The 144,179-nt window shown below is 47.0% G+C and overlaps 1 protein-coding gene and 1 long non-coding RNA gene across 3 annotated transcripts; both read right to left on the bottom strand.

The window, feature by feature from the left end:
- Nucleotides 1-41,530: 41,530 nt before the first annotated feature.
- LOC135366539 (uncharacterized) lies at nt 41,531-51,664 on the bottom strand. The gene is made up of 2 exons (XR_010414203.1): nt 50,946-51,664; nt 41,531-41,865 (listed from the first exon to the last, which is right to left on the bottom strand). It is a non-coding gene; the product is annotated as an uncharacterized LOC135366539 (long non-coding RNA).
- Nucleotides 51,665-79,733: 28,069 nt separating this feature from the next.
- Nucleotides 79,734-142,867, bottom strand: LOC135366538 (natural resistance-associated macrophage protein 2-like). 2 transcript variants are annotated; one of them, XM_064599269.1, is made up of 19 exons: nt 142,685-142,867; nt 130,723-130,754; nt 130,560-130,592; nt 126,825-126,946; nt 124,597-124,719; nt 120,699-120,925; nt 108,233-108,371; nt 107,149-107,304; nt 104,406-104,564; nt 101,615-101,656; nt 100,500-100,538; nt 100,295-100,414; nt 98,843-99,066; nt 97,030-97,189; nt 94,315-94,365; nt 93,341-93,416; nt 91,805-91,834; nt 83,888-84,086; nt 79,734-80,354 (listed from the first exon to the last, which is right to left on the bottom strand). In XM_064599269.1, exons 2-18 carry the CDS (start codon nt 130,733-130,735, stop codon nt 83,983-83,985), a joined length of 1,818 nt encoding a protein of 605 aa, XP_064455339.1. In that variant the 5' UTR covers nt 130,736-130,754; nt 142,685-142,867; the 3' UTR covers nt 79,734-80,354; nt 83,888-83,982. The 2 variants fall into 2 exon arrangements, with proteins under 2 accessions (XP_064455339.1, XP_064455340.1); XM_064599270.1 differs by lacking the exons at nt 79,734-80,354; nt 83,888-84,086 and adding an exon at nt 89,761-90,234.
- Nucleotides 142,868-144,179: the final 1,312 nt, after the last annotated feature.

Below are 144,179 nucleotides of genomic sequence, written 5' to 3'. Positions count from 1 at the left end.
CCTTCCGTGCCATGCTGGCTGCCATCCCAGCTGCCAGCAACATCCAGAAGTCCAAGCCTTCAAGGTAATGGAACCAATGCTTACCAGTCTGCTTTCTACTTTCAGTTATGGACAGTAAGCCCCAGCGGAGCAACAACCTACCGCACCCGCCTTCCCCCGCGTCCTGCAATGGAACTGTGCCGGGACTACGACCCAGGCTGGCCGAGCTCAAGTAACGCCTCTCCAAGACCAGCTACAGCGTCATCTGCCTCAGGAATGCAACATCCCGGACACGATGGGGCTACCTGGCTTCATCATGTACACCTCTCCCAGCGTACCACACTTCGGCCACGGCTGCACGGCAGTCTTCGTCGCAAGGCACCTGGCACAAACCCAGCTGCCCACAGACCAGCTGTCGTCAGCCGTGATGAAGTCACAGCTGTAAAGGTAAGTTTTGGAAATGACTCACTCACTGTCGCCTCTGCTTACATCCGTCCCAGCTACGCGGTTACGGTGGACCAGATACCTGACGACTTCCTGCAGCAAGTGCAGTCCTCCCTGCCAGGCCCTCTGCTTCTCTGCGGTGACCTCAACGCGCACCATCCGCTCTGGGGTTCTTGCAACGCTGACCGCCGCGGCCGACGCCTAGTGCAGTCCCTGGAGGATTGCAGTCTGCTCGTCGCCAACACAGGTGAGGTAACCTTTTACAGGCCACCAGTATCCAGCGCCATCGACGTCACCCTGCACACCCCGGACGTCCCTGCGCACTGGGAAGTCGGAATGGACAGCTGGGGTAGCGACCACTTCCCGATCGACGTGACCCTGGCCTACAAGCACCGGGCCCCGAAGCGACGGACCACCATCGTCGTGTGGGACTCCTTCCGAGCCTGCCTGGACGGATCTCCAGCCTCCCAGGACATCTGCGAGGATATCAGGACAGCCCTGGCCGCCGCAACCAAGTCCGGGACTGCGCCAGCAACTGGACCCAAACCTGACCTGAAGTACTTCCGCCTGTGTGCTGCGAGGCGCCGCGCACAGAGGGCCCTGCGTCGGAACCACTCCCCCAGGCGTCTGACGGCTTACCGACGAGTTTCCGCCGCCCTGCGCAGATACGCGGTCACGCTGCAGTGCTCCCAATGGAAGCAGTTCTCAGCCTCCCTGACCAGCAGCACATCGGCCCGGAAACTCTGGTCTGTCGTCAACGCCCTGGGGGGGGGGGGGGGAGGGTGGAGGAGGAAGGCGAACCCCTTCAGCTCCATGGCTCTAGCCAAAGGGGTCTCCCTTGAGGAGCTGGCAGAGGACTTCGCCGACCTGTTCGGCGCAGGGAGGGGACGTCCCCTCCACGGCGGCGCATCCGGCATCCCCCACGGACATGGACCATCCCTTCACGGCCGGAGAACTGCGCTTCGCCCTGGTCCCCCTGAAAGCCAAGTCAGCCCCTGGGATGGACGGACTCACCTACCAGTGCCTGCGGAACCTACCGGACAAGACAACTACACGGCTCCTGGATTCCATCAGCCAGTGCTGGGACCACAGCATGCTACCACCATCCTGGAAAGAGAGCGTCATCGTGCCGATATTGAAGCAAGGGAAGCCCCCGGGCGAACTGAGCTCCTATCGACCGATATCGCTCACATCATGCTTGGCTAAGTTGACAGAGCGGTTGCTACATCGCCGCATTACATGGCTACTTAATTCCAAGTCCTTTTTTTCCCCCCTGCATGACAGGTTTTAGACGCAACCTTTGCTGCCAGGACTCTGTGCTGGACATGTCTCGGACGTGGACGACGAACGCCCAACGCAAGTGCAGAACGGCAGTGGTGTTCTTCGACATCAAGGCCGCCTTCGACAGCGTCCCCATCAACACCGTCATGGACTCCCTCGTCGACCCTGGAATCGGAGGCAAGGCAGCTGCTTTCATTCACGCTCTACTTTCCAACCGCTCTTTCAGGGTCCGACTGCGATCGACGCTGAGCTCCCCACGCCCACAGAACCTCGGTCTACCTCAAGGTAGTATCCTAAGCCCCCTTGCTCTTCAACCTCGTCATGGCTGGACTTCCAAGGCCCTACCAGCAACAACACCTCCCCTGCAACTCTCCATCTACGCGGACAACATCTGCCTGTGGACCAACGGCAAGGACCCCTGGAAAGTGATGAAGACCATCCAGAAGGGCGTGGACGCTACGACCGAGTACATCCGTGGCCTCGGGCTCACCCCGTCAGCCGAAAAGACCAGGGTCATGCTGCTTGGTTCCACGGCAAACTGGTGTACGCTGCCTGAACCGATCCTGATGGAAAACACACCACTGGAACAGGTACGTGTCCACCGTTTTCTCGGAGTAACCTTGGATTCCAGGTCTTCCTGGGCGCCACTCGTCAAGGACCTCCAGACCCGATGCAAGACAACCCTGAACGTGACCATGCGACTCAGTGGACGGCACTCCGGCTTCCCCCCAGAGGACCCTCCTGACCATCCACAACGCCACCACAGCCGCACGGATGCTGTTCGGACTCCCCTACGCCAAGCCCAGCAGATCAGCGCTGGAATCCCTAGAACTGCTCCACCGTCGCGGACTGAAGCTGGCTCTCGGACTCCCACCTGGGGCGCGGAACGTCGCCTTGTACGCCGAGGCTGCCGCTCTCCCTCTCCAACTACGAGCCACCCAACACCTGCTGAACCAGCTCACCAGACTGAACAGGACAACAACCGGAAGGGCGTACTGCAGCGTCTAAGGGACCGACAACGGAGCCGTTTTTCATGTACACTTTTCACGCAGGACCAGCTGTTCCAGCCCATCCCCACCAGTTCCCAGTCCAGATGCTCCATGGAGGCTCCTCGGGACCGCCATCCGGACAACACTGCCAGGCCTGCCGCGGAAAAAGGACGTTCCGGATGCGGTGGCACGGTTCCTGGCCGCCGTGCGCCTTCATGAGAGCTACCAGGACTACCTGCACATGTACACGGACGCCTCAGTCGACCCTGGACGACGCGCCTGCTCCCTGGCCTGCCACATCCCAGCAACACAGTTCTCCTGGGCCGAAGGATTGTCCGGACTCCTCTCCTCCACGTATGCAGAACTCCTGGCGATCACGGAAGCCCTGGACATCATCGCCAAGACGAGCGCCACCAAAGCGGTTATCCTCACGGACTCCCGCGAGGCTCTGTCGAGGCTAAACAACCGTTATGAACACTGCCATCTTTCTTTCAGAGCACACCAGAAGCTGCAGCTCCTCCTGGCATCCGGTCATCGCATCGCGCTGCAGTGGATCCCATCCCACAAAGGCATCCCTGACCCTGGTCCGAATAATAAAAAAAATAAAAGACCCTGGTCCGCCAGGCACCATCTACCACCAGCCAGGCTAAGAAGAGGATCGCCCTCCATGTGCGCAGCTTCCACAAGGACAAGCCCACGGCGGATGGGACAGCACCACCACCCTGCATGACGGCCGGCCTAACGAGGACGAGGACGAGGCAGGGACGAGGCATCGCTGCTGCTCAGGCTCCGTGCGTCGTGCGCCTTCACCCGGGCGTACGGCTTCACGATCGGCCTTTTCGACGACCCACGCTGCGGAACCTGCGGTGTCCAGGAGAGTGTTGCTCACCTAATCACCCGCTGCAGAGATACTGCTTCTCAGAGAGATCTTCTTTTCCAGAACCTGTCCAGCGCCGGCATCTCCGACCCACAGCCTGGTTAACCTGGTCTACCCCATGGGCCCGCGACACCATCGCCGACGCATCCAGAGGGAGCTGCTGCAGTTCCCTGAGCTCTACCGGCCTGGACACCCGCCTGTAGCTGCCGCCCCTCCGGACCTCCTCCGCCTGACGCTCTCTAGGGCAGCGTAGGACCCCCAGGACCTGCCAGGACACCTGAAGCCACCCCTTACCTGACCCCAGGACTTCTCCAGCTGCCGCCACCTTCGTGACCCGCCTTACGTCACCCACGGAATTGCCTGTACATCAAAGCCACCCCTGACCTGACCCCCTAGGCGACTTCTCCTCCTGCCGCCGCCATCCTGCACCGCCCTACGTCACACACGGCGTCGTTCGACCCCTTTGCACCTGCCAGACACCAATTCCACCCCTGACATGACCCCTGGACCACCTCGCCACCTGCCGCTGCCACCTTGCACCGCCCTACGTCGTCGCAAGACCCCATGGACCTTGCCAGACACCAAAAGCCACCCTGGACCACTTCGCCACCTGCCGCCGCCACCCTGCGCCCTCTACGTCACCCACAGCGTCGCACGACCCCCCTTGGACTTGCCAGGTCACCACAGCCACCCAGATCCCACTTCTGCAGCTGCCGCCGCCTCCCTCCATCGCCTTACGTCAACCTCAGCATCGCACGACCCCTATGGACTTCCCAGGACACAACAGACACCCCAGGTCCCCCGCCGCCGCCATCCTGCACCACCCTGCGTCGCCCACGGCGTTGCACAATTCCCACGGACCTGCCCCGAACCGAGAGCCTGCCTGACCTACAAGACCTCCCCCAGAAAAACCTTGGACTTTGCCACCCCGACGGCCCCTGACTGATTTCTTCTCTTTTCTCTCTCTTTCCCTCCCTCCCTCCTCCCCCACCCCTTTCCCAGCGGGAGAAACTTGCCGTCGGTGTTGACAGGCAGACCTCTCCCGTCTTCCTCTACGCCACTCCACTCCACTCCACGGAGTATATAGATTGTTGCAGCTTCAGATGCTTTTTCGCAACGCGTAAGCTATATAACGCTAGTTGGATGATACAGATAACGCTTTCGGAGCGGATTGTTGCAGCTTCAGATTGCGTTTTCGTAATGCTCCAATTTTTTTTAACGATCCCGACGCAGAGAAAAAAGTCCTGCGATGCTGACACGTTGGGACCGTCTACGACACAGTGGCTTAGTCGGTACTCGGTAGCCACTAAGGCGAGTCGGCGCCTGTGTCGTATTTTGGAGCACATTGTTGCAGCTTCACATGCTTTTTCGTAACGCGTAAGCTATATAACGCGAGTTCAATGCTGCAGATAACGCTTTTGGAGTATATAGATTGTTGCAGCTTCAGATGCTTTGTCGTAACGCGTAAGCTATATAACGCTAGTTGGATGATACAGATAACGTTTCGGAGCAGATTGTTGCAGCTTCAGATGCGTTTTCGTAATGCTCCAATTTTTTTTAACGATCCCGACGCGGAGAAAAAAGTCCTGCGATGCAGACACGTTGGGACCGTCTACGACACAGTGGCTTAGTCGGTACTCGGTAGCCACTAAGGCGAGTCGGCGCCTGTGTCGTATTTTGGAGCACATTGTTGCAGCTTCACATGCTTTTTCGTAACGCGTAAGCTATATAACGCGAGTTCAATGCTGCAGATAACGCTTTTGGAGTATATAGATCGTTGCAGCTTCAGATGCTTTGTCGTAACGCGTAAGCTGTATAACGCTAGTTGGATGATACAGATAACGCTTTCGGAGCAGATTGTTGCAGCTTCAGATGCGTTTTTGTAATCCTCCAATTTTTTTAACGATCCCGACGCAGAGAAAAAAGTACTGCGATGCAGACACGTTGGTACCGTCTACGACACAGTGGCTTAGTCGGTACTCGGTAGCCACTAAGGCGAGTCGGCGCCTGTGTCGTACAAGAGATAAACTGATGTTCTGAGGCTGGAACAACATAGAAGGGACAGATACAAACAAAGCCTCAAATTGCCTAAGAAATCAACGATGAAAATGAAAGTCACTGAAAAGGTTAGCCAGCTGTAGGGATCGAACCCACACCTTCTGGATTACCGGTCCAGGGCTCTACCAATTGAGCTAAGCCAACTTTTTTTTTTCTTTTCCACCTTTTATTAACAAAACACACAAGTGCACACAACTACAGGTACGTCACACGGTCGCAACGCCGTGGGCTATTACAAAACGTCTAAAGAGGAAACTGAAGACCTTTTGAATTTGTACATACGATTTTACAAGTACGTAAGGGCATCAGACAATGTTTCTAACCAATCTGGCAGCTCTAAACATCGCATAAGGCACAGCTTAAGTTGGGATATTTCTATCTTAAAGTATTTCATAGGAGGCATTAACGGTTCTTCGTTCCTGTCAGCCATACGAAGTTTCCACAGACAGTACAAGGCTATAAGCATGACAATATCGTACCTGCCCAAGCAGCACGCCAATATTGGTCCAATATTGGACCCATATGGGCTGCCAATATTGGACCAATAGGGGAGTGCAACCAGGCTCCATATTGGACCAATATGGGCTGCCATATTGGCAAGCCCATTTTGCGCCAATATTGCCAATATTTCTGTGATAACACCTACGGGGAGCCCGTGTAATAATAAAGCATTATGCTGCATAATATTCACTACTTTTGTATGATTTTTGCTTTATTATTTCTGCGGATCTAATTGATCCGCGTTCACATCACTGCAAAAAAAAAACGAAAAAAGGAAAAAACACGGCATTGCCTAAACACACAAAAAAAACGAAGAACAGGTGCTACGCCCGCGCTGAAGATCACAAGCAGTCCCACAGAACTGCCAATACCTAAGATCCCTCAGAAGCCTTCATTGGGATCGCAATATTCTGTGGACTAACAGTTTCCACACCCGCTCCGAGAATACAAAGCAGCGAAACACTTTCGTGGCGGTGACGGACACACCAGAGCAATTTACACTGCTTGCAGCAACTTGAAATCACCTAACTTTACAGAATAGCCATCCCTTCTTATCAAACATTGTGTTTTTTACTTGACCTGCCCCAATTTCGTTACCATTACAGCACCCAGCGACATTTTAGCCCTATGAAACGTCCGTTCGGGCTGTCGCGCATGCGCATTAGTTGTAGGACGCGTGATTACGCTCAAACAACTCGCTTGCTCACAGTCGGCTCGACCGATTGGCATTGACATCGCGAAGGAAGATGGCGGCGACTTTCAAGACGTGGAATGTTGAGGTGTCGAACTGTAGCGAACTTTACGTTGGGAATGCCAAGTACGTTGACTGTTTCGAACAATGTGTATCATCTGCGGGAAGTTGTTGAATGTAACGATGTAGTGAATAGGGTATTTCACACGCTTCAACGTTCAATCTTGCCGTGCTGCTTGGGCATTTGTGCAACACGGCTACGTACCCTGTTCAGTCAATATGGGGTGTACGCGTGCAATATGGGGCCCATATTCCCAAGATTTTCCCAATATTGGCTCAAAGTGGGCAATATGGGGCCCATATTGCCCATTTTCAGCCAATATGGGGAAAACCTTGGCGAAACGGGTCCCATATTGGACCCGTATCGCCAATGACCAGCCAATATGGGTCCAATATTTTGTGCTGCTTGGGTGACTGTTTCCCTCGGGTGTAATGGGAGAAACCGTATGGTGTGTGGGTTTTCCGAAGTCGAGTTTTGAAAACTTATACTGGAGATCGTCCCAGAAGAACTGGGCTTCTGTGCAGTCTAAGAAAAGGTGATCATGCGTTTCAGGAACTTTGCAGAACCTGCAGTCTGCCGACCAGGGCACGTATATGCCCTTCTGCGCGAGCCATGCCTTGACAGGTAGTGTTGACGTATGAAGTTTGTAAAAGAATGTCTTCATGTTTGGTTTGATTGGCATCCTTTGGACTCGAACCAAAACATCCCTGCCTGGCCAAGTGGGTGGAATATCTCGATAGACAGGCACAGGGAACAATGTATCGATCAAGTGGGCCGCCAGCGTTTTCTTGTTGACAGACAAGAGGTATTCAAGGGTAAACCTGGCTTTCAAAAACTGCATGCACTCAACGACCTCCTTGAAAAAGCCTGTTAACCGCATCGTTCCCTCTGCTAAGCCAACTTTTTCTTTTCCACCTTTTATTAACAAAACACACAAGTACACACAACTACAGGTACGTCACATGGTCGCAACGCCGTGGGCCATTACGAAAACGCATCTGAAGCTGGAACAATCTGCTCCGAAAGCGTTATCTGAATCATCCAACTAGCGTTATATAGCTTACGCGTTACGAAAAAGCATCTGAAGCTGCAACAATCTATATACTCCAAAAGCGTTATCTGCAGCATTCAACTCGCGTTATATAGCTTACCCGTTACGAAAAAGCATGTGAAGCTGCAACAATGTGCTCCAAAATACGACACAGGCGCCGACTCGCCTTAGTGGCTACTGAGTACCGACTAAGCCACTGTGCCGTAGACGGTCCCAACGTGTCTGCATCGCAGTACTTTTTTCTCTGCGTCGGGATCGTTAAAAAAAATTGGAGCATTACGAAAACGCATCTGAAGCTGCAACAATCTGCTCCGAAAGCGTTATCGGTATCGTCCAACTAGCGTTATATAGCTTACGCGTTACGAAAAAGCATCTGAAGCTGCAACAATCCATATACTCCAAAAGCGTTATCTGCAGCATTCAACTCGCGTTATATAGCTTACGCGTTACGAAAAAGCATGTGAAGCTGCAACAATGTGCTCCAAAATACGACACAGGCGCCGACTCGCCTTAGTGGCTACTGAGTACCGACTAAGCCACTGTGTCGTAGACGGTCCCAACGTGTCTGCATCGCAGTACTTTTTTCTCTGCGTCGGGATCGTCAAAAAAAAATTGGAGCATTACGAAAACGCATCTGAAGCTGCAACAATCTGCTCCGAAAGCGTTATCTGTATCATCCAACTAGCGTTATATAGCTTACGCGTTACGAAAAAGCATCTGAAGCTGCAACAATCCATATACTCCAAAAGCGTTATCTGCAGCATTCAACTCGCGTTATATAGCTTACGCGTTACGAAAAAGCATGTGAAGCTGCAACAATGCGCTCCAAAATACGACACAGGCGCCGACTCGCCTTAGTGGCTACTGAGTACCGACTAAGCCACTGTGTCGTAGACGGTCCCAACGTGTCTGCATCGCAGTACTTTTTTCTCTGCGTCGGATCGTTAAAAAAAATTGGAGCATTAGGAAAACGCATCTGAAGCTGCAACAATCTGCTCCGAAAGCGTTATCTGTATCATCCAACTAGCGTTATATAGCTTACGCGTTACGAAAAAGCATGTGACGCTGCAACAATGTGCTCCAAAATACGACACAGGCGCCGACTCGCCTTAATGGCTACTGAGTACCGGCTAAGCCACTGTGTCGTAGACGGTCCCAACGTGTCTCCATCGCAGTACTTTTTTCTCTGCGTCGGGATCGTTAAAAAAAATTGGAGCATTAGGAAAACGCATCTGAAGCTGCAACAATCTGCTCCGAAAGCGTTATCTGTATCATCCAACTAGCGTTATATAGCTTACGCGTTACGAAAAAGCATGTGACGCTGCAACAATGTGCTCCAAAATACGACACAGGCGCCGACTCGCCTTAATGGCTACCGAGTACCGGCTAAGCCACTGTGTCGTAGACGGTCCCAACGTGTCTGCATCGCAGTACTTTTTTTCTCTGCGTCGGGATCGTTAAAAAAAATTGGAGCATTAGGAAAACGCATCTGAAGCTGCAACAATCTGCTCCGAAAGCGTTATCTGTATCATCCAACTAGCGTTCCTGGAGGCAGATGACGCTGTAGCTGGTCTTGGAGAGGCGTTACTTGAGCTCGGCCAGCCTGGGTCGTAGTCCGGCACAGTTCCATTGCAGGACGCGGGGGAAGGCGGGTGCGGTAGGTTGTTGGCTCCGCTGGGGCTTACTGTCCATAACTGGAAGTAGAAAGCAGACTGGTAAGCATTGGTTCCATTACCTTGAAGGCTTGGACTTCTGGGATGTTGCTGGCAGCTGGGATGGCAGCCAGCATGGCACGGAAGGCTGTGATGAGCAGGGGGACCAACATCATCACCAGCTGGGTGCCCTGGGGAGGTGCAGGTTCCGGCTTGGCAGCAGCTTCCTGTACAGCAGGCTTGGGAGGGGCCGGGCGTCGTCCGCGGGGGTCTGTTGGCGGCAGGCGGCGGCGGTCTCTGGTTCGGGGCAGGGTCCCTGGGCAGATCCCAAACACTGGGGGTAGCATTAGTGTCCGGAATCTTACCTGAGGCCGGTTTGGCTGTGGCAGGCTTCTTGGCAGGGGTCGCTGGCTTCGGCAGTGCTGGGAAGGCGTCGGCGCTGCGGACGGGCGCTGGGCGCGTTGGCTTCACGACGGCAGGGTTGATGCTGCCGCTCCGGGACGGGCGGACCTCGCAGGCTTCCGTCTTCACAGCAGCGATGGCGGCCTTCCTCCTGGGGCATCCTCCGAAGCTGGCTGGATGGAGACCTCCGCAGTTGGCGCACCGTTGCTCCTTCCGCGTCGTGCAGTCCTTGAAGGCGTGGCTCCCGGCGCGTACGCGGCAGCGCTCCGACCGACGGCAGTACTTGGCAACGTGCCCAAAGCCCTGGCAACGATAACACTGGGTGGGTGAGAAGTACTCGCTTACCTTGAACTTGTTGAAGCCTAGCGGTACTTCCTCGGGCATGGCGACGTCGCTCTTGAAGGTGACGACGACGCTGCTCGTTGGCTGGGACCTGGTTGTGCCGTCCGGGTTCGGGCGGTAGCGTACGATCGGCGATCGGTAATATCGGCACGATGACGCTCTCTTTCCAGGATGGTGGTAGCATGCTGTGGTCCCAGCACTGGTTGTTGGAATCCAGGAGCCGTGTAGTTGTCTTGTCCGGTGGGTTCCGCAGGCACTGGTAGGTGAGTCCGTCCATCCCAGGGGCTGACTTGGCTTTCAGGGGGGTCCAGGGCGGAGCGCAGTTCTCCGGCCGTGAAGGGGTGGTCCATGTCCATGGGGGATGCCGGAGGCGCCGCCGTGGAGGGGACGTCCCTCCCTGCGCCGAACAGGTCGGCGAAGTCCTCTGCCAGCTCCTCAAGGGAGACCCCTTTGGCTAGAGCCATGGAGCTGAAGGGGTTCGCCTTCCTCCTCCCCCCCAGGGCGTTGACGACAGACCAGAGTTTCCGGGCCGATGTGCTGCTGGTCAGGGAGGCTGAGAACTGCTTCCATTGGGAGCGCTGCAGCGTGACCGCGTATCTGCGCAGGGCGGCGGAAACTCGTCCGGTAAGCCGTCAGACGCCTGGGGGAGTGGTTCCGACGCAGGGCCTTCTGTGCGCGGCGCCTCGCAGCACACAGCCGGAAGTTCTTCAGGTCAGGTTTGGGTCCGGTTGCTGGCGCAGTCCCGGACTTGGTTGCGGCGGCCAGGGCTGTCCTGATGTCCTCGCAGATGTCCTGGGAGGCTGGAGATCCGTCCAGGCAGGCTCGGAAGGAGTCCCACACGACGATGGTGGTCCGTCGCTTCGGGGCTTGTAGGCCAGGGTCACATCGATGGGGAAGTGGTCGCTGCCCCAGCTGTCCATTCCGACTTCCCAGTGCGCAGGGACGTCCGGGGTGTGCAGGGTGACGTCGATGGCGCTGGATACTGGTGGCCTGTAAAAGGTTACCTCACCTGTGTTGGCGACGAGCAGACTGCAATCCTCCAGGGACTGCACTAGGCGTCGGCCGCGGCGGTCAGCGTTGCAAGAACCCCAGAGCGGATGGTGCGCGTTGAGGTCACCGCAGAGAAGCAGAGGGCCTGGCAGGGAGGACTGCACTTGCTGCAGGAAGTCGTCAGGTATCTGGTCCACCGTAACCGCGTAGCTGGGACGGATGTAAGCAGAGGCGACAGTGAGTGAGTCATTTCCAAAACTTACCTTTACAGCTGTGACTTCAATCACGGCTGACGACAGCTGGTCTGTGGGCAGCTGGGTTTGTGCCAGGTGCCTTGCGACGAAGACTGCCGTGCAGCCGTGGCCGAAGTGTGGTACGCTGGGAGAGGTGTACATGATGAAGCCAGGTAGCCCCATCGTGTCCGGGATGTTGCATTCCTGGAGGCAGATGACGCTGTAGCTGGTCTTGGAGAGGCGTTACTTGAGCTCGGCCAGCCTGGGTCGTAGTCCGGCACAGTTCCATTGCAGGACGCGGGGGAAGGCGGGTGCGGTAGGTTGTTGGCTCCGCTGGGGCTTACTGTCCATAACTGAAAGTAGAAAGCAGACTGGTAAGCATTGGTTCCATTACCTTGAAGGCTTGGACTTCTGGGATGTTGCTGGCAGCTGGGATGGCAGCCAGCATGGCACGGAAGGCTGTGATGAGCAGGGGGACCAACATCATCACCAGCGTGGTGCCCTGGGGAGGTGCAGGTTCCGGCTTGGCAGCAGCTTCCTGTACAGCAGGCTTGGGAGGGGCCGGCGTCGTCCGCGGGGGTCTGTTGGCGGCAGGCGGCGGCGGTCTCTGGGTCGGGGCAGGGTCCCTGGGCAGATCCCAAACACTGGGGGTAGCATTAGTGTCAGGAATCTTACCTGAGGCCGGTTTGGCTGTGGCAGGCTTCTTGGCAGGGGTCGCTGGCTTCGGCAGTGCTGGGAAGGCGTCGGCGCTGCGGACGGGTGCTGGGCGCGTTGGCTTCACGACGGCAGGGTTGATGCGGCCGCTCCGGGACGGGCGGACCTCGCAGGCTTCCGTCTTCACAGCAGCGATGGCGGCCTTCCTCCTGGGGCATCCTCCGAAGCTGGCTGGATGGGGACCTCCGCAGTTGGCGCACCGTTGCTCCTTCCGCGTCGTGCAGTCCTTGAAGGCGTGGCTCCCGGCGCGTGCGCGGGAGTGCTCCGACCGACGGCAGTACTTGGCAACGTGCCCAAAGCCCTGGCAACGATAACACTGGGTGGGTGAGAAGTACTCGCTTACCTTGAACTTGTTGAAGCCTAGCGGCACTTCCTCGGCCATGGCGACGTCGCTCTTGAAGGTGACGACGACGCTGCTCGTTGGCTGGGACCTGGTTGTGCCGTCCGGGTTCGGGCGGTAGCGTACCTGGCGGCGGGCGTCGATGGCTCCGAAGGGTCGCAGGTACTCCAGCAGCTGGGCGTCCGTGTAGCCGGAGTTGACGCCGACGATCTTTCCCACGTTCCTGGCGTAGGACTCCGGGATCCGGGTGGTGACGGCGGTGGTTCCGAGGCACGTGACGCCGAGCAGCGCCTTGGCAGCTTGCAGCGATGCGACGGTCACGGTCAGGCTTCCCTTCCGCGAGAAACGGTTCCTGCGTGGATTTGAGTACCTGCGCAGCAATCAGATTCGGGTCAGTGTTGAGGAGACTTACCTCGGGGTCGACGGGCGTGAAGACCACTGGGATGCCGGCCTTTCGTGACTTCTTGTACACGACCGTGACGAAGCCGTCGTCGTCGTCTTGCAGGTGGCTGGTGGCGCTTGTGCTACGGGATCTGGAACGGAAAGAAACGTCGTCAGGAGAAACTCGCCTTGGACGTTTCACTGGCATGGTCCCGCGACGGGGTCGCCGGCGGTAGCTGCATGGCGGGATCCGGTTCCAGGTTCATTCCTGTAAAAGAAAAAAGAAAAACGCAAAAGGGTGAACGAGGCACTTAGCCCTGAAAAGGGCTGTTAAGGCTGGGAGGCGCTAACACGAGGTTAGGAGATTCCCAAAACACGTCCTCACTCGACAAGACCCGAGAGCGTTATCTGCAGCATTCAACTCGCGTTATATAGCTTACGCGTTACGAAAAAGCATGTGAAGCTGCTCCAAAATACGACACAGGCGCCGACTCGCCTTAGTGGCTACCGAGTACCGACAAAGCCACTGTGTCGTAGACGGTCCCAACGTGTCTGCATCGCAGTACTTTTTTCTCTGCGTCGGGATCGTTAAAAAAAATTGGAGCATTACGAAAACGCATCTGAAGCTGCAACAATCTGCTCCGAAAGCGTTATCTGTATCATCCAACTAGCGTTATATAGCTTACGCGTTACGAAAAAGCATGTGAAGCTGCAACAATGTGCTCCAAAATACGACACAGGCGCCGACTCGCCTTAATGGCTACCGAGTACCGGCTAAGCCACTGTGTCGTAGACGGTCCCAACGTGTCTGCATCGCAGTACTTTTTTCTCTGCGTCGGGATCGTTAAAAAAAATTGGAGCATTAGGAAAACGCATCTGAAGCTGCAACAATCTGCTCCGAAAGCGTTATCTGTATCATCCAACTAGCATTATATAGCTTACGCGTTACGAAAAAGCATGTGACGCTGCAACAATGTGCTCCAAAATACGACACAGGCGCCGACTCGCCTTAATGGCCACCGAGTTCCGGCTAAGCCACTGTGTCGTAGACGGTCCCAACGTGTCTGCATCGCAGTACTTTTTTCTCTGCGTCGGGATCGTTAAAAAAAATTGGAGCATTAGGAAAACGCATCTGAAGCTGCAACAATCTGCTCCGAAAGCGTTATCTGTATCATCCAACTAGCGTTATATAGCTTACGCGTTACGAAAAAGCATGTGACGCTGCAACAATGTGCTCCAAAATACGACACAGGCGCCGACTCGCCTTAATGGCTACTGAGTACCGGCTAAGCCACTGTGTCGTAGACGGTCCCAACGTGTCTGCATCGCAGTACTTTTTTCTCTGCGTCGGGATCGTTAAAAAAAATTGGAGCATTAGGAAAACGCATCTGAAGCTGCAACAATCTGCTCCGAAAGCGTTATCTGTATCATCCAACTAGCGTTATATAGCTTACGCGTTACGAAAAAGCATGTGACGCTGCAACAATGTGCTCCAAAATACGACACAGGCGCCGACTCGCCTTAATGGCTACTGAGTACCGGCTAAGCCACTGTGTCGTAGACGGTCCCAACGTGTCTCCATCGCAGTACTTTTTTCTCTGCGTCGGGATCGTTAAAAAAAATTGGAGCATTAGGAAAACGCATCTGAAGCTGCAACAATCTGCTCCGAAAGCGTTATCTGTATCATCCAACTAGCGTTATATAGCTTACGCGTTACGAAAAAGCATGTGACGCTGCAACAATGTGCTCCAAAATACGACACAGGCGCCGACTCGCCTTAATGGCTACTGAGTACCGGCTAAGCCACTGTGTCGTAGACGGTCCCAACGTGTCTGCATCGCAGTACTTTTTTCTCTGCGTCGGGATCGTTAAAAAAAATTGGAGCATTAGGAAAACGCATCTGAAGCTGCAACAATCTGCTCCGAAAGCGTTATCTGTATCATCCAACTAGCGTTATATAGCTTACGCGTTACGAAAAAGCATGTGACGCTGCAACAATGTGCTCCAAAATACGACACAGGCGCCGACTCGCCTTAATGGCTACTGAGTACCGGCTAAGCCACTGTGTCGTAGACGGTCCCAACGTGTCTGCATCGCAGTACTTTTTTCTCTGCGTCGGGATCGTTAAAAAAAATTGGAGCATTAAGAAAACGCATCTGAAGCTGCAACAATCTGCTCCGAAAGCGTTATCTGTATCATCCAACTAGCGTTATATAGCTTACGCGTTACGAAAAAGCATGTGACGCTGCAACAATGTGCTCCAAAATACGACACAGGCGCCGACTCGCCTTAACGGCTACTGAGTACCGGCTAAGCCACTGTGTCGTAGACGGTCCCAACGTGTCTGCATCGCAGTACTTTTTTCTCTGCGTCGGGATCGTTAAAAAAAAATTGGAGCATTACGAAAACGCATCTGAAGCTGCAACAATCTGCTCCGAAAGCGTTATCTGTATCATCCAACTAGCGTTATATAGCTTACGCGTTACGAAAAAGCATGTGACGCTGCAACAATGTGCTCCAAAATACGACACAGGCGCCGACTCGCCTTAATGGCTACTGAGTACCGGCTAAGCCACTGTGTCGTAGACGGTCCCAACGTGTCTGCATCGCAGTACTTTTTTCTCTGCGTCGGGATCGTTAAAAAAAATTGGAGCATTAGGAAAACGCATCTGAAGCTGCAACAATCTGCTCCGAAAGCGTTATCTGTATCATCCAACTAGCGTTATATAGCTTACGCGTTACGAAAAAGCATGTGACGCTGCAACAATGTGCTCCAAAATACGACACAGGCGCCGACTCGCCTTAATGGCTACTGAGTACCGGCTAAGCCACTGTGTCGTAGACGGTCCCAACGTGTCTGCATCGCAGTACTTTTTTCTCTGCGTCGGGATCGTTAAAAAAAATTGGAGCATTAGGAAAACGCATCTGAAGCTGCAACAATCTGCTCCGAAAGCGTTATCTGTATCATCCAACTAGCGTTATATAGCTTACGCGTTACGAAAAAGCATGTGACGCTGCAACAATGTGCTCCAAAATACGACACAGGCGCCGACTCGCCTTAATGGCTACTGAGTACCGGCTAAGCCACTGTGTCGTAGACGGTCCCAACGTGTCTGCATCGCAGTACTTTTTTCTTTGCGTCGGGATCGTTAAAAAAAATTGGAGCATTAGGAAAACGCATCTGAAGCTGCAACAATCTGCTCCGAAAGCGCTATCTGTATCATCCAACTAGCGTTATATAGCTTACGCGTTACGAAAAAGCATGTGAAGCTGCACAAAGATAGGTGGTGGAAGGAACATCTTGCCGTGAAGGAACGTCTGTGAAAATTACCATACAGAAAGATTAGAGGAACAGAAGAAACCATCAATCAAGAATAAGAATTAAATGTTCCATGTTCTGTTCCATGAAAGGCTCAGTCACGAAGAATGCTGTCGGGAACTGTCAACTCCACTTTGGAAGATTTCGTGGGCGGCCTTTGCAGAAGGAACATCTTGCCGTGAAGGAACATCTGTGAAAATTAGCATACAGAAAAATTAGAGGAATAGAAGAAACCAAGAAGCAAGAATAAGAATGAAATGTTCCATGTTCTGTTCCATGAAAGGCTCAGTTCGCTCACCAAGAACGCTGTCGGGAACTGTCAACTCCACTTTGGTGGAAGATTTCCTGGGCAATTTCGTAGGAGGTCCTTGCAGAAGGAACATCTTGCAGTGAAGTAACCATACAGCAAGATTAGAGGAATAGAAGAAACCAAGAAGCAAGAATAAGAATGAAATGTTCCATGTTCTGTTCCATGAAAGGCTCAGTTCGCTCACCAAGAACGCTGTCGGGAACTGTCAACTCCACTTTGGTGGAAGATTTCCTGGGCAATTTCGTAGGAGGTCCTTGCAGAAGGAACATCTTGCAGTGAAGTAACCATACAGCAAGATTAGAGGAATAGAAGAAACCAAGAAGCAAGAATAAGAATGAAATGTTCCATGTTCTGTTCCATGAAAGGCTCAGTTCGCTCACCAAGAACGCTGTCGGGAACTGTCAACTCCACTTTGGTGGAAGATTTCCAAGGCAATTTCGTAGGAGGTCCTTGCAGAAGGAACATCTTGCAGTGAAGTAACCATACAGCAAGATTAGAGGAATAGAAGAAACCTAGAAGCAAGAATAAGAATGAAATGTTCCATGTTCCATGTTCTGTTCCATGAAAGGCTCAGTTCAGTCGCCAGGAATGCTGTCGGGAACTGTCAACGGAAATGCGAGCCAGACTTAAAAAAGCCACTCCTCCTTATCGTCTTTGGTGATCTTGAGCCTGAGTCTAGCGCCGCCGTTTTACGCGGGCGTTGGTGATAAGGCTGCAACACGTCCATTGTCCAACACTATGTCCATTCTTTGGGGGGAAATAGGACGTTATGAACGCTGTAGCTCCGAAGCTATTTCATTTTAATGCAATGAGGGACAGAAGAATGCGCAGATGGCGCAGCGTGTTGGCATACTATGTGCGCTTACAGCGCGGAGAAGACACAAAAAAGAAGACGAAAGAGGCGTAGACGCAGGCAAGATGGTGGACGACATGCATGAAGAACAAAACCTGAACGTGGGCTCTACGTGGGTTTCTTTCAGTGTTTACCCTGAAAAATAGTTTTAAAACCACTCAATTGTAAAAAGTGCCGCCAGAAAAACCGCTGGAAATTTCCAACACAATCCGGGCGCACTTGTGCCGAGTAAACGAGTGCAAAATATCAACAAAACATATGCCTCTTTGAGGTAGACCAAACAAAAAGCTATTCCACCTTTTATTTGTATGGGGAATAACGCATTGAACAATATCAAACTGGTTTAACTAATGAGCGTCTATTTCCGCCACCCGCTTACGACGTCGTGTCGTTCGTCGCCAAGTGAAAGCTGGCCCTTAGCCAATAGACCTCTCCCTGTTTGTAAAGAAATGACGTCATAGTGCTCGAGAGCGCGACTAATTTGGTAGAGTTGATATACGATCGAAGTTAGGAACGAACAAGGTCGCGCCCGAAAGCCACGCACGGTCTTGGGGGGAATTAATATGGTCCCTGAAAGAGATGCGACCTTCGCTCCTGCGTTTCTTTCAATCAGCGGCAGCGAACGAGTGCCCATTCGTGGAACCCAGTCCTCCCCTTCCCAGTTGTTTCGGTTTCGGTCTGTCTACCAACATCATGATGATGTTTCTCGGGTAGAGGTCTATATAGAGGGTCGGGGTGGGGCATTTAATATTGTTGCTCGACGAATGGGCGATTATTTCCCACCAGGCGTCGCGCCGTGTGTTTTCACTGTAGGGTGACTCAATACAAGCTCCCTCTGCAGTGGGAGCTACCATATTCTGGCACCCTATATTTCCCCGTAGCTTCAGTCGTGGTTATAAACTGTTCAGGGTTTTCTGTCGCACGTAAAATTTGCAATGCGGGCGCTTCTTTCGGAATAAGCTTTCAAATACCGCTGACAATATTAACAGCCTGCCTGCTCCAGAGTACAGTCTCTCCAGAGTCCAGAGCGCTGCCGTTCTACTTGCGGCGGCCCGTGGATGACTATGAAGACGTGTCTCTGCTGCCGCGTGCCACTGCCTCTTGCAGCCAGTTCGACCAGCACCGTCCTAGCGTGAGGCCAGGATCATCTGCCCGCTGGGACATTCCATCATCGCCGGTCAGGACTCATGTAGAGGAACACCACTTCCTCTACATACTCAACGGTATCACTCCTTTTCCGGAGCGTGGCGCTCTTGACGCACTCTCACGCTCCAGCTTGCGGGTCGGAGTGCGTAAGTGCTGCTCTGGACCCGTGACGTACGGGGGAAGGGGACGTCGGAAAACCAATGATACGCCTCGGAAACTTCGCTGGGGAGTGTATCGCGCTCGTGGCCCTGAAAGACCATTTAGTAGAGGCACCGGAGTACGAGGGAGCGAGTACACCGAGCGCGTTGGATAGAGCTGCTACTTAACGTTCCCATCGACATTCTACGTCTTCTTCCTGCAGCGCGGCCTATATGATGGCATATGATACGCGGGGCCACGCACCGGTTGGTTACTATGGCAACCCACTGGCGCACGCATTACAACGCAATAGTGTGATCCGGACTTGGTGTGAACCGGGCTTTAATTCTCGCACTAAGTTAAATAGTGACACATAAAAAATAGAGAGATTAAGTACAAATTCCGCGGCATTTTAATTCTTTAGGAGTCACAGTAAGGAAGCATACTCGAAGCTATCCATTATCAATAATGTCCGCTAGCTGTTTTTCTCCGATTTTTCTGTTTCTTTTTTTCAAGTACAAGCTGTGAGCAAAGGCGACAATACTGTGTGTAAATAGGCAGTGTATAATTTCAGTGCATCCAACATTGTCATAATTGCTTGTGAAGAACAACGTATTCTTCGTTAATCATTTTTCGCATTTCCGGCACCCGATCTGGAAAGGCAGGTTACTCTATTTGTATTGCTATGTCAAGTGGATCTTTCAGTAATGAATTCTCCACACATCGACCGACTCCGCAATGACTACTACACCACAATGCTTTTTTGCGGTATTTTTATTGTATTTTGGGCGGAGGGCATTTTATGGTACGTAATTACCGTTATTTTTCTTGTTTTTATTATGTTGTAATGTATTATATGTATTGCGTTGTGAAATCATATTAGTATTATTTTATTATTATTTATTGTATTATTTTATGTGCATAATTATCACAATTGTATTTTTTATAATAAATACGTATTACTTCGTATTTCTGTATTAGGGCATTTTATGGTAGTACGTAATTACCATCATTTCTTTTCCTCTATGATGTGGTCTAAGGCGAATGCGTCCCACGACTAGTTTTGGGCCCTCAGTCCCCTGATCCTAGGGAGCCTAGGCATCCTATTGGAAGGCGCCGTTGTATTGGGAACTATTAGGGATGACGCAAGGGATATGACAAGAGCATCTTTAATTGAGGGAGAACGCTAGCTCACATAACAAAGAGTTACAAAGTCTTTGGACGTTTCGTCCGTAGAGACGTCGAAACGTCCAAAACCTTTGTTACTCTGTGTTATGTAAGCCACTGTTCTCCTTCTATTAAACATAACTCCTGGTTTCTGGTCTATTTTCAGAAGCATCTTACAACACATCGTTTTTCTTTCTTTTTTTTTTCTTGTGGCTCGAATTACTCCTGAGCGAGTGGGTGGCCCCGAACGATTTGCCTGTGGGTATTTTCCTGGGCTCCTGAGCCTCCATATCATGGGGGGTGAGTTGGCCAGTGGCGTGGTCAGAGGGAAGATTTCGGGAGTTTAACCCCCGCCCCGAAGTCTTACTGCCCGAATCTGGTAGTGCATTCTGGGAGAGGGAAACGAGGGTGATGTCCTCCTCTCCCACGTAGGGTCCCCATAGAATACATCGCTAAATGCTTAATTTTCTGGCTACGCCACTGCAGTTGGCTCACACGTGGCGAAGGGTTATAGGCCGTCTATGTGCAGGTCTCGAGCAATACTGCTGAATAGCTAGTTTTCGAAGATAGCTTGCGCACCCTTACACCCAATGCGGGGTTTGGGTTTTGCGCAAGCGCAGTGGCGACGGCGCTATTGCTTTGGGACCCCCAAACACTTCTCTCTCCTGTGCTAAAACTATTGCGGTTGCTCACTAAGGGGGCACTTCTCTTTCGTACGCACGCGCCCTGTGGTGATAGCACGCTTCACAGGAGACCACCATGAGCGAAGAGAGAGACGTTTGTTTGACTTCACACCCTAACCGTAGAATGCGTCTCGCATTTAAAAAAATATTCAGTGGCGATTTAGCTGTAAATGCGAGAGAAATGCGTTAGCGCCTTTTCCAGTCCATACTTGACTTTCGGGTATCCACTTCCGGTCTAAATCCGGCTTCCGGTCTAAACTCGACTTCTGGTTCTCCACTTCCGGTCTAACCCGACTTCCAGTGCGTACTTGTCTTTCGGGTATCCGCTTCCGGTCTAAATCTTGCTTCCGGTCTAGACACGACTTCTGGTTCTCCACTTCCGGTGTAACCCGACTTCCAGTCCATACTTGACTTTCGGATATCCACTTCCGGTCTAAATCCGGCTTCCGGTCTAAACTCGACTTCTGGTTCTCCACTTCCGGTCCAACCCGACTTCCAGTCCATACTTGACTTTCGGGTATCCGCTTCCGGTCTAAATCTTGCTTCCGCTCTAAACTCGACTTCTTGTTCTCCACTTCCGGTCTAACCGGACTTCCAGTCCATACTTGACTTTCGGGTATCCACTTCCGGTCTAAATCCGGCTTCCGGTCTAAACTCGACTTCTGGTTCTCCACTTCCGGTCTAACCCGACTTCCAGTCCGTACTTGTCTTTCGGGTATCCGCTTCCGGTCTAAATCTTGCTTCCGCTCTAAACTCGACTTCTGGTTCTCCACTTCAGGTCTAACCCGACTTCCAGTCCATACTTGACTTTCGGGTATCCACTTCCGGTCTAAATGCGGCTTCCGGTCTAAACTCGACTTCTGGTTCTCCACTTCCGGTCTAAGCCGACTTCCAGTCCATACTTGACTTTCGGGTATCCACTTCCGGTCTAAATCCGGCTTCCGGTCTAAACTCGACTTCTGGTTCTCCACTTCCGGTCTAACCCGACTTCCAGTCCATACTTGACTTTCGGGTATCCGCTTCCGGTCTAAATCTTGCTTCCGCTCTAAACTCGACTTCTGGTTCTCCACTTCCGGTCTAACCCGACTTCCAGTCCATACTTGACTTTCGGGTATCTGCTTCCAGTCTAAATCCGGCTTCCGATCTAAACTCGACTTCTGGTTCTCCACTTCCGGTCTAACCCGACTTCCAGTCCATACTTGACTTTCGGGTATCCGCTTCCAGTCTAAATCCGGCTTCCGATCTAAACTCGTCTTCTGGTTCTCCACTTCCGGTCTAACCCGGCTTCCAGTCCATACTTGACTTTCGGGTATCCGCTTCCGGTAAAAATCCGGCTTCCGATCTAAACTCGACTTCTGGTTCTCCACTTCCGGTCTAACCCGACTTCCAGTCCATACTTGACTTTCGGGTATCCGCTTCCGGTCTAAATCCGGCTTCCGATCTAAACGCGACTTCTGGTTCTCCACTTCCGGTCTAACCCGACTTCCAGTCCATACTTGACTTTCGGGTATCCGCTTCCGGTCTAAATCCGGCTTCCGATCTAAACTCGACTTCTGGTTCTCCACTTCCGGTCTAACCCGACCAGTCTCGCAAATATAGTCTCGCACGAGGTCTTAACGGCTCAGTACTGCATTTGCATGGAGGGACGCATAGAGCCGCACCTATTATGAGCGTGTTTTCTCCGGATGAAGTCAGGTTAGTCAGGGCAAGCAGGCCATCAGTCTACGCAGCTCCCCACTTTCCCTCTCTGCTATATTGCGCCATGGAGTGATCTCATCCGTCCCCTCCTGAAAACGGGGGTATCCCAAGGTGAAGCACATGCAGGTGAACCATGTCGGACTGCGAATACCCCTTTATTGTTACATTGTCTGACCCGACAGATACACTTGGTCACGTGGTTTCTCCAAACTTTACCCTCTCTCATGCGCAGAGGCAAACTGTCGTAGAGTGCACATGCAGGGACGTTAAGCGCGGACCCCATAACAAGCGACACGCGACGCGCTGCAGAATTTGTCGCTGTCGCGTCTGGTCATGGCGCGACTTCCTGGTCTATTTGAGCAGCGACATTTCGTCGCCGAGAAATGATTTTTTTGGAGAAGCAATGCTTATTTTATTCTAGCTAAGTTGTAAATTGCCATAAATATACCAAAAATAGTATTTCATTGATCAAAACGATGAGAACTTGTAATAAAGGTGCTATGTAATATTCGCCGTAACGCAGTGGCGCTGCGGTTGAAGTTCCCAACGCCCCACCCACTTCTTCGTCTTCTACTTTTGTTGGTTGCCCTCTCCACCATTTCCCTTGCCCACGCGTTCAGTTCTTGTTTCACGCCGCCAAATCTAGCTGGTTTTGTCAAACAACAGGCAACGAACTCAGCGACATGCTACAAATATCTACCGGGAGTAGATGCAGAAATATTCAGCCGCGACAAAGCTTTTTTGACGCTCGTGTGGCGGCAGTGACGTCGATTTTGTCGCTTCTCGCGTGTATCTGCCGCGTGTCGCTTGTTATGGGATTCGGGCTTTAGAAACAACGGATAAAAGTAGTAGGGCATTGCCGTCGTCGGCAATTTAAGCACAAGGTTATGATCACATGCGCGACTCAGTATAACTTGAGTGTTCGCTACTAGAGTTGTATGTACGAAAGCAGAAGTGTACCACGACGTCGGTTCCATTGCGCAGACTTCAAAGAAAGCCCATGAAATTTAAAACATGCCACGTGATTACTGCCCGCGTGCTTCGATCGTAGCGCCCTCAAGCTTGCTGTGAATGAAAGAACACATATAACACGACTGCAGCATGGGCTTTAGTGACCAAGTCGGAGACCAAGCCCACCGCATCCGATCCACTGAGGGACCAAGCAGAACCGTATATTAAAAGGGAGTCTGGCCATTGGGAGGAGCCCCCAAAAGACGCTCGACCTGTCAATGAACAGTTCCGCGCCTCTGATTGGTTTGCTTTTTACCACGGAGGTCGCCATGACACCTTACTGCCACCCAAAGTGGGACGACAACAGACATGAAGCGGGAACTTGGTGACAGAAAGAAAAAAATAAGAAAATCACAGGCTACTGTGGTTACTGTGCTTTCCTTTTGTATCGATCATGAAAAAAATAAGCCCGGAGGGAACGACACGGAGGTGGTCTTCACAACCACAACGGTGACTGCATGGCACTGCAGTAAAGACATACGTACACATCCATAGTCTGCGACAGGTTCCAGTTACCGTTACCGAGCTGTGGAACCTGTCAGACTATGCACCAAAGCAACGTAAAATCACAGGCTACTGTGATTTTACGCTGCAGATGTACCTCGTATAAGTTTCTCGAAAGTCAGTTTCAACTGACGCTTCGCTGTCGATATCTAACCGAAAGTAATACGTTGTGTCGTCAGTGTTAGGCCTGTTGAACACGGCGATCACAACGAAACCATAATAAAAACGGCTGCGGCACAACGACGGAAGCAGACAACCATTCCCGACGTGCTTTGCGCAGCCTATAAGTGGCGTTCACCAAATTGACACCAAAAAGCCACTATGTATCCATTTCAAACCCATCCAATCCACTTTCCACCTAAAATGGTTCTGTCCATGTTGGATAGGGGGACAAATAGTGAGGATAGGCTGATTGATAGTGCTCCGTATTTCAAGGCATCATTGATCAGAAAGTTGAAAAAGTGGGCGAAACTTCAGGTATGGGCATGACTCATTAATGGCCAGACCACCTTCCAATATACGGCTCTGAGATCAAGCAAGAACCAGCCCACCACCACACCCCACGAACGATCCACCTTATTAATTCTAGACTATTTGTCTTGGCCTTCGCTTGTGGTATCCTACATTTAGGATACCCTGCCCTGTCACCTGAACCTAGCCAGTTCGTTGCCTAGTTCAATGATCCCGTGGGGTGGAAGACATGTTTTAATACGACAGCATTAGGAGTGTCAAAATGGAAAAAAGCTGTATGTATGTGTGTGTTCGTGTGTGTGATGGCGAAGCCTCACCGAGGCAGATGTATACCTGGACATGTAAAGGGGATATAAGAGAGTAATTGTAAATGAAGGTAACGATTTGAAGTCGTAGTCGAACGTAATTAACAGTAAGAGGTAAGGGTAACTGAAAGTAATTAGAGGTAATTAAAGACAATTAAAGCAATAAAGTTGAGTTTAAAGGTAACGAACGTAATATATATGTAATTAAGAGAAAGATTAAATAAAACCAAAGAATACCGAATGTAATCGCAGGTTACCAAGGTAACTCGATGTGATTAAAGGTGATTAACGTCAATTAAAGGGGAAGTGAGAGATATTAAAGCGCATATAGGTAATTAAAAGGAATGAAATGAAATTCAAGATTACCTCAGGTATCCTGTGGTTATCTTCGGTAATTAAAGGTAATTGCAGAGTAATTGAAATTAATTGAGGCTAATTAACGGTTAACTAAAATGAACTTGCATATAGTAATCCAAACTGTCGAATCGGAAGTGAAGTATAGACTGGAAGTCGGGTTACACCGTAAGTGGAGAACCAGAAGTCGAGTTTAGAATGGAAGCAAGATTTAGACCGGAAGCGGATACCCGAAAGTCAAGTATGGACTGGAAGTCGGGTTAGACCGGAAGTAGTGAACCCGAACTCGAGTTTAGACCGGAAGTGGATACCCGAAAGTAAAGTATAGACTGGAAGTCGGGTTAGACCGGAAGTGGAGAACCAGAAGCGGATACCCGAAAGTCAAGTATAGACTGGAAGTCGGGTTAGACCGAAAGTAGAGAACCAGAAGTCGACTTTAGATCGGAAGCCGGATTTAGACCGGAAGTGGATACCCGAAAGTCAAGTATGGACTGGAAGTCGGGTTAGACCGGAAGTGGAGAACCAGAAGTCGAGTTTAGACCGGAAGCCGGATTTAGACCGGAAGTGGATACCCGAAAGTCAAGTATAGACTGGAAGTCGGGTTAGACCGGAAGTGGAGAACCAGAAGTCGACTTTAGATCGGAAGCCAGATTTAGACCGGAAGTGGATACCCGAAAGTCAAGTATGGACTGGAAGTCGGGTTAGACCGGAAGTGGAGAACCAGAAGTCGAGTTTAGACCGGAAGCCGGATTTAGACCGGAAGTGCATACCCGAAAGTCAAGTATAGACTGGAAGTCGGGTTAGACCGGAAGTGGATAACCAGAAGTCGACTTTAGATCGGAAGCCAGATTTAGACCGGAAGTGGCTACCCGAAAGTCAAGTATGGACTGGAAGTCGGGTTAGACCGGAAGTGGAGAACCAGAAGTCGAGTTTAGACCGGAAGCCGGATTTAGACCGGAAGTGGATACCCGAAAGTCAAGTATAGACTGGAAGTTGGGTTAGACCGGAAGTGGAGAACCAGAAGTCGACTTTAGATCGGAAGCCGGATTTAGACCGGAAGTGGATACCCGAAAGTCAAGTATGGACTGGAAGTCGGGTTAGACCAGAAGTGGAGAACCAGAAGTCGAGTTTAGACCGGAAGCCGGATTTAGACCGGAAGTGGATACCCGAAAGTCAAGTATAGACTGGAAGTCGGGTTAGACCGGAAGTGGAGAACCAGAAGTCGAGTTTAGATCGGAAGCCGGATTTAGACCGGAAGTGGATACCCGAAAGTCAAGTATGGACTGGAAGTCGGGTTAGACCAGAAGTGGAGAACCAGAAGTCGAGTTTAGACCGGAAGCCGGATTTAGACCGGAAGTGGATACCCGAAAGTCAAGTATAGACTGGAAGTCGGGTTAGACCGGAAGTGGAGAACCAGAAGTCGAGTTTAGACCGGAAGCGGGATTTAGACCGGAAGTGGATGCCCTAAAGTCAAGTATGGACTGGAAGTCGTGTTAGACCGGAAGTGGAGAACCAGAAGTCGACTTTAGATCGGAAGCCGGATTTAGACCGGAAGTGGATACCCGAAAGTCAAGTATGGACTGGAAGTCGGGTTAGACCAGAAGTGGAGAACCAGAAGTCGAGTTTAGACCGGAAGCCGGATTTAGACCAGAAGTGGATACCCGAAAGTCAAGTATAGACTGGAAGTCGGGTTAGACCGGAAGTGGATAACCAGAAGTCGAGTTTAGACCGGAAGCGGGATTTAGACCGGAAGTGGATACCCGAAAGTCAAGTATGGACTGGAAGTCGGGTTATACCGGAAGTGGAGAACCAGAAGTCGAGTTTAGACCGGAAGCCGGATTTAGACCGGAAGTGGATACCCTAAAGTCAAGTATGGACTGGAAGTCGGGTTAGACCGGAAGTGGAGAACCAGAAGTCGAGTTTAGACCTGAAGCCGGATTTAGACCGGAAGTGGATACCCGAAAGTCAAGTATGGTCTGGAAGTCGGGTTAGACCGGAAGTGGAGAACCAGAAGTCGAGTTTAGACCTGAAGCCGGATTTAGACCGGAAGTGGATACCCGAAAGTCAAGTATGGACTGGAAAAGGCGCTAACGCATTTCTCTCGCATTTACAGCTAAATCGCCACTGAATATTTTTTTAAATGCGAAACGCATTCTACGGTTAGGGTGTGAAGTCAAACAAACGTCTCTCTCTTCGCTCATGGTGGTCTCCTGTGAAGCGTGCTATCACCACAGGGCGCGTGCGTACGAAAGAGAAGTGCCCTCTTAGTGAGCAACCGCAATAGTTTTAGCACAGGAGAGAGAAGTCTTTGGGGGTCCCAAAGCAATAGCGCCGTCGTCACTGCGCTTGCGGAAAACCCAAACCCCGCATTGGGTGTAAGGGTGCGCAAGCTATCTTCGAAAACTAGCTATTCAGCAGTATTGCTCGAGACCTGCACATAGACGGCCTATAACCCTTCGCCACGTGTGAGCCAACTACAGTGGCGTAGCCAGAAAATTAAGCATTTAGCGATGTATTCTATAGGGACCTTACGTGGGAGAGGAGGACATCACCCTCGTTTCCCTCTCCCAGAATGCACTACCAGATTCGGGCAGTAAGACTTCGGGGCGGGGGTTAAACTCCCGAAATCTTCCCTCTGACCACGCCACTGGCCAACTCACCCCCCATGATATGAAGGCTCAGGAGCCCAGGAAAATACCCACAGACAAATCGTTTGGGGCCACCCACCCGCTCAGGAGTAATTCGAGCCACAAGAAAGAAAAAAAAAGAAAGAAAAACGATGTGTTGTAAGATGCTTCTGAAAATAGACCAGAAACCAGGAGTTATGTCTAATAGAAGGAGAACAGTGGCTTACATAACACAGAGTAACAAAGGTTTTGGACGTTTCGACGTCTCTACGGACGAAACGTCCAAAGACTTTGTAACCCTTTGTTATGTGAGCTAGCGTTCTCCCTCAATTAAAGATGCTCTTGTCACATCCCTTGCGTCATCCCTAATAGTTCCCAATACAACGGCGCCTTCCAATAGGATGCCTAGGCTCCCTAGGATCAGGGGACTCCGGACTCAAAACTAGTCGCGGGACGCATTCGCCTTAGACCACATCATGAAGGAAAAGAAATGATGGTAATTACGTACTACCATAAAATGCCCTAATACAGAAATACGAAGTAATACGTATTTATTATAAAAAATACAATAGTGATAATTATGCACATAAAATAATACAATAAATAATAATAAAATAATACTAATATGATTTCACAACGCAATACATATAATACATTACAACATAATAAAAACAAGAAAAATGCAAAAATAACGGTAATTACGTACTATAAAATGCCCTCCGCCTAAAATACAATAAAAATACCGCAAAAAAGCATAGTGGTGTAGTAGTCATTGCGGAGTCGGACGATGTGTGGAGAATTCATTACTGAAAGATCCACTTGACACAGCAATACAAATAGAGTAACCTGCCTTTCCAGATCGGGTGCCGGAAATGCGAAAAATGATTAAGGAAGAATACGTTGTTCTTCACAAGCAATTATGACAATGTTGGATGCACTGAAATTATACACTGCCTATTTACACACAGTATTGTCGCCTTTGCTCACAGCTTGTACTTGAAAAAAAGAAACAGAAAAATCGGAGAAAAACAGCTAGCGGACATTATTGACAATGGATAGCTTCGAGTATGCTTCCTTATTGTGACTCCTAAAGAATTAAAATGCCGCGGAGTTTGTACTTAATCTCTCTATTTTTTATGTGTCACTATTTAACTTAGTGCGAGAATTAAAGCCCGGTTCACACCAAGTCCGGATCACACTATTGCGTTGTAATGCGTGCGCCAGTGGGTTGCCATAGTAACCAACCGGGGCGTGGCCCCGCGTATCATATGCCATCATATAGGCCGCGCTCCAGGAAGAAGACGTAGAATGTCGATGGGAACGTTAAGTAGCAGCGCTATCCAACGCGCTCGGTGTACTCGCTCCCTCGTACTCCGGTGCCTCTACTAAATGGTCTTTCAGGGCCACGAGCGCGATATACTCCCCAGCGAAGTTTCCGAGGCGTATCATTGGTTTTCCGACGTCCCCTTCCCCCGTACGTCACGGGTCCAGAGCAGCACTTACGCACTCCGACCCGCAAGCTGGAGCGTGAGAGTGCGTCAAGAGCGCCACGCTCCGGAAAAGGAGTGATACCGTTGAGTATGTAGAGGAAGTGGTGTTCCTCTACATGAGTCCTGACCGGCGATGATGGAATGTCCCAGCGGGCAGATGATCCTGGCCTCACGCTAGGACGGTGCTGGTCGAACTGGCTGCAAGAGGCAGTGGCACGCGGCAGCAGAGACACGTCTTCATAGTCATCCACGGGCCGCCGCAAGTAGAACGGCAGCGCTCTGGACTCTGGAGAGACTGTACTCTGGAGCAGGCAGGCTGTTAATATTGTCAGCGGTATTTGAAAGCTTATTCCGAAAGAAGCGCCCGCATTGCAAATTTTACGTGCGACAGAAAACCCTGAACAGTTTACAACCACGACTGAAGCTACGGGGAAATATAGGGTGCCAGAATATGGTAGCTCCCACTGCAGAGGGAGCTTGTATTGAGTCACCCTACAGTGAAAACACACGGCGCGACGCCTGGTGGGAAATAATCGCCCATTCGTCGAGCAACAATATTAAATGCCCCCACCCCGACCCTCTATATAGACCTCTACCCGAGAAACATCATCATGATGTTGGTAGACAGACCGAAACCGAAACAACTGGGAAGGGGAGGACTGGGTTCCAGGAATGGGCACTCGTTCGCTGCCGCTGATTGAAAGAAACGCAGGAGCGAAGGTCGCGTCTCTTTCAGGGACCATATTAATTCCCCCCAAGACCGTGCGTGGCTTTCGGGCGCGACCTTGTTCGTTCCTAACTTCGATCGTATATCAACTATACCAAATTAGTCGCGCTCTCGAGCACTATGACGTCATTTGTTTACAAACAGGGAGAGGTCTATTGGCTAAGGACCAGCTTTCACTTGGCGACGAACGACACGACGTCGTAAGCGGGTGGCGGAAATAGACGCTCATTAGTTAAACCAGTTTGATATTGTTCAATGCGTTATTCCCCATACAAATAAAAGGTGGAATAGCTTTTTGTTTGGTCTACCTCAAAGAGGCATATGTTTTGTTGATATTTTGCACTCGTTTACTCGGCACAAGTGCGCCCGGATTGTGTTGGAAATTTCCAGCGGTTTTTCTGGCGGCACTTTTTACAATTGAGTGGTTTTAAAACTATTTTTCAGGGAAAACACTGAAAGAAACCCACGTAGAGCCCACGTTCAGGTTTTGTTCTTCATGCATGTCGTCCACCATCTTGCCTGCGTCTACGCCTCTTTCGTCTTCTTTTTTGTGTCTTCTCCGCACTGTAAGCGCACATAGTATGCCAACACGCTGCGCCATCTGCGGATTCTTCTGTCCCTCATTGCATTAAAATGAAATAGCTTCGGAGCTACAGCGTTCATAACGTCCTATTTCCCCCCAAAGAATGGACATAGTGTTGGACTATGGACGTGTTGCAGCCTTATCACCAACGCCCGCGTAAAACGGCGGCGCTAGACTCAGGCTCAAGATCACCAAAGACGATAAGGAGGAGTGGCTTTTTTAAGTCTGGCTCGCATTTCCGTTGACAGTTCCCGACAGCATTCCTGGCGACTGAACTGAGCCTTTCATGGAACAGAACATGGAACATGGAACATTTCATTCTTATTCTTGCTTCTAGGTTTCTTCTATTCCTCTAATCTTGCTGTATGCTAATTTTCACAGATGTTCCTTCGCTGCAAGATTCCTTCTGCAAGGACCTCCTACGATATTGCCCAGGAAATCTTCCACCAAAGTGGAGTTGACAGTTCCCGACAGCGTTCTTGGTGAGCGAACTGAGCCTTTCATGGAACAGAACATGGAACATTTCATTCTTATTCTTGCTTCTAGGTTTCTTCTATTCCTCTAATCTTGCTGTATGGTAATTTTCACAGATGTTACTTCACTGCAAGATGTTCCTTCTGCAAGGACCTCCTACGAAATTGCCCAGGAAATCTTCCACCAAAGTGGAGTTGACAGTTCCCGACAGCGTTCTTGGTGAGCGAACTGAGCCTTTCATGGAACAGAACATGGAACATTTCATTCTTATTCTTGCTTCTTGGTTTCTTCTATTCCTCTAATTTTTCTGTATGCTAATTTTCACAGATGTTCCTTCACGGCAAGATGTTCCTTCTGCAAAGGCCGCCCACGAAATCTTCCAAAGTGGAGTTGACAGTTCCCGACAGCATTCTTCGTGACTGAGCCTTTCATGGAACAGAACATGGAACATTTAATTCTTATTCTTGATTGATGGTTTCTTCTGTTCCTCTAATCTTTCTGTATGGTAATTTTCACAGACGTTCCTTCACGGCAAGATGTTCCTTCCACCACCTATCTTTGTGCAGCTTCACATGCTTTTTCGTAACGCGTAAGCTATATAACGCTAGTTGGATGATACAGATAACGCTTTCGGAGCAGATTGTTGCAGCTTCAGATGCGTTTTCCTAATGCTCCAATTTTTTTAACGATCCCGACGCAGAGAAAAAAGTACTGCGATGCAGACACGTTGGGACCGTCTACGACACAGTGGCTTAGCCGGTACTCAGTAGCCATTAAGGCGAGTCGGCGCCTGTGTCGTATTTTGGAGCACATTGTTGCAGCGTCACATGCTTTTTCGTAACGCGTAAGCTATATAACGCTAGTTGGATGATACAGATAACGCTTTCGGAGCAGATTGTTGCAGCTTCAGATGCGTTTTCCTAATGCTCCAATTTTTTTTAACGATCCCGACGCAGAGAAAAAAGTACTGCGATGCAGACACGTTGGGACCGTCTACGACACAGTGGCTTAGCCGGTACTCAGTAGCCATTAAGGCGAGTCGGCGCCTGTGTCGTATTTTGGAGCACATTGTTGCAGCGTCACATGCTTTTTCGTAACGCGTAAGCTATATAACGCTAGTTGGATGATACAGATAGCGCTTTCGGAGCAGATTGTTGCAGCTTCAGATGCGTTTTCCTAATGCTCCAATTTTTTTTAACGATCCCGACGCAGAGAAAAAAGTACTGCGATGCAGACACGTTGGGACCGTCTACGACACAGTGGCTTAGCCGGTACTCAGTAGCCATTAAGGCGAGTCGGCGCCTGTGTCGTATTTTGGAGCACATTGTTGCAGCGTCACATGCTTTTTCGTAACGCGTAAGCTATATAACGCTAGTTGGATGATACAGATAACGCTTTCGGAGCAGATTGTTGCAGCTTCAGATGCGTTTTCCTAATGCTCCAATTTTTTTTAACGATCCCGACGCAGAGAAAAAAGTACTGCGATGCAGACACGTTGGGACCGTCTACGACACAGTGGCTTAGCCGGTACTCAGTAGCCATTAAGGCGAGTCGGCGCCTGTGTCGTATTTTGGAGCACATTGTTGCAGCGTCACATGCTTTTTCGTAACGCGTAAGCTATATAACGCTAGTTGGATGATACAGATAACGCTTTCGGAGCAGATTGTTGCAGCTTCAGATGCGTTTTCCTAATGCTCCAATTTTTTTTAACGATCCCGACGCAGAGAAAAAAGTACTGCGATGCAGACACGTTGGGACCGTCTACGACACAGTGGCTTAGCCGGTACTCAGTAGCCATTAAGGCGAGTCGGCGCGTGTGTCGTATTTTGGAGCACATTGTTGCAGCGTCACATGCTTTTTCGTAACGCGTAAGCTATATAACGCTAGTTGGATGATACAGATAACGCTTTCGGAGCAGATTGTTGCAACTTCAGATGCGTTTTCCTAATGCTCCAATTTTTTTTAACGATCCCGACGCAGAGAAAAAAGTACTGCGATGCAGACACGTTGGGACCGTCTACGACACAGTGGCTTAGCCGGTACTCGGTAGCCATTAAGGCGAGTCGGCGCCTGTGTCGTATTTTGGAGCACATTGTTGCAGCTTCACATGCTTTTTCGTAACGCGTAAGCTATATAACGCTAGTTGGATGATACAGATAACGGTTTCGGAGCAGATTGTTGCAGCTTCAGATGCGTTTTCGTAATGCTCCAATTTTTTTTAACGATCCCGACGCAGAGAAAAAAGTACTGCGATGCAGACACGTCGGGACCGTCTACGACACAGTGGCTTAGCCGGTACTCGGTAGCCATTAAGGCGAGTCGGCGCCTGTGTCGTATTTTGGAGCACATTGTTGCAGCTTCACATGCTTTTTCGTAACGCGTAAGCTATATAACGCTAGTTGGATGATACAGATAACGCTTTCGGAGCAGATTGTTGCAGCTTCAGATGCGTTTTCGTAATGCTCCAATTTTTTTTAACGATCCCGACGCAGAGAAAAAAGTACTGCGATGCAGACACGTTGGGACCGTCTACGACACAGTGGCTTTGTCGGTACTCGGTAGCCACTAAGGCGAGTCGGCGCCTGTGTCGTATTTTGGAGCAGCTTCACATGCTTTTTCGTAACGCGTAAGCTATATAACGCGAGTTGAATGCTGCAGATAACGCTCTCGGGTCTTGTCGAGTGAGGACGTGTTTTGGGAATCTCCTAACCTCGTGTTAGCGCCTCCCAGCCTTAACAGCCCTTTTCAGGGCTAAGTGCCTCGTTCACCCTTTTCCGTTTTTCTTTTTTCTTTTACAGGAATGAACCTGGAACCGGATCCCGCCATGCTGCTACCGCCGGCGACCCCGTCGCGGGACCATGCCAGTGAAACGTCCAAGGCGAGTTTCTCCTGACGACGTTTCTTTCCGTTCCAGATCCCGTAGCACAAGCGCCACCAGCCACCTGCAAGACGACGACGACGGCTTCGTCACGGTCGTGTACAAGAAGTCACGAAAGGCCGGCATCCCAGTGGTCTTCACGCCCGTCGACCCCGAGGTAAGTCTCCTCAACACTGACCCGAATCTGATTGCTGCGCAGGTACTCAAATCCACGCAGGAACCGTTTCTCGCGGAACGGAAGCCTGACCGTGACCGTCGCATCGCTGCAAGCTGCCAAGGCGCTGCTCGGCGTCACGTGCCTCGGAACCACCGCCGTCACCACCCGGATCCCGGAGTCCTACGCCAGGAACGTGGGAAAGATCGTCGGCGTCAACTCCGGCTACACGGACGCCCAGCTGCTGGAGTACCTGCGACCCTTCGGAGCCATCGACGCCCGCCGCCAGGTACGCCACCGCCCGAACCCGGACGGCACAACCAGGTCCCAGCCAACGAGCAGCGTCGTCGTCACCTTCAAGAGCGACGTCGCCATGCCCGAGGAAGTGCCGCTAGGCTTCAACAAGTTCAAGGTAAGCGAGTACTTCTCACCCACCCAGTGTTATCGTTGCCAGGGCTTTGGGCACGTTGCCAAGTACTGCCGTCGGTCGGAGCGCTGCCGCGCACGCGCCGGGAGCCACGCCTTCAAGGACTGCACGACGCGGAAGGAGCAACGGTGCGCCAACTGCGGAGGTCCCCATCCAGCCAGCTTCGGAGGATGCCCCAGGAGGAAGGCCGCCATCGCTGCTGTGAAGACGGAAGCCTGCGAGGTCCGCCCGTCCCGGAGCGGCCGCATCAACCCTGCCGTCGTGAAGCCAACGCGCCCAGCACCCGTCCGCAGCGCCGACGCCTTCCCAGCACTGCCGAAGCCAGCGGCCCCTGCCAAGAAGCCTGCCACAGCCAAACCGGCCTCAGGTAAGATTCCTGACACTAATGCTACCCCCAGTGTTTGGGATCTGCCCAGGGACCCTGTCCCGACCCAGAGACCGCCGCCGCCTGCCGCCAACAGACCCCCGCGGACGACGGCGGCCCCTCTCAAGCCTGCTGTACAGGAAGCTGCTGCCAAGCCGGAACCTGCACCTCCCCAGGGCACCCAGCTGGTGATGATGTTGGTCCCCCTGCTCATCACAGCCTTCCGTGCCATGCTGGCTGCCATCCCAGCTGCCAGCAACATCCCAAAAGTCCAAGCCTTCAAGGTAATGGAACCAATGCTTACCAGTCTGCTTTCTACTTTCACTTATGGACAGTAAGCCCCACCGGAGCCAACAACCTACCGCACCCGCCTTCCCCCGCGTCCTGCAATGGAACTGCGCCGGACTACGACCCAGGATGGCCGAGCTCAAGCAACGCCTCTCCAAGACCAGCTACAGCGTCATCTGCCTCCAGGAATGCAACATCCCGGACACGATGGGGCTACCTGGCTTCATTATGTACACCTCTCCCAGCATACCACACTTCGGCCACGGCTGCACGGCAGTCGTTCTAGATCTTGAATTATTGTTTTCAATGAACCCTCAAACTGTGAGAATGTATCGAGGAACCTACGCTGTCGACAGAGTTTCGCCACTTCAAGAAGAAGGCTTCATTGTCATTATTACGCATCCACACGACGGCCCGGGAGAGCATTGGTTGTTGTACATGATGGATCGAAATGACAGATTCATCTATGTGGACAGCTTTGGTCTACCACCAATTGAAGAGGAACTGCTAGATCTACCTGTTGACGAATATTGTGACAAGTGTATACAGAGTCTCTACAGTTCCCACTGTGGCCTCTTTGTTTCCGTATTTGCTTCTCGTCTTTGTAAGAATTATTCACTCAAAAGCATTATGTCATTATTTGACAATAACCTTGTACACAACGATCTCAAGGTAATAAAAATGACTGAAGAGGAATACCTCATTTAAGAAAAATTCTCTCATTTATTCAATGTACAAGCACTTTGAAGATAATCCTCCAAACTCACTATCTTGCGAGAACCGTATTCTTTTCGCTGGACGATGTAGTGCGAATGCTGAATGTAATAATTCCGAAGGATTGGTCTTCTCAAACCGGCATTGATAAGGGTCGGTGAAATCTGTTCACCATCACAGTAACGTCTTAACAAGTCACATTTCACGGCGAAAAACTTTTGTAGTCTCTTCCTTAGTTGTCCGCGTCTTGTTTTGAGTTGATACGGTAAACATCGCAAGATGAGTGTGAAGTCACTCTCAGGTCCGTTGCAATTCAAGTATGAGTTTAATTTCATCAGGTCCTTATACATCATCCACTGTATAGTCAAGTGAAATCTCTCAGCCGAGTTCATACTCAATCCGAGTTGGGGTGGCATCCGAGATATGGTCTGATGTTATGATCTAGCCAATCTGACGATTTCGTTGAAATCAATCCACCGCAGCGACATTGTCTCAGATGATCGCCATTTTGTATAAAGAAACTTCTGGGTGGTGTCTTCAATGTTTGCACGATGGGCAAGTCGCCTGTCAGAAGGCACTCGTAATCTAAAACAAAAATCTCCTTAAAGTTACTGGAAAGAGAGGAGAAAAGCTGTAAAAAAACTCACAGTCCTCCAGGGAGAGTGAATAGCACTCGTCTGTTTCCATCGTTGATTTGGGAGAGAATGAGATGGAAAGGATGCCTATATTGGTTTTCTTAGTATGCCATTGGTTAACGATTTTCTATATACAATTTTCGGTTCCCCCCACATTTACTATAAAATAGTTGCTGACGGTATGTTTTTTCCACCAAGTTCTGTTGCCCTGGTTGCAGTGCTTGTTTCCTTTGCCAAAAATTTGTTTTGGTGTGCTGCCGAGATCTTTGAAAAGTAAGTTTGCTTCTTGCTTATTGTTCTTATTTTAATTTATGGAATGTCTGTTTCTAGTGCCTCGCTGTGGAATCTGTGGGTATGATTGCGTTGAGGAGATAATTCGTCGTATGGAGGAGGAAGCTAACGTTCCAAATTTAGATCCTGCTTTGTTTGATGAAGAGTGGGGATTAGAATTTGATCAGGTTTTGATGGATGGAGTTTTTGATGATAATACGCCGGCAGATGCCGTGCAAAATCCTGATAGCCCAGAGCCTGTTGTGAACGATCTCGCGGAACATGTTTCGGTGGCTCATCCTGGTGTTAGCGTACCATACTTTCCATTCTTTGAAACCGCTGCGGCCTTTTGAAGGGTACCTTGGACGTTACGTCCTGTTCGCGTCACCGTATGATGACTTTGTCGAGGATCCGTTCGAATACCTGGTACATTACCAGCACGATATATAGTTTCCATATTACAACAGCACCCCATACCATTTAAATTTTATATGCGCGTGAAAGTATTGATGGTGAAGCAGGTTGGTGATTCGATGAGCAGCGCCACTTTGCTTTTCTAAGTGCCGTGTCGCGAGAAATTCATAGTCTCGCGGATATAATGGTTGCGCTAAATGAAATGATTAGCGAGTTAGCGCGCAACCTTGAAAATTATCAGGGTGAAGGTAGCGGTTATGTCTCTCGAGACGTATCCGAAATCGAATTGAACACAAGCGCGATTGAAAAAAAGAGGATTGGATGTGGCACTGTAATTCCCGCCGAATTGAAAAAAAGAAAGAAAACACTCACAAATGTAAAATGCCCAGACAATGAGTGTTTCAAATATAATACTTTAGCGCTATTGTGTCCTCAAAAAGCGCATGCAAGTGATTGGAAAACATATCGCAAATATCTCGTTGATCTCGAATCGAATCCCACGGCTAGAGTCAGATGGTGGCCCGACGGTCCGGTATCGTATTCGGAGATTGCAGAATTTGAAGAACGGAACCAAATTGAAGTGTATGTGTACTCAAATCAGGATGGGAGTATCCACACTGCTCGTGTTCCACGTCTCGCATTTAACGATAAAGTGCAATTATTAGAATTTGATAATCACTTTTTTGGGATAAAGAATTTTAGTACCTTGTTGGGTTACAAAAATAGATTTTTTTTTGAAAAGTGTACGAGGGGATTTACAATACAGGAAAATCTAGTGTCACACAGGAGTGTGTGCAAGAATTTTGAGGAGCTTTTATTGGAGTTCCCAGAGCCAGGTAAGAATGTTCGAAAATTTGTCAAGTTTGGACACATGTTTGCATTTCCATATATTATCGGACTCGATACAGAGCCTGTCCTCGACCCTAATACGAACGTGAAAAGTGCCGTGCAGAAGCATGTTATGAGTTCCTTCTGTTGCATTCTAATCAGAACCTATGATTCGAAAATACTCGCAAATGAAAAATATTTAGGCGCCGATGCCGCTTCCAGGTGCGTCGACTGCCTGTTACGTTTTCATAACAGGGTGGTCGATATCAGTCGTTGCCCTGCCCCCATTAAACTCACAGACGAAGAAACTCGTAAACATATCGCTGCAACGCACTGTGAGTATTGTGGTGTGTTATTTGGTGTTGCCAGGAAAAAGGTTCGTCATCACGATCACAGCCGTGAAAGCAGTGTCAGCAACGTTTTGGCTACCATTTGCAATGAATGTAACATCAGTTGCAGCAATCGCGGCAAAATTCCAGTGCTCATCCACAACCTTCAGTACGACATCAGCTCCTTGTTGCATTGCTTCCATGCTTTGAAGTTGGAACACCCGCCCAAGCTCATCGCAACGAGCTCGGAGAAGATTCGGAATTTTGAATATGGCAATTTTATATTCAGGGACACCACGCAATTTTTGAATAGTTCCCTTTCTCGCTTGGTGGATAGTTTGAAGGTGTCGGAAGGAATTGAGGCATTTAAGTGCCTACAACAAGTCTATGGTAATGGCTTTGCACGTTTAACTAGGAAAAGTGTGTACCCTTATTCGTGGATCAAAATCTTTCAAGTCTACAATGAAGAGTGCCTGCCAGCCAAGGATGGTTTTTATGATGATTTGAATGGAACACACATCAGCGATGATGACTATGCTTTCGCTCGGGAAACATATGACCATTTTGATTGCAAGTCATTGAAAGATTATACAATGATCTATTTGGAATGTGATGTCCTGCTCCTGTTAGATGTTATGCAGCATTTTAGACAGCTTTCTATGAAGACATATGGCTTGGAAGTGCTGCACTTTGTCACTCTACCCGGATTCAGTTGGCAGGCCGCTCTCAAGTATACAAAGGCCGAGATGAGCCGCTTACAGATGAAGATATGTATCGAACCATCGAGTCTTCTATTAGAAGTGCTATTTGCCAACAAGGATTGAGGTATGCTGCTGCCAATAACAAATATTGTGCAAACTTTGACCCGGAGAAACCGCAAAGTTACATCTCCTATTGGGATGCAAACAGTCTGTATGCAAGTTGCCAAACATTGCCATTGCCTATTGGAAGATTCGAGTGGGTGCCCGAATCAGAATTTTCGAGTTTGGACATCATTAACCATCCTCAGGATGCAGAGTACGGCTACATTTATGTGTGCGACCTCGTCTACCCACTGGAGCTATACCAGAAGACCAGGTATTTCCCACTAGCTCCAATGAAGCAAAAGGTTGACGAGAGTTGGTTGTCAGAGTATCAGTTGGCTCTAAAAGACCAATTGAATTACAAACCTGCAGCACAGGGTAAGTTACTTCTCACTTGTAGTGATAAAACAGAGTATGTTGTACATTATCGTTTGTTGAGTCTGTATTGTAAGTTAGGTATGCGGGTTAGCAAAATTCATAGAGTGATGAAATTTCGTCAGGGTACGATCTTTGGCCCGTACATTGAAATGAACATTCAGCGACGCATTGCAGCGCAAACGGACTTTGAGAAGCAGATATTGAATTTAAGTTGTAATGCCATTTGCGATATAACACTCGTTTTTCCCGGGCGATTTAGATCAATTAAGATAGCATTCAGCAAAGAAGAGGCTCAAAGATATAGCTCCTCAAACGACTGCATTCGATTTGAAATTTTGCCAGAGAATTGTGTGTTGTATGAGATGAAGAAAAGGAAAGTAAAATGTAGCTTTCCATTACAGATTGGTTTTTGTATTTTATATTATAGTAAGTTGGTAATGTACTAATTTGTCTATTGCACTCTCTTGGAAAAGTTGAATTGTCCCATCACCATCATGTATTCGGATACCGATTCTATCATTGGTGTGTTTCATACGTCAGAGTATGAAGAGGAAATCAAAAAGATGGCAGATGATCACCTCGATCTTTCATCCTATCCCACTGATCATCCACTCTATAGCAATAAAAATAAATGGGCATTGTTCCACTTCAAGGATGAGACTGGAGGTAGGATAATTGAAGAGGTGGTTGCTCTGAAAGCAAAAATGTATTCTATCCGATTGAGTGACGATAGTCAAATTGCTAGAGCAAAAGGTGTTAAGAAAAGTATTGCTCATAGGGGATTGCATCACGATGTATATAAAGATGTTTTGTTTAATAGTGTGAAGGTAAGTCATCCCCAAAGGACCATATGTAGTAAGCGTCAATGCATGTATACAGTGGAAACAACTAAGCTTGCACTCATGCCCTATGATGATAAGAGATACCTCCTTAATGCCATTGAGTCATACCCCATATGGAAGCTGTAAAATTGGTAATGAGTAAGTATATTCTTTATTATGTGTCTTGTGTTTCTTCTGTTACAGGTCGTGAAGGTTTTTCGGCTGAGTTTTTCTCCTTCACCTGATTGGCATCACAATTGGCTTTAATATCGCAACTTGATTGCATTAATAAGTATATTTTCACTTGTACTTTTTGTGTATGACCCTTCTTTGCATGTCTCTGCATGTTATAAGCGCGCGGACAACCCTCCGCACAGGCGCCGCGCAGGGAAAATACGCGCAGGGCTCAGGGGCAGGGCCCAGGGGTCCATGTCTGAGTTTCGCCACCAAGTTGCCTGGGCACCCACTGTTACTACTAATTTCACCCAGTGTCACATTAAATGACTTAGTTTCGAACCAGTTTCGACCAGACCAACAAGGGGAAAACAAAAAGGAAAAGTAGGCATATGAGCCACTGTGTTGTTGCGTGTTTTTCTTCTTCTGCTTTTTTTTTTTTTTTTTTTTAGACGATGGCAGTCGCGTTGGGGTTATCAAATGTAGAGCGACACGATCCTTTCTTCACTTCATTCAGTGGGTAATATGTCTTTCACTGTCACTCACCCACCAGGTACCTTCTTGTGTAGTAAGCATATTGTAGATTATTGCATTTCTCTCTCTCTCTAGCCAGTTTATTTCCGAGCACCAAATGCTGTGCATTCCAATTGCCTGATTTATAATAAAAGACATCCAAAACTTCATTATAAGCTGATGAAAAGAACAATCCCCTTCAGTGATGTGGTGCTCACCTTAGGTCTTCTGCCTCTTTGGTCTTTTTATTTTCGGCTTTCTGATTGTTTGGTGTTCTGACTTACGGCCTTTTTTTTTACTTTCGGTCTTCTGATTGTTCGTCCTTATGATTTTTCGGCCTTTTGGCTTTCGGCTTTCGGACAGTTCGGCGTTACGATTTTTCAGCCCTTTGGCACGTGTGCAGCTTCGGGACTATTCGAATATATTTGGTTTCGAAGAAACATCAATTCGATTCGAAATTCGAACGTGGAATTCCATATTTGATTGGGAAATGGAATAGGATACACGATAACGGCCTTGAGAGTTCAGAAAACTCGAATATCCACACTGTCGTTGTAAAGAGTCAACGTCGGAAGTGAATATTCAACCAGTCCACGGGCACCAGAAGTTCATGTTCCTCAGGGGACATTTAATCCGGGGACATTTTTTTTTTTTTTTTTTTGTACGGGGGTATTTCTGACGAGGACATTTCGAGGCAAGCACTGAACGTCTTTATTGTTATTATTTACGATAAAAAAGAAAGGCTGTTGCTGCAGTTGCAGATACCACAGCCGCCGAAGGACCCGCAGCTGCAGCTCCAAGGAGGGCTACAGCTGCAACTGTGGCGGTTTTACCTACGGCAACCACAAAGGAAACACATTGTTTTAGATCAAAGTAATACACTGGTATATTCAGCTTTCCGAGCAGCGTTTTGACCCAGTGCTGGCAGTTGTTGGAGACAGCGTCATACTTCTTGCAATTCAGGTTCATGACGTCCACCGTTTCTCTGATAGCTTCTTTCGAGGTAGAGGCACCAGACTTCAGTAGTTTCTGCGTGTAAAGTGAGGCAGTCCATTACTAAGGTTACCAGAAAAAAATTATAAGTGCCAAATGCGCATAGCGTACGTGCCGACAAGTGCAGCTGTCTATATTCACTTATGTTTTCTAAATCATAGAAATCTAACATTAAAGGAGCTCGGAAAGCACTTTAATCATTACCTCTTTTTTGGACCAATCGGTTCATAGGCTTATTAAAATGAACCATGAGGGGTCATTCTATCAACAAGTGCACAAATATCGTGTAATTCGATTTTGAAATCGCGACCGTGCGCAACGGTGGCAATGCCCGGAACGGGCCGTCGATCCACTGGCGTCATTTTGACGTCGGAAAAGTCGGGCCTCTGATTGGTTCCGAGGAATGTCGTCTGCTGTTTTTCACTCGGAACCCCGCCGCAATGGTGGAAGAAGTTTCTTTTCGCTTCTTCTTTGTTTTATCAAATACAGTAAACGAAGATTGGTCTACAGACACTGTTCAAGGTTAGGCCATGAGATTGTGGAGGCCATCCTCATTGAACTCCCCGAGCAAAGTCAACCAAAAATCGGTCAACCCGTCTCCCCGCTCGACCTTGCCTTCCCCAAAGTGACCTTCCGCAGTAGGTGGGTTATGAAAGTAAACTTAAGGTGCCAGTCGAACGCTGTTCTGTCCATGTATGTGTTTTTTATGCTGTTCGTTATCATCCTGACTGTTTGTTGTGTCGTTGGCGGCAATAAGTGCAAACACAGTGCAGCACTAAGCGCTGCTTCAGGTCACGCCTCAAGATCACTGATTCCGTTCGCTATGCCACTATATCAATATTCGCTATATCATTAATTCGCTATGACCACTTGTGCCCGTCACTTCGACTAGCAACTTTGCTACCCGGTTAGTTTTTTTCCTTATTCAGCTGGAGAAGTGTTCCGATACGTTGTCAGATACAATCCAGTGAAATCTATCGCAATATGCCGTCGCCGGCACGTCGTGGCATCAGGCGTTCAACACTCATTCACTGAGTTACACACCGACATAGGCAAGCAGTGTCATAAGACCACGATTTATGGTTAACTTACCAATCATTGAGCTAAACGAGAACAGACGGATGCAGACTACAAATGTGGACGACGCAGACACGCAAGTTTGAGTTCATCCGTGCTCGGCGCCTTTTGTTTTGTCACCATATAGTGCATCAGTTTTATCCACCATATAGTGACTGAAAACGCCGGTTAAGTTTGGATCACGACCTACTAGATTATAACGACCACGTCAGGCGCACCCCTCCCATGCGCCGCATTTTTGGAAGGCAGCGGTGGCGCTTCTGATCGTCCTTGTTATTGCTTCCTCAACTTCTACAATACTTTGTACTTCAGCTTACCTTAGTATTTCTGTACAAGCTGTGGACTTCCACAGATGTTTAATTCTGAGGTTGATTATTATCATCATTCTACGCGTTTTCATAGGAGCTATCGCTGTCGTCTGCTACGGTTGTCGTACATACGCTTCTGCGAGTTCAAAATTCAAATTTCCATCGTCCAATCGTGCGCCAGTCTGCCAGGGTGCGTCAGTAGCGCCCCTGGCGGATCGTGCGGACAGGCACCTCATAGGGTTTGCTGATTGTGACATGGTCGTTATAATCTAGTAGGTCGTGGTTTGGATCCGTCGATATATCAGCGTGCACTTAATCGACACGTCACTAGCGAAAATTTTAGATGAATATAAAATACACGTGCCGCGCGGGGAACCACCAACGGCAAACCACGGGAAACTGTGACTAGCCCAGCCATAATATTGCAAGCACACAACTGACTAACCAACATGCTGCCCTGCTTAGCCAAATGGCTGCTAAAATGTGTCCTCATTTTCGATTTTTCGATGTGTCGATTTTTCAGCAGTCAGGTCTTGTCACATTTTGAATTTTTTGTAGACAAGTGAAATAAATATTCTATTCAGAAAATGTGTCTCGTTCGCTAAGACGGCTTGGACACATATAAAAAAAAACTGAATTAGAGTTGTTAAATAATGATGTTATTTTGACCCAGTGCTGGCAGTTGTTATGTTCTTAATCCCGGCATATCATCTTACGAAGCAACATTTTCCCTTGTTTTCTTTGTTTCCAGAACATGAATTTCAAGAACCGTGGTTTCACGACCAGGAATTATGGAGGTCCTCCCTTATTCATCGCTTGACAGGAAGAATGCAGGGGGAAAGAAATCAGAAAGAAAGGAAAGAAAACCAGTCAGAACTGACTCAGATAAAAGCGCGGTCCCTGCCTTCAACTTTTATTACGTCACCAATGACGTTTTTTTTTTTTTTTTTTTTTCATTCTCCTTCTCGTTTGACCCGAAGGAGCGAGTCGAGTGGGAACAGAATTTTTTTCAACAGAACAGTGGGAACAGAAAATTTTCGTGTTAATCATCGAGTTAAGTTACGTGCTTCCACAACTCGTTCAGGACGAAAAATTTTTAGGTGACTATCAGAGATCCTTTAAGGGGATCCTGATATTTCGCCAGAACTAATCCAGAAAGACGATAATTTGTATCGATGCGAACTCCCATTCCAAGCTTCGGAGATGTACTTTGTAGAGCTTGGGCGTGAAGAACATTCAGTGTACACAAATTTAAAACGAACGAGCTAAGACGACGCTCCCTACGCGTAACACAGAACGACTACAAATACGATAGCACTTGAGACAATTGATGTTGCTACTTGGCCCATGGAGCTCCCCTGAACATCAGTGCCGGGCTCTTCGCTCCCTTTTTGTTTTCATGCAGGCCACTGGACTCCTTGAAGAGCTCTAAACAGAACTCCGACCTGTCGTTGCTTCCTTCTCACCATAATTCATCCTCTCATATTAACCACTGTGAAATGGGGTAGTGTCCTGTGGCTACCACGGGGAAACATCCCATGTCATCATCACTTCTTCATTTATTGTTGTTGTTGTTGTTGATGTTGCTAGAGACACAGGATGTGGGTTCGTGTCTTACAGCTGGCTAATCTTTTGAGTAATTTCATCTTTCAACGATAGCACTTCATATCGAGAGTATACCTGCTGTTAAACGGACGATGGCATCAACAACAAACAAAAACTTTATTTGGTGCTGGAGGATGACCGGGTGTTCCATCGTCACGGTCAGCGGTGTGTATCTCAATATGAAATGACAGACACACACGTATCCAGGTTTTGGAAAACCGGATGAGTAGTGACGGCACCAGTGAATAAACATATTCACTGGCGCCGTCACTACTCATCAGCAACGACAGATTTCTCGCCCTCTTCTCACACATGAAACAAAGACCACGTGGTCGCACCAGAACACTAGTATTATTCAGAGTTCGAGGTAACTCGTTACAAGTAACTCGTTACTGTAACTAAGTTCCTTTTTTTGGTAACTTGTAACTTAACTCGGTACTTTTGCGCCGTGGTAACTTCCAGAGGAACTCGTTCCTTTTTCAGGTAACTTTGCTAAAGTAACTTAAGTTAAGTTCCAAGTTACTTTTTAACTCTCTTTTCACTCACATCCACATATTTTCTTGCTTTCTCTCCGGTTCCTTCATGGCATTTTTTGCCATATAAAGCGTGATATTCAATCAATGACAGTATTTTATTCAGAAGTAAGAACAGCTGCAATTGAAATGAAGCTGATCCATTGTGCGCCCACAGGGAGTAAGATACAAAGCGTATTTGCATTTCGCTATTTTGCAGCTATTTTGTGTCCGAAGTAACTTGGAAGTAACTCGTTCTTTTTTTTTAAGTAGCTCAGTAACTGCGAGTTACATTTCAGGCCGAAGAACTTCGTTATTAACTTAGTTACATTTTCCACACGGTAACTTAACTTGTAGCGAGTTCTTTTTGACGGGTAACTTCTCAATCTATGGTATTATTGTGGGGGCATCACCAGAGGCAGCGAACGTGGCGCCGCGAAATATCTTAATACTTACACCAGTTAACAAAACGTGCTACCATCTGGCCCATATGGTACAATACAAGATCTGCTTCCTGATCATCACGCACGATAAAAAAAAATGGGAAAGAGATCCCAGCTGCCGAGCTCGTGCGGGAGGCCCCGCCCAATTTATTCCCCCACTTCCGTCTCCACGCGTCCCGAAATGCACTGTGTCTGTAAATTCGCGACTATTGCTAATTTAATGAATACACCTATACCAGGTGGGACAAGACGTCTCAATTGGGACAGGACAGGTCCCGCTGTTCAACCGTCCTGACGATGTTCCGCCTTGGGAACGGAGGAATATGGTCACATTGCCTGCACCTCACGTCAGCTCATTCGAGGATACGCAAGTTCTCCATAAAGTGTTGATGCGCACCATTCATTCTTTATGATGTTGAAATCGAATTATGTGTTACCTACATGAAAAACGCAAACAGAGATTTTTTTTTCTTTTTTAAGAAATAAGGCAGTGGTAATGGAAGTGACGATTTATAGCATCAAAAGAAAATGGCGGACAGGGATGTAATGGTGAGCTTCATAAAATCCCATTCGATTCTGTCGTGTTATCCATATTATTGGGTAAAACAGTCATCACCGTAAACCGAAGTAACGCTTTGTGGTGATCGAATTTCTCATCAACATTGTACAGAGAAAACTTATTTGCACAATACAGCAAGGGAGACAACCGGCTCTGCCTTTTCTCAAAAGCCGGTATAACCTATAGCCCCACATTTCCAGCATGTTTACATGATGTATACCTGCGCAAGATGCTTTGACACCAACATTTCTCGTTTGAACATTTATTTCTGAGGATATTCCATTTATGAGGATAATTCCTTTGACATGTACACAGTTGGCACGAAACGCGTGGGATACAACTGACAATATTCAGAGAAGGAAGTAGCGCAACAGAATGGCGGACGATTTCCAGACATATTGGTCCGCCGGCGCCACGTTAGAAATACAAAAGGAAAGATAACAACACAAAGACCCGAGTGAAAACACTCGAGATGTATAGTGAGTCAGGCAGGAGCACAATACATCTCACTTGCACCTCGTATGGCAAGAGCTTACTTGTCGATCGCGCGATCGTTTATCACGAGGAAAATTGATCCCATAAACCCAATGATCCTGAAATGGAGAAATTCAGACCTAACTCGTTCGCCAGCAGTAAACCTGAAAAGTAAACTCGCCACTTATTAACATTGCACAATAATAAAACGGTGCAAAATTCATCACAAAACGCGAAGCAGGCTTCATCTGTTAATGTGCCTACACTAGCCATTCATTAGGAATCTGAAAGCGTGTGTAACACATTCTGGTTACAGCGCTTTGCACGTAGCCATTGTCACTTGGATGTGAATTTTGTTTTGGATTTTTTTTGTTTTCATTGTTTCTCTCTCTCTCTCTCTTTTTAGTTAGATGTATTTAGATCTTGTTTGGATTTCTAGTTTTTAACATGTAAATAAGGCTTCATCAGTTGGCCGGCCTGCTGCGCTGGGATGAAGTTCACCGTCATCACATGCGCCGTGTATTCCGAATATCTACTTCTCCGTTTCCTCTCTTTTTATTACTATTATTAGCATTATTATTATTTCAATACCAAACCAACACACAGTTTGGCTAACCTTTCCTCCTTTCGTTTTTATTAATGTATTCCCTCTACTCGGTGAAGGGCATGACATATACTCGCCGACGAACACTTCATTGGCTAAAAAGGAGCGAAGACGCAGGTGGTGCGAGGAGGAATCACATTCGCCTCCTCTCAGCGCGCGGAACGCTGCACTGTGGATAAAGACAGCGATTTGACGTTTGGGGGGGTGGGTCAGTGGCTGCCCGGAGTCTACAACGCTAAGGCGTCCTCACTCAGCTTCACAAAGAGACAGCACGTTACGAAAATGGTGGGACATATTTTTCTGCTGTTTAGACATACGTATAAAGGGAGACAAATAGATACTGGTGTAGGATTACCGGGCGTTATGTACAGGGTTGGCCGAAATAAAGTTCCTTGTTTGTAATTAAGGTAAAACGAAATAAAGCAGCGTTTGTGGGCGTCGAATTAAATGTTAGGAGACGTATTATGCGCTGAAATTTCACATGGAAAGCGCCACTTCGTCTAATTCGTTCTGAATGAGCCGTAAAAATTTAAAGCCGCCGCTCCGACCCCCCCCCCACGTCTTCTCTCCTTTTTTTTAGTGCCCCCCCCCCCCCCCGAGGATCTTCCCTGGATCCGCCCCCTGACTGTACTACGAAAGAAGCTGCGGTAATACACTTCCATTCGTGTGTTCCCACTATAGTTGTAAAGTGTATATCCTTTTTATGCCTATTTATTGCCACGAATCATCTTCGAGAAACTTTCAGGGCAGGGACGAAGCGGTACATCTCATCCCGGCGCGTGATAAAGAAGAAGCAAGAAGATTCCAGACACATCACTGATCTCTATAGTATAGGCTGGATCGCGCATAGGGTGCTCCACAGCGTGGTCACCGGCCGCCATATTGGTGGGCCCAACGCATTCTGTCGTCTGCATTTAGTTCAAGCGGGGCTGCCCGTATTTTTTTTCTTCTAAATTTCCTTTAAATTAAAGGGCATGTCATGCCAGTTTGTTGCAGCTTTGAGTACACCTCACGCGGACAGAGAAAGAGGGATAATTTTTCACAGGTAAGCTCTTTATTTTGAAGATAAATCTGTTTATTCGTATCGCGTGCATCTGACAACTCGGACTTGTTTGCATTGCTACTTCGCTGGTGCCATTGCGTACTAAGATATGGCTGCTCCTACAAATCTCAAGACCATGTATTTTCTATAAACAATGCGCTTGTGCTTGCAGGTTCCCCTCACAGTCGCTCAGCTGTGCTCAGAAGAACCGGATGCAGAACCTATGCCAATTTGTTCCACTGTTCTTTTAATCTGTGAGGTACGGTGGAAGTAAATAAACTGCTGTTTTAACCTCGTATGTGCAGTTGCTCGTACAGCATGTGTGATAAGTCATGCATGCATGCATGCTCTTCGTGCACAGCGCTTCGAATTTTTGTAATGAAATACGCTGACAGCTGAACAACTGCAAAGCACTCGTGACAATAACGTTATTTTAAGATGAGGAATGGGGAGCTGCATTGCCAGGGTCTATACTCCACCTCATTTGCTAGTGGTGATGTGGTGGATAAAATAACGAGCCCCTTCAGAATAAGGATCGAGATCTTATTGCAGCACACACAGAGAGACCCTCGTAGAACATAAGACGATAATGGAAAAAGTCAAACGAGAACCGTACAATAGCAAACCACATAATAATAGTGTATTTGTTTCTGGTAGCACGATTAGTGACACTGTAACGCATGCAAACATGGCTCTTTCTGCGATCGGGACATGGTCAGAGCATAATAGAATGTTTATTAACATAAAAAAAAAAAACTAAGGCAATGCTATATAGGACACGTAATAAACCTGTATCCATTCCCTTTAACATCGTGTTAGGTAACCAGCCCATTGAAATTGTAAGGTCGATTAAAATCCTAGGGGTTCTATTTTCAGATACTTGGGATTGTCACTTGACGTATCTTCATAACAAAATTTCGAAAGCCATTGGTATCCTGTCTACTTACCGTTACGAATTCCCGAACTTCGTAAAGGTTATTCTTTACAATACATTAATACGGTCTCACCTTACCTATTGTCACCTCGTATGGGGTACGACATCTAAGACTAACATTACTAAACTTTATCCATTACAAAAAAGGGCAGTAAGATTGATTGCATGCGTTCCTTTTGATCATCACACAGCAAATCTTTTTGATGGCCTAAAAATTATGAAGGTACAAAATATTTACGATTTCCTCCTGCAAAAAACATACCTTAGGGCTGTAAAATATAAAAATACGTTAATCTTGTCAATATGCAATCTACAACGTCGAATAGCTAGCAAAACACGTCAGGATCTATTTTGGAAAGTCCCAAGGACGCGAACAATATGCGGAGATCAGTCGCTACCTCATAACATCGCAAAGCTATTGAATTCTTATTTAATGAAGGGAATTAAATCCATGTCGGCTGTTGCACTACGGGCCATGTTTATGCTCTAGTGTTATGTTTATGTTCTAGTTAATGATGTCTCTTATTTTTCTATTTTTCTTTTTTTTTTCTATTATGATGTCTAATTTTCTATGATGTATATATGTATTTATTCCGTTTCCTTGCTTCACTGTAGTAGTTTTCACGACTAATATTGATGTTCACAATTAGTATATTCTGCTTGCTGTTGCTGCACTAAATCAGGGGGATGCGCCCTCGTCAAACAGGATGATGCTGTTTTTTGGCCACCCCTATGTAACTCTGACTTGCATTGAAATAAAGATGAATTGAAAATTGAAAATTGAATTGAAAAATATACTGACCGCAAGAAAGAAATGCAATGGGTTTGAACGCGGATGAACTACATCACTGCATCCTACAGTATGTGTAGTGGAAGAGTGCCAATACATCGAAAATTGACCTCTGGTCATTGAAGAGGATTTTGCGTTTGAGTAAACGTGATGCATCAGGTGACATACCGCAATAGATTACGCTCGAGTGTCACAAAGATACCAAAAAAGCGGCACGATAAGCAAGCTTAAGCCATTCCCAGACTCGGTATAGCTAAGCCAGTGTCGGCCTACATTGCGCATTGGTGGGGTTCACCGCAAAGCTCGAGTGAAGCAGATGAAGGCATCTGTTCATGCTGAAAAGTCGAAAATCTGAAATGGACATTATTCCAAGTGGGAAAAATGGTGGATCGCTAGCTTTTCACATTTTGCGCGACGTTTTTAGAAAAAAACTATATACACATCTTGGTAAATGACATTTATCTATATTGCGAAAAGCTATCAGATAAGACCGGTCCCGTTGAAATTGGTACATTATTCGCCGAGAAAAAAAAAAGATTGTTTCTCCCATAGAAAATGCATGAAAACGAAAGCGGCACGATCCCCCTTAAAAGGTTCGCTGTGTCACAGGTAACGTGTCACTGGCGCACGAACGCAAAATACTGTCAGCGCAATATACTGATCGCGGTTTTAGATTCCTAATGTATAACTTCTAAGGTGATCTTGAAAAGGTGAAGCTAGAGTCACTAAATAACTTGGCTAGCGAAGCTATTTAGTCTAATATCTCACCATGTATTTGAGGAAAGGCTCCACGTCGCTGTAATCTATCACCTTTGCATCCCCACGCAGTTTGTGAGTGGTAGGGTCTTCCTCTCCATCACACCGTACAACTGTCTTGTCAGGAAAAACAAAGTAGACCTCCCAGTGCTGAATCGGCCTCGACTTCGAAGGGGACGGTATCTTGTGCTGAACCCAAGCCGCTGTGCGGCGCAGAGGATCTCCCGCATTTTTATCCAAGTCTCGGTTGTAGAGATAGACATTACACTGCATCTGCCCAGACATAAGGCTCCTGGCGATCACCGTGTGCGGTATGAAAGAGGAGTAACAGTGGGAATGAGAGAAGTGTACGAAGGGGCACACCTTTTACACTCCATCACGGGAGCCCCACGTGACTCGGCTCTATCACGTGATCTCGCCGCGAAGTCGCTTCCACCCGCGGTCTGCTTTCACGCACACCAGCCTAGCTGCGTATATCCGTCTACTATGCTCAACAGGACGCACACATGGAGCCTACGTGGGTTCTCACTAGCCGTATTTACATGAATACGACACGAGCGAATCAAATCGAGTCGAAATCGGAGGGAAAAACGATACACCACCGTTTACACGGATGCGCACCAGGCCGGAGGTGGCGCCACACCGTGTCACATCGGAAAGATAGAGGCGCACTTCCGCAACCGCAGCCGTTTCCGGTGCCCCGCTACCATCGCACCGAACAGGTCCCCCAAACTCACCTCGGAAAAGCGTGCAACGAAGAAGGCCGCCACTAGATACCCCACTGTTGCCGTTCCGGATCACTTCAGCGCGCTAAGTTTAGCGGCAAAATGTTTTTGTTGTTTCTGCGAATGAATCTAGTCTTTATATGTCCAAATAAAACGCGTATAACAACTTTCTTTGTCGTGTTTCACTTTTTGGTCCCGTTTTTAAACGTGTTGAGCGATCGGAAGGATCTAGTGCACGGCTGCGTGCATCACATAGCGTACCTGTCGTACCAGGCGCCGCAGGCGCTGCAGTCGTCCATTTCTCCTTCGGTGATTTGGCCTGGCTTGGATTGTGCTTCAACTGGATCTTTAGCGCGCTACAATCCACGCAAGCCAACGTCTGGTAACAATGGGGTATCTAAGGGCGGCCTCCGGCATTGCACGCATCGGGATACGAACAAATACATGGGAAAATGGCGACCTTGGGGGACCTGGCACCGAACGTCGAAACGTCGAAAACGTAGCATCTACGCCCCATTTTCGAGCGTACTTCAGAGTGCAATCTGCTTTACGGCTGCGAGCCCTATGCTGCTTCCGTCAGTGTAGACTAACCTACACACCCAAAACGGGGCGTTGCTGGTGGAATCCCGACAAGGAGTAACAGACGACGCAACTGGCCCGTAGCCGAAAGCTGCTTCCAATAATCCTCTCTTCCTCCCTCGAATCTCATCAGCTGCTTACATGCACAATCTATATACGCATCCACCGTCTCGATGTATCTCTGTTTAGAGCGGCTCATTTGCATCCGCTGACTAATTATATAAAGATCTTCGCACGCTTACGCAACCTCTGTTTTACGCATCGGGACCTTCAGCGAAAAATATTGCATGAAAAAAAAAAAAAAAAAAAAAACAGCACCGTCACTTAGTGATTTTCTCGAGTAGTTATACGCTTCGGTTTAAATAGTTCTTGCGCGGAGCAGCGCAGCAATGCACAGTAAATCATTTTACACCTTTATTTGCTCAAACAAGGTGTATTCTTATAAAAACACCCTTTTCTATTCCACAAAGAGTGCAAAAAGTGCATTAGTAAGGGTGTAATATCGACATACACCACGTTTTATCCAATGTGGATCATTAAGGGTGTAAAGTGGGGTGTTGAAACAGGTGTTTTCCGTCGAATGCACCTTTTTTACACTCATTTGAATTGGGAGTATGGTGTTAAAATTGGTGTTTTATTTCGTGAGAGAAAAAATATGCTGGTTTCACAGCTCCGCTCAGCAAGTAATCACATTATAGACGATAACCTGAGTTAAAAACACAGTATTTGACAGGGAGGGATGTTAGAAATTTAGCTTCTCTCTTTGACTCGTTGCATGCGTGAGTGTTAATTGCAAAAACACATTCTCGCCACCGCTACAAACGTTTCCCGCCCCAAAACATGTAACGAACGTGCCCCAACAAATTGTATTTCAGTATATGATCCATCTGACACGCCAATATAGGATACTGAGGGTGCCCTAGGTCTCTTTATGCCTCTGCACTCATGTTGGTCCCACAGTGTTACCAAGCTAACGAGGCGTGCCTGCGACGCATTGCGCTCCGGTTTAGGTTCTACGATGGAACCACGGCTGGAAGTCTACCGTGTTCGCGGTGCTGCTTGCCATAGAAGCAAGAACGTCGAACTGCATGTCTCGGCCAGCGGTGTCGGTATGCTGCCGCGGAAGCTCCTATTACACTATTGGTGAGGGAATATATATTCCATCATAAAAGGTGTTTTCAATATAATACTCCCATTTTAAGTGTGCTTTTGTTTTTATACACCCATTATAACAGTGTTTTACTAGGAATACACTTAACTAAAGGGTGTATTAGAAAACACCCATCATTTGAGTGTAAAGGAAACACCAAAAAGGTGTGCGCCATGGGACAAGCCATTTACACCAAAAAAAGTGTAAAAAAGTTTACTGTGTGCGCGCTTTTGATCAGCTATCCGGTTGTCTATTTCGTGTTCATCGGTCTGGTTGATGCACGGGGGTGACGGATGCATTGCCACTGTATGCATTGTCACCTGAAGGACTTGTGTTGCAGTTTTGAACATCTATTCCATGTACGTTGTGTTTCACCATTCTTGCCAAAAACTCATATTGAAAAATGAACTGAATTGATCTCGGGGAAGCTCTTGCCGCAATTTCCGTGCACTTTTATCAATTTATATTTGGGAGAAATTGAATTTCCTCAAGTCACAGATTGAACAAGTCAGCAATCTCTTTTACGGAAAATACATGGTGAACTAAAAAAAACGATCTCAGTGTCAAAAATTGTTTTGTCTATTCACTTCTATAGCGATGTACTGTAGAAAAAATGTGAAACTTTGATACTCGAAGCATTTTTCGCACCCCCTTTTTACTGAAGCAGATTTACTGAAGCAGGAGCCCATGTAATGTAGGATGTAATGGTGAGCTTCATAAAATCCTATTGGATTCTGTCGAGTTATACATATTATTGGGTAAAACAGTCATCACCGTAAACCGAAGTAACGCTTTGTGGTGATCGAATTTCTCATCAACATTGTACAGAGAAAACTTATTTGCACACTACAGCAAGGGAGACAACCGGCTCTGCCTTTTCTCAAAAGCCGGTATAACCTACACTCTTAAAAATGAACTTCACCTCAGAGCACGCTCCTAGCCAACCATTATCTCGAATGGTATCGTTATCTGCCCTGATTTGTTGAAAACGGGGGGCGTCCGCCATTTCTGTGACACTTATGCTGTTCATAATTGTCACAGAAAAGGCGTACGCCCCGTGTTTTCAACAAATCAGGGCAGATAACGATATCATTCGAGATAATCAGTGGCGTATCTAGAGCTACCTGCGCCCATGGCAACATGGTTAACACGATGTCCTTGGGGATGCGTTTTCGTGTGGTCCGCACTAGGTTTCACACTACAATCTCTCTAATAGCGGGTGCTTCAGATCATTTATGAATGTGCCAGGTTGAGTGCCCGACCTGGCACATTCACACCCGACCACATAATGGCGCCCCTGTTCACCTGGTGCCCATGGCACCTGTCCACACCTACCACACCCTAGATACGCCACTGGAGATAATGGTTGGCTAGGAGCGTGCTATGCGGTGAAGTTCATTTTTAAGAGTGTAGCCCCACATTTCCAGCATGTTTACATGATGTATACCTGCGCAAGATGCTTTGACACCAACATTTCTCGTTTGAACATTTATTTCTGAGGATATTCCATTTATGAGGATAATTCCTTTGACATGTACACAGTTGGCACGAAACGCATGGGATACAACTGATAATATTCAGAGAAGGAAGTAGCGCAACAGAATGGCGGACGATTTCCAGACATATTGGTCCGCCGGCGCCACGTTAGAAATACAAAAGGAAAGATAACAACACAAAGACCTGAGTGGAAACACTCGAGATGTAGTGAGTCAGGCAGGAGCACAATACATCTCACTTGCACCTCGTATGGCAAGAGCTTACTTGTCGATCGCGCGACCGTTTATCACGAGGAAAATTGATCCCATAAACCCAATGATCCTGAAATGGAGAAATTCAGACCTAACTCGTTCGCCAGCAGTAAACCTGAAAAGTAAACTCGCCACTTATTAACATTGCACAATAATAAAACTGTGCAAAATTCATCACAAAACGCGAAGCAGGCTTCATCTGTTAATGTGCCTACACTAGCCATTCATTAGGAATCTGAAAGCGTGTGTAACACATTCTGGTTATACAGTGCTTCGCACGTAGCCATTGTCACTTGGATGTGAATTTTGTTTTGGATTTTTTTTTTGTTTTCATTGTTTCTCTCTCTCTCTCTCTTTTTAGTTAGATGTATTTAGATCTTGTTTGGATTTCTAGTTTTTAACATGTAAATAAGGCTTCATCAGTTGGCCTGCTGCGCTGGGATGAAGTTCACCGTCATCACATGCGCCGTGTATTCCGAATATCTACTTCTCCGTTTCCTCTCTTTTTATTACTATTATTAGCATTATTATTATTTCAATACCAAACCAACACACAGTTTGGCTAACCTTTCGTTTTTATTAATCTATTCCCTCTACTCGGTGAAGAGTTTTGGGACTCGGAGTTATCGGACCGGTGGCCAGGAATCAGCGCTAACCTTCAAGACTTCGTGGAGAAGTGCCCAACCTGCCAAGCACACAGGTGGCAGAGCGCCGGACCGTTGCTTCAGACTCCGCTTCCGGCAAGACCGTGGGAGGTAATCGGCATGGACATTTTCTACGCCAAGTCCCGGAACTACCTAGTCGTTATCGATTACTTTTTAAAGTTCTTTGAGCTAGCGCCACTGAAGAAGACTGCAACCGCAGACGTCATCTCGAAGCTACACTGTAAACTTTTTCACACCTTTAAAGGTGTGCGCTATGAACATTCAACCTGGTTGCGTAACATTGCATCTCCATTATGATATTTTACAAAATTTGGAAAGCATTACTAAAGATCAAGTGTCAGTGCAAATCTTGCTTTCATTATGTCTTGGATATCGTAGGTACGAGCTAATGCATATATGCATCGCTATCCATAATCGAGCACGCGCAAGTGTCTACAATACTGTTGAACAATGTTGAGATGTTGCAAGACTGAATTTTTGGAGGACAGACAACACTCGAGTAAAGAAAATTTGTGCGAAACCGTGCTCCATTATGATGTTACCACAATTACACCTAAAAAGGCGTGCGCCATGCACGTTGTTACACCTTTAAAGGTGTGAAAAGATTTAGAGTGTAGTGCCGATGTTCGCAAGATTTGAGTTTCCCGACGTGATCCGCTGGGACAACGGACCACAGTTCGCGTCGCACGACTTCAAACAGTTCCTATCCAAACATGAAGTCCACCGATTACCTCCCAACTGGGAAGGAGTAATCGGAATGTATTTGTAATGCTTATGGAATGGTGTGTCTAATAAAAATGTTTGCAAAACTGCAGGCTCACCAGTGGCGATCCCAAGGGGGTTGGCGTTGGGGGCGGTCGCTCCCTCCCCTCCCTCCAAGAAAGCATAGCCTGGTCCAGTTTTCGTCTCTTTCCCTGTGACACTCTCAAGGAGAGCGAAGAGGGCGCACCCCTAAACTTGTTACCCATAAGACCTACAGGGGATTACCAGTGATAGTATTTCGTGCGAGAAGAGGTTGAGCCCGTGTCCAGAACCTCTCCCCCCCCCCTCGCATCCAAATGGATAGCGACTGGCTAAAGGCTCGCAGGCGTCGCCCCCCCCCCCCCCCCCGATGTACTTCGCTGGGACCGTCCCTGGGGCTCACACTAATAACTGGATGTTGTACTACACTCTAAATATTTTCACACCTTTAAAGGTGTAAAATTGGTGTATTCTCATGTATTACGCCTATTTTACACCCTAGAACCTTGGCTTGAAAATTTTGTCGATGGTGTAACTATTGTGAATTACACCCTTTTATGAGACATTGTCAGGAGGGTGTGATGAGGGTGCAACAGAGGGTGTATTTGGAGGTGGGACAGGCTCCATTACACAGGCTAAATGTATTCCTGTTCCTGTGCAATGTTGGAGTGCATGTGGTACTCAGAACTTAAGCTTGTGATACAAGTTGTGATATAAAGACCAAATGCATAGTTACTCAACATTTGGTACACTGTCATCTAACCCCTCAAGGTTAGATGACTGGAAAATATAAAATTACTACTATGTGATAAAGCTGTATTAAGTGATACGTTTGAATACCTTCATGCCTAGGATATGTATGCTGCATGGCATAATGTTATCCTAATAACAGCATAACTATTCAGTTCTTGTGATTGTGTCTGATATGTATGATGCCCGCATATACCCACATCAATCACCTATAACATATGTGTGCTGTGCAACATGTGTCTGCAATGCCCTATTTTTGCTTCACACAGGGTACAGCGGAGTAGTATACCTGGAAAGTATTACAAGTTCAGTGTGGGAAAAGTATATTCTTGACTTTTTAAAGAATATTTTGAATGGCTGTGATCGAAGAGTGATGCCAAGGTAGCCACAATGACACTCCAAACTATCAAGCATGTGCCTTCTGTAAAAACTAGAAACACTATATTTTCGCAGTGAAGCTGTAATAATTTCCAGCTGCCTCTTCTATGGTCTGCAGGTTACATTACACCCTTCCATACAGTTACACCCTTGATTTCTTGATGGTGTTCTGTTACACCTTAAAAGGTGTGCGCCATGCACATGCTCTTTTACACCCTTTAAGGTGTAAAATTATTTAGTGTGTATGGGATGTCTCGTAAAAATGCGCCGAAAGCGCATGCCGACCAAACCACTTGTATCTGCATGTAGAGACAAGTAACTCTACGGTCTCCTGTTGTTCTATGCGAACAGTGAATGTTGTGGCTGCGCAGTGGAGAGTTACGGGGTTGAAAATATCGACGCTCGGCCCTGCCAGCGAGGAGGCTGCTTCCGCAACACACCACTCTGCTACGAAAGAAGCCGCGGTAATACACTTCCGTTCGTGTGCTCCCACTAGTTGTAAAGTGTCTCCTTTTTACGCCTATTTATGACACTGTTTGGGCTCCTATCCCGCTAGATGGAGAGACCCATGTTATTGGTTATCCTTTAGAGATGCGGAGAGACGCAGCGACAAGGCATGTGATTATTATTATTGTAACCATTATCAGTGATTATCTTTTTCTTTACATGTCTCTACATGTTTCAGTAACTCATTTACGATGTTACTAAACGAGCGCATAAACGATCATGACACCTCATTATCTTATAGGGGGGGGGGATATGTTTATTAAGAAAAAGAAAGGAAAGGAAAGGATATTCACTATTACACATTTGTACTGTTGTATTTGAACACAATCAGGTTTCCATGGGATATTGACAGCTTTGAGATCGAGACGCCGCATGCATGGTTATTGGGAGCTTGAAGTTGTTTTTATGATCTTCAAAGCATATTTTGAAACATTTTGAGAGGGTTTGGGGGGCTGGTGCTGGCAGCAGTAACGGACCCGTAACTATAGTAGTAAGTACTGGACTCTCACAGTGCACAACGCTCAACTGTCCTGAACACGATTTAATGAGCAATTAAAGCTAATTGGGAACCTCCACATTAATCAGCACCCTCCAGGTGGTGTTCCTCTACATGAGTCCTGACCGGCGATGATGGGATGTCCCAGGGGGCAGATGGTCGTGGCCTCACGCTAGGACGGTGCCGGTAGAACTGCCGTGCCAGCGCCGTAGGGCGTGGCAGCAGAGGCACGTCTTCGTCATCACACACGGGCCGCCATATCACTCCCCCCTCAGACGCGGAGCGGTGTAGAGCTAGCGGTTGGGGTCCGCGTCGATACCTGCAGAGGAGGAAGACGGGCGACACGTGGAACACGGACGGCTGGTCTTGCGTCTTGTGCTGAGTGGGCAGAAGTGGCGGGATGAACGGTGCGGACAACAGCTGGCCGGGAGGGTTCCAGGGGCGGGCCGAAGTGGAGAGCAGAGTAGGCAGGTAGGCAGGACGTAATACAGGATGGGACCATGCAGCCGCCAGCGGCGTACCGGGACCGGTATTGGAGCGCGATGCTCGTGAAGGTGCCGCTGGTGAAAGCCCGAGGAGTGCCATCGCGAAGCATGTGGCGACGTGACGCAGAGTGAGAGACCATGGCGATGCGAGCTGAGTAGATGAGCGAGCTGGGTAGAACCATGGTGTTGCACGGCCGTGCGTTGCGATGAGTGGAGCCGCGGTGAATTGACATCATCGCCTAGCGGTTCCTCGGTAGAACAATGCACTGCACCTTCGGAGATGGCTTCGGAGGTGGACTTGCAGAAATTTGGGGTGGTACTGGGCCGAATTATGCCGAACATGGTGTTCGTTGTTCGGGTCACCAAATGTAGATCAAATGTAGGTCACCAAATGGGGTGTTCCTCTACATGAGTCCTGACCGGTGATGATGGAATGTCCCAGCGGGCAGATGGCCGTGGCCTCAAGCTAGGACGGTGCCGGTAGAACTGCCGTGCCAGCGCCGTAGCGTGTGGCAGCAGAGGCACGTCTTCGTCATCACACACGGGCCGCCACACTTGAAACACTCGTTTTCGTGATTCGGTGGAAGTTTGATGTTTGTGAGAGTCTTTGTTTTTCTTTTTAGCAGCTCGGGAAGCTCGATCGTGCATCCAATCCGCTTCGGTTTCAAACGCGTTAGTTTTAAGTCGACACATTGGACGTCGTTGGCGGTGAAACCAGACCCTTCTCTCGCATAGTTTTCTACGCGTTGCGAGGACTCCGCGATGGCAGCATTTATTGCGTCTTCGATTTCTTGGCGGTTATGAACCACACTCAAGTGAAGGTTCACGTGAAGGAGATGAGAAGTCAACCCATCGTCTCCGTCCTTAATCATGAGCGCTTTCGAGCACAGACAAAATTTGAAAGGCATGGGATATGCTTCCAGGACGCGCGTGATTACTGGAACTATGCTCGGTAGATAGAGTCGCAAATCGTCGACGTTCTCGTCGTGCGGGGAACAGAGAAGCGTGTACCTAGTAGCCGTTCCATCAAATGCCTCATCTGTGATAAAGAAAGGAAGGAAACGCCTCTCCGTGACGGAGGGATGATTCTCTACGACATGTTCTCTCAATTCAACGATTCTACGACCCTCGACGGGGTCCTTATCCCTTCGAAATTCTGGGCTTGCATCTGATGATTCGTCTCAAACCCTACCAGACAGAGGTATGAAATCTGCATAGGATTGATCCCCTTCCCACATGAGTAATTCGTCTGCATTGTCGTGTCCATCTAGGGGTTCGTCATCGTCGTCCGTTTCACTTATTACGAAAGGCGGACTACTGACTCTGTCGTCATCATCTGAAAGGACGACAGGACTGTTACCGAGATTCTCTATTCTAGCTTCGTGCTCTCTTTCTACGGCCGCGAGCATGGCATCGATGGGGTTGTACTGACATACGAGACAGCGTGGCACTGCGGTCAAACAAACTCAGTACGAGATTCCCCCTCACGAAACAATGCTCAGTTTTCCCTTCAGTTGAGGAACGCTTGAGATTGATGATGATTAGAGAGGATGGGATGAGTCCCTGTGTGTGTGTGTTCAGTGTCATGCGGAGACAGCGGCTATTGGTTCCTGAAAAACAACGTCATACATAGAATAAACTCCCTCAGAGCAGAGCAGAACTACTTACATTTTGCTCCACGAAACGTCTCATGTCGTGGATGAATGCCCCTCGTGGGCTTTCGATCAATCGTCGTAGGACCAGCGCACCTTTTATAGTCGCTACACCGCTCTCCTCCTCCTCGCATTGCGACGTTGTCGTCTGTACTTTGTCCACCCCGCCTTCCGTCGTTCGCGCCTTTTTTCTTTGTGATGTCGCATATGACAATGATACCATCGACGTTGAATAAAACATTTCACGAATGTCTAACTAACACTCTGGGACGTCTCGTATATGACGACGAGAAGACCCAGTGTGGGATTCGAACCCAGGGACCTCCTACACTGCACGCGACACACTAACCACCAGTCTAGTTTGTACTGCGTGACGTTTTTCGTATTGCGGGGCTCGTGTCTAAACACGTCACAACATGTTCAAACACGTTCAATGACGTCATAGAGAGGGAGAGAGAGGAACTAGAGTGTCCAGGGGCGACTTCGACGGTTCGCCGCCCGTGTCTTAACACGTCCAAACATGTTCAAACACGTCTTAACATGTTCAAACACGTTCAATGACATCATAGAGAGTGAGAGGAAAAGCTTTACTATAAATATCGAAGCGAACGTTTGATCGTCATTCTCGTGCCATCATGATCAGCTTAGTAGATCCTCGTAAGTAATACCCATGACGTCATCATCCTCGAAATGTTTGAAGAGTTTTGTTTCTAGTTTACAACACCTTTGCTGTGCGTGAAGTCGGTTTTTTCCCGCCTCACATATTTCGGGAGATTGGCAGCGCCCGCTTCTTCTGCACCAATTGCGGAGGATTGTGGTCCAAGGTACGCTTCCTCGTTATTTTTTAATACGTTCTACAATCGTTCACATTTTTTTCAGAGCAAAAGCATTGGAAGGACCAATTGATTCGCCCGTTTCTCGGCTGTCGGACGGTACCGTTCGACGTACGTTGCGAAGGACTTCGACTATTGAAGGAAGATGGAGAAGATGGACCATCAGTGTCACTCTGTGACTGAAGAAGATTGTACGTGTGTTTGAGATAAAAAGAACACGTGTTTCTCACGCTCTTTTCGTGCAGATTACGAATGGCTACTGACGGGAGATCTACCCCTGGTCCTAACCTTCAAGCCTCCTCCGAAGACCTTCTTTTTGTGGATCGGCGATCAGCTGACCACCTGTCGTTGCGGTGGACTCTGGTCGAGAAACCCCACCCATTGGTTAGACTCGAGCCTTCATCCGTATTTCGGCTGTCTTCCCGGCTACGAAACCAAAGCTGGAGCCTAATTCATGTGTAACCTCTCACGAGAAATAAAGAAAGGTTGTCTACTCTCATTCCGTCTCAGTCATGACGCCCGAGCAGAGGTTTGTAACCTTTGTGCAAACGTGAATGTACTGGCACTTGCTGCGATTACGCGATTATATTCATGGCGATGGCTGCGAGGGTGACTTTCGCTCGATTCTCAAGACGATACCCTTATGTCTGTTCACCGTCAGTGGGAAGATTGCAAAGAAAATGAAGCGTTTCGTAGATTACAAGCTCGAGCTGTTGGAAAAGTATAGACGAGTAGGGACAGTCGACCCGTGTCTCATCAACGCGGGATTCAACCGACCTATCGTCCGTTGCTACTGGCTTCTCCACACATCCCTCGATGTCGCGGTGACCGGTGACGAGCGTCGGGTCAGCACGTTGGAAGATCGTCTCGCAAGCATCTTGTGTATGTCGTGAAAAAGTAAATAGACTATTTTACGAAACGAGTTCGCTCACGAGGAGACGTTTTATTGTTTCGTCATTCTCTTCTAGGTTACAGGAAAACATGTATACACAATTTTTCAAGCTGTAGCGTTTCGACATGCGCGTGGCTACGTAGATACAAAAGCCCGCAGTAAGGCGAAAAAGGTGATTGAATACACCTGTCGTTATACTCGTCCACTGCAGGTAATGTCCTTCGAAGGTTTGCTTCGATGGGGGGAAGTCCGTAGCTGTCAAAAAACACGGTAGACCCGTCGTAGTTTTTCAGGTAGAGCACCCAGTGCTGCCCGCGCTTTCTTTGCTCTTCCGTATTGATGATTAAATAGCTGGGCTTGCGTAAAACGAAGGCTTCATCGGAAGCGCAAATGCCTCTCAGCATGGAGGAAGCGAGGGGATTCAGGGACACGAGTTCCAGGATGTCGCTCTCGTACATCTTTTCTATGGGAAGGTGACCGTACGGTCCTTGTCGACGCACATGAGCTTGGGACACTCGGAAATCAAGAGGACGGTGACCGCATGTGGAAGGGCTTTAGCGAAGCGTAATTGCAGGCGAACGTTTCCTTTTTGCCACTCGTTCAAATGCGAAGGAGAAGAACACTTGTCCACGTCCAAGTTGAAGTAGAGAAGGAACCCGTTCGTTTTAAATCGCTCGTAGCTATACTTGAAATGTTTTTCACCCAGTTCTTGAAAGAAGTTATAGTAAGGAATTTTGATGAGGTCGTTCTCAAAGTCGTACTCGGCTCGCACTTGCTGACCGTCCACGGAGATCATCGAATGAGACAGGTCGTAATGGCGGAATTTGTAGGGGTTCGATTGGATGTCACCGAGAAAGTCGGACGTGGTGAGCAGGGCGACGCATAATTTGGAACGTACCCTTTCGGGGTAAACGTTTTCAAAGTGAGCGTCCAAGCTCCCGGCACTCAAGCTCCGCACCTTGGTTTCCAATCCCCGTAACACGTAGATGGCCGGCGTGGTCTGAAGCCGCCGCTCGTATTCCAAAAACAGGGAAGGTGCCTTCAACACCTTTTTCAAGTGTAACGTCATTTCTTTAATGTCCACCTCGTAATTGCACGTTTTCTTGTCGTTGGGGACCGATATGAGTTTAAATTCGTCGTTGTTTAACAGGAAAACGACGCGAATCTCGACGGCAGGTACCATCAGGCGCGGCTGTTGAAACAGGTCGGTATTGATCTGATCTGCGGATGTGTGACCTTCACGGCGTAACAAAGATATCTGCAGGTGTGTCGTTTGTCGGCGCCTTTTGTTGTCTTTTGCAACGTTTCTTTCCATTGTTGTTGTTGTTTCCAGAGCCCTCCATGGAATCCAGCACGTCTCTCCCCGTTGCTATGGCCGTCTTTTTTAGTGCGCGCGATATTCCTTCGCCATCGGCCAAATTCCGCGCCAAGCGCTTCAACGTTCTCTTCGCGATCGGTTTGATTTGCTGCCAGATGGGAACGATTGGATATGTTGCTCAACACACCGCCCCCTCGTTGGAAAAGGGGTCCCGTGTACACGGGAATTATTTTGGGGGAATTACGGTACATATTTGAAATGCAACGTTATTTGGTTCTACCTTTGGACCGCAACGGTAAACGTCTTCCCGTTTCGTCCGCGAGAACAATCGTCACTGAGGAAATTTCGAATTGAGACAGGTTAAAATACTGGATGTTATCTTACGTGTAGGTGACGACGTGCTTGTCTTTCTCGTAATAAAAGGGCAGTATTTTTAATACCGTTTTTTTCCCGCTCCCCGCGTACGTGGGTTCCACGATATCCGTGTAGACGATTATGTTGTGAAACGGGGGTTCCAGGAGTACCTCGACGGAGCTCGTGGCATCCTCCTCCTCCTCCCCCGTGAACACGGCACGCGATTCGAAGGCCAAAAGCACGGCCAGGTACTCAGAAAGTCTTAAGGTGGAGGTGCCCTCGGAAAGCCGAATTTTACATTTCTGTTCGGTTCCGTCGAAGCTGACGGCCTACGCGCTGGTTAATCGCATCCAGAAGTGCTTGCGGCGTCGCATAATGGCCGGGAGGCAGATGTACTTGCAAAGATCGAGGAATTTTCGTCTTGATCGTGAAAGAAAATTGGCGCGCTATGGGGAGAGAGACGCGTAGCGTTTCTCCGTGTCCCTCGACGGGTGTGAGATGTAGCAGCTTGACAAAGGGTTCCGGTACGTGCAACCCTTTAGGCGTTTTCAGAGAGTAGACGTTATCCGCGAATTCTAGTGAGGCGTCCAGCTTGTGCGTTTGGAAATACTTGTTGAGTGTGTTACGTAGGGACGTGGTTTCCGAATTCAGAGTGACTTCGCCGAAAGCGACGGGTGCGGCGTGCTCCAATAAGATGGAGGTGGCTTCGCGTTCGCTCAATTTGGGAGGCTTCACCTGCTTCGCGGGACGCTAGCGAGGCGTCGAGCGCCTGTGCGAGTCGAGAGTCCAATTGCACGGCTTTCACGTCCACGGGTAAGACGAAGTCGTATCGCGATTTACTGTACGTGAAAGAAACGTTGAATTCCGAAAGGGCTTTTCCCAAATCCCTCTGAGATCCGAGGTGATGACACGACCGTGTCCTCGAAAGAAACCTCGATTTTCGCATCTTGCCTTTCGTACCCGATATTTAAAAAATCGTTGCTTATGCTGAGATCCATCAGACCGACTTTATAGCGATTCGGGAGCTGAAGCGGACTATCGAAAGCTACCGTGAAGGCGTTGAGTTTATTCGAGGGAAACTTATCCATGCTGGCGTTCGAGAGCAGGTGGACGTAGATGTCTGACGTCATTTCCCAATCTTGACCACGTCGCTGCTCGGAACCCAACTGTCGTGTTCTTTGTCGTAACCGAACCAGCGAACCAAGGAGAAGCTCTGACCGTTCACTTGCTTCTTTCTCAGCCCTTTCGTTACTGGCCAAGGCTGATTGGCGTCTCGGGTTACGACGAGTACCTCCTCCGGGTAGAAAGATCTGTCCACTTCCTTACCCCGGTAATCTTCCAGGTGCACGACGGGAGGGGAGGTGTCTCTCAGGCGGGAGACAGTGAAAATCTGAGGCGACCAACTCCCTTCCGAGCTCTTATGAAAACCTTTTCTGTGTAGTAGGACCCTCACTTTGTCGCCCACATTGAGCTTCTTTTTCACGGAGGGTACGACGGGCTTCCCATTTATCTTATTGAACAGCTCCAATTCGTTTTTGGGTGTGACTTCGGATGGGCTGCAGCCCAAAGTCCTGTGTTTCGTGTTGTTTTAGTCCCGCACGATCTTGGGAAGCGCAGAACCGAAGTGGTATTTTCCGGTTACTCTAAAATAGCGGAATATTCTGTCGCATACAGTGCGTATCACGCGTTCTGCCTGCGATGCTTTGATTACTGGAGAGAAGGTGGAATACATGTGGATCTTCTTTCGTGAGAGATACTCCTTGACGGTCTTGTTGTAGAATTCCCCTCCTCTGTCGCAAAAGATGCGTGTAGGTGCGTTACCTCCCCGAAAAAGTCTTATCATGGCCCTTTTCATTTTGGCGGGGCGCTTCGTCTTTAGCGGGAGGGTGCGCAGAAAGCGGGAGAGGGAATCGATTGCCACGAGAATGTAGCGGTAGCCACCGATGAATCTCTTGTATTTTGAAAAGTCTGCGAGGTCCATTTGCCACACGTCGTTGATCTTCAGCGCGATGATGCGTCTCCTATTAAACTTTCTTCTGACCGGATGGTGAAGCGTGTAGGCATCCAGCTTTCTGAGAATGGCGAGAGCCTTCTTTTTGCTCAAGTGATGCGCTTTTCAATAGCGGTTCACACCCCCAAACCATCTGCTGGCTTTTCATATCCCTCCATAAGTCGTCCACACAATGGAGGATTGCTGCTGCTGTTGAGGCTCGCGAGATTTGGGCAGAGAAATCAGGCGCAATAGTTTCGAGACTTTGGGGAACCAGGAAGGTTTCTTTGCCGTCTTACGTTGCAACAAATAATTGACGAGTTCGTAAACGGAGGAGTGCCTGATGGGTTTGCCCGACACGGAGGCACAACCCTCGCGATCCCAGGAAAGAACCTTCTTTAATTCCGAGACGACCCTTTCCGCTTCCTCTTCGTCCACCTCTGGAGAGAGGAGGGAATAGTCAAAGTCATTTGTAGCGTCGGACGCCTTGTTTTTATTGTCGTAGGGGTCAAATCTTTACTGCTTGAGTATGAGATACAGTGCTTGCAGTAGGAGTTTCACTTTGACGTCGTCACTCTCCTTCGAGGAAAGAATGTTTCCGATGGAGGAGGTGGTCTCTTCAATTCTCTTGGCCATTGGCGAAAAGGTTCAACACGGCGGAAAGTAGGAGAGGAACCACCGACGAAAGAACGCTCTGTCCTCGCTGCTGAGACAGATAGCGCTTCAAACGTTGCGGATTCTTGTGAATCTTTTTGTAGGCGAGCCGTTGTAAGAAGCGTTCGTGCTTCTTCAAACGCGCGAACGTGTCTGGAGCTAGAGCCACCTTTCCGTTCAATACATTGAGGCAAATTTCGGAGAGGTGTTTCATGTCGTACGAGGAAGAACGTCTCAAGACGTGGCGACGGCGCGGAGGGGGTAGAGTGGAGAGTACTTTGAGTAAAGTGAGGTGAGGGCGGAGATTCATTTTTGGGCGTAGATGTATTGACGTTCTCCCTGAAAGATATTGCTACGCAACCTGTGATTCTCGTGCGTATAGTTGTGAAGATCCACGAGTAAATAAGCGTGGGGCGACGACATCGCTTGTTTATATGCGTCCAGAAAATACTCCAATCTTTTTCTGCGAAATAGCTGTTGCCCGAAATGTTCCATCTGGTGCACGCTGCGCACGCGCCACAGGACGACGTAACTGGCGTTGTAGGATATAGTTCTAAAATGGCTACTGTCGGAAAATATGTTTTGAACGAGTAAGAAGATCGACGCGTTGGCGTGATGAGAACCCCGAATGAAAAGATCGGTCACCTCCTTCAAGGAACCGGCGTCGGTCATGTGATCGTCGACGACGATCAGCGTAGCGCGCGACGTGTCCCACTCTCGCGGTAGCTCCTTGGTAAATTTTACGGAGTCCTCAAATTCGTCCTGCATGCTCATTGAAGCATATTTCTGTACGTAGAATATTTGTGACGGAGGCTTGTCCACCACGTCGTTCAGGTTCCTCAGCACGTTCGCAACGAAAGTAGATTTGCCACACATGGAGGGGCCGCTTAAGATACAGCGAAAAGAATGACGGAAACGAAAAGGTTCGGGGGGGACGACATGTTGTGTGCGTACACGTTGCAGGAAGAAAAAGAAGAGACTGAGACTCGAAGAGGGATGCATCGCTTTTATTTACACGTCGTCGTCGTCGTCCTCTAGATCGGAACTGCGTTCCCAATACAGATTATCGAGACTAAAGTTGGACTTCTTTTTCATCAGTCTGTCCGCCGCTAAGATGCGGTCGAGCGTCTTCATCTTGTCCGGACACATTTCTTGACGTGCTTGCAACCATTCCAGGCGGTGGACTTGAACGGCTTCCTCCACGATGCCGCGAATAAATTCGCGAAGTTCTTCGTTTTTTGTCTTTCCTCGCCGACGAGAAACGCAGGAGAATAAACCACACATGGCGTTTTCCACGTATCGGTCAGAATGATGACGCGAGTGCGGTGCGCGCTGCCTTTATACAGATAAACGCGCGCGCAAATAAAGGAGAGCGAAACTGAAACTCAGAAGCCACCCGTCGCCGCTAGGAGCTCGCGCAGCGGAGAGGCGAAACCGAAACCACCCGCGGGCGGGCGGCGAAGAGGGCGCTAGGAGCGCGCGCGCGCAGTCAGTTGCTGGCTGGCTGTCGCGGAGAGCAGACGTGTGCTCGGTTGCTCCGCCGTTCGCGCGCCCACTCAGTTTCTGCCTTGCTGATGAGCAGTCGCCGCGGGGGACAAGGTGAGTGATTTGCCGCGCTCCTTTTCTCGCATGTTTGCCGTTCCCCCCTTTTTAGCGGTGACCAACGAGTGATTTGCCGATGTTTGACTGCACTTGTGTTAAGCCTTTTCTCGCATGTTTAGACTTGTTCAGCAGTGACCAAGCCTTTTCTCCGTGTTCACGCACGTTTAGCGTTTCCCGCCTTGTGTTAGCTGCATAGTGTTGTGACGCTGTGGTTAGGCCTAAGCGATCGCTCCCCCTAAGCCTTTTCCCCGATGTGTACTGTTTTCTGTGTGTACTGTGTGTTAGACGTTTTCTCTCGCATGCCTAGACTTGTTTAGCAGCGCTGTCATTTTTACCTGCCACTAGTGTCTTGTTCTGTCTTTCTTGCATAGAGCTACGATGGTGGCGCCATCTGGTGTGCTGCCTTGCAACTAAGTGGCCACCTGTCGTCGATCTCTGCAACTGCTGGGTGCCAACTACCAACATGGCGGGCGCTGGTCACTCGGGTGTTGCGGAGCGGTTTCTTCGCAGCGGCATCGTCGATTTTCGAATAAATTGTTTCTCTCCACTCTATTTCTATCTATCTATTTTATTTTCTACCTATTTTTTATGGACTCTCGTAGTGCACAACGCTCAGCTGGTCTGGACACGACTTAGGTGCTCCCCAATTAGCGTGGTGGCTCCCTGGAGGGTGCTGATAAATGTGGGGGGTCCCAATTAGCTCTAATTGCTAATTAAATCGTGTTCAGGACAGTTGAGCGTTGTGCACTGTGACAGTCCAGTACTTACTACTAACTATAAAGAGTTACCACCACATAACTATTTCGTTACCTGTTTCCGGTATTTCCCATAACAGACACAGAGCGTGGCGGTTTAAATAAAGTAAACAGAGAGATGGAAAAGCTTCGAAAGGTACTAGCACCCCCTTTCCAAGAGAAAACAAATACTATATTGCTTGTCGCGCGAACTTCCGCGAATTCGAGGGTACTGCCCTCCGAAACAAAACGGAGGGTGAGCTGTCTAAGTATAATTCTATTTTGCCCAAAAACAACAGTCAAGTGACGAGTTGCGTGGTGTATTAACTCTGCAATATCACACACGCTGGCAACAAGGTACCGCCTGTATCTCTAACTGCTGTTGGCCTGAGACACTCGGTAGGTTCATCGAAAGTCAAATTTGAGAGTGCCACAGAATTCCGCACCTCTGCCTCTTTCACAATAAATGCTCAATGTAACATAGACGGTCAATTTTGGAAAGTGCGAAATCTTGCAAGCTTGCACAGGACCGCCCTTTGTTTTTGAGAAACGCCATTCAGCCCCTGTATGGCATGTACTTTTTGTTTGTGATGCGGTCACCTCAGAATATCCAAATCTCGATGTACCCAGGATGTTCTCTTTGGGACGTACAAAGGAGATACAGAATTGGATATCCCCAACAACTAAAATATTTTGAAGAGACAGACTGGACGTTCACTTGACATCCACAGAGCATAGCTACAGTTGTGACATCTGCGACATAGTTTGGATCACATCACGAATATCCAATACTCGTCCGGCAGCAGGCCAAGAGTGCAAGGCAGACTGTAAAACAACACCCACAGGAGCCTGTCGCTGGCCTTCCAAAAGCTACGCTCTGTGTGGTGGATCTGGGGAGATGAGTGAAGCAGTGAGGTGGCATGATGCTGAGAAGCTTTCTGTTTACCAGGCTCAAGGCAGCTGGTCTTCTTGTAGAATGATTCCCACCATGAAACTTAGCTGCAAACCACATTCCTTTATTTTAAATTGGGCTTTCACAGCTCGGTCATTTCATCCCAAACGTCCCAGAGTTGATGCTCGAGCCTCGTCGATTTTGTTATAGAAATCTGTGATGCGGCAGGCTGTGAGTCAACCTACGTGACAGCAGGTCAGTTCACAATGTCTTAACTGGACGTGAATGCCAAAGCCCTCAGGGTAGTTCTGATAGAAGCTAGCATCAGACACAGTCAAACAAGGTTGTAAAGAAACTCTACTGCGAGCATAGGTCGCGACCCTAGGGCTGTCGCTTTTATTGGGAGGACCTCGCACGCAGACCCAGCATACGTCACCCTTGGGGTGGACAGCAGCCAAGCAATCCAGAGCCAGAGGCTAGAACCCAGTGCAGCAGACCAGCAGACCAGCAGCCAGAACCTGGTGGGGCAGACCAGGAGCCAGAACCAGGAACCCAGGATCAAGTGGAAGTTGGAACCAAGAGCCAGGCGGTACAATTCCAAGAGGATGCCGACGATCAGCCAGGAGTACTTCTGTTCCAGAACCGAATCGCCCGTGCCTTCCGTCCGCTCACCTTGCGTCACACGCACTGCACGTTTTCCCCCGAGCTTCTTCTTTTCCCAGATGTGAACACAACCATGACAAAATTCATACAAATTTATTACTTTGAGAAGACCACTAATGTTTACAGAACAGTTTTGTTACAGAACCTCATGATGCTTTGAATCTCATTGTCACGCGTTTTCCAAATACTCCAATATTTTTATTGGGTGATTTTAATTATCCGTCTATTGTATGGTCTCCTCGACATGTACCTGAAAGCTGTGGTGAGGCTGCTGATTTTGTCAACGTGTGCAATGACTTCAATTTAACGCAATTGGTCACAACACCTACGAGAGTTGTTGGTGTTAGTGCTAACGTTTTGGATCGTGTCTTGACTTCCGATCCCTCTAAAGTATCCGACCTTGTATACTTGCCCCCATTAAGTGATCATGTTGTCATGTACTTCTTTATTAACATTCCATCAAATCCTCGGTCTAAACTTGTTAAAACTATACGTAATTACAACAGAGCTGATTTTGACGCCATTAATTGCGATCTAGAAGGCTTTTCTCACATTTTTCTAGAGGGTCACAATACTATTCGGCGTTTAAGAAATCGAAGCGTAGGCTATTCCTAACAGCTCGAAGCACAGCTAGCCCATGTAATTGGCAGAGGTACAAAGAAGCCGTCAATGAATACAAAGTTGCCATTACGGAAGCCAAACAATTTTTTTTCTCTTCAACGCTTCCAAACTTGTTGCAAACTAACCCAAAACAATTTTGGCGCATTGTGAACAAACAAGCCCACCTACCAATAACACTCGCTGATAATGATGGCACCGCGATACCGGACTCTGCAACAGCTGACGCATTCAACAACTACTTTGCTGATATCTTTTCTGCTCCAAATACCGATAACCCTCGTATGCCAAGACCACGAAACTTCTTGCCTATGGATGCACAAATAATCGATCCATTCGGTGTGGCCAACGTAATCGAGAGGCTCAAACTGTCGCCAAGCCCGGGTGTTGACAATATCAACACTAAACTCCTAAAAAACACGAAATTATATTCATCAATCATGCTTACTAAACTCTTTGAACAGTCGCTGGAGGTGGGCGAGCTCCCGGATGCGTGGAAAATCGGAAAGGTCATTCCCGCTTATAAGTCAGGCAACAAGTGCACTACTGCTAACTACCGTCCCATATCACTAACAAGTATACCGTGCAAGATATTGGAACATATCATCTGCAGTCTTCTAGTCCATCACCTTGAATCAAACTCTTTCTTTTGCCCTTATCAACATGGTTTTCGTAAACATTTTTCTTGTGAGACTCAGTTGGTATCTTTCATTCATGATATCCATCTCCTTTCAGACAGAGGAACTGATGTTGATTGTATATTTTTGGACTTCAGCAAAGCATTCGATAAGGTCCCCCATAATCTGTTGCTTTTAAAATTATCCTTACTAAACATTGACCCTAATGTGTTGTCCTGGATTCAGTCTTTCCTTATTGGGCGGTCACAATTTGTCACAGTAAACAATGTCACCTTTGCCCTAACCCCTGTATCATCCGGCGTCCCCCAGGGTTCCGTCTTGGGCCCGCTATTTTTTCTCATATGCATTAACGATTTACCTGGGTGCGTCAGGTCTTCCATTCGGCTTTATGCCGACGAGTCTATCGAGCCATAACTAACCCCTCTGACCTTCATATTCTGCAGTCAGATCTAGACTCCGTTCTTGACTGGTGCTCAGCTTGGTCCATGAAATTGAATATTAAGAAATGTAAATGTTTAAGAATTTCGCGCTCACGTAGTCAGCCACCCACGTTTCCATATAAAATTAACGATGTCCCTCTCGATGAAGTATCTGAATATAAGTATATCGGTGTTCATGTCTCATCAGACCTCTTTTGGAAGTCCCATATCACGCATACTTGTAATTCAGCTAACTCTTCTCTTGGCTTCATCAGACGCTCATTCTACATGGCCCCGTCCAAGGTTAAGCTACAGCTATACAGGTCTCTCGTGCGACCAAAATTAGAGTACGCATCATCGGTGTGGGATCCTGGAACTGATAACCTCATCAAAATGTTAGAATCGATACAAAACCGAGCCAGCCGTTTTATACTCTCAAACTACCATCGTACATCAAGTGTCAGTATCATGAAAAGGTTTCTGGGTCTACGCTTGTTAGCATCTCGTCGCAAGAATGCTCGTTTGTCACTTTTACATAAGGTATTCTATCATAACGATCCCATTCTCTCCTCATACATTTCATCTGCCACTTACACTTCGCACCGCATTGACCATTTCCGAAAAGTGCGCATTCCGCATGCATATACTAGTGCCTTCTCCGACTCCTTCTTTGTTCGCACCGCGTTGGAATGGAACAGGTTGCCACGTGCTGTTGCTTCCATCCGGGACCCGCTCACCATCAGGGACATCTTGTCTGATTTATTTTGATGACTAACCTTTTGTGCTATTTTATGTGTCACTATCCCCAAGCAGCACAATGTACTGAAAGTCGGGTGCAATAGGGGTGGACGGTATGTGTCTTATCAGTGTTCTTTAGTATCACAAGTTTGTTCAAGGCCTTCCACCTACCCGTCCACCCCTATTGCACTCGACTTTCAGTACATTTTGCTGCTTGGGTGAGATTTGTTCTATGTTGTCTTTTTTCATTTGTTTCGATTTGTTTCCCAGTGTTGTACTGCGCCTCCCCTCTTCAGTGCCTGAGGTCCTGGCCCTGAGGGTATCGAAATAAATAAATAATGTATACATATTAGAAAATGTTAAAAAATGTGATTTCAGGCTAAGTTGCTGTAGTCTTGCAGGAGTCCATCTTTGCATACCTTTTGCTCGTGTTATTGAGTTTAGTCTCCCAATGGTACGTTTTTGACTTGTAGTACTTTTATGTATCTCTGTGTCAAACATGGTTTTGTCTCTCCACTTCTAGCAACGTACTGGAGAAAAAATATGAAACTTTGCTTCTCGAAGTATTTTTCACACCCCCTTTTGGGATAGTTATGGCGAGTAGCAAGAATACTTGCAACCCTCAACACTTTTCGCTTATTGCGGCACGAAAACAGTTGCAATATCTCCATAATTTTGGCAGCTGAATTTGGCAGCAGACACTTAGGAACAGCTATAATGTGATGGCAGCACAAACATTTGTTCTAGTGGTTTTCTCCAAGTAATGAATCGTTATGAATTTTTATAACAAAATCGAAGAGGGTCGAGCATCGTCGTTGGGACTACGAGAGTGTCTGGGTAGTGGGGAGTTCAGGTAATTGTAACTTTGGAGCATCAGCTGTCAAATAAAGTTGTGTTTATATGGGGGAGATGGGAAAATGTCTGTCAGCACTTGCACCAAATTATTTGAGCAATAGACTTCAGCAAGGCCAACGTGCCTTCATCTACTTCCTGACCTGTGTTGCACTCATCTGAATTTTTTTTTTTTTAAATTGCGAGTGTACGTGCTTATTGAAAAAAAAAAGGACCTCCTCATAGCATATGAGCAACAAAGCTGGGCCATTCCAGGCCAAATCACCCAAAGGTTGTGCTCGAGCCCTCTCAGCTTTGCTTCTAAAAATTATGATGAACTCCTTACTGCAGATAAAGCTATTTTCCAGTGTGCTGTGGATTTGGGCCAGGTCAAAGTGCATCAGAATCATGAAAACTATGCTGTGAAAAAAGTGACCTACTGAGCAGGGTTTCGTGTCTACGTGGCCGTTTCTGATATAGAATGAAAGAGCGTGGCGCTAACATTCTGCCAATATCAATCAAGTTCTTCTCTTGTGTTCCATTTTCGGCCAGCGTAAGAGAGCTGCAATTTGCCGCTTTTTCGTACAACTTTGCACCTTGCCAAGGGCATTTTTTTGCGCAAGCTGGAAGGGCCAAAAAAATTCAGCATATTTTAGATCTTCCGTACTTCAAAATTACATGTTTTCAAGAAGGCCGAGCACCCAATAGTTTTTGGCAGATTTAACGAAAAATGTCGTACCTTTGGCAAAACTGGCCATTTCCAATGCTTTTTTCGAAGATGAAGCGGTCGGCCGAAAAAAAATCCAAATGGGTGGAGATGACAGATCAATATCTATACTAACGCATATGAAAATGAGCAACCAGCTGTTTGGTGTGGTCAGATTAACAAGCACAACATGAACGTCTCGGGCTAGTAAGCCGTAGTAGCATAGATGTGATTTAGCTGTATAAAGGGTGTTTCACCTAAGGCAGTGTTTCCCAAAGTGTGGTCCGCGGACCCCTGGGGGTCCGCGACCGTCTCTCACATTTCAGTGAGGATTTTCGTCCCCACAAACACGCGCTCGTACATGCTGCCCGATTTCCAAACACCCAGAACTTCCAAAATTGCTACAAGCATGCTTCAACGGATTGCTTCTCATTTCTGATAGAAAAGTCCTGCAATGCACGTTTGTCCGCGTCATACACATACAAACAAGAAGAAGAAACCAGTCCGGAATCATTTCTGAAGCTGTATAGAAAGCACGCAGCAGCTGACGAGGTTGCTGGTTATGCACTGGCTGTGACGGTGTGTGTTTGTGTGTGTGGAGGGGGGGGGGGGGGTCCGTGAATTGGTTCTCATCGCTTCCGGGGGTCCGTCACCGCCAAAAGTTTGGGAAACACTGACCTAAGGTGATAAAAAATTATAACTGGCTACGTACTCGCCGAAACATTGTGGAACTTTCGGCAATTACATTCTAGAAACTTTTGCCACCATTTAGGAAGACTTTGGACACTTTTTAATCGAGGGAAATTTATTTTGTTCAAATGAACTTTGAAAATTGCCAAGCGAACCTGACTTTCCTTTTTTTACAGAAATGTGAAGTCATCCTGGGATAACCGCAGACCCAACAAAAACTATGCAGAGTATCGCAACGGAAAGAGTCAGAAAAAAATGTGAAAGTTACTCTTTAGCCCCGCCTGCTAGATCTTCCCAAAGAAGAGCGCGCCGTTGGTGCGGTGAGAGGAGGAAGTGTTCCCACCTGTTGTCTTAACTTTTGTTCCCCCACTTTGAACTTGATGCTGGTAACTACCGACTTATCACAGTTAAAGAAAACAAAATAAACGTCTTATCACAAGGAACAAAAAAACAAATGAAGGGTGGACACTTCCTCCACTCGACGCACTTGTCGCGCGCTTTTACGAAAATGAAGCAGGCGGGGCTAAAGCGTAAATTTCACAAAATATTTTTGAATATTTTCATTAGACACATTTATAACAAAGAATAGTGAGGTTCGCTTGGCAATTTTCAAAGTTCAATTGAACAAAATAAATTTCACTCAATTAAAAATTGTCCAAAGTCTTCGAGTACATCGCCAGTTATAATTTTTTATCACCTTTGGTGAAACACCCTGTATAAGGGCCAGTTCTCACTGGGCGACGCCCGACGCGGCGTCGTGAGCGGGCGGCGGAAATAGACGCGCATTTCCGGAGTCGGGAGAGGAGAGACGTCGAGCCAAAAAAACTGCCATGTCGAACTTCTTTCACGACGTAGGCGAGGGCTGCCGAGAACGACAGCTGGCGACCAATTAGGTGACACAGAAAGGCCACGCCCCCAGGTTTTTCGTCTGCTTTGGACGACGGAAGGCCACTGTGGTGGGAACATGAAAATTGTGCGTGCTGACGGGGCGGCGGAAATGCGCCTCTACTTCCGCCGCCCGCTCACGACGCCGCGTCGGGCGTCGCCAAGTGAGAACTGGCCATAATGTACTTTCTGTATGTCCAACGTCGTACGTCCAACACAATGTGGCTCACACAGAATTGTAACTTACTCGTGCAAAATAATTCGCGCACATCACGATGTCATTGACACTGAGTCTTGCGAACGAAAACTGTCGGGGCGAATATATGCCCATCTATCCAACTTGTCCATCACCGTTTTTCGGCAGTGCCCAGACACATCATCTTTCGTTTTGACAACATGTTGTCAAACATCAGTCAAATATATATTATAAACATGGAGAGCTGCCTCGGGAGCCAGGAGACACTAACTTTCCGAAACTGGAGGTGTTCATGAATGACAGTATTCAACGTTCCCACAGAAAGGTCCGTCTTTGGAGTCAGTTCGAAATATGTTATCTGTCACTCCTTGAGGACTAGTCGCTTCACAGGTTGAATGTTCTCAGGAACTCGTGCTTTGGGCTCTGAGACACACCGACCAGGATCGTCCTGCACTGACGTACGACTGTCTCAGAACTGTTTGCACCACTCAAATTCTTAGCTGCAGCTAAATGTATCGTGGCCATACTGAGCCCCAGGTATTCTGTGAATTTCAGATGACTTTACGCATTCATGCACGAGAAACTTCATCACAATTCGTTGTTCGAATGACAATTCGTTGTTCGTTGTTCGCGTGCTCACCTCGTTGTCGGCCATCTTGTCCAGCACGTGTCTTCTGTTTTGCACAAACTTTGGACCACGACGTGATGAATGCGGAGTCTTGTCGCGTGTGAAAATGGCAAAAAAGATGTACTGCGAGCCGTTTGTACACTCAGGAGACAGAAAGACCAGGGGGCTTAATCGCTTCATCGTCGTTACGGTCGTTACAAGCTAACGAGTGGCGGGAAATTCAAAAAGGTGGGCACGTGACACATTGCACGTGACGTGTACCACGGCCTTCACGTATCGCGCGAAGAGCGCCGTGCACGTGTTTTATCACGTGCCCACCTTTTTAAATTTCCCGCCCGCCTCTTTGAATTTCCCGCCACTCGTTAGCTTGTAACGACCGTAACGACGATGAAGCGATTAAGCCCCCTGGTTTGACATGAACACTCCTCGTAATATAAGCATGTACTGTATGTATGTAAGTATATAGCTGATATAGTGTTCACTCTGTTTTATGCTGTCCTTGTGCCGTCCCTACGTGTGCAGGGTGGCGATCATAGGGCCGAAACTAATTAGGCCGAAATTGGGGCCGAAAGATCAAAACGCAGAATAATCAGCAGGTCGAAAATTCAGAAAAACCGAACTATATCGAAAGGTCGAAATATAAGGGCACCAAGAAACGGAAACTGTTATCCCAAATGCGATAAAAAAATTGCTGTATAAAGTAAGTAGGATAGACTTGCATAATGTAAACCCCGAGAATAGGGAACACGAAGGGACAGACACAACACGAAGTCTCGTAGACTTGTTGAGAATAGATAGACTTGTTAGGATAGGATAGACTTGTGGATAGGATAGATATGATAGATAGGATAGGATAGACTTGTGAGGATAGACTTGCTGGGAATTAATACCGCGAATGAATCACCTCTCCGTTAAGTAACTTCCATTCGACCCCTTAAGGGGAAAACAAAAAGGGAAAGTAGATAGATGAATAGGGTTCAGAGTTTTTGGTTTTTATGTACGGGCCGATTCGGCCTATGTTTTTCTGTGTTTATTGATTTTCACGAGATCGGCGTTTTTCGATGTGTTTCCTGGCGTGTACATGGTTTACCCGGCAGTCATCGGCGAATAGAAATCACAATGTAATATATTTCCGCACGACGCTCATTCAACATAGCGTTGTTCGCCTTTGGTGGCTTTCTACGGATATTTTTCACAGACACACAAACAAAATCAAATTGGGAGTAGATTTACACATTTACATTTTTCACAACCATCGCATTTCTGTGTGGTTTTCAGATGTGCATACAACTTATTGGTCACACACAGCAATTTAGCTCTGTCATGTCCTGGGATGTCCCTCTGTATTCGGCGTTTTTCGATTAAAACCGAAAACGCGGAAGCCAGCATATGAATCACTGTGTTACTGTATCTGTTTTTTGGAAACGATCCCTGGTCCAAATACCCATAGAGATTTCCTGAAGGTTTCAATCAGATTCTGTGGGTAGCTGTGGATCCCTATGGGCCCCACAGGTACCCACAGATTTTCCTACATACTCCTACAGTGCAACCTATGAGCCTCCAATGGGTTCTAGTATGATCTTATGGGTATCCATACTAACACATAGAACCTGTATGGTCCTAAGCCACGCGGTACCTAGAGTGTTCTATAAAGTGACATTGAAATACTTTGTGATATCGATGGTTTAGATCTCCCTTTTAAAAGGGCCTTATGTGTTAGTGGCGTACAGACGTGGACAGATGGAGAACGACAGCAGGAAGGGAGTTAGCTTGAATCCTGAACCAACTTCGGTGGGACGTGTGCCGACATGCACCTGGCAAATACCACATGATATCGCGTGCTATATATGGTATGCCGCATAGAATGGTACACCGTCGAACATGGTCAAAAATTCAGAAACACTGAATCGTCAGAAGGTCGAAAAGCCAGAAACCTGCATTATAAGAAGGTAACAAACGAAACCAAAGATATGAAAACTGTCATTCCAACTGCGATAAAAAATTAGCTCTACAAATTAAGTAAGACAGGCTTGCTTGGAATTAATACAACGAATATATCATAACATCCGGCTTCCCGTTAGGTAATTTTCTTTCAAGTATAAAGGGAAAGTAGACAGATGAAGGTGTTTGCTGTACACAATGGCAATCATGTTCGGGTTACCAAATCCAGAGCGACACCATATCCTCCCCAATTCATTCAGTGGGTGATACAAGTCATTCACTGGCATTCACCCACCAGGTACTTTCGTTTGTATAAACGTATTATTTATTATGGCATTTCTCTTTCTCTCTCTCTCTCCACATGCTATGTATTCCAACTATTTGATTTGTAATATAAGAGCCCGAAAACTTTATCGTCAGCTGACAAAAAGAACAATCCCCTTCAGTGATGGGGAGCTCACCCTCGGTCTTCTGCCTCTTAAAGGGCCTTTATATTTTGACATTTCTGATTCTTTGGTGTTCTGACTTTTTGCCTTTTTTTACTTTCGTCTTCTGACGGCCCTGCCTTGTGACTTTTCAGGCTTTGGCTTTCGGCTTAGTGAAGTTAGGCGTTTGGATTTTTCAGGCTTTTTTGCTTTCGGCACGTGTGCAGCTTCGGGACTATTCAATTATATCCGGTTTCTTTTAAACATCAGTTTATCATCAGTTTAGAAGCATCAGTTTATTCGGAATTCGAACATGGATTTTCTATTTGATTCAGAAGTGGAATAGGATACACAATTACTCGCTTTGGTATTCAAAATGTTCGAATATTCACATTGTCCTAGTAAAGAGTCAATGTCGGAAGTCAACCAGTACACGAGTACCAAAAGTGAATGCTCCTCGCGTGCATTTAACCAGGGGAACATTTTTTTTCCGGGGGCATTTCTGTTGGAGAGGTTTCTTCCGGGGACATTTCGAGGCAAGCAACCCTGAAGGTCTTTATTCTTATTATTATCGACTTTTGAAAATCTTTGCTGCTACACCTACGGATGCAACTATGCCTGCAGCACCGACAGCGGGAGCTGCACCTGTAGCCAGAGCTGCAATTCCAAGTACGGCTAGAGTTGCACTGGTGGCTCCTAAAAATGTAGCACGTCCAATCATAAAGGCTTGTTTTGCATCGATGTCAGACACATATACTCCCAGTCTTCTGAGTACAGTTTTGACCCACTGCTGGCAGTTGTTGTGGAGAGTGTCATACTTCTCGCTATTCTTGTTCATGTCGTCCACCACTTCTCTGATTTCTTCTTTCGAGGTACAAACACCATCCTTCAATAGTTTCTGCGTGTAAAGTGAGACAGGTCATTACTAGGATTCTCAGAAAAAAAACACAAAAAGCGCAGCATGTGCAGAACTTACACGCCGACGAGTGCTGCATTCTATATTTACTGGAGTTTTATAAGTAATGGAAATCTGACATGAAGGGGGCTTGTAACTTCGCCAAAAGTAATGCCTAAAGCTAATAATTTGCATTGATGTGAACCTCTGTTCCAAGCTTCGGAGACATCTTTGAAGAGCTACACTCTAAATCTTTTCACACCTTTAAAGGTGTAACAACGTGCATGGCGCACGCCTTTTTAGGTGTAATTTTGGTAACATCATAATGGAGCACGGTTTCGCACAAATTTTCTTTACTCGAGTGTTGTCTGTCCTCCAAAAATTCAGTCTTGCAACATCTCAACATTGTTCGACAGTATTGTAGACACTTGCGCGTGCTCGATTATCGATAGCGATGCATATATGCATTAGCTCGTACCTACGATATCCAAGACATAATGAAAGCAAGATTTGCACTGACACTTGATCTTTAGTAATGCTTTCCAAATTTTGTAAAATATCATCCTGGAGATGCAATGTTACGCAACCAGGTTGAATGTTCATAGCGCACACCTTTAAAGGTGTGAAAAAGTTTACAGTGTAGTGCATAAAGAACATTCGGTGTACAAAAATTTAGAACGAGCATGCTGAAACGACACTCGCTACAACACGACAAAACACAAACGACACTCGCTACGTGCAACGCAGAACGACTCAAATGCAATAGCACGTCATTCAACGTTTTGGGGGACGGAGGACTGAGGAAGCATGTTACGTGCACCCCACTTCAGCTCATTGGAGGATAGAAATATGAAAAAGTTCGGAGGTTCTCTGCAGAGTGTTGATGCGTACGGTTCCGGTTCTTTTTTTTTTTTTTTGCAATGTTGAAATCGAATTATAATAATAATTGGGTGTTTACGTCGCGAGACAACTGAGATCATGAGCGACGCCACAGCGGTCGGTCTGTGGATTGCTTTTGCCCACCTGAGGGTTCTTTAACGTGCGATGAAAGCTCATCACACGGCACCCCGTATTTAACGTCCCTCGCGGAAGACGGCGTGTCTAAGCAACTGGTACCCTGCCACCAAGTTGCTGCCGTCCTCGGCCGGGTTCGAACCCGCGGAAATCGAATTATGTATTACCTACATGGAAAACACGAACAGATGTACTTTTCTTTTTTTTTAAAGATATAAGCCAATGGAAGCAACGGAAGTGAAAATTTACTGCATCAAAAAAAAAAAAAAAAAGGAAAAGAAAAGGCGAGCAGGAAGGCACTCGTGAGCTTCATAAAATGTTTGTGCGTCCTATTCGTGTCTGTCGTGTTATGCATATTATTGGGTAAGACCACGGTGAAAGATATCCTTATCCTTATCTTACACCGTGGGTAAGACCGTCATCACATATCATCATCATAGGGGAAGGAAGTAGCGCGCTACAGCATGGCGGACGATTTCCAGACATATTTCTCCGTTGACGGCACTCTAGAAAGACTGAAGTAAAGATAACAGAAGGACCTGTCTGAAAACACCCCCAAGCAGCACGATGTACTGAAAGTCGAGTGCAATAGGGGTGGACGGGGTACGTGGAAGGCCTTGAACAGACTTGTGAAGCTGAAGTACACTGATAAGACACATACCGACCACCCCTACTGCACTCGACTTTCAGTACATCGTGCTGCTTGGGACTCGAGGTGAGTGAGGAACAGATAGCACGGAAACGTATCAGTTGCACCACGTATGGCAAGAGCTTATACTTGTCGATAGCGCGACCGTTTATCACGAGGAAAATTCATTTCATAACCCCAATGACCTTGAATTGGAGTAATTCAGACCTAACTCGTTCGGCAGGAGCAAACCTGAAAAGTAAACTCACCACTTGTTAACATTACACAATAATAACGCAAAATTCATAACAAAATGAGGAGCAGGCTCCATCTGTTCAAGTGTCTACAGCAGCCATTTATTAGGAATTTAGAAGCGCGTGTAACATTCCGGTTACAGCGGTTTGCACGTTGCCATTGTCACGTTGATGTGAATTGTGTTTTGGATTTGTTTTATTAGCATAGTGTTTTTTACTTAGATATATTTAGATCGTGGAAGTACGTTTAGGTGTCCAGTCTTTAAAATGTAAATAAGCCTTCATCAGCTTGCCTGCAGCGTTGGGGTGAAGTTCGCCATCATCATACGCGCAATGTAATCCGAGGAACTAGTACTCCTTTTCTTCTCTATTTATTTCTATTACTTTTTTAGTTTTTTATACCAAGCCAACACAGAGTTTGGCTGAAGGTTGGTTTGGCTTGGTTGGTTTGGCTGAACACTGGCACACGGCTGTCGTGTGCTTGCATGTCTCTCACATTCCCGCAGCGCAGGACACTCGCTGCTTGCTATTTCGGCCTCGCAACCGGTAAACATGAAATTCACCTTCACGAAATGGGGTTGATCAAACACGCCGGAACTTCGCAAATAATACGCGACAACTATAGCCTTCTCTTTGGACAACCCGGTTACGCCTGCCAGAAGTATATGAGCAGCGTTTAATACTCGTTCGCCCTTCAACGCATCGAGGATTAACATTGCAGTTCAGAAATCTCAAAATCGAAACTAAGCGACAACCTGGATTCGTCCGCCATGTTCGAGTTTAGATGCGCCACCTATAGGTCATGAAAAACGCGAATAACTTCAAAGGTGATCGAGAAAAGGTGAAGCCTGCTTTGCGTATTGTCCCCAATTATTCGAAATGAACCAGGGAGAAGGTGAATGAACACACGAAGAAGAAGGAATGAACCACGGGCGGTATTGACACCGCTGGAAAACAATTATGGGGGGAGAATGATATGCGAATAGGAAAGCTTCTTCCGTAACAAGTTCTTGTGTTAGTACCTGGTATAGCGGGCACACCTCAGATTTTTTTTATTTATTAATACTGTAAGCCAATATGTGGCCCAAACAGGAGTGGCATACATGTTTGACACATATTCAACAATGGACAACAAAACAGATCTCAGTAAATTGGCCCATCAAAACACGATCATACACTATATCTATTAAATCAACACCACAAGGCATTCTATTGAGAACAAAAATATAATTGCTCCACGTTACTTATAAAATTACCTGACTCGAAAACACTTCCGGGCAATGAATTCCAATCTTCTATCGTTCGAGGAAAGAAACTATATTTAAATGCATTAGTTTTTGCGAAAATTGGTGCTAGCATTTGTTCCCGCTGACTGTGTCGTGTTCTTCTCAACAACGTAGGTTTCAGAGAATTTGGTAAATTTAATGCGACATTTCCCATCAGACCCTTACGAAGAAATAATATCCGACTAATAGTAAAAGTGCGACGACGGTAGCATCCTATTCAGTTTGAGCGGTTGTGAAGTTGGAGAAGGACGAAATGGACGACGCTTACATATAGCGTGAAAAAAAAAAATAAAGAAAGAAAACCGAGCAACTAAAGTGCTTTCGCATTTCAATGTGGCACGTCTAATGTCTTACCATGTGTTTTAGGAGAGGCTCTACATCGCTGTAACTTGTCAGCCTTGCATTCCCAAGGATTTTCTGAGTGGTAGGGTCTTCCTGTCCCTCACACTCTAGAACTGTCCCGTCAGTGAAAATAAAGTAGACAGCCCAGTGCTTAAGCTGCTTCGACTGCCACGGTAAGATGCGTTGAATCCAAATGGGTGCAGTGCTGGGTCTGCAGAAGAGATAAACTTTACACTGCTTCCGCTGAGCCATACTGCTCGTGGCAATCACCGTGTGCGATATCAAAGGAGAATGACAGTGGGAATGAGAGAAGGCACACCTTTTATGCACCGTGAGCGGAGCCCCACGTGACTCGTCTCTATCAAGTGACCTCGTCGCGAAGTCGCTGCTACCCGGCATGTGCGTTCGCGCACCCCAAGCCCTGCTGCGTATATCCGTCTGCTAGTCAGCAGGACGCAGAGGACGCAGAGGCAGAGGGAGGCTAGACGGGTTTTCCCGGATTTCCAAGGTATATCCAAACTGGTAGCGAAAACGAGCGAATATACCAAATTAGACACTTCGGCAGAGCTACCAGCATGAGGCGCGAGCGATCCTGGGAGTTGGTAGTATAGAGCTGCGATCGTAAACCTTTGCAACATGGGCATGGCTTGTGTGTGTAATAACAGGTTATTCATAATTTCAATGTAGGAAAAACTTTCTGCACATATAGGAAACCATCTACCACCCGAGTACATTTCCGTGTCCTGCACCCTTTGCGTATGTGTCACAGTGGGCGTGTTTATCCGTGCATCTCTGGCTGTGTTCCAATACTCAGCGCAGGAGAAGCTGTCTGAGTGGACAGCTAGGTAGACGCCTTATCGACGGAGATTTGGGACAGACTTGCGGACTTGGCGCCGCTATCGCCATCTGTCATGACCCGTAGGAACTTTAATTCCGCATTTGGTTTAAACGCCGCGTAATTCATTTATAAACGCTCAAATAATTAAATAACTTAACTCCGTTGTCGAAGCATTCTTTCTGCGTATCGTTATATTGCAGAACCCCTAGTGATCAGCGAAAATGCCGTCACGGCACATTGCTGTTACGGCGTAGTATTCCAATAAATGCGCGATTCTTGTATTTTCTTGAAGTGTTCCCATCATTCGTATGTGTCTCAGTGGTCCTTGCATTGCACTGTTCTTCACGTTCTGCAAAACTTCGCTCCGCGGCGTATTAACCCTGGGTCCTTAAGGTAGCACAATAAATATATTCCATAAAATATCTCTTTTTCTACTTATTTTTGAACGCCGTAAACGCACCAGACCTAAGAGCATCGATGTGGTCGACAAGCGTCTTAATTTTCGCGGCTGCTGTCAGCGACGACCACTCAGACGCATAGATAGTCTGCATCGATGCAGACTAGGCGAAAGACGCCTGGATAGCAGTCTAGGCGGGAATTGGAACAAAACTTAACATGGCGGTACTTCCGGTTAGACCGCTAGGCAGTCGACTAACCGGGGTATTGGAACGCAGCCTCTGTCTGTATCCGAGCCGTGCGTCCGTGCGTTGTAATACGGAGTTCGTACAATTTTTTGGTTAAACAGGAAGCGACTTTCACATCTCGGAGCTGTAGACCGAGATTTACACGTGTGAACAGATGAATGCAATGCATCCCCTTTTGCTGGCACCGCGAAAAAAAACAAAAAAATCGTCATGGGACGAGCGGCCATGACAGCGTGAGTGTTAGCGGCAATCAGCTGTGCACCAACGACGTCATGTTTTATTGCAATGTACCTATAATGCCACTCACTGAATAAATGCAAACGTCTAATCATTACGTGTACGTATAGCTCTAGGTGAGAAATGGACATCGCAAGTTCCTTCCCCAAGTGGCGGTCCCACCCCGTCCCTTCTTGTGCGCGACTGGTATGTAGCCCTAAAGGGTGCGCCTACCTGAATACCCTTTTTCTTTTCCATATGTTGAATCTTTGTTCACTGTAAATATATGTAAATCGCGTATGCTAGATAGGTAAGGTAGATAATGTAGATAATCTCTCGAGTGCAAAAGGAACACAAAAAAGACACTACAAGGTAGCGTCGCAAAAAAACCACCATCAAGAAAAGTTCTCGAACTTTTATCCGAACAGCATAATAAAGGTTAGCAGAGCATTGTAATGGCAGACCTCAAAAAAAAAAAAAAAAAGAAGAAGAAGAAGCGAGCAAAAGTAAAATGAAAAGGGACCATTAAGTAGGAAAACAAAACAATCAACTGCTGATTTAAAACGGAAGTGCTTCTTATAGAACAAATTCTTTTTGACGTCGTAACTGGTGTCAGTCATCGCTTTGCCAGGAACAATTTCGTCTTACGATCGCATTCACCCATTCTCTGCAACTGCGTTGCATGTTAAAACGGAGCGCCTCTCACACGAAGCGTAAGCTCTGAACGCGCCTGCGTCTGATTGTCATTAGCGCATGATAACTGGCCCAAAATAGGGCTGCTGCCAAGTTTATATGTACGATATACAGTACATAGCGCGCGAGTTACACAGTTTTACATGCTACCTTACGCTTCACAGCACAGCCCATTTCCCAGTATTTAGTTTCATAACCCTTAACTCTACGTGCACATAGAACCTGCGACGATACACAAACACGTACACACGAAGAATTAACCACAATGGCTACTCCTATTGCAGACAGCTGAGCTACAACTGGCTCTCTTCTGGGCACGGCAGGTGGCGCCCCTGGTGGGCGCTCCGCGCGCAAACACAGCACTTCCGCTCCTCGAGCCGCGGACGTAAGTCCCATAGGCAAACGGGCTAGTGTTATGGTCGTGCGCGTCACCGACGAAGAAACAACGGTCCATGTTTAGTTTAGCGGCGCCGCTCGATTTCAAACTTCTAATCTACATACCTGGATGGAATTTTGCATGGTGCATCGTAATCCAAAATAATCAAGCGGCGGTCGGTTCCACAAATTCCTCCAGAGATCAGTTTCCCCGGGAAAGTTTCGGCAGCGGCGACCAGGGGCGCCGCTGCCGCTGCATGCATGCTGGGAAGAGTGCGAGGCGTGCGTAAGCTGTCATAGGTAAACAATGGGCGCATGGAGATGACATGGTCGCCGCTGCTGAACTTTCCCGGGGAAACTGATCTCTGGAGGAATTTGTGGATTTTCTTCTGAGAAGTCGCAGCTGCGCTCGCACTCCCACTGGCCGCCGCCATCTTGTTTATCGATGTCAATCGGTCGTGCTCGCCGAATGCAACGAAACGACTCAGAGCGAGTGGGTCGTTAGAACGAAATCGCGCGTCCTACGACTCGCTCACCGATTCGTACGGCGCATGCGCGACGTTTGAGTCGGTCGTTTCGGTCGGAGAAAATGGACGCAGTAAAACTCCCTAATAAATTGCAATACGGTCCTAAATTTTCTTCTGCAGGTACATAATGGTATGTAAATGTCAGTGCAGTAAAAATAGTAAAAAGGGGACAGTCGACTTATTCCCTTATTGCATACTGAGGTTCAATTATAACGGCGCTCTCGCTACCTTTATTCAGGATGCCCTCCATATGCTATACAGACGATTGCTTCTTCGACCTTCTCCCCCAGCTGGATAATGTAGACCAGGAATAACTGTGAGCCCCGTTATCCTATACCACGAGCTTGATGAATGTCGACCCAGTCTCGAGTTATGTGACTTCGCCAGTCCAGCTAGATGATTTTGCACTGGAATTCTACCGTACTTGTTCGTCAGTTCTGCGGAATTTTTTTTCCCGTCAGTCGGCGATGACATTAATGACCAGCACTACAACCCGACGTATTTCACTTTTGGTCGAATCATTCTCGTGCCCAAAAAGGAGCGGAGACATGTCGAGCCCGTCTTCAGGCTTGCAGTTACCCTTTTGAACGTTAGATGACAAATATTTTTATGTATGTCGTACAGGGTTGCGGAGTTGCCACTCCGGAGTTGGAATGATTCCGGAATCATTCCAGATTTAGCAGAGCCCGGAATGGAATTGAAATGGAATGTTGGGAACTGTCCTAGGAATGGGGATGGAATGGTCTGGTTGCCCCGGTGGCAGTTTTGGTTTCAAAGTGCTGGGGGTTTCTGCCCTCGCGCCCTTTGCACCGCACCTGGACACAGTGAAACAACCTTGTCTCTGTGCTCTTTCCGTGCTTGGTAATGTCAATCTCCTCTAGCACTTACGGACTTGTCACCGGTCCTTTTCTTTTATTGAGGGTGGTGGTGATGGCGGTAGGGCTTGCCGTTGTCGGCCTCACGTATGCGGGCAACGTCACGACTGACGCCCTGGGGGAATGTGCGTCCTGGGCCGACTTCTAAGGGAACTGTGCCGACATATGTCTGAAAGCGTCTGAGGAAAACCCAGGAAAAACCCCAGACAGCACAGCCGGCACCGGGATTCGAACCCGGGTACCTCCCAGTCTCGACGTGACATGGCCAGCACGCTAACCACTGAGCCACGGGAGCTGGTTTTTATTGAGGGAATTAACGAAACGGAATTGGGTTGCCAAGCCATTCCAGGAGTGGGAAATGACCGTACTTTTTTTATTCCGAGGAACTGAAAGGAATGGAATTATCGCAAATCCCCATTCCTCGGAATGGAATTGAAACGGAATAGGACACCCCATTCCGCAACCCTGATGTCGTAGCCCATCGTCTCAGCAATGCGTCAGCTCAGGTTATCCAACGCGGAATGTATCATGCTCGAATGCATCGAGGCTTGCGCTGCATTGTGTCTTTCTGTGCATTCCAGTCTCAGGACAGTTATTTGACACAACGTATTTCTGCCATAGCGGGTACCCGTGACTTGCTTCGGTATGTCAGTTTGCGTGGTACTAGTGGTCCTGTTGTTTCGCTGAACCACAGCAATGCCCTTGACAGGCAACGTTGTAGCAGGTGAGGCAATTAAACGCAGAGGGCCAAACGCAACAACCCTCGCACGCTCAGTCGGGTACCTTTTCTTCAATTGCCATCATTCAGTTCCTTTGACAGGGGTCTGCACACCTTTTTATTCTGCCTCCTGAGTAAGTTTACGCGCTACCTCGTGAGTTTTGCTCAGTCATCGAAAACATTTATAGTTCGCATACACGAGTAACTTATTTTTTTAAAGCGCCACTCCGGACTCGGATAACAGCGGTTATTTTATTTAGCCCATAAAAAGAAGGTGCCTCAAGGATTCTATACGCGAAAGTTGAACCCTGTTTACGAACGTTGCGCATTTCAATCAATTTTTGAAGATCTGCTAAGCCTCCAGAAGTTTCGATGGCGCGAGGAGCGGGTGACGTAATGGTAATGCCACAAGTTGCAATGATGTGATCATGTTCTGGAGAGGGCACTCATCTCCTAGCAACGACAGCGGCGTCCGGGAGGGTCACGTGACGTTGATCGAAGGAGGGGATGGGAGAGATGTCTTCTCCCTCCTTGTGTTTTCTCGAAGGTCGGAGCGGTACGATGGTACGTCACGCGTGGGGCTCCGCTAACGGAGTGCAGAAAGTGAGCCCCCCTGGTAGACGCGACGGGCAACAACGTTGCCAGATGAGAGCCGGGCGCTCTATCGGAGCCTAACACGACATCACAGTTATCAAAAACGAAGATTAATTTTCTCTAGCTTTCGCAACGCGTAGAGCCGAAATATTTTGCAGGAATGTAAAGTGAGACAAGAAAATTTGTACGCCATAACTTTGGTAGGATTCTGAAGACACGAGATTTAGTCCGTAGTGGCACTCTATATGGTACGTGAAGGTCCCCTTCTCAGGGCCGCCTGTGGCATGCGTCAGCGATATTTTGTGTGTTCCCCTTGCTTGATATTTTTGTGTGCCATCTGTTTGCTCACCGAAACGTTTGTGGACTTCTCATTTCAGGGAATGGTTCAGTCAAAACTGATGCACGTGCAGATGAGATTACCACTTTATTTCTGTCATGATGATGGTGTAATGACTTTTATCTTCTTTTTTTTTATCACAGGTTACCCAGCGTGATGATGGCTGCGCATTTCCGACAACGATTCCCCATGGACAAAAATAAACATTCCAGTAGAACGCAAAGATCTTGACATTAGCCAGTGATGATGATAATGGTGATTTGATAAAGTTGCCTCTCATAAAATTCTGAATCGTGCGCCGGAATAAACAGAAAATGATGACAGTCCGTGCCGGAAAAAAAAAATGCCACATTTGATCTAAAAATAAAAAAAAGACCATCCCTCCCCTACTTTAGTAGTCACCTAAAAACGCGCAACTCGAAATGAGATCTCAGTATCCAGTGCCAGCGGTCCCAGAGCGCGTGACCTACAGTAACGGGTGATGCTTTATGTGGTGACGTTCTGGAGGTTGACATTCTGCCGATGTGGGTGCAGGGTCCATCCTAAAATAATGCATCGAAATCGAATACCGCATACAAAGTTGGCAAGTTTCGGAAAGGCTGAGCGAGAGAAGCATGCATTTTATAGAACTGGAAAGCCCTATAGAGGGACACTAAAATGTGAAAACGAGTTCACTTCAAATTATGTTGCAGGCTATGTTAATTGCGTACTTGTTATCGTAATTTAAGACCTTTGATCCCGGTATGGAGCTACGATCGCAATTTAACCGGACTTTTTCTTGCTTCGGCATTAGGCAGTGAACGTCGTTTCAGCTCGCGCATCGCTGGTTTTAGTCACGACCTACTAGATTATAACGACCATGTCACAATCAGAAAACCCTATGAGGAGCCTGTCCGCACGATCCGCCAGGGGCGCTACTGATCGGCACAACACGATTGGACGATGGAAATTTGAATTCTGAACGCGCAGAAGCGTGTGTACGACTACCGCAGCAGACGACAGCGATAGCCCCTATGAAAACGCGTAGAATGATGATGATGATAATCAACCTCAGAATGAAACATCTGTGGAACGTACACCGCTTGTACAGAAATACTAAGGTAAGCTGAAGTACAAAGTATTGTAGAAGTTGAGTATTGTGTTGTTGTTGTAGGAGTTGAATAACTGGGACGATCAGAAGCGCCAGCGCTACCTTCCAAAAATGCGGCGCATAGAAGGGGTGCGCCTGACGTGGTCGTTATACTCTAGTAGGTCGTGGTTTTAGTTCATGCTGCGCGTGCACGCCATGGAGCAGTCCCGGTGGAAAACATACACTCTTAAAAATGAACTTCACCGCAAAGCACGTTCCTAGCCAACCATCATCTCGAATGATATCGTTATCTGCCCTGATTTGTTGAAAACGGGAGGCGTACGCCTCTTTTGTGACAATTATGAACAGCATAAGTGTCACAAAAAAGGCGTACGCCTCCCGTTTTCAACAAACCAAGGCACATAACGATATCAATTGAGATGATGGTTGGCTAGGAGTGTGCTATGCGGTGAAGTTCATTTCTAAGAGTGCAGAGCGGAGCGGCGTCGCTGTCTGAAAGACGTGAAGATAAATGTTGTCAGTGGAACATTCGCGAGAATTGGTGTGGACTACAATTCAGTGAATCGGTATTGAAAAAAGCAGCAGTGCGCATCATACCGCACATATACGGAACTCTACGATAGGACCCGTTCCAAATCCGCATTGCCACGATAGGTAAGCGCGCGCTTCTCCTGCTGTCTCATTGGATGCCGCCAATCTTTGCCTCCTGGTGGTGGTGGTGGTGGTGATGGCGATAGGGCTTGCCGTTGTCGGCCTCACGTATGTGGGCAACGTCACGACTGACGCCCTGGGGGAATGTGCTTCCTGGGCCGACTTCTAAGGCCTGGCCTGTCTCCTGGCCTCCCTTGCCTACATTCGTTGCCACCAATGACGGCTCTGCTTTTCATTGCGTTTTTCTTCTAAGCGGTAGCGCTGTGTGAGCTAATTTTGCGCACGAACTTTCATTTGAGAGCAAGTTGTTTTTGCATTTTAGTGCCCCTTTAAAGGTTTCTGGTAATAAGAGCAATGTACAATACACTTACAAAAGACGGGGTCTGAAGCTCCGTGCGTTCCTGTAAAAAAAAAAAGAAAAAAAGTGACTGAAAGAAATTGCATATAGTAGGCAGACGAGCTGTAGAAATCCATCGACGAAAAAAAGTCTGGTGACCTCTCTGTTTTTCTTTTTGTGTGACCTCTCCGTCATTCAAGTTCAAGCTTTTTTTTTTTTCGATGGAAGAGTGAGAATGATCAAAGGTGGAGCAAGTTAAAATTCACTTTTTTTATTTTCTATTGCACCAGCGTAGAGATAATTCCCCAGCTTTTTAAAGCACGGTCTAAACAACGCTTCAAACGTGTCCAAACATTGCGTGCGGTAGCCTTTTTTCCTTACTCAAACGCGCAAAACCGACGTCGCCGGGTGTCGTAAAATGATTCGCTCTCCAGTTCTCGCCAGGGTGTTGGTTTGGGTTAGCTTTAAGAAACATAAAATGGGGATTTTAGCTTCACTAGTGTAACGCCCGCAACTCCACATCACTTGTACCAGTTACTTTGGTGTTAGTTTTGCCGAGGACGCCAGCAACTTGGTGGCAGGGTACAAGTTGCTTAGACACGACGTCTTCCGCGAGGGACGTTAAATACGGGGTGCTGTGTGGTGAGCTTCCATTGCACGTTAAAGAACCCTCAGGTGGGCAAAAGCAATCCACAGACCGACCGCTGTGGACGGCGTCGCTCATGGTCTCTGTTGTCTCGCGACGTAAACTCCCAATTATTGCATAATGTAAAACCCCGAGACCAGGGAACACGAAAGGACAGACACAAACACGAAGTCTTCGTGTTTGTGTCTGTCCTTTCGTGTTCCCTACACCCTTAAAAATGAACTTCACCACATAGCACGCTCCTAGCCAACCATCACCCCGAATGACAACGTTCTCGCCCTAGATTTGTTGAAAACGGGAGGAGGAGCCTATTTTGTGCCATTATGCACGGCACAAAATAGGCTCCTCCTCCCGTTTTCAACAAATCAGGGGCGAGAACGTTGTCATTCGGGTTGGTGGTTGGCTCGGAGCGTGCTATGTGGTGAAGTTCATTTTTAAGAGTGTGGTCTCGGGGTTTTACATTATGCATCATCTTCACCAGCTCGTTTGCTTCCTAGCCGTTTTTTTTTCATTCCCAATTATTATTATTATTAGAACGTCGGTGCTGACAACGAGGGCGTTCCTATGGTATGACGACATGCTGGTTCGCTTGTTCGGCTGACTATTGGCGCCATTTTTACGTAGCCTCGATTGTGTGACTCATTGGGTCGATCGCTAGTATTCTTCGCGGAAAAGGACCTCTACAGGTGAACATATCATAGCGGAACGTCCCGGAAACGTTCACGCGAGGAGGTTGCCCTGCATGCCCCTCCACGTGGACCCGGGCTCGACACGTCACGACAAAATGCAGAGCACTCTGGAAGGAAATACGTCGATCTCGAAAGGTAGGGCCCCCTACCGGCATGCATATTTATCTTAGTTACGGTACGAAGCGAACTTGTTTATGAATCGAAATTGAGTATTGCAGCCGTGTGCAGTACATACCAGTGGGTAGGTTGTCATCTGAGACTCCTGCCAGCAGGAGGTCGTAATCCTTTTCTTCCAAATATTTTCCGACAACCTAAAGATCACAGAGGAACAGGTCAAAAATGAACACTTATTGCACTAATTCCATGATAGGCAAGCCTGAGCGATGGGCAAGACACGTAAACAAACATAAACACGAAGGCTCAAAAGCTAGCCTGCATTTACGCCATTCTGTTATTGCACTAAGTTTTGGACTACCCTTCAGAATACGCTGGGAACATCATCGATGTTGCTTGTGTATGCCGTAAGAAAACGTTTACGAGCACCTTGAACCTTGTCTTCCGCTATTTTAAAATTTACTGATATTACACCCGTAAACGTTACTGTTAATAAAACGAAACAACAAAACAAACAAAAGTTGTTAACAAAAGTTACTGTTATCCCTGCATTCTTAAAAATGAGTTTCACTTCATAGCACGCTCCTAGCCAATCATCATTCCGAATGGCAACGTTCCCGCCCCTGATTTGTTGAAAACGGGAGGCCGGGCCTATTATGCACGTGCATAGTGGTACAAAATAGGCCCCGCCCCCGTTTTCAACAAATCAGCTGCGAGAACGTTGTCATTCGGGATGATGGTTGGATAGGAGCATGCTATGCGGTGAAACTCATTTTTAGAGTGTGCGCGAGAAAGGTTCGAAAGGTAACAGACTGGATTAAAAAAAAATTCTTACAAACACAAACTTTTCGGGCAGAACTTTTGCAGAAACGCTGCGGGTGAAAAGTATTTATTTCAACACCGGAAACGGAGTCTTTTCTCCCCCTCAGTTTTTCTGCAAAACTCATGAGGTACAAATGTATGTGTAATTTCTTCGAACGGCGATATTAGCGTCAGTTTTGTCTAGGAAACTCGAACGAGCCTTATGAGAGAGCGACACTCTCGTAGACTGAACATAACACGCGAGATGCATAAAAAATCACTATCTATACATACCGGAATCCTGGTGAGGAACTCGCACCCAAACACAACGAGCAGAATCCCCACCTGTTAAAACAAAAAGGAAATTGAGAGTTTTAGACCATAGCTTCGATTCCACGTATCATCTGCTACATTGAGCTACATTGCAGCGTTTCTGGGGGGGTTGGCTCTTTCGTGATCTAATGCTAAAGTGCACACCGAAATGCCAAGCTGCAAAACGTTTAGTTAATGGTAAAAAAAAAACAAAAAAACGAATCGACGGAGTGACATAGAAGAGGTGATTCCGTCGACGCTGTACGGCACTTTTGCTTCATCGGCTTTCTGCAGGGGTATGCCCAGCGCGCTGCGGAATGTGAACAAGTGACACATCGTGTTATTTTGGTCATCACACAGATCATGAAAGGACGACGCGGAGAACGCAAAGCCAGAATAACAAAAGACAGCTCCGAGCTAAAGCGGGACAAAAAAGGAGGAGACCAATCCGGGGTCTCTCCGCATTGTCACGCTTCTATAGAGAAGGAAAGGGAAATAGCACGCTGCGGTTCCTTTGGCTCATAAATCATGAACGACGTAACGGACGAAACCCGCTCCTTCTGTGTTGCTGTTACGGTAACGGCACCTTTCATCCCGTGAGGGAAAACTTTTTGCACTGCCGTGGCTGTTTAAAAGGTCTGTGACACTTCCCCCATGTTGCGCCCGATAAACGTGAGATACAGTTATATGGAACTGCATTCATTTTTGATTTTTTATTATTTTTTTTTACAGCAAAAGGGGGTAATACACTCTTAGAAATTAACTTCACCGCATAGCACGGTCCTAGCCAACCACCACCTCGAATGATATCATTATCTGACCTGATTTGTTGAAAACGGTAGGTGTAGGCCTTTTTTGTGACAATTATGAACAATATAAGGGTCACAAAAAGGCGGACGCCTCCCGCTTTCAACAAATCAGGGCAGGTAATGGTATCATTCGAGACGATGGTTGGCCAGAAGCGTGCTGTGTGGTGAACTTCATTTTTAAGAGACGCTTTCAGACATATGTCGGCACAGTTCCCTTAGAAGTCGGCCCAGGACGCACATTCCCCCAGGGCGTGAGTCGTGACGTTGCCCACATACGTGAGGCCGACAACGGCAAGCCCTATCACCACCACCACCACCACCATAATTTTTAAGAGTGCAGACGCATGGAAAACAGGCACCGTGGATACTGAAACTCATCGGAATGCGCACCCTAAAAACAGAACTTCACCTCTCAGCGCGATGTGCGCCAACCGTTGCCACGAATGATAGCGTTATCGCTTCTGATTCGAAGAGAGAGGGTGCGCACGCCTTTTTGTGAGAACTTCATATATCAAAATTTCCACGAGAGGGCGTACGCCCTCCTCTTTGTTCGAATCAGATGCGATAACGCCATCATTCGTGAAAAATGCTTGGCGCACACCGTGGTGCGCGGTGCAGTTCTGTTTTTAGAGTGTGACATCACGGCCAGCATCTCCGCCAGTGAGAGGACAGCGGGAGAGGTCACGAGCTTACGAGGAGCCAATAGCAATGGCGAAGAATGAAGAAGAATTTTGCTCATTCGATGTCAGAACTCGGCGCTGAACGGCGTCTTCAAAGGTTTGTATCCTGCCACACTCTTACAAAATTAACTTTACAGCATAACACGCTCATAGCCAACCATCACCTCGAATGATATCGTTACCCACCCCGATTTGTTGAAAACAGGAGGCGTACGCCTTTTCTGTGACAATTATGAACAGCATAAGTGTCACAAAAAAGGCGTACGCCTCCCGTTTCCAACAAATCAGGGCGGACAACGATATCATTCGAGATGATGGTTGGCTAGGAGCGTGTTATGCTGTGAAGTTCATATTTGAGAGTGCAGTTACGGCACGTATAAAAATACTTCGTTTTTTTGTTTTTTTTTTAAACTCCAACACTCCAGCGTGTAGTACAACGTGTGCGTGATGCAATCAGCCGCATTTATGAAAGTGCCACAACCCGCTTAATTGCAACCCTTTATTCCACGACGAAACCCGTGAGAAGACAGAAATTGCCACCCCAGACGTCCGCCGGGGGGGCGCAAAAATGACGGCCGGATGGCAAGGAGTTCACGGTGTTTGGCATCAACGTGCTATGCGGTGAACTTCACCGCATAGCACGCTCTGCGCCAACCATTGCCGCAAATGATAGGGTTATATCGCTTCTGATCCGAGGAGAGAAGGAGGCGTACGCCTTTTTGTGTACAATTTGAATATAAGATAATTGACACAAAAAGGCGTACGCCTCCCTCTCTCCTCGAATCAAGAGTGATAACCCTATGATTCTTGGCAATGGTTGGCGCAGAGCCTGCTATGTGGTGAAGTTCAGTTTTTAGAGTGCACAAACCGATGACAGTGGATCATAAAATGCACGGTGTTCTAAGCCAACGTGCGTACGTGGCACATTAAGTAAAAATTTTCGTTCTCGATCCACATGACAGCCTACAATTTGTAGTTTTTGCCTGTATACCACCTTCCATCAGAATGTTTTGCTATTGCATGCCACTCGGCCACCGCTATTGTTTCGGAATACAACCATCGTCGGAACGTACGGCCAAGAAGGAAGTTTTGTGGTACGGGCGGGGGAGAGGGGGGGGAGGTGCGCGAATCTCGGAGCGTGTCCCGCAGGACCAAAAATAGACGCCGGCCCTGGCAACAGGTATCGGCGAATCGAAAGGAAATCTTACCAAGTAAAAATTGAAAGCCAAGTACAAGAGGGCGAAGATTGTGATGCCAAGTATGACGGCCCAATGGTGTGACAAGTTCGATTCCACGTAGTCAGCCACGAAATACAGGTTAACGATGACGATGCCCAAGGACACCAGACTCATGAATATCTTATTAAACCTGCGTGGAACAAGCGTAACGACAATGGTAGGCAAGGCACCAGCATTTGAAGAAGTACAGTCTTAGAAATTAACTTCACCGCATAGCACGCTCCTAGCCAACCATCACCACGAATGATATCGTTATCTGTCCTGATTTGCTGAAAACGGGAGGCGTACGCCATTTTTGTGACAATTATGAACCGCATAAGTGTCACAAAAAGGCGTACGCCTACCGTTTTGAACAAATCAGGACACATAGCGATATCATTCGAGTTGATTGTTGGCTAGGAGCGTGCTATGCGGTGAAGTTCATTTTTAAGAGTGTATATCAACTTTTGCGAAAACACCATGTGAAAGAGAAAAAAAAAAGAGAGAGAGAGCACTAACATTTGGGTAATAAAGCTGGAAAAGTACCAATATTTGGGCGCCTTAGTTGGGGGTGCGTCAATTATGCGAATGCGTTAATTATGCGAGTAAATACGGTATGCACGTCTGGTACTGACAGACATTTCAAACATGCTGAATAGAATATTTATTTCACTCGTTTACGAAATGTGCATAACATGACCGGCGGTTGCATAACCGGCGGTGCATAACATGACATTAGAGCGTGAGCTTCCCATACACTCTTAAAAATGAACTTCACCACATAGCACGCTCCTAGCCAACCATCACCCCGAATGACAACGTTCTCGCCCTAGATTTGTTGAAAACGGGAGGAGGAGCCTATTTTGTGCTCATTATGCACGGCACAAAATAGGCTCCTCCTCCCGTTTTCAACAAATCTAGGGCGAGAACGTTGTCATTCGGGGCGATGGTTGGCTAGGAGCGTGCTATGTGGTGAAGTTCATTTTTAAGAGTGTACTGCTGAAAAATCTGGAACGTGTATGTTACACGGTTGCCCTCCCTTTGGCCCAGTCTATGGGCCAGAAACACACCCTAGACATGATGGGGGGGGGTCATGTAGGGGGGAAGGCGCGGTCAGCCTGCTCCGGTGTGGGCGTGGGTGTGGGTGGAGTGCAGTGGACATGATGGCCATAGATTATGATATATGAAGAGAAACGACAAGGAAGAAGTGGATTGGATTGTATATAAATAAAAATGTGGAGAGGTGAAGATGTTGTTGATGTTGACGAAAATAAAAATAATAGGGAGAGATCGAAAGGTGAAGAAAGAAGTGGGTTTGTGTACATGTACATGTTGTCATAATTAAGTATATGATTGCGCTGTTTCTTACGTATTTTTAATTTCATCCTTTCAACGTATTTTCATCCTTTCCCACTTTTCCAGCTTTTCGTATTTCCTTTGCTACAGTTCTACTATACACTCTTAAAAATGAACTTCACCGCATGACACGCTCCTAGCCAACCGTGATCTCGAATGATATCGTTATCTGCCCTGATTTGCCGAAAACGGTAGGCGTACGCCTTTTTTGTGACACTTATGCTGTTCATAATTGTCACAAAAAGGCGTACGCCTCCCGTTTTCAACAAATCAGGGCAGATAACGATATCATTCGAGATGATGGTTGGCTAGAAGCGTGCTATGCGGTGAAGTTCATTTTTAAGAGTGTAGCTCCAATGGGAGCTGGCAGTAAATAAAACATGTGAGAACCGTCGACGAGTTCAGCAGATAAAGTCGGCAAAAAGAAAGGGGGGGGGAATTCACTCACATGCCATTCCTGAAGTCCCCCATGACTCTCTTAGAAGTCGTGAACGTCAACGTGGGGATCAGTGCAAAGGGCAGCTGCAGACTCATGAGCACATTCATCAAGTCGTTCATTGTGGATAGCTCATTGATGTTACCAAAGGCCGCCAACATGACTGTTGGCATAATCGCTATCGACCGAGTGATCAACACTCTCAACCAGCGACTGATCTGGAGATTCAGGAAGCCCTGGAAGGACACACAAACAAAACGTATAGGATACAACGAAGGAGCTTTGTCTGAGCTACCCGGCCACAAGCCTTAATGGAGTCATTATACAGTGTAACCGTGCTAACTATTGACAGAATTTTATATTGGGAAACGCCTCCTTCACCCTCTCACATTTGGAATGAAGGGAAGACGTGTCTCTAAAGAAGCGCAATGAACAAAAAAGAAAAACTGGTGTTCCTTCACAAATTTTTTGCAGACGATCTGTCGAAGGAATTTTTCTTCTGAAAACGGCTACGGCAGCAGGTGACCGAAGGGACCAGATGTTCTCACTGGGACAAATTCGTAGCTTTTATAATTCACAATTTAATTATTAAAAGTTAGTCAGGACCTTGCCTTAGGAGTTTGCGCTCTCCTAAGGAGTAATGTGATGTGATGTGATGTGATAAAGAAAAAAAAATGGGGATGTGAGTTTCGACGAAGTCGAACTGGCTACCCCAGTACACTTACACACAAAAGTGTCCTTCAGCATATGCTATATTGCAATTGATTTCATCTCGAAAAAAGTGATATATATATATACCATGATAGGCAAGCCTGGGCCACCAGCTAGCCTGCATTTACGCCATTCTGTCAATATATATATATTTAAAAATATGTTCGCAGTTAGCTGGGACACACTCTATATGACCATACATCCCAGGCACAGTAGTCACTAGCAACCCACTGGGGCGATGTCTTCATCAGCTTTAAGTAACGAATTATTTGGTGCCGCAAGATAAGACACCAGAGCTATGATAACATAGTATTATGACGTTGTCCTTTTTTTCTTTTTTTTGAGAAAGATTTATGTAATCAATAGAGGACGACGGAATGGTCCACAAAATGACAATAAAAACGGCAGATTTGAAGCTCTTTTTTGTCGCCCCGTCAGAAACGCGCCTCTGCAGTTGGCGCGGACACTCCGCACGTCTCGACGAACAACAGATAAGCGACTGGGAGTTGCGTACGGCTCGCGTCAAAGTTAACTTGAACGCCACTCCAGTCTGCGAAGCGTGAAGAGATCCTAGCAGAGAACAACGCATTCATAACGAGGGTCATCCCCTCTAAGTGTAAACACCGAACACCAGTTATTTCTACTAAGCACCACCAGGGTGCGCACGCCGGAATGGCGTTCAATTTAACTCTGATGCGAGCTGTACCATGCATGTCATTTTCCAGAACCATATTCTACAAACGTGAGACGTACCTCCATGATGAACTGTCCCGAGTATGTTCCCGTCATTGTTGAACTCTGTCCAGCGGCCAAGATTCCAATGGCCCATATGTACAGGGGGGCCATGCCGAAAGCACAACCAAGGAACACACCCTAAGCAACAAACGAGTCACGCGTAAATGCTAGACGAAGGAAATCAACCAAAAACCCAATAGGTGTTCATGTCCGGGACACTTACGCCTTTGTAGATGTCAACGTCAACGGGGTCAGTATTGTTCTGAAACGTAAACGATGCTTTCCGTTATCGAATACATCAAATACATTTCTCATAGGCACATACCTGAACCATAGGCTCATAGAACAGTGACTGTTATATGGCAACTTGGCTTATAGTAATACGCCAAGTTTCACTCAATTTACTCAAATTTTTTATTGAACAAACATTGAATTAATGAAAAAAAAAATTCAAATTGGGAGTAGGTTTATACGTAAGGTGCGTCAGGCTATATGTGAGGCGACATGCTGAACGTGACGCGGGGTAGGACTGCGGATAATTTCGACTACCTGGGGTTGTTTTGACCGAAGGATTGAAAAAAATATATTGATGTCGTTGTAGAGCTAAATAATTCATTGTCCTCCGCTTCTTCCGCCTTCGGACGTATTCGGGTGAACGAGATGAAAAAGTGGAACAGAAATCATCATCGACTCCTGCTGGTCTCAAAGGTCTCCTGGAGGCCTCCGTGTAGGCGTACCGTATTTTCACGCGTATTAGCCGCGGCTTATGCGCGATTTTTTTTTCTCACGGGCGCCCTGCGGCTTATCCACCGGTGCGGCTTATCTGATGACTATTTTTTTCCTGGTATTTTCCCCATACGCCGATTTTAACGAAAGGGCCGACAGTGCCTCTGTAACAGCACTGCCCTGCAGATGCACGAACAGTGCGTAACAGGGACGGGTCCACATTCGAGTAGATTGATCTTCCTGGTGCATTCCCCCAAGCAGCTTTAAGGAAAGTGGTGACAGTGATTCACGTCTTCTGGAAGATCACTGACCCATCAGTCCACGAAAAACTCCCCACAAGGGCACAATCCAATCTTGGTAGAACTCCAGAACTGACCTCCTCTGTTGTACACTGTGCCGATCCCGGAGTATGGACCACAGGGTTTATGGCCTTCTCTATGGTCTCCTTTGTCGCACAAATCAGTCGTCTCGTATTGCCCGCGGCTTATCTGCGGGTGCGGCTTATCTGCCAGAAAATTTTCAAAACGTCCCAAAAAAACGCGTCCTGCGGCTTATCTGCGGTGCCGCTTATACGCGTGAAATTACGGTAATTAGAGAGGGAATATTACTCACTGCGAAAACATCGTAGTACTCGGTCCCGCTGCACATTGCCCTCTAGAAGTAAAAGGGAATTGAAATTAAACAGTGAAAGGGGCATAGCATATTTGTTTCATTATTCGTTCTCCTCATTTCGTATCTTTTGTCGTTGTAGCTCTCTCCTAACTGTTTGCCGTGTGGCACAGGCTCACGTTGCAGGGTCTCACAGAGCTCACAGGTATCTGCTTTCCGAAGACTTACCAAAGGGGACTCATCCAACTAACGGGGCACGCACTCATTCTCTTCACATGCTTTCCTACGTTTCTTCGCATGCACACACACATACACACAACACAAGCAGAGTTGTACACGTTACTCGAAAAAAGTAATTGATTACAATTACTGTTACTACTGCGAGAAAAGTAATTCTTTACCGTTACAAATTACTTCATCAAAATTGTAATGCGTTACCGATTACAAATGTAACGCGTTACTTTTAAATTGTGGGCCATATCAAAGCCTACAAGCAGTGAATGCAACCATGCAGCTCTTGTTGCAAATTCCAATATGAGACACCAACATACATGGTAAGTGAAATTCACAAATACATTTGAAACCAACGTACAAAACACACACACACTTTGATTATAGATTTGTATACGCATTATTAGCTTGCTGAAAAGGGTTTCCATTGTTGATGGAAAGTTAAAAAAGTAATCGATTACTCAGTAATTGATTACCGAAAATTGTAATCAGACTACTTGGAAAATTACATGCTCACAAAATTAATTGATTACGTTAAAAAATTACTGAAAAAGTAATTGATTACTAGTAACGCAATTACTAGTAACGCGTTATGTACAACTCTGAACACAAGCTAGAACAAGTCACAACACCGGTCCACGCCGAGACTGGGAGGTGACACGGGTTCGAATCCTGTCACACGGCTGTGCTCTCTGAGGTTTTCCCTGCGTTCTCCGAAGACTTTCCAGAAGAATGTTGGCACAGTTCCCCCTGAAGTCGGTCCAGGACGCATACTAACCCCCCTGTCCCCCACTCCTTCCTGCTGTCCTCTCTCCATCCGTCCACGTCTGTGCGTCGCTCATAGCCGCAGTTGCTTCGCGGAGCTAACACGGAATTTAAAAAAAACACGTCACAACAATTGACCTATTTCACAACTATGCGCATGCGCTGCGACCTTGGTGCGCTGGACAAGGTTATCTCCGTATTCAATAGATGGCGCTGGGTGTGGTCGACGGGAGTAGATGGGAGTGGGGATCAGTATAGGGACACAGCACCAACTCGTCGGCTCCACTTCAAGACCGGTTTTGGTCCTTTATGCTGCCCACGTGGGCTTGTTAGGATACGACGCCGTTAGGATACGGCGCGAATGCGAAAAAGGTCTGTTATTTTCCATCATGCGGTACTCGGTCGCACGCACTCACCTTCAGCCCTCGCTCGCGGCGCTGGATAGCGGTTCATGTAATACTGTGTCAACTTGGGGGGCGTGGCCCTCACTCATTAGGAGGTGTGCACTGGATGCTCTGTGATCATTTCTTACAGATATCGAGGCGGAAAAAGTATTTTGAGCCTTTCCATTTGGGTTCGTTTAAGCAGCAAGAGTTTCTCCTCACGGAATCAAAGCTGCTGTTACCTTGAGAGGAATACAAAAGGAACGGGATTCCTCCGTTGCACCGCTCATGTTTTATGTGCGAACGAAACCGCGATTCACGCTTTCCCTCTCCTTCTCAAGAATGAGGAGGGGTCTGTCATTGGTCTCCTCAAATAATTTGTCCAATCACCGCGCGATATCGTTTGCGAGGGAACAAATGAGATGTCAGAGTAGCACAGTTGAGAATACGTCACATTGCGCTTATCTGTAGCAAGCTCCCTTCGTTCAGAGCACCACTTGAGAGAACAATTAGCACCGCGCGGTGCGCCACGTGGTGTCTCCGGTCAATATCGTGGCATTTCTTGTACTGGTATACACGTGTAACACTTCTTGTCCCTAAAGAGACGGTCGCATCCGGGAACCCATCCATGAAACCGATACCACAAGGTTTGGCATTGACCGACAATCAACCCACCAAATTTCCTCGTGCGAAAAGTGCTTACATGTTAAATCAACCAATCAGCGCTGCTTCGGCGGCCGCAGAAACTCCGGCGGCGTGATGTCACTCCCTAAGCGGAGGAGTGAGAGAACGGCATTCCGAGGAGGAAAGGCGCCGTCCAGACTCCCCGTAACTCCATGACACGCCTGCACAGCCGCGGCATTCCATTCTTAAAGGTCACGCCATCATTGGTTCTTATGGAGTGACGTTTTCTCGTCTTTCCAGAGAGAAAGTTCCGGGATACTCTCAACATCCGACGTCTGCTCTTGTCAGGTATACCGTGGACTAACAGTCAAACTGCGGAACTATTTCGCGTGGTACTTTCGATACCGTGGTCAGTCGTCCAGGAGGAATAAGATGACACCACAGACGGACCCTCTGTTTACAAGCATGTGACGTCACGAGAAGACCAGTTCGAGATTATATTATGCTGTGGTGGGCAAGAATCGGGAAAAACGCGTCGGCTGATAGGCTGATAAAGCTGATAGTGGCCACCAGCGTGCTTTGCGCGGTGGCGTTACGTAATCAATGACGTAAGGGCGCAAGGTGTCTATAGTTTCGAAATCGACTGAAATGGGCGCGATCGACCCTACGCGAGGGGAGGGGGAACAGTTGGGGATGACAGGGGACGACTATGGTGGAACAGCAACATAACTCAGGCTACAACGGAACTTGGATGACACGCCATATCTATCACAAGAACTGCATGTACTCACCGCATCTTCATTGGTTTTGTCATAGAGGCCGTGTGCAAAGACACCGATAACGAAGATGTTGATCAATAACGAAATAAAGATAGCGATGCTAGCTTCGATGAAGAAATATTTGTTGGCCTCCTTGACATCTTCCTTCTTGCTGCGATCCACGTCACGTGACTGCAAGAATGGAAAAACAGTTTCCTTTATAATGGCGTTTCTTGTCTTATATCCCCGTTACACGGACAAACTTCGACGACCCTTCAAACCAACTGCAACGCAAAACGTGCGTAGCGCCATCAAGCGTGTAACGTGGCGAGTTCTAAAAGGGCCAGGTCCCCCAAACTCACCTCGGAAAAGCGTGCAATGAAGAAGGCCGCCACTAGATACCCCACTGTTGCCGTTCCGGATCACTTCAGCGCGCTAAGTTTAGCGGCAAAATGTTTTTGTTGTTCTACTCTTGTTTTGTTGTTGAATCTACTCTTTATATGTCCAAATAAAACGCGTATAACGACTTTCTCTGTCGTGTTTCACTTTTTGGTCCCGTTTTTAAACGTGTTGAGCGATCGGAAGGATCTAGTGCACGGCTGCGTGCATCACATAGCGCACCTGTCGTACCAGGCGCCGCAGGCGCTGCAGTCGTCCATTTCTTCTTCGGTGACTTGGCCTGGCTTGGATTGTGCTTCAACTGGATCTTTAGCGCGCTACAATCCACGCAAGCCAACGTCTGGTAACAATGGGGTATCTAAGGGCGGCCTCCTGCATTGCACGCATCGGGATAGGAACAAATACATGGGAAAATGGCGACCTTGGGGGACCTGAAAAGGGCATTGAATCCAATGCTGCGTGACAGGTTGACACGACACAAGCTCGGTGGCAGTACGCGAGTTTTTAATGGCAGTTGGTTTTCTACGGTCGTCGAAGACTGCCCGTGAAACAGGGGTAAAGGCTCTTCGGATCAACAAATACAGTTACAGTGTGCCACCGCAGATCCTCGTGTCTGTTGCTTAACAAATACTCCAATTCCCGCGCCACGGGGGCAGCGACAATGACAGCTTTAATGGCATTTGCCTTAAGAGGACTGTAAAACGAATGGTAAACCTATAAAAATTGTGTGCTTTTCCGAAAGCTAATAACTTGGACGCTTCAGATACACAATAGCTCTGCTGTACATTGAGCATTTTTTTAGCAACGTAATTTCAAAGATTGCTGCGCCAAGAAAAATTTGCGGCTCCCACGACGCAGCAACTCTGGGACGACGCGCGCGCCATCTATTGAGAACGCAAGCAACGAGGCTAACCAGATGGCAGGTCGTGGCCAGCTGCAATGTGCGCTTCGTCTTCGAACGTGCACGGTTGGCGCATCCTTGAACACGCCAACGTAAACCAGACATCTGTAGAAATACCACCTGGTTGCGAGGGTTTGCACACAGCAGCAATACCAAGCGACTTCTATAGCATTCATCTTCTGGTCACTACTGACGCTGGGACCGTGGGTAGTGGCAGATGAGCAGACGACGCGGAGATGCGGAGTGAGAGAAGGGCCAACAGATGGCGCACATCCAAAGATATTCGTACAGGTTTCAACAATTTAAACGGAACTGCAGAAGGGTTGCTGTTGCTCTTCAAAACAGGTCCAATGCGAAAAAGTAACTTGTGTCAAATAGGTTACGTAGCACTTCAATATCACGTGGGATCTGTCTGCCAATCCGCGACTGCCTCCAAAGTTTCCCTTGGCGGACGTCTGCGGACGGGGCGATCGCGCAATTCGCAATCTTTGAATTTCGTTAGTATGAAAAGTATGAAGGATTGGGACGGGATGACTTGTGTGCGTCATCACAAAGCCAAGTTCTGCCCGGTGGTGCATAACAAAATGATGGTTGCATTTTCACTTTACAGCCTATTCACTGTTATTTCCTGTATAATGGGTTTGCCACAAATCATTCGTCCATGCAGTGCCTATTCTCGCTCCAATTATTTGCGCAGACCACGAATTTTGGTTTGCGTAAAACCCCTACCGTACAAAAAAAGATATTTTCTTAAATTTTAACTGATACACCTGCATCTTTTCATGAAACAAACATCCGAGTTGTTAGGAATTTTGTTAGTTGTTATTAATTTGTAGTTGTGAGTTAAAGACGCGCGGCAACGCTAGCGGAAGAAAATGTCCTGCGTGTTGGCTTCTTATGTTGAGCGCACGTGGTATTAAAACACATTAAAGTCGGTTCACACCAGTGGCGTAGTGAAACGGGGTTCAAATCCCCGCGAAATCCTACCTTCGGTAGTGCATTTGGGAGAAGGAGCACGAGGGTGAAATCCTCCTCCACATGTAAAATTCCCGAAATATGATTCTGGTTCCTTCATTGGTTTACACGAAAAATCAACAGAACATTATTACGTTTCGAAATATTAAACATTCAACATGTAAGTTACGTTTTATTCTTGAACAGTCGTATCGCATCTATTTTAGTTGCATCATCTTCATAGAGTTTCATGTCATTAAAGAGGAGAGTAAATCATGACATTCGTGATACGAATGATAGTATACCGTAATGTCGTTTTTCGTGCCCATGTAGCATGGGTTAACTCAGTCAGACCAGTATGTCTTTCATAGTCTATCAGTGCGTTATTGTTTTTCCACTTTACATTTATGTAGGAGATGACTGAACAAATAGGAACAGGAACCATACCAAATGTTCAGACCTTGCTTTAGCAAAATTTATGGGGGGAGCTTCTACAACTCCTGTAAGACAAGCACCTCTCACCTTGACAAGAGCAGAATGCAAGAAGAGGTTATGGGGCATGATGATGGCACCAACGATGCCTACTGCCTGTAGCAAAGCGCTGTTATTACAGCCAGAGCAGTATGGATAGAAGAGCCCTTTTACGACTTGCACTTGGTCAGGCTGTACCATAACATACTGAAAAAAAAAAAGGTAGGTGGAATATGGATCAGGATTACTTTGCGTCAGTACGCAGTTTGCACGTCTCTTCAATGGCACACATTAATCTACTACATACAAATATTTTGAGAACAGACTTCTCCATGTCTGTAAACAAATTACTTCATAGTGTTCGACAGGGCCACCAATTTGGTAGAGTTGAACTGGGCTCGAAGCTAGGGGCGAGCAAGGTCGCGACCGAAAGCCACGGTCTTGAAGGGATTACGATGGGCTCTGAAAGAGACGTGACCGTCGGTCCAACTCTTCTTTCAATAGGAGCCAGCGAACAACTGCCCCATTCGTGGAACCCAGCCCTCCTCTACCGATTTGTTTCGGTTTCAGTCTGTCTACCAACGTCATGATGACGTTTCTCGAGTAGAGGTCTATTCGTTTACAGCTGCCGACATGCCAAAAAAGAGTGTTGTCAGTTCGTGTTGCTGTCTTCACATAGTGTATAGCTGCAAACAGGGTGGTCCCCTAGATGCTTGAAGGAGTATTGAAAATATGTACATATAACCAGCAAACTTTTCGTCCCATGCTTATTTTTCAGAATCTTTATCGAGGCTGGATAGCGAATATCTTAAATTGTTTGCTGCGTCTTTCTGCATAATTACTTTAGAAGAAAATGCTTTTTCAAGCATAAGCAACACAAGGAAGGCACGCTTCTTTAAGACTCCACCCATGAAAACATTGATTTTGCCAAGGTAGTTTATGTCATATTTCACCTTATTATCGCCGCATTTGAGCAAGATTATGTTCTCCAGTTCTGCTTTTCAAGTTGAAAAGGCTTTCTTAAGAATTCAGTCCCTTACGCATAGTCCCTTACGCATAGTCCCTTCGCGCAAAGACAATATGCATTTTTAGCTCAAGAAAAAGCATGACTGGTCATGCACCTCGAGATACCCACCTCATAGCCGAAGGTGACAGCCATGACTGTTATGAGAAAACCAAAGAAGGCTTCAAGCTTGCGCAAACCATACTTGTCCAAGAAAAGGAAGGTGAAAGTGTCCGCTATTGTAATGATTACGCCAGCGTAGAGAGGAACTCTGAAAAGAAATCACACCCACACTGTACACGATCTGTCACGACTGAAGCTCAGTGGTCTGATTTATAGACCATTTGATTTGGCCACATTAAAGGAGCGGAGCATATCGCTCCATAAAATTTTTGTTTCTGGCCACGGCAAGTGGCGCACGAAAACAATGATTGCAGATTACACTCTAGTGCGTGCAAGTGGTCGTTGAATTATGAATTTTTGATTAGTACATCTTGTACAAACGCTTTGGCACCTGCAAGGGGCCCTAAGACAATGATTATCATTGATATCACGGGGTCATAAGATTAATGTGGGGGCGCCTGATGGGAGTGAAGGTCAGGCAGCTCCCTCTCTGCTGCTTCATGTTTGCCGCACGTCCATGGCCACACACTCAAGACCACGTTTTAAGGTGCCCCAAAGCGCAAGAATTCCCTCCCACCACATAATAAATCATTGGGTGCAATACAAAAGGATTTTTTTTTGAATTCCTTTGTAGCGCCATAAAGCAACTGTGGCTAAGAGTGGCGTACAGATGTGGACAGATGGAGGGAGGGCAGCAGGAAGGAGTGCGGGACAGAGGGGTTGGTGCGGGTCCTGGGCCGACTTCAGGGGGCGCTGTGCCGACATTCGTCTGGAAAGCCTTCGCAAAACTCAAGGAAAACCTCACACAGTAAGTCGGTGGCAGGATTCGAACCCACCACCTCCAAATCTGCAGCACGACCTTGGCTACCATCAACGAGTGGGACACCTTCATCCGCTCAGCCATGCCGCTCGTAATATATAAGAGGAACTGCCATAATGCAATTAAGGGATTCACCAGCCGCGTCGTTCGTGGCATATGTGCCAACAAAATCGTAATTCACCCTTTCGCTCTTCTCCCTTCTCGAGAAGCTGGGCAATGTAAAGCGGCCTGTCCTTGGTCTCCTCAAACGACCTCTCCTGATGATTGGGTAAATTGTTTGAGGAAACCAATTACAACGGCAAGCCGGTTTTTGCCACCACCACCACAGGCCTCCACCACCTTGAGAAGGAGAGGAAGGGTGCAAGCATAACAACAACAACAACAACAACTTTATTTTTAAGCTAAGGAATAGGGAGTTTCATTGCCAGCGAGCGATACTCTATATATATGGTGGTGGTGACCACCATATACTATATATATATGGTGGTGGGTACTCGATATGGTGGTGGTGACCAATGCAAGCATAAATTGCAGTTTCTTTCGCTTATAAATCATAAACGAAGCAACCAATGAATTCTTCCTTTCCTACTGTGTTGGTTTCAAAGTAATGACATCTTTCATTTTGTGAGGCAAAATTTTTGCTCTTTTGTGATCCTGTAACATAGAGTGGATGACGAGCTTTACAGTTATCTGCATTACGGGTAGGAGGGACATGAATGTATTTCCATTTTCGGTTTCCAAAATGCAAAGCCCAAAACAGTCTGGCCACAACTTCTTAGCGGAGAAACCTGGGGAGAAACCAGGAGAAACCGGAGAAAACCAGAAACACAAATGGAAAAGAGAAACGGTTTCTATTTGAATTCCATCAGAACCAACAACAGAAACAGAAATATTTTCGTTTCTACTACCAGAAACCAAAATAGAAAGAGAATTCAGAGGAGAGTGAACATAACAGAAACCTATCATACGACCCCAGTTATTCCTGAACTGGAAACTCCACAAATTTCTTTTTTATATTTGGTATTAAAATATGAATTTTTTTGGAATTGCAATTTTATTGCAAATATACGAGATTAAGTGCATGACTCAAATCATATTGGATGCAGGACCCAAAGGGAAGATATTCATAGCGTATTGCAGTCAATTACAATTAAATGCATGTCAAGTACGGGTCTTGGTGAACGTGTTGCATATGCACACGTCTCAGTAGCCAGCAAGCAGTTTACTTCACATCCAGCTGTAAACGTGCACTCCAGATTAGACAGTCCAATCCAATGTGTGTCAAGCCATATCATCGTGACTCTAAATTCAATAAATTCAAGTATCAGTGCTCGAGGAGGAGCACAGTCATCGTCAGCTCTTTCGTGCCTCGAGTATGGAACAGAAATAGAGTATGTTACAGTATGACAATGACTGTATGACAGTATGACACAATATAACACAGTATGAGTGATCAAGTATGACACAGATAGTATAAGTACAAGTACAGAACATCCGATTTTTTTAAAAATGAGACCCGGATCAGAAACAGCTGAGAAAAACAAAACATCTACTTCAAGTACGGAAATGGAAACCAATACCGAAATTCGATCGGAAAAAATAAGTGGAGATCTTCAAGTATCAGAAATAGAAATGGAAACTTTATTATTTCTGGTAAGAATCTCTGGGAGAAACACTGAACTTCTGCGCAACAACTCCTTCGAGTTGAGTTGGGTTTCTGTACTTCGAAGGCTTTTGACTTGGTTGCCTTTTCAGAATGCCCAGTGATGCACTTCTGGCATCACTGCCAAATCGTTACATGTAGAACGTGTTTTAAAGTTCGTATGGAAATTAAATTCGACAATGCGTCGACATGGACATCAAACTGGACATCGCTGAACTCAACATGGACTCAAACTGGACATCACGCTGGCATATTCCTGGACATGTCGCGGGGCAGCGTGGGTCGTGACGGCTGCTAGGTGGCGCACGTGGCAGTATTGCGCGTTAGTGCACAATGTTGTGCACTGGACCTGTCGCTATACTACTAGCGCAGGTACAGAGAAGCGAGCGACGCACAGTTATTCAGTAAAGGGAGCCTGCAAATGACGTCACGAGTTTCATAACGACGTTAGAATAATTGAGACATCCGAGCAGTGTTCTGTTAAAAGTTACGCACGTAAGGTCCAAAGGCACAAAGGCAGGCATTGGTTGAGGGCGCATGACATTCACCTCTGTGCTGCACGCCTTATTCATGCAACGATGACAAATCCCGACACGCGCTGACACTATTCCTTCGGGAATCTAAACTCCTGGGCATTCTCTGATGCGTCCTATGCGCAACGACTAGTGAAGGAGCTATTCCTTCTGTATTTTTTGATAATTTTCTGTATCCCATCTGTTTTCTTCTGTTTGCTTGAAAGCATTAGGGAATAGCAAGCCCACACCGTGGCTAACCTTTCCCTTCCCTTTTTTCTTACTTTGCATTAAACATATCCCCCGACACGTTTTTTGTGAAATGACACGTCTCATTCGGACTTTATACAAAAACGGGGCGACGGAAAACTACGGGGTAAAGGGCACTTGTGTGGCAACTGAATTTGCCATCTTGCAAAAATATTTTCATTTGATTTTAATTAAAATAAATTGGATTTCTTTAATTGAACTCCAAAATTTCCCAAGTCAACCTAACGTTTTTTTACAGAATTTGAGAGCCCGTAGCGAACTTAGTCAGATCCACCAAGAAATTCGCTCGATATTGCAAATGGAACTGCCCCAAAAAAGTCCCGAAACTGAGGCTTCAGAGTTTCGGGTTTTCAACGGCGCACAAAATCAGTCGCATTGATGCGCGGAGAGCAGGACATGCTCCTGCCCCAACGAAGCTAGAACAATTTATCGCCGAACCGGCGTGCAGCACAAGACGTGCCGATAACAAGGCGGTGACATTCCACCATACGTTGATAAGCGGCAAACAAAAATGGTTCCGCCTCTTTTTTAACGCCCTCTTTTTTTTTTCGACCTTCTATCTTTCATGGGGGCAGGAGCATGTGCTGCTCTCTGCGCATCTTTGCGACTGATTTGGTGCGCTGTTGAATACCCGAAACTTTGGAGCCTCAATTTCGGGAATTTTTTTGGGCAGTTCCATTTGCAATATCGAGCGGATTTCTTAGTGGATCTGACTAAGTTTGCTACGGGCTCTCTAATTCTGTAAAAAAAAAAAAAAAACGTTAGGTTGACTTGGGAAATTTTGGAGTTCAATTAAAGAAATTCAATTTATTTTAATTAAAATCAAATGAAACTATTTTTTCAAGGTGGCAAATTTAGTTGCCACACAAATGCCGTTTACCCCGTATTTTTCCGTCGCCCCGTTTTTTTATAAAGTCCGAATGACACGTTTTTTGAAACACCCTGTATATAAAGCAAGCGCGAACATTCTGCACAAGATTACGACATTGACTTTCGAGACGGTGCAACCAACCCCTGGGTGGAGCCTTCTTTCCTTTCTGCGGTGGACTGGGAACGCGAATGAAGACAACAAAGTGGTGGTGGTGGTGGTGATGGTGAAAGGGCTTGCCGTTGTCGGCCTCACGTATGTGGGCAACGTCACGACTGACGCCCTGGGGAAAGGGAGGAAGGGAGTTGCCTCAGGACAGAAGCCGCCGATATTTCGAACAGAGACTGTTCTTCTTCTGTTCTTCTTCTGAGGCAACTCCCTTCCTACATCTCTACCGGTTCGCTGGATTTCTACCCATCTATGCTCTGGGGAAATGTGCGTCCTGGGCCGACTTCTAGGGGAACTGTGCCGACATATGTCTGAAAGCGTCTGAGGAAAACCCAGGAAAAACCCCAGACAGCACAGCCGGCACAACAAAGTGACTCAAAACGTGCCCTCATTTGTGTGCACCATTCAAAGAAGCAAACTCTTGACCTTCGGGAAGGAATAGAGACATCTCCCTGTTTGTAAACAAATGACGTCATAGTGTTCGACAGCGCCATCAGTTTGGTAGAGTTGAACTATGAGCGAAGCTAGGGGGTGAACAAGGTCGCGCCCGAGAGCCACGGTCTTGAGAGGATTACGGTGGTATCTGAAAGGGACGCGACCTTCGGTCCTACTTTTCTTTCAATAGGAGACAGCGAACAACTGCCCAGCCCTCCCCTTCCAATTTGTTTCGGTTTCAGTCTGTCTACCAACGTCATGATGACGTTTCTCGGATAGGAATTTATATGGCTTTGTGAAACGGCTGCGTTCTCCGTCCGCGCTGTTTCGTTTTCGTTATGTCCACCAACGTCACGATAACGTCATGGTGACGTTTCTCTGATAGGAATTTATATGGCTTTGTGAAACGGCTGCGTTCTCCGTCCGGGCTGTTTCGTTTTCGTTATGTCCACCAACGTCACGATAACGTCATGATGACGTTTCTCTGATAGGAATTTATATGGCTTTGTGAAACGGCTGCGTTCTCCGTCCGCGCTGTTTCGTGTTCGTTATGTCCACCAACGTCACGATAACGTCATGATGACGTTTCTCTGATAGGAATTTATATGGCTTTGTGAAACGGCTGCGTTCTCCATCCGCGCTGTTTCGTGTTCGTTATGTCCACCAACGTCACGATAACGTCATGATGACGTTTCTCTGATAGGAATTTATATGGCTTTGTGAAACGGCTGCGTTCTCCGTCCGCGCTGTTTCGTGTTCGTTATGTCCACCAACGTCACGATAACGTCATGATGACGTTTCTCTGATAGGAATTTATATGGCTTTGTGAAACGGCTGCGTTCTCCGTCCGCGCTGTTTCGTTTTCGTTATGTCCACCAACGTCACGATAACGTCATGATGACGTTTCTCTGATAGGAATTTATATGGCTTTGTGAAACGGCTGCGTTCTCCGTCCGGGCTGTTTCGTTTTCGTTATGTCCACCAACGTCACGATAACGTCATGATGACGTTTCTCTGATAGGAATTTATATGGCTTTGTGAAACGGCTGCGTTCTCCGTCCGCGCTGTTTCGTGTTCGTTATGTCCACCAACGTCACGATAACGTCATGATGACGTTTCTCTGATAGGAATTTATATGGCTTTGTGAAACGGCTGCGTTCTCCGTCCGCGCTGTTTCGTGTTCGTTATGTCCACCAACGTCACGATAACGTCATGATGACGTTTCTCTGATAGGAATTTATATGGCTTTGTGAAACGGCTGCGTTCTCCGTCCGCGCTGTTTCGTGTTCGTTATGTCCACCAACGTCACGATAACGTCATGATGACGTTTCTCTGATAGGAATTTATATGGCTTTGTGAAACGGCTGCGTTCTCCGTCCGCGCTGTTTCGTTTTCGTTATGTCCACCAACGTCACGATAACGTCATGATGACGTTTCTCTGATAGGAATTTATATGGCTTTGTGAAACGGCTGCGTTCTCCGTCCGCGCTGTTTCGTGTTCGTTATGTCCACCAACGTCACGATAACGTCATGATGACGTTTCTCTGATAGGAATTTATATGGCTTTGTGAAACGGCTGCGTTCTCCGTCCGCGCTGTTTCGTGTTCGTTATGTCCACCAACGTCACGATAACGTCATGATGACGTTTCTCTGATAGGAATTTATATGGCTTTGTGAAACGGCTGCGTTCTCCGTCCGCGCTGTTTCGTTTTCGTTATGTCCACCAACGTCACGATAACGTCATGATGACGTTTCTCTGATAGGAATTTATATGGCTTTGTGAAACGGCTGCGTTCTCCGTCCGCGCTGTTTCGTTTTCGTTATGTCCACCAACGTCACGATAACGTCATGATGACGTTTCTCTGATAGGAATTTATATGGCTTTGTGAAACGGCTGCGTTCTCCGTCCGCGCTGTTTCGTTTTCGTTATGTCCACCAACGTCACGATAACGTCATGATGACGTTTCTCTGATAGGAATTTATATGGCTTTGTGAAACGGCTGCGTTCTCCGTCCGCGCTGTTTCGTTTTCGTTATGTCCACCAACGTCACGATAACGTCATGATGACGTTTCTCTGATAGGAATTTATATGGCTTTGTGAAACGGCTGCGTTCTCCGTCCGCGCTGTTTCGTTTTCGTTATGTCCACCAACGTCACGATAACGTCATGATGACGTTTCTCTGATAGGAATTTATATGGCTTTGTGAAACGGCTGCGTTCTCCGTCCGCGCTGTTTCGTGTTCGTTATGTCCACCAACGTCACGATAACGTCATGATGACGTTTCTCTGATAGGAATTTATATGGCTTTGTGAAACGGCTGCGTTCTCCGTCCGCGCTGTTTCGTTTTCGTTATGTCCACCAACGTCACGATAACGTCATGATGACGTTTCTCTGATAGGAATTTATATGGCTTTGTGAAACGGCTGCGTTCTCCGTCCGCGCTGTTTCGTTTTCGTTATGTCCACCAACGTCACGATAACGTCATGATGACGTTTCTCTGATAGGAATTTATATGGCTTTGTGAAACGGCTGCGTTCTCCGTCCGCGCTGTTTCGTTTTCGTTATGTCCACCAACGTCACGATAACGTCATGATGACGTTTCTCTGATAGGAATTTATATGGCTTTGTGAAACGGCTGCGTTCTCCGTCCGCGCTGTTTCGTGTTCGTTATGTCCACCAACGTCACGATAACGTCATGATGACGTTTCTCTGATAGGAATTTATATGGCTTTGTGAAACGGCTGCGTTCTCCGTCCGCGCTGTTTCGTTTTCGTTATGTCCACCAACGTCACGATAACGTCATGATGACGTTTCTCTGATAGGAATTTATATGGCTTTGTGAAACGGCTGCGTTCTCCGTCCGCGCTGTTTCGTTTTCGTTATGTCCACCAACGTCACGATAACGTCATGATGACGTTTCTCTGATAGGAATTTATATGGCTTTGTGAAACGGCTGCGTTCTCCGTCCGCGCTGTTTCGTTTTCGTTATGTCCACCAACGTCACGATAACGTCATGATGACGTTTCTCTGATAGGAATTTATATGGCTTTGTGAAACGGCTGCGTTCTCCGTCCGCGCTGTTTCGTGTTCGTTATGTCCACCAACGTCACGATAACGTCATGATGACGTTTCTCTGATAGGAATTTATATGGCTTTGTGAAACGGCTGCGTTCTCCGTCCGCGCTGTTTCGTGTTCGTTATGTCCACCAACGTCACGATAACGTCATGATGACGTTTCTCTGATAGGAATTTATATGGCTTTGTGAAACGGCTGCGTTCTCCGTCCGCGCTGTTTCGTGTTCGTTATGTCCACCAACGTCACGATAACGTCATGATGACGTTTCTCTGATAGGAATTTATATGGCTTTGTGAAACGGCTGCGTTCTCCGTCCGCGCTGTTTCGTGTTCGTTATGTCCACCAACGTCACGATAACGTCATGATGACGTTTCTCTGATAGGAATTTATATGGCTTTGTGAAACGGCTGCGTTCTCCGTCCGCGCTGTTTCGTTTTCGTTATGTCCACCAACGTCACGATAACGTCATGATGACGTTTCTCTGATAGGAATTTATATGGCTTTGTGAAACGGCTGCGTTCTCCGTCCGCGCTGTTTCGTTTTCGTTATGTCCACCAACGTCACGATAACGTCATGATGACGTTTCTCTGATAGGAATTTATATGGCTTTGTGAAACGGCTGCGTTCTCCGTCCGCGCTGTTTCGTTTTCGTTATGTCCACCAACGTCACGATAACGTCATGATGACGTTTCTCTGATAGGAATTTATATGGCTTTGTGAAACGGCTGCGTTCTCCGTCCGCGCTGTTTCGTGTTCGTTATGTCCACCAACGTCACGATAACGTCATGATGACGTTTCTCTGATAGGAATTTATATGGCTTTGTGAAACGGCTGCGTTCTCCGTCCGCGCTGTTTCGTTTTCGTTATGTCCACCAACGTCACGATAACGTCATGATGACGTTTCTCTGATAGGAATTTATATGGCTTTGTGAAACGGCTGCGTTCTCCGTCCGCGCTGTTTCGTTTTCGTTATGTCCACCAACGTCACGATAACGTCATGATGACGTTTCTCTGATAGGAATTTATATGGCTTTGTGAAACGGCTGCGTTCTCCGTCCGCGCTGTTTCGTTTTCGTTATGTCCACCAACGTCACGATAACGTCATGATGACGTTTCTCTGATAGGAATTTATATGGCTTTGTGAAACGGCTGCGTTCTCCGTCCGCGCTGTTTCGTGTTCGTTATGTCCACCAACGTCACGATAACGTCATGATGACGTTTCTCTGATAGGAATTTATATGGCTTTGTGAAACGGCTGCGTTCTCCGTCCGCGCTGTTTCGTGTTCGTTATGTCCACCAACGTCACGATAACGTCATGATGACGTTTCTCTGATAGGAATTTATATGGCTTTGTGAAACGGCTGCGTTCTCCGTCCGCGCTGTTTCGTGTTCGTTATGTCCACCAACGTCACGATAACGTCATGATGACGTTTCTCTGATAGGAATTTATATGGCTTTGTGAAACGGCTGCGTTCTCCGTCCGCGCTGTTTCGTGTTCGTTATGTCCACCAACGTCACGATAACGTCATGATGACGTTTCTCTGATAGGAATTTATATGGCTTTGTGAAACGGCTGCGTTCTCCGTCCGCGCTGTTTCGTGTTCGTTATGTCCACCAACGTCACGATAACGTCATGATGACGTTTCTCTGATAGGAATTTATATGGCTTTGTGAAACGGCTGCGTTCTCCGTCCGCGCTGTTTCGTGTTCGTTATGTCCACCAACGTCACGATAACGTCATGATGACGTTTCTCTGATAGGAATTTATATGGCTTTGTGAAACGGCTGCGTTCTCCGTCCGCGCTGTTTCGTGTTCGTTATGTCCACCAACGTCACGATAACGTCATGATGACGTTTCTCTGATAGGAATTTATATGGCTTTGTGAAACGGCTGCGTTCTCCGTCCGCGCTGTTTCGTTTTCGTTATGTCCACCAACGTCACGATAACGTCATGATGACGTTTCTCTGATAGGAATTTATATGGCTTTGTGAAACGGCTGCGTTCTCCGTCCGCGCTGTTTCGTTTTCGTTATGTCCACCAACGTCACGATAACGTCATGATGACGTTTCTCTGATAGGAATTTATATGGCTTTGTGAAACGGCTGCGTTCTCCGTCCGCGCTGTTTCGTTTTCGTTATGTCCACCAACGTCACGATAACGTCATGATGACGTTTCTCTGATAGGAATTTATATGGCTTTGTGAAACGGCTGCGTTCTCCGTCCGCGCTGTTTCGTGTTCGTTATGTCCACCAACGTCACGATAACGTCATGATGACGTTTCTCTGATAGGAATTTATATGGCTTTGTGAAACGGCTGCGTTCTCCGTCCGCGCTGTTTCGTGTTCGTTATGTCCACCAACGTCACGATAACGTCATGATGACGTTTCTCTGATAGGAATTTATATGGCTTTGTGAAACGGCTGCGTTCTCCGTCCGCGCTGTTTCGTGTTCGTTATGTCCACCAACGTCACGATAACGTCATGATGACGTTTCTCTGATAGGAATTTATATGGCTTTGTGAAACGGCTGCGTTCTCCGTCCGCGCTGTTTCGTTTTCGTTATGTCCACCAACGTCACGATAACGTCATGATGACGTTTCTCTGATAGGAATTTATATGGCTTTGTGAAACGGCTGCGTTCTCCGTCCGCGCTGTTTCGTTTTCGTTATGTCCACCAACGTCACGATAACGTCATGATGACGTTTCTCTGATAGGAATTTATATGGCTTTGTGAAACGGCTGCGTTCTCCGTCCGCGCTGTTTCGTTTTCGTTATGTCCACCAACGTCACGATAACGTCATGATGACGTTTCTCTGATAGGAATTTATATGGCTTTGTGAAACGGCTGCGTTCTCCGTCCGCGCTGTTTCGTTTTCGTTATGTCCACCAACGTCACGATAACGTCATGATGACGTTTCTCTGATAGGAATTTATATGGCTTTGTGAAACGGCTGCGTTCTCCGTCCGCGCTGTTTCGTTTTCGTTATGTCCACCAACGTCACGATAACGTCATGATGACGTTTCTCTGATAGGAATTTATATGGCTTTGTGAAACGGCTGCGTTCTCCGTCCGCGCTGTTTCGTTTTCGTTATGTCCACCAACGTCACGATAACGTCATGATGACGTTTCTCTGATAGGAATTTATATGGCTTTGTGAAACGGCTGCGTTCTCCGTCCGCGCTGTTTCGTTTTCGTTATGTCCACCAACGTCACGATAACGTCATGATGACGTTTCTCTGATAGGAATTTATATGGCTTTGTGAAACGGCTGCGTTCTCCGTCCGCGCTGTTTCGTTTTCGTTATGTCCACCAACGTCACGATAACGTCATGATGACGTTTCTCTGATAGGAATTTATATGGCTTTGTGAAACGGCTGCGTTCTCCGTCCGCGCTGTTTCGTTTTCGTTATGTCCACCAACGTCACGATAACGTCATGATGACGTTTCTCTGATAGGAATTTATATGGCTTTGTGAAACGGCTGCGTTCTCCGTCCGCGCTGTTTCGTTTTCGTTATGTCCACCAACGTCACGATAACGTCATGATGACGTTTCTCTGATAGGAATTTATATGGCTTTGTGAAACGGCTGCGTTCTCCGTCCGCGCTGTTTCGTTTTCGTTATGTCCACCAACGTCACGATAACGTCATGATGACGTTTCTCTGATAGGAATTTATATGGCTTTGTGAAACGGCTGCGTTCTCCGTCCGCGCTGTTTCGTGTTCGTTATGTCCACCAACGTCACGATAACGTCATGATGACGTTTCTCTGATAGGAATTTATATGGCTTTGTGAAACGGCTGCGTTCTCCGTCCGCGCTGTTTCGTGTTCGTTATGTCCACCAACGTCACGATAACGTCATGATGACGTTTCTCTGATAGGAATTTATATGGCTTTGTGAAACGGCTGCGTTCTCCGTCCGCGCTGTTTCGTGTTCGTTATGTCCACCAACGTCACGATAACGTCATGATGACGTTTCTCTGATAGGAATTTATATGGCTTTGTGAAACGGCTGCGTTCTCCGTCCGCGCTGTTTCGTTTTCGTTATGTCCACCAATGTCACGATAACGTCATGATGACGTTTCTCTGATAGGAATTTATATGGCTTTGTGAAACGGCTGCGTTCTCCGTCCGCGCTGTTTCGTTTTCGTTATGTCCACCAACGTCACGATAACGTCATGATGACGTTTCTCTGATAGGAATTTATATGGCTTTGTGAAACGGCTGCGTTCTCCGTCCGCGCTGTTTCGTTTTCGTTATGTCCACCAACGTCACGATAACGTCATGATGACGTTTCTCTGATAGGAATTTATATGGCTTTGTGAAACGGCTGCGTTCTCCGTCCGCGCTGTTTCGTTTTCGTTATGTCCACCAACGTCACGATAACGTCATGATGACGTTTCTCTGATAGGAATTTATATGGCTTTGTGAAACGGCTGCGTTCTCCGTCCGCGCTGTTTCGTTTTCGTTATGTCCACCAACGTCACGATAACGTCATGATGACGTTTCTCTGATAGGAATTTATATGGCTTTGTGAAACGGCTGCGTTCTCCGTCCGCGCTGTTTCGTTTTCGTTATGTCCACCAACGTCACGATAACGTCATGGTGACGTTTCTCTGGTAGAGATGTCTATCCATGAACCAGAGTACGAAACTGTGCTCACTTTCCGTTGGAAAGCAGGAAAATAGCGATGGCCGTTCCGATGACTTCTTGCATATCGGATCCTATGACAGCAATCTCAATCATAATCCAGAGGATAATCCTGGGGACGCGGGGATAAGCCATGCGGCACATCTCTCCCAAGTGGAGCCCCGTAACGACGCCTAGGCGAGCACTCAGCCGCTGTATGAGAAGACCCAGAATGGTGGACCACAGCAGAACCCATAAGAGCTGAAAGAGTTTATATATTAAGGTGTTATTCGAACACATATTTTGTGGATACTTTATGAGAGAAAAGCACATGTCAGTCACCTCGCACGGTTATGATGATTCTTGGTCACGATAATTCGTGGCTTTATGTCGCAACGCAACTATGAATCTGGATCCCAGCTGCGATCCGCTGTTTCCAAGCGCTCTGCTTGCCGGTGCGGCGGCATGTGCTCGGGGAGCATAGCACGTCGTGGGCCGACTTCACAGTGAACCATATTTTGTAACGTTCAAACTCGAAATCAAAAGGCGATCTCAGCCCGGTGTTGCTTTCAGCGACCTCTCGCATCGCAGAGGCGGCACGCCCGCTTCGTAATAAATTAGTTCGCACGAAATCTGCGCAGTTTTCGAGGGAGATATTTCGTACACCCGTTCGTGACGGCTGAAATGTTACAGATATACCACAACCTTTGTGGTGATTTTGTGGCGGAGTCACACTTTGACATGCACGGCACGCCGTATATTTAACGCCCACCGTCGAGGACAACGTATGCGTGTAACTTGCATCATCCACCAAATTCGAACGCGGAACGTTGGGATCGGTACGGCGGACACGCAAGCCAACATCTCTACTGTGCCGGTGTAGGTCGCAGTGCTTGTTCCTGTACACACATTACGACACACTACAAAGAGTAATCATTTGTAGGAGACAAACTGCTTCGTATTGAACCGGAGTTTAGAGCTAGCTCACGCATTTTCACAACCCGGAGCTACACGGTTTCCCAACAATTCGACCGTGTCTCGTATGTCGAATGTCTGTATCCTACGGATAGACACGAAATAGGTGCAGATGAAGTCAATTTCGAACTTCAGCACACAAGCAGATGTTGGAACTGTTGAGCGGATCGTCAAGAGAGCTTCATGATCTGCGTTTGTGGACGCGGAGAAACAACAACAACTTTATTTAAAGATGATGAATGGGGAGTTTCATCGCCGCGGGGGATACTCTACGCAATTGCTAGTGGTGATGTGGGGAATAAAATAATGAGCCTCTTCACAATAAGGATCGAAGTCCTATTGTGTCCAAAAAGATCGAAAGAGGTCACCGCCGCATGCGTCTGACCTTTATGACTTACCGTGTAATAGCGCTCCCGGCTCATGTACATATGAAGTTTACACACACACCAACAAACACGCAAGCAGGTCTATACAGGGTGTCCCAGCTAAATGCGAACATATTTAAAAATGAGAGAGATATATACATATATCACTTTTTCCGAGATGAAATCAATTGCAATATAGCATATGCTGAAGGGCACTCCTTACGAGGGCATTAGTAAACTCCTAAGGCAATGTCTTAGTTAACTTTCAATAATTAACTTTTTAATTATTAAAGAATCAAAAATAACAAAGACGGTTAAGAGCATCAGCTGTTTACTATATACATTAAAAACAAGACTTTCGTGCAGTAGGCTGCACTTCTTCAGGTTTGAGGACCTGTTACAAGTGGTGAAGCATATGCTTCACCACTTGTAACAGCTGTGGAAAAGGTTGTCAAAGGTTGTCAAAAGGTTGTCAGTTGTAAAAGTTGTGGAAAAGGTTGTCTACATGCACCATGACTTTGGCTGTGACCGATGCCTCGTGTGTAATCATGTGCGAATAATTAGTTAAAAACTTAAGCGAATACATAAACATAATCAAAGCAAATTTACGAAGAAAGATGAAAGTCACTGAAAACCTTTTCAGTGACTTTCATCTTTCATCGTTAATTTCTTAGGCAAATTGAGGCTTTGTATGTACTTGTCCCTTCTATGTTGTTCCTGCCTCAGAACATCAGTTCTTTCAAATTGACGAAGCCAATAATTATAAAACCGAATAGAATACAAAGTGAACCGACAGAACCGGACAGAATGCACATGTAGCACAAATACGTGTATAAACCTGTCCACAATATGTATACACGATATATTCATAAGGATCCAAATATGACGTAGCGCTCAATTTGTTGTATGTCCTCTCTTGTTCCGTTTTCGGCCTTACGTGGGTAGTTTCGGAGACTGTTCCAATATTCTAAAAACGATAAAAGAGTGCAAGGGGACAACAAAAGATACAAAAAACGAGACAAACACAGTACAGAAATGAAAGTGAAATAGTGAAAGTGAAAAAAGTTAAGTAAAAAAAGAAAGAAACCACATAACACAGTGCTGTATTTGTCTCGCTTTCTGTCCCTCTTGTTGTCCCCTTGTACTGGGGTTTCTTTTATCGTTTTTAGAATGGATCACCAAACTGCCCGGATTTTAACTTTATTTCAGTACATGTTCGAGTATATTCGCTTTGGAACAAACATCGGTTCGATACGAAATTTGAATACGAAATTCCGTATCCATTATGAGATCGAATCGAAAATAGGCTTATTCCTTTCGGTATTCGAGAAACTCCAATATATCCGCACATGCCTATCCGTACGCGTATCCGCCCTACAAACAAATAATAATGCTGAAGAGTCGCCCCGAAGAGTCGCCCGTCGCGAAAGAACGGATAAAGGATGGTAACAGGGGATGAACTTCAGCGATTGACCCTGTATTTTTATCAGGCTCGCATGGAGTATACAAGGCGAATACTGTCCCTTATCACGATCGTTGTACAGCTCCCACCAACCTTAATAATAACACTGCAAAAAATTTGGTATCATGCTTCCAGCGCAATAACAGCCACACTGGGGGGCACTGCAGGAATGTTAAGTGAACAAAATCCTTGCGCTAAACTAACAGAATAATTTTATTCCATTAAGAGTTCCTCATGGCCTCAAGCGTCGCTGTAATCGCGCTCGGGAACGAGACCATATTTTTTTCCCATGCTTATTATTAAGGTTGACGGGAGCTGTACCACTCGGTTCAAAGGGACGGACGCATCATGAAACCCATCTATGAAACCGGTAACACTAACACACACCGGTGTTCGCTATCGGCCAACTGTCTACCTGGCGTTCTTTTCTTTTTTTTTTTGCTTTTTTCGTTCGAAAAGTACTTAGATATTAACTAAATGATCAGCGCTGTCTCCGCGGCTGCACAAGCTCCAGCGGCGTGAGATAGATTAAAGGAAAGGATGACTTAAAAAAAAAGATGGCTAACCAACGGTGAATGTGGGATGAGATAGATTAAAGAAAAAGATGACTTTAAAAAAGATGAGGTTAATGCGTTGAGGGCGAAGGGTGAGGGTGGGACACTGAAGAATGAGATGGGCCCACTGGTTATGTAGAAGAACGTGTGTCCCACGCGAAATGCCATCGACTCCCAACTTGAGGCTTTGCCACTGCCGGGTACATAGGCACGTCAACAGTTACACGATGCTCAGAGAGAAGAAGGGAAGTTTGTGGTTGGTACGTCTTATGGTGTGGTACATTCTAAAAAAAACAAAAAAAAACTGAACTTCACCGCATAGCACGCTCTGCGCCAACCATTGCCACGAATGATGGGGTTATAGCTTCTGATTCGAGGAGAGAGGTAGGCGTACGCGTTTTTGTGTCAATTATCATGTATCCAAATTGACACAAAAAGGCGTACTCAAGCCCCCTGTCTCCTCGAATCGGAAGCGATAACCCTATTATTCGTAGCAATGGTTGGCGCAGAGCGTTCTATACGCGGGGGAAGTGCAGTTTTTAGGTGTGACCACCACCACTTGTAAGGAGAACCTACCTGGTAATCAGCTACAGCGCCAGCCTGAAGGTCGGATTCTATGTTTCCAGGATCCAAAAACGCTATACTCATCAGGAAGCCGGGACCAGTAAAGGCCCATAGCTTGCGGAAGCTGAACACGGCCTGAAATTCGGATGACATAACATGAGGGTATTGTAACTTTGGCAACATAGTAAGACTAGATGGCGATATACACACGAGATATTCGTAAGTACTATAGAGAGTGCTCAGCGGATTCTGAATGAATTTTAGTTGCGAGTGTTCAAAGCACGTACTCGTACAAGCGATTGAGAAAGTTTGTTCTATACTCTACACCCGCGCTTCACTTTGTTTTAACATAACGATCTATTTGCTTAAAAATGCCATCACAAATAAGCGACACTCTTAGAGCAGAACCTCACCACTGGCCAAGATTGGAACCACTCTTAGCCAACCATCATTCCGAATGACTTCACTCGTTCTACCCCACTCCCCGATTTGTTGAAAACAGGAGGCGTGCAACTCCTTGCGACATTTGTGCAGTTGTCTTAATTGTTACAAAAAGACGTACGCCCTGAGCTTTCCACAAGTCGGGAGTGATAACAGTAGTATAGCGTTGTGCAATGGTTGGCCCTCGGCGTGTTAAGCCCGACACGCATGGCCCGTTGTCGCTCGCGATTCGCTCGCATTGGCGTCCGCGCGGCGAAGTTTTGGAGCGTTCACAGATTGTCCCAAAGGTCCGGTATCAAGCGTCAACCGCATACGACGATTTTTTGACGGAAAACCGGCCACCGTCACTGGTTTTCTGCTGAGCCTACGCAAATAATGAGAACGTCACCGATTTCTCGACGACAGCTGTGGACAGAAATATCCGGCGAAAGGCGGAAGCGGCTGCTCGACTGCAGCCAATAGGACCGCAAACGGAAATGACGTCAGGCGGCCGCTCCACGTGTGGACGCGGCGGCCATTTCGGATGCCCGTATGGCGAACCAGGGGAGCATTTCGAAAGCTAAAGATGCCGTCTTCGGGGATGACGCGAGCCCGGTTTTAAATATTTGTCAATTAATTTGAGGTTAATATTTAACACAGAATAACAAAACGCCCGCTAGGGTGCCACCGTTCGCCGTAGTGGAAATCGGTGGATGCGGTTTTTCTCGGCGTTTCGCCACCGGGTTGTCGTGCCGGTGACAAAGTTTGCCGGCTTCCCGTCCAGAAATCGTCGTAAGCGGCTGAGCCTGCTAGATGGTCTAGAAAAAGAAAGCCACAACGTCGCGACGCCGCCGGAAGTGAGAAGCGGCTCTCCCCAATGAGATCCGGCTAAGCAACCACGTGATTGCTGTAGCTTGCGTCTGGTCTGTTAGTTCGCTGGGCACGCCAAGGAATATTGTATGTCTTCGTGCTTTGCACAGTTTGTTTTTCTATACTTGTATTGTCGGCATGAGTGATAAGTTTGCTCATAATCAGAACAACTCAGTTCAGATGTTGAAAAGTCACCGCACAGTGTGGACTTACAAGATACCGAACCGAGCAGAGACTAGCCCTGATGCGGCTTAGTTGCGTTTTATGCACGAGGGCGTCAGTGCAGTTTGGTGACACCATAATAGTCAACCAAAAAATAAATGCCTATCAAAATGTTTACTAGCTACTACAGGTTCGTATTCAATGTGTATTTATTACTATAACAATCCTCTTTTTATACTGACACAATAACGTGGGTGTACGCTCATGTGTTCGGGCAACACTGGGAACGAGCCTACGATAGCGTTTTTCTCTTGCTGCATGCAGGGGGGGGGGGGGGAGGTTCCTTGCGCGTCGCGTTTTCGCGAGCAAAAATCGCTCTATCGTCAGGTTAAACAGTGGCGTAGCCAGAACAGTATTTTTCAAGAGGGGTTCTGGGGGCTTTACATGGGGGAAGAGGATGTCACCCTCGTTTCCCTCACCCAAATGCACTACCAAAGGTACGATGTTGGTCGGTCAGACCTCCCTTCTGTTCTACTGGCGAGTTACGTGGTGAAGCTCTGTCTTAAGAGTGTTTTGCTGCAACATTACAAGGCAAATCGAAGGCATCATGCATTTCCACGGTGGTGTCATAACGCGTGTCGCCTTGAATGAGAGTTACCATGGCAGATGTTAACATAAGAAATTTGTTTTTTATATATTCGGTTTCAAACGCAGTCAAAGTCTATAAATCATGTACTAATCAACGCCTCTCTGGAGATGGTAAACGTGTGAAACCGTGCAAGACTCACATTGCCGGCATCAGGCACTGCTATTTTTTCTTCAAAGTAGACTTGGTCCGACTTCTTGAACCCTTCCCTGATTGTAGTGTCGTCTCTGTTGGGGTCATGGCTGGGCGATGATATTGCAGCATCTTTACAAATGAATGCAAGTTGATAAATGATCATTTAACTTGAGCACCAGAGGATAAAGATATACATCTAACAGCGGATTTTTCGACTAGCGAGTTCGAATTGCGAAATGCTTAGGTTAGTTTGACTGCAATAAGAAAGATATGAAGATGCTCACTCCCGTAACCCAAGGGGCAGGCTACACCATATTACTTATTTATACAATCAATCCATGACGCACTGCTCGGCTTTGCACCAACACAAAAAGCGCGGGGCTCATTGTTTGCATATATTCATAATCTACGTGCGAAGGAAACTGCAGTTTACACTTGCTCTGTCCCACTCTTTTTTAAGAAGGCCTGCAATGCGGAGCGGGACCTCATTGGTCTCCTCAAACGATTTGCCCAATCATCGCGGCGGGCCATTTGTGAAGACGAATGAGAGAAGGAAACCGCAATTTATGCTTTCTCTCTCCCTCTCTTTCTTAAGAAGGTCGACAATGCGGAGGGGAATCTCATTGACCTCCTCATATGCTTTGTCCAATCATCGCAGAGGGTCGTTTGGGGGGACCAATGAGCGAAGGAACCGCAATTTAGGCTTTCTCTTTCCTTCTCTTTCTGAAGAAGGTCAACAATGCGGAGCGGGGTCTCATTGTCCTCCTCAAACGATTTGTCCATTCATCGCGGAGGGTCGTTTGGGGAAACAAATCCGAGGCCTCTCCGTATTACAAATGTACACTTCACTACATTTTGCCCTCCTTCTGTGGTTACGTAAACGTGTAAGCTGCTCCTGTACAATGCAACACTGCCGGCCAAAACAAGGGAAGGCCGGGCCTTGTCAAGCGCAGCACTGCAGGTCTTACAGCGAAAGCTGTATCAGGGTTCTGGAGCAAACCGAAAACCGAAAAAAAACGTTATTTTTGGGCGAACCGCACCGGAAGGAAAACCGAAACAAAATTTTATGCTGTGGAGGGAAACCGAAAATATGTTTTTGTTTCCGGTTCAAGTGAAAAACTGAACTATTTGGGCTTCATTACAACAATGTGCCGGAGCGCAAGACGGGCTCCTTGTTTTTGTGAGACTTTCTGGTCCCTCGTTCGTGACACGTGTTCCCAGTAGTTCGGGATGTTTGTGTCCCTGCCCCCAACTACTGGATTTTCTCCTTCTTTTTATTTATTTCAACTAACTGCGGCTAAGTGGTCTGGGGGAGCCATTCTAACTTTGTCGCGACTTAAATCCCCTTTTTTTTCTGTTTCTATCACATCATATCACATCACGTTTGCGGGAGACTGTGGTTTCCGGCACGGCTCCCGCACGCGCGCAACACCGCGAAATGTTGCGCGTGACGAACTTTTACGACGAACTTCGCGCGGCAGGATAAAGTTCGGCGGCACGACGCGGAATGTTCGCTGGCTGCGTTAAGGGCAACCTCCATGGAGCGAATGTACAGCGAAAAGGCTGCGAACTTCGCTCAGCGTCGGACGCCCTGCGCGAGGCGACAAAAATGTGAGCGTCCGCCGCCGATCTGCCCATGCCAGATATTTTCGCCCAGCGTCCGCGATTCCGGAAGCGTCAACTGCAGATGAACCAATCAAAGAGCTCTTCCGCTACGAATCTACGCCAGATCGCCTGCACGTGGTCGTCTGCGCTCGTGAATCATCGTCATCGTCCTCTTCTTGCAACTGGATGCTGTCGTCTGCTCGCTGTTTCGCCAACTGCATCGTTAGAACGTGAGGCATTCTCTGCCAAGAAACATGTTTTCTTTTCGCAGTAGTGAATATGCTTTTCGGTACGTTACTGGGCGCATCTTTTCAGACAGTTGTTGGATTTAGTTGCAAAATTTGTGACATTAAATGAACTTTTTCGAGCAACTGATTTCACTAAGCTTTCACCTTATACCCTGGCAACAGTGACATCACAGCGTGACTTCCCGACGCTGTCCGCTGGTTTTTCGCTCCATGGAGCTGGTGCCGGCGAACAACTGGCGGCGAAACGCGCGTGGCAGTCTGCCGCGCGAACTTCGTTGCAAAAATTTTGGAGGTTGCCCTTTACATGAAGCGAAGAAGCAGCGGATGCTGCTGCGCGTTCGTTGCGGGGCTGTCAGTGTGCCCAGACGAGTGAAACACGTTGTGGTCAAAGATGAAACGAAGAAGCATAAATATATAAAAAAGAAGCATACATAAAAAGAAGCATAAAATAATATGAAACGAACAAGCTATAAAAGTGTTATAACTACGATTTTTAGTCTTTTTGGCGCGGTCATAACATTTACGTGCCTATTTCGTGGAACGCGCGCGGAAGTAGAGTGTGGTCTGGCTACACTGCGCGGGGAGAGAGTCGTAGGAGAAAGAGCCGCTGCCCAGATTGATATGGGGGGTCCTCTGGCGCCTTCTTCTTTTGAAGAAGAAACTATTGCTCATGAAGTTGAGAGAGCTTGCGAAAAAAAGAGGAAAGGACAAGGAAGTTCAGGGTGCATTCCATATGGCAGCCAAGAACAAATTCCAGACGCGCCGCTTTTGATGTCATTGCTGGTGCTGGGCCTGGTACAACAGGTGAAGAGCGCGCAAAGGCGATGACGACTACGTATGGCGAGCAGAAGACGGAAGTCGAGACCAGTAAGCCCTAATTGGCTGTTTTCCAGACGCTTCCAGCTGGCCGCTTCCGGGAGCGTCGGACGCCGAGCGAAATTTTCTGGCCTGGCTACATCGACTGCCGGCGGCATATTTTTGACGCCGGGCGACGTTCGCCGACTGTTCGTCGCGTATTCGCTCCATGTAACCCGCCCTTTAGAGCACGTTCTTCTTCATTGCCCACACTACCAACCTTTTCTAACCGCGCTCTCCGAACCTCTTAACCATCTGCACTCTCCCTCCCCCCCCCCCCTGTCTCTCAAATTTGCGTGGTCCCTGGCCAAATCCAGTCCACCAACGCTGTGCCCTCAAAGCCCATTTGACATTTTTGGACACCATACGACTTCGGAGCTTATTGTGAAGGGGCTCATTATTTTATTCCCCACATCACCATCAACAATGGGATAGAGCATCGCCCCTGGGATGAAACTACACATTCATCATCTTAGAGATAAAGTTGTTGCTGTGTTTCGCACATGGGTGCGCAAAGGCGAGAATTTTTGCCCTGCACTCTTAAAAATGAACTTCACCACATAGAACGCTCCTCGCCAGCCATCATTTCAAATGATATCGTTATCTGCCCTGATTTGTTGAAAACGGAGGGCGTACGCCTTTTTGTGACAATTATGAACAGCATAAGTGTCACCGAAAAGGCGTACGCCCCCCGTTTTCAACAAATCAGGGCAGATAACGATATCGTTTGAGATGATGGTTGGCTAGAAGCGTGCTATGTGGTGAAGTTCATCTTTAAAAGTGTGTCCCCGTGCATCGTGTCGAATAGATGCAAAAATAAATAATTCTGACTGGTCGCTCTTCTTGAGAAGAAGATTGAGAGCGTACATCGTGGTTTCGTTCGCTCATAGATCACGGACGACGCAACCGATTAAATCCGTTCCTTTTGTATTGCTGTCAAGGTAACAGCATCATTCATTTCGTGCGGATAAATTTTGACACTTGAGTGCCCCTGCAATGTATCTACACTAATAGAGCAAAATGCTGAACGTCACCTTTGTCGGAGCCGCTGGAAGAGGGCAAGTCGACTAAAAAGGAAGAAAATATTATAAACGTTGGAATGTGGATTCTCAGCATTCGTCACTTCCCCCTAGAGGCTCGCTATTTAGCTCTTTCGCCCTCAAAAAAAGACATAGACAGAAAACGAGATATCCTCACCTGGGTTAGTCATTGTTCCACCGCGGAAACCACTGCCCAAGAAAAGAAAGAGAAAGAAAATCATTGTGCTGCGAGAAAGCCGACAAGCACGAGCGATGGTTGATGTTGGTCGATATATATACAGCCACATTCTAAAAAGAGAACTTCGCCGCATAGCACGCTATGCGCCAACCATTGCCATGAACGATAGGGTTATCGCTTGTGATTGGAAGACTGAGGGGGGTGGGGGGTGGCGTACGTCTTTTTGTGGCAATTTTCATATATCCAAACTGCCACAAAAAGGCGTATGCCCCCTTCTCTTTTCGAATCGAAAGCGATAATCCTACACTCTTAAAAATGAACTTCACCGCATAGCACGCTCCTAGCCAACCATCATCTCAAATGATATCGTTATCTGCCCTGATTTGTTGAAAACGGGGGGCGTACGCCTTTTCTGTGACACTTATGCTGTTCATAATTGTCACAAAAAAGGCGTACGCCTTCCGTTTTCAACAAATCAAGGCAGATAACGATATCATTCGAGATGATGGTTGGCTCGGAGCGTGCTATGCGGTGAAGTTAATTTTTAAGAGTGTATCATTCGTGGCAATGGTTGGCGCACAGCATGCTATGTGGTGAAGTTCTCTTTTTAGAGTGCAGGGCCCGCTGTTGAACGAACGTTGAAGAGATTCCTCAGTGGTGTCTGCAGTAGCCTTGACAGTGCTTCCTGCTCGCGCTGCTGTCCTCAACACTGCTCGCGTGTAAACCAATGCCAGAGCTACTGAGGAATCTTCTGAACGTTCCTGTAAGTGGGCCCTGGCAACGTCACCTAGCTACAGAAGGCCTGCTCATTGCCTCCTCTCCCTCCTTCGCTACGTGGACATATAAAGTCAAAATTCGTCTGCTACTGCGATCTGCCGTTCTGCGAATTCAGGAACTCGCAAATGATTGCAGCTCACCTGGAACCTGTACATCCGAATCTGTAGGCAAAAAGTGCAACACCCTTTCCAAAAAATCAGTCTCGAGAAAGATACGGGACTGTTTCGTGCTTTATTTTAAACATTTCCCGTTTAGCACACGGGGACGTTCAATCACTGCACTCTTAAAAATGAACTTCACCGCATAGCACGCTCCTAGCCAACCATCAGCTCGAATGATATCGTTATCTGCCCTGATTTGTCGAAAACGGGGGGCGTACGCCATTTCTGTGACACTTATGCTGTTCATAATTGTCACAGAAAAGGCGTACGCCCCTTTTTGAAAGTAAACCGAAACCAATTAATTACTGCAACAAATGACCCGCTTCGGTTGCAGATTTTTCTCTAAATGGTATCTACTGAAGGTCCCAGAAGGGGTAGTACCCATTTTAATGCCGACGGCGCCCTGCTTTAGAAGTTATCTTTTTTTCGCGAAACTCATTTGAATTTTTATTTAAATAATGAGCGCCTCCCGCTCATTCACGCGGTGCGCATCTTGTAGGCGGTATTGGACAGATACTTGTAAAAAAGAAAGTTATTCGATTGGTGCACCGGTTCGCGAATTATTTAGCCCGGGGATTTAACTGAAACACCCGGTATACGTATGCGAAGACCCAACCAAAACAATGAGTGAGCTACAGTACTGCAATCTAATAGTGAGTGTGACATCTAGCTATCAAATCACACACACACACACACACATCATTGCCGTACACTTCGCGCTTTTCTTTCCTTTCTGAGGGCCACCGGCCTCTTTCAAGAACTGTATGGGTTTCTTTTGTTTTCCTTCCCTCTCCATTCTTCCACGTGAACCTTTTTGGAGTGGGGTAGGGTCCTGCACTCAACCCAGGGAAACGTCCCACATCATCATCATCATCATCATCCACTCATCTATGTTGTTGTTGCTGTTGTTGTAGCTATCAAATTGAAAACTGTGCGAGCTACGGAGCGCGTTAAACGGGCATTAAAGGGGTTGCTGTTTGTGGGTCTCATACGCCACTGGAAGCAGGTATATTCCGTTACAATTACTCTGAAGCCATGCCCCCCCCCCCCTGTTTTTTTGTGTCAGACTGTTTTTTTTTTTTCGTGACTTTGCCAGAATCCTGCCGACGTGGTCAAGGCTGCACGTCTCTGGAAGTTCCCGCCGTATTTCTTTTACGACCTGTCCTAGATAATGTGGGACTGTGCAGTGGCGCCCGGGTCCGAGATCTTGCTCCTCCCTGAAAAACTGCCTAGTGGCGCCCCTGTCTGAAGCGTAATTGAGTTACAGTGCATTGCATTAGTATAAATATATATTTTGCTATATAGCTTTATTGTATATCTTTTGAAAAGACAAAGACTAGTGGACTAGACTAGAGACACAAACATGAATGGTGGTAGCGTACAGTGTGGATTGCTGCAGAAATATGCTCGATACTTACAAACATGAACTTCAATGAACGTACATGAAACATGAGCAATTACTTAATTAGGAGCAGAAACAGCGTGCTGACAGGTTCCTTCCAAAGCCTGCCACCCAGAGAAAAATCTATACCTTTAGAGGTATAGATCGCCTGCTCAATAACTTAGCCCTTCTTAGGTATTATTTTATACCCCGCCTATAGGTATAAAAAAATAGTCCTCAACAAAGGGCTAAATGCATACCTTTAGGGGTGCAGTTCTATACCCCCGTGAGAGTCTGCACGAGTACCATCATGGTATTAAATTGCACTTAGGCATTGGCATTTTTAGAGGAGGAAACTAGAAAAATCACCTTTGGAGGGAAGAAAAGCTTTTGACATACACACACACACAAACGTACTACAAACACACGCAAACGCATATGGTTGTGAAGTAGAAAGCAAAGCTCGTGCACATTACTCCCCATGTAAAAAGAAAAGAGAATATGGAGTTAAAAACTAAAGAAAATTTTCAAGGAGCAGGATCGCTCTGCGCAGTCATCAAGTGTGTATCACGATGTATCGCGAGATAGACATCTACAGAGCAACAAATACTGATATACCGGTGTCGACTTGACAACCTGTGGAGCAGGTTTCGTCTGGTACGCAACCCTAAGGGTGAGGACATCTAGATTCAACATTCCAGCAATACAGATATTATACAGCCACAAACTAACAATGTGGATTCAGATAGTACTGTACTGATGTCTGTGTTTCTTAATTAAATATCCGTTTAACTCAGCTGATACCGTCTCATGAACAAATAATAATGATGTGATACAGCACGTTGGGGAAGTAAAGGTATAAAAAACCATAAAGGTATAAAGAAACAGAAGGTATAGCAGCCTCATCTATACCGTGAAAGGCATAGCCTGGTGATCTATATTCCTGGTACCGGATATAAACGCGTGGTGATGAGGTATAAATATGGTACGTTAGCCCTCCTTTATACCTGTTTCGTACCCTTGAGAAGGGTTGGAGGTATAAATGGGAAATTTGTACCTCTTCTATACCCCCCAAAGGTATACAGTCGAACCTCGTTTTATGAACCCTCGATATACGAATTCCCTCAACTTACGAACGGCTCCACAGGGAACCAAACTTTTTCCGTGTATTTTGACCTCGTTTTACGAACCCTCGATATCCGAACTATGAACGGATTATTAGGGAACGGACCCAAAGTAACCAAGACATTCTGACCTCGATATACGAACGGGCGTTTTGAACGTACAGAGGACAGGCCAATGGACCGGAGGACAATGAAAGTTCCTCAGTACATGCTGCCAAGGTCAAACATACAATGTCCCAACGCCACTACGTTCCACAAACATGATTCACCACTTCCTGAAAGAATAATTCGGGCGTTTACAGCCGAACGGTTGTGAGTTTGGACCAGGTCTCCGAGATGGAAACATCTTGCCATTCCAAGAGAAGGCGTTCGCGTTCAGTTCTGACAGCTGGTGACAAGCGTGATATTTGCCGTTGGAAACAGTCTCATCCGCGCGCGATACGGTACTTTGAGGACCGGGATGAGTCAAGTGTCAGACTTCTGTCATCTCTTCTAAACAGGATAGACCCTGCAGAAAGTATGGTGCAAAGCACAATTACGCAGTATTTTCAAAAATAAAACTTATTCAAATCAATTTCCCGTGGTTTTGTGAGGTATTTGTGCACTGCACACCTCGGACCTCGATTTACGAATACCTCGATTTACGAACGATTTTCTGAGAAACGAAGGGTGTTCGTAAAGCGAGGTTTGACTGTATGTCTGAAGCAGAAGGTATAAAAGAGGTATAAGAGCACATTCTTATATCTCATTTATACCTTTTTTTCTAACAGTGGCGCATGTTTACAGTAGTGCGATACTTTTGTTTTCACCGCACTCGAATGTAAAGAAACTTTCAGTAGCCTTGTTGCACGGCATTTTTTATGTATATCATTGAAGATGTTTTGAGTTGTCGTCTTGTATACGGTATGTGTTGTACACGGGCACTGAATCTAGTACGCACGGTAGAACTTGGGAATGAGATTCCTGGCTAACACTTGCTCCTTATACCGTCGTGATTGGTAGCTATGGCACACGCCTGCGACGACGAATGTGAACAGGAGTTTGAGTTTGAGTTTGAATTTAACACACACACACACAAAAAGGGAGAAATTGAACTCATCACCCACTGCCATGCTGTTGGCTGCTCGGTGTTAAAGGTACACAACCACAACTTGGAAGTGCCCGGAGTATCTCTCCACTTGCAGCGGCGAATGTCGATTTTTCTTGATGTTGAATGAGGCTCGTGCAATGACGTCATGTTTGGTCACGTGACATTGGAAAACATTTTGCCGCACCCGAGTCACAGTAGGAGGGCATGCTGCGAGTTGTTGCCGTATGCGTGCAATTGCGAGAGAAAATTGCAAAAACACGCGTGGCTGCCTCATTCGGCCCGCACAAAGAAACCTGTGACGCGTCCCCGTGCTTTCCCATGTCACGTGGCTCCAAGGCGCGCAAAGGCTGCGCGTGATATCACGTGCACAAGCCTCATTAGAAACATTATCTCGTGGGCACCAATCAGGAGCTCCTAGACCAATGGCGTATCCTCGTCCGTCGTAACAACTAAGGGTCGGCCAATCAATATCCTGTTTTCAACGGCGGTAGCCAATCAGGAACGTGCTTTCAGCGGACCTAGTCATGGAGACGAACCACCGTCGTCTGCGAGTACACTCTTAAAAATGAACTTCACCTCATAGCACGCTCCTAGCCAACTTTGAATTTGAAAGACCAACGATATAGAGATTGGGGCTCCACAACACTCTTAAAAAAGGGTGTAAAAAAGGGTGTACTCCTTTTCGGGGAGTACACCCTTGCCACATATATATCACTCTCTTTGGAGTGTACAATTGAACCTCTGTATGCAATAAAGGGATTAGTCGAAAAACCCCAACCCGAGAAAAGGGGCCTGATCTGATTGTCCGTCCCATTGACACACATGCATTTCCTGTTTCTCACCATGCTGTAGCGGGCCAACAAATCACAATAAGGTCCTAAATTTTCATTGGCAGGTGCATACTGGTATGTAGATGTCATTGCAGCAAAAAAGGTAAAAAAGGGATAAATCAACTTATCTCCTTTTTGCACACACAGGTTCAATTACTCTCCTGGGTAGGGATTTAAAGGGTCTCCTTACTCCCTGAAAGGAGTGAGGGGGTGTATCCCGTTTGAAACCCTTAAAAATAACCTTTCAAAAATAAACGCGTAAGCAGCCACTGTTAAGAATAAATCTCCCAGAATATACGCTTTAAAATCAACGCACAAAAATAATCGCTGAAATATCCCCGTGTAAGTAAAAACGCTAAGGAATCCTCGGTTAAGAATATACCATTAAAAATCAATCGTTTCAGAGTACCCCCAAATCCACCTTACGGTTGCTACACTCTTAAAAATGAACTTCACCGCATAGCACGCACATAGCCAACCATAATCTCGAATGATATCGTTATCTGTCCTGATTTGTTGAAAACGGGAGGCGTACGCCTTTTTTGTGACAATTATGAACAGCATAAGTGTCACAAAACGGCGTACGCCTCCCGTTTTCAACAAATCGGGGCAGATATTGATATAATTCCAGATGATGGTTGGCTAGGTGCGTGCTATGCGGTGAAGCTCATTATTAAGCGTGTACGGTGACGTGGTATGGCCGCGAGTGAAATGGACAATCCGCTTCGAGAAATAGTCCCGAAGTCGGCGAATTTCATTGGACTCCTAGCATGAGTATACTTCGCACTTCGATACGTCGTACGCGAAACAAACGTGCTTCACTTGAACGTCAGTGCAAAGCGAACTCGGGACACATGCAGGAACGAACGGGCCACTCAACACTGCCACACTTCCTATCGATGGTTTTTCAAGCGAATAATAATGCGAGACGTGCATATAATGCTTAGCCTTTCCACACTAGAAAAGAAAACATAGCAAGAACACACACACAGAAAAAATATGGCAGACATGACAGTCCACTAGAGGGTGAGTGCTAACAAGGGCAAGAATTACCAACGTAAGCGACGTCTTACTGCTACCCTCAGCGTAGAGATACACATGTATTATTCCGCTGCCGTGTTGGACTATAGGATATATTTTTAAAAAGGTTATTTTTAACGATATATTGTTACGCAGCTTATTTTTAACGATATATTTTTCATGATGGATTCTCGGGCGATTGTTTTTTTTTTTGGGGGGGGGGGGGAGGGGGGTAATATGTTTATTAAGAAAAAAGAAAGGAAAGATCAGCTAGACGGAGGTCGGAGGTTTGAGTGGGGATTTTTGCGCGGCGGATTTCTTATGGGTAACTTTACGCGTCGTATTGTAAAACAGTATATTTTGGAAGAGGTTTTCTTAAAGGATTTATTCTTAAAGATTTATTAACGTAACCCCCCCCCCCCTTAAAGTACACTTTTTTTTATAAGAGTGAAGTGGATCCGGCTACTCCAGGTCACTTAAGCTCCGCTACTTAAGCTCCGCTGAAGTGCGGTTAAATATCACGGACCACCACGGGTTGGAGGGGGATGATGATGTGACGATGGCAGAAATCATCATGTTCATTTTTGCCATACATTTCCTTCGTTGCGGCTGTGAACCCTGCACTCTAAAAACAGAGTTTCACCGCATAGCACGCTTCTACACTCTAAAAGCAGATGGTGGTGGAGGTGGTAGTGCTGGTGAAATTTCTCGCTGTTGTCGGTCTCACACAGGTGGGCAATGTCACGACTGACGCCCTGGGGGAATGTACGTCCTGGGCCGACTTCTAAGGGAACTGTGCCAACATATGTCTCTAAAAACAGGTGGTGGAGCACGCTCTTAGCCAATCACCATTCTGAATGACATCGTTCTGCCCCCTGATTGGTTAAAAACGGGAGGCGTACGCCTTTTTTGGAACACTAATGCAGTTCCAGAAAAGGCGTGCGCCCCGCGCTTTCCACAAATCTTGCGTGATAAAGGTATTATTCTGTACAATGGTTAGCCTTCACCGTGTTATGTGGTGAAGTTCTGTTTTTAGACCATAATCCTGAACGACAACGTTCTCTTCCTTGATTTGATGAAAACGGGGGGCGTACACCATTTCTGCGGCAATTATGTGCAGCATAATACTACAAAAATGGCGTACGCCCCCGTTTTCAGCAAATAAGGGGAAAGAACGATGCCACTTGGGATGATGGTTGGCTATAGGAGCGTGCTATATGATGGACTTCACTGCATAGCACGCTCTGCGCCAACCATTCCCACGAATGATAGGGTTATCGCTTGCAATTTGAAAGGAGAGGGAGGCGTAGGCATTTTTGTGGCAGTTATCATATATCCAAATTGCTACAAAAAGGCGTACGCCCTCCCTGTCTCTTCAAATCCGAAGATATAACCCCACACTCTCAGAAGAGAACTTCACCGCATAACACGTTGTCCACCAACTATTGCCACGAATGATAGGGTTACCGCTTCTGTTTGAAGAGAGAGAGAGGGGCGTACGCCTTTTTGTAGCAGTTTGGATATATGATAATAACTACAGAAAGGCGTACGCCCCTCTCTCTCTTCAAATCAGAAGCGATAACCCTATCATTCGTGGCAATGGTTGGCACAGAACGTGCTATGCGGTGAAGTTCTCTTTGTAGAGTGCAAGTGGAAAATATGTACATTTAATTATGTTTCTTTCTCGCTTCATTTCTCGTTAACGCAGCATATTTTTTTTTTACTGCTGCTATTTCTAAAGGACCGCTCCAGCTCTTTCGTAATAAAGTAAACTATATTATACAGTATATTATAGTATAGTATAGCACGGATATGGCACAGCGTGCTATGCTGAGAAGTTACGTTTTTAGAGTACATTCAGTTTGGAAGAAACATCAATTCAATTCGTAATTGGAATTCGATTCAGAAATCGAATCAAATGTAGAACTGTTTGCTTCGTGGCATTCGAAAAATTCGAATATTCGCGCACATGCCTATATCGTTTTTTTGTTGTTTTTTTTTGTTTGTTTTTTTCATTTCGTAACGTATATACAGGGTGTTTCAGTTAAATCCCCGGGCTAAATAATTCGCGAACGGGTGCACCAATCCACGAGCTTTCTTTTTTACAAGTATCTGTCCGATACCACCTCTACAAGCTGCACACCGTGTGAATTAGTGGGAGGCGCTCATTATTAAAATAAAAATGCAAATGAGTTAAGTAAAAAAGCGTAACTTCTAAAGCAGGGCGCTGTCGGCATTAAAATGGGTACTACCCCTTTTGGGACCTTCAGTGGACACCTTTTAGAGAAAAATCTGCCACCGAAGCGGGTCATTTGTTGTAGTAATTAATTGGTTTCGGTTTACGTATTTTTTTCGCGGCTGGTCGCGGCGAAGCGCAAAAGGGCGTATTTCATTGGTGTAATTTATTGGTGTAATTCATTGGTGTAAGGACGTCATTCATTGATGGATAAGGGAGCGAAAGAGTGTCCTTTTGTGCTTCGCAGCGACAAGCCCCGACAAAAATACGTAAACCGAAACCAATTAATTACTGCAACAAATGACCCGCTTCGATGGCAGATTTTTCTCTAAAAGGTGTCCACTGAAGGTCCCAAAAGGGGTAGTACCCATTTTAATGCCGACAGCGCCCTGCTTTAGAAGTTACGCTTTTTTACGAAACTCATTTGCATTTTTATTTTAATAATGAGCGCCTCCCACTAATTCACACGGTGTGCAGCTTGTAGGTGGTATCGGACAGGTACTTGTAAAAAAGAAAGTTCGTGGATTGGTGCACTCGTTCGCGAATTATTTAGCCCGGGGATTTAACTGAAACACCCGGTATATATACTTTTTTCTTACTTCCCGTACCTTCGTAGTCTGTGTTTCAATATGTAGCAAACCTATTTAAGAAATGTGTAATCAGCTAAGCATCTTTAGTCCTGACGAAGACAGTGCCACTGTCGAAACGTCGACAACCCTTTTAGCATTCCAAGTATCTTAAATGTAAATAAATGATCCCTTTTTTCTTACTTCCCGTACCTTCGTCGTCTGTGTTTCAGTTTTCATTTGAGCTACATATATTCGCGGTCGTCCGAACCCCCTCCACCAAGTATATACATATATATATAACCCAGTTTTCTTTTTTTTCTCTCTCTCTCGTGAGCCGGAGGGTTGTAGTGTGGGAATATCAGAAATCATCCATTGAACGCAATCGATTTATCTTTACTTTTTTTTTTACGTCATGGTTACATATAGTGTAAGGTACGGCACCGCACCGGTTCATGCTCCTAAAATTTCGTTTTGTAGCCGTGCCTCTAATTTTCGTTACTCGTTCTTGCACATACGCGATGAATGTGAATCACGACGGTTAGCCGCGGAAGCAGGCAGACTAGGAACCGGTTTCCAGTTGTGTGCCATGCAAGTGCAATGCAACATCGTCTTGGGCCAATAAGTTCGCAGGAAAACTCTACTGGAAAACCACATGCAGTTTAAACGCCCACCCGTGGTGAGTTCGTCGCTCCGAGACTCCGACTTCCGTTAAGAGAAAAGCAGTGAAGTTTCTCATGCTGCCGGCAATGTTGTGCAGCACGGTCGCCTCCCGGCTTTATCGCTTTGCGTTCGTCACGCGGTTCCGTCCTGACGCGCGCTTCGGGTTTTCCCTCGAATTCGTTTTTTCTTTTTTTTTCTTGTTCGCTAAATTTTCCTCAGAGGTAGTCGCCACAAAATATTGGTCGATTTGGAATTATCCGGAAAACACCGATTTTACCATATTGACAAGTATACGAGTATGTTATGCACGTGTGATAAGCTCTCAGAACGGAACTTGAAGTCGGCCCAGGACGCATACTAACCCCCCTGTCCCCCACTCCTTCCTGCTATCCTCTCTCCGTCTGTCCACATCTGTACGTCGCTCATAGCCACAGTTGCTTCGCGGCGCTAACACCCAATCAGAACGGAACTTCACCGCATAGCACGTTGTGCGCCAACCATCACTGCCACGAATGATAGGGTTATGGCTTCTGATTTGAAGAGAGAGAGAGAGAGAAAAAGGCGTACGCCTTTTTGTAGCAATTATCGTATATCCAAATTGCTACAAAGAGGCGACCCCCCCCCCCCCCCTCGCTCTTCCAATCAGAGACGGTAACCCTATCACTCGTGGCAATGGTTGGTGCACAGCGTGCTATGCGGCGAAGTTCTGTTCTGAGAGTGTAGGAAATGAATAACATTTTCGCTGCTACAGCAATTTTGATTAGCCCTCCGCATGTGCGTGACCACTCCAATCAGCTATACAAAGCGCATCCTCCCGACTACCCAACGACATTTAGAATTAGAGAAGAAACCAACTGAATTTTCGTCTATTGCCTATTTTGTCTATCGTAGAAGACATAAAAACGCCGTCCACAAAGGAGGTAGACAGCATAATATTCAAATAGTTAGACTAGGCACCGGTTTCCGTTGTGTGCCAGTAAACATATTCCCCCACCCCACCCCCAAATAGTTAGGAATATCTACACGCTTTAAAATGATGGTGGTGGCGGTGGTGGTGATGGTGAAAGGGTTCGCCGTTGTCGGTCTCACATATGTGGGCAATGTCACGAGTGACGCCCTGGGGGAATGTGCGTCCTGGGCCGACTTCTAAAGGGAAGTGTGCCGACATACGTCTAAAAGCGACTGAGAAAAACCCAAGAAAAACCCCAGACAGCACAGCCGGCACCGGGATTCGAACCCGGGTACCTCCCAGTCTCAACGCTTAAAAATGAACTTCACCGCATAGCATGCTCCTAGCCAAACAGGATCCCGAATATGACATCGTTCTCGCCCCTGATTTGTTGAAAACGGGAGGATGCGACTTTTTTTTTGCATCAATTACGTACTCCATAATGATACTTGAAAAAAAAAAAAAGGCGTACGCCTCCCTTTTTCCACAAATTTAACGATGTAGTTATAATTTTTATTTATTTATTTATGCGAATACCTCAAATGCCCGCGAGAGGCGTTACATGAGGGGGGTGTGAACTAATAATACAACAAGCACTATCACATAATGAATATATTAATATAACTAGTACGCGAGGTTACATATGTTCAGTAACACACAAACAAAATAATACAAGTAAATGAGACACACTTTATAATTCGAAAAAGGAACACAACTTTCTGCGAAATGCAGAAACATCAGAGATGGTGGCAATGGATTGGGGAAGGTCATTCCAAATGTCAATAGCATGTGGAAAGAAGTAATTGAGAAACTGATATAATGATAATAAGCTCAGCGTGAAGAAAAGAATGTGCGCTTCATCCGACCGATTCTGGTAGATTCTGCACGAAATACTGTCATTAAAATTAGACGCACGTAACCTTTTATTCTAATATACATGTTTGGAGCTGATTATAAACATGAGTGTACGGACACGATGTAACGCAGAGCGTGTTAAACTCGAGCACTTCACACAATCCGACAACAAAACAATTGCACCGAGAATATTCCGATACGGCCTTCCGATACAAAAAAAAAAATGTACAGATAAACTCTAAAAAAATACCCTCCGGAGTCATCTAAAATAAAAGCGGTGGTAACTTACCCACAAGCTATGTAGCCTCGACAGGAATAAAGGCCGAGCTAGGGTGATATTACACGATATAGAACTGTTCACCGACACCGTCGAGTAAGGTATTGCATGGAAGCAGCAATGTGTCATGCGTGAAAACCTGCGTGAAACACTGTGATACCCGTTCGGAAACCTTCGTGACACTGGATAACGGCAAGTGGGCTCGCTCCGCTATTATTCGAATATCCCTCACTCTTACGTCAATCATTTCTCTCTCTCTCTATCTCTCAATGTTATCTGTCGCTTTGTTCATTCGGCGTCAAACTTGGCATTGCATACCAGTGGGGTAGCCAGACCTCCAAGGTAGAGGGGGGCTCGATACATTAAAAAAAAAAAAAAAATCCCTCCTCCTCCGTTGATCCTGGGTACGCCCACAAACTCATGCTTGCGCACACAGTGAGATGAGAGATGAAAATACAGAATATTTGAACGTTTAATAATGAGTTTATATATGGGGTGTCATGAGCTGTGAGGCCGCCTCACGAGATGTCAAGTAGCTCGAAAAGCTCATAGTTTCAAAAGTATTCAACTATACTGGTTAGACAGACGCCGGTAACTGCAATAACTTTTGCGATCGTCCCGCTGGAACCCCCCCCCCCCCCAATATATATATATCACTTTTTCTCCTCGGATTTGCACGATTTGCGTGGGTCAGCCTGTGGCAGGTAGGGGGGGGCTCGAGCCCCCCCGTGGCTACGCCACTGCTGCATACACTAGGGGCAGCTATGCCGCATTATCCGGGATTGCACGGAAGGACTCGAAACGCTTCGAAGTTGTTCGGTAACACTGTTTTTTTTTTTTTTTTTTTTGAGGTTCTAGCATTGAAGGGGTTATGAACCCGCTTGTGTGTCGGCTCCAAACGGCGATTTTAACTTGTTGGCTGTGACACCTTTTGTATAGATGAATCTGATAGGTCCGTATCGGTGGTGGTGGTGGTGATGGTGAAAGGGCTTGCCGTTGTCGGCCTCGCGTATGTGGGCAACGTCACGACTGACGCCCTGGGGAAATGTGCGTCCTGGGCCGACTTCTAGGGGAACTGTGCCGACATATGTCTGAAAGCGTCTGAGGAAAACACAGGAAAGAACCCAGACAGCACAGCCGGCACCGGGATTCAAACCCGGGTACCTCCAGGTCAGCCAACCATCATCCCCAATGGTAACGTTCTCGCTCCTGATTTGTTGATAACGGGAGGCGGAGCCTATTATGTGTCCATTATGTACTGCATTATGGGTACAAAATAGGCTCCGCCTCCCGTTTTCAACAAATCAGGGACGAGAACGTTGTCATTCGGGATGATGGTTGGCTAGGAGCGTGCCATGTGGTGAAGTTCATTTTTAAGAGTGTAAAGCAGAACGTTATATGTACACCCTTAAAAATGAACTTCACCGCATAGCACGCTCCAAGCCAACCATCATCTCGAATGATGTCGTTATCTACCCTGATTTGTGGAAAACGGGAGGCGTACGCC

This window comes from Ornithodoros turicata, chromosome 8 (assembly GCF_037126465.1).
Source record: "Ornithodoros turicata isolate Travis chromosome 8, ASM3712646v1, whole genome shotgun sequence".
NCBI classification, from domain to species: domain Eukaryota; kingdom Metazoa; phylum Arthropoda; class Arachnida; order Ixodida; family Argasidae; genus Ornithodoros; species Ornithodoros turicata.
Note: the sequence above shows the minus strand (reverse complement) of the source record. Positions and strands in the feature narration are given on the sequence as shown.

What these genes read in the sequence shown, in the direction of transcription:
- LOC135366538 (XM_064599269.1), bottom strand. An exon ending in TTCCAGCGGCTCCGACAAAG is followed by an intron (nt 126,947 to 130,559) that starts GTGACGTTCAGC and finishes TCATTTGTAAAG; the next exon opens with ATGCTGCAATATCATCGCCC. An exon ending in AGATGACAACCTACCCACTG is followed by an intron (nt 91,835 to 93,340) that starts GTATGTACTGCA and finishes TTTTTTTTACAG; the next exon opens with GAACGCACGGAGCTTCAGAC.